Genomic DNA, 144,179 nt, shown 5'->3' with positions numbered 1-144,179 from the left:
GGGTCCTGATGTCTCAACTCCCAGAGCCAATGTTTATCAGTGAACTCAACAGCCAGCAGCAGCATCGATGGTGAGTTGACTGAGGGAAGCAGTCTGGCAACTGCAGGTAATAACATTTCTGAAAAGCCCTCAACCCTGGGGGGCGTCCATGTCAGCCTCCATGGGGGCCTGCTTTCTGCTCTGCCTGCAACACTCCAAGATCAGTGCTCTAGAGAGACCTGGAATCCTGGAGTCAGGTGGGGAGGACCTCCGATAACTCGCCCTCTCCTTCTAGTTTGCACAAAGCTCACACAAGGGCCCTCTCCTCTCTCTATGCTCTCTCTACTCCCAGAGCATCTCACAGGAAGAGCCTCATCTCTTTGGAGGGCCGGAGGGAGAGTGGCAGGTTGTGCTCTTCCAAAGCCCCTCCCACTCCCACCTTCATGACCTGCCCTGCCCTGCCCCAGCAGGGCCCTAGAGATGCACAAACACATCATAGACTTCCCAAACGAGGCTCTGGCTCCTTGCAAAGGGGAGGACAGGTGTCCCTCAGTCTCACTCCAACCGCCCCCTCCCCATTGTGGGAATAAGTGGCTGAGACACACCTCTTCCCTTAACCAACCCCCAAATGCCTAAGTTATCTTATTGCTAGAATGAAAGCTGGAAGGTTGGGGCCCTGGGGTCTGGTGGCCAGGCATGCGGGGCTCCACTGGGGAACAAAGAAGAGGCCAGACACCAGGGAGTGGGTCTGGGGGGGCAGCCGAGGCCAAGGGCCATAGGCTTGAGGACTCCCAACCAGGCACGAATCCTGAAACAGCTTTGTGGCCAAGGAAGCTGGGCCAAGGGCCTCTGCCAGCCTGCTGTGTACTGGGCCCCCAGCAAGGCTGGCAACCAAGATCCCTGTGGGTTGCCCCCCATGGAGGCCATCATGGCAAAGGGAGGCCCTGCTGAGCTGAGGTTCTGGAGGTGCTGTCTGCTCAATGTTTCCTCCAGGATGATGAGAATGGGTCCCCCATTGGAGGGTTCCCTAGGGTAAGAGCCAGAGTCACAGACCTGGGCCCAAGGTGCTGAACCCCTACCAGTCCTGCTGTCAGTGAGGGTCATGGGCCATGCCACAGGGGTGGGGGCACTGCACACAAACTCTCCGACCCATTCAAGGCCAGGTAGTCTTCCCGTGGTGCAGTCAGAGACTCTGCACCTCTGAGCACGTGGTCCGCCAGCCCTCTGCTCAGAGCCTCTCAGGCAGCTGTCTTCTACTTCCCGGAGGGACATAAGAAGCCCACAAAAGCTAGCCACCCTGATAGCTGCACAGGATCCCAGGCTCTGAGCCTCCACCATCTCCTGGGTGCCAGGCCTTCAAGTTCATCCAGGTCAGCCTTTTACAAACTTTCACTGAAAATACTTTTTCCTTAAACAAAATCTGACCTGCACATTGAATCAATAAGTCAAACATTCGGAAGGGCAAGAGTGGACTCGGTGCCCCAAGCCCTGCCCATCCTGTTCTGAGACCTTCACCCTCAGCAGAGTCCCAGAGGTCTGAGGAAGGGAAGGAAATCCTCTGATTTAGTTTTAGTCCAGAATACAGGTGCCTGGCCCTACAAGTGAGGAAACTGAGGCCAGGGAGGCAGAGTATGTGGCGAGGCTGCTCAGCAGAGAGGCAGACATGGGCTGTCCCCCCACTGTCTACCCCCCACTCTCTGGCTCACCCACTTCTGCAGCCTGCAGACCGCACTCTCCCTGGCTCCTACTGGAAGCTTGATGCATCCCATGTTTCTGGTCTGACAGCCAGTAAAACTCAGCCTTCCTTCTTGTAATCGCCAATTCATTTCCCGTTGGAGGAGCTCACTTTGAACTTGCAGAGAACAAAGACCCCTTTGTGAGTTGCTTTTGGGAAGGGAGATGGGGGAGAATTGCATAAATAATATGAGAAGCAGCAATCCCAATTATACTTTGTAACCTCTCTGGTGAATATGAAATAAAAACCACCTTATTTGGAAAGCTACAGTGGAGCCAACTTTCTCCAGCCTGGACATGGAGGCCCAGGGCCCAGGGCTGGCCAGCGAGGCAGTCGCTGTACTATCGAGGGTAACCAGGTCAGCCTGTCCCTGCTCAACCCAGGCATCATACAACATGGCATTAATATATTTTTTTCCAGCTGCAGGAAGTCCAGCTTGTGCAGGAGGAAAGTCATTTCTTTACTATTTGGAGTTGGAAAGAAAATGGCTTTATCCCCTCCTTTCCCCGCTGCTCTCAACCATGCGTGTCTTCCCAAGTTTCCCTGCAGTCTCTTCCTGCCAACACTCCAGGCAGGGACAGAGAAGGTCTAGCCCTGGGGCCCCTGCAGGGGCCTGGGTCGGGGCTGCAGCTGTCTCCCAGCCACTCCCGCCCTCCCCCTGCACAGGGAAGGCCGGGCTGCCAGCTCCTTGCTTGCGGTTTCTTCACACACTCCATATTCTGTCAGCTGCTTGGCCTGTGCCCACATGCTCTCTTCTCTCTCAAACAAACCCCTGTCCTTCCCTCAAGTTCAAGGCACATGCCACCTCCTCTGGGAAGCTCTCTCTGAGTTAGTTGCTCCCCTAATCCAACTTCTCCTAATACTCGGCACAGGGCAGCATGGATTTGTCTCAAGTCTGCCCCCTCAGTTGGCTGAGCCCCTAACAGAGGATGTAATTTATCCTGGTGCCCCCAGTGCCGGTTCCCAGGCCTGACACAGCGGTAGCCTCTGAATGGATGGGTGAGCATGTCCACGTGCTTCTTAATCCATAATGGTACTTAGAGTGGTTAAGATGTTATCAGCTGGAAACCACCTTCTGTAAGAAAAATGAGGGGGAGTGCTAGTGGGAAACGAGGTTCATGTAACTGAGGTGTCTGGGTGGATGGCTTCAGGCAGAGCTTGATCCAGGGTCTTTGTCTTCATCTCTCCATCTCTGTCTTATTACAGGCAGGCCTCCCCATTATGAGGGGAGATAGAAATATACATCCCAACTTAACAACCTCCTAGAAGGACACACCCTCTGTCCTCATGGCTTGGCAAAATAAATGCTCTGTTCCCATCAACCACAGGGGGTCTGAAGACAGGCTCTTTCCTCAGAAAGTAAAAGCTCTGACAACTGTAAAGCAGAGATTTGAAGGTTCAGGTTCAGGAGACATGGGATACTATACCCCACAGCTCACTGTGTTGCCCAGGATGACGCTGGGCATGAAAAGACTAGTAGAATATTTTGCATCTCTTTTATTAATAATTGACACATCATTTACTTCCAAAAGAGACCTGAGGCCACAGTGTAACTTTGGCCTTACTTTGACTTTCCAAACAGCTTTCGTGTAGCCATAGCTTCCACTGGGTACCCTCTGTGAGGCACTGAGACCAGGAGAAGTGGAGTGACTGCTTGAGGGCCACCAACAAGTGGGACCTCCTGACTGAGCTGCACCATCCCCTGATCAGGAGACACCTCCTAAAGTCCAAGAGCAGCTTTGCTTTCAGTGCTCCCGGATGAAACCAGAGCACGTGGAATGAAAGCGTGGCTGTGTTCTGCCAGGCTTTCTGCCCATGACTGCGCTCTCCAGCGCACTCCCTACTGGGGTCACAGACTCCGGTCTTCTGGTGAGGCAAGTCCTGGTGCCCCAGGCACCTGGAGAGAAGCTCGTGGTTATTATTGTTGCTGTTGTTTTCAGCTTGCTCATAAAATTATATTTACATCCATACACACATGTATATATACATATACATATATATGACAGATCCATGAAAGTGGGCTAGAATCTAATGCAGAGGATCCATTTCATCTCATGGAATCCACACATGGATGCATTTCACAGATTAGGAAATAGTTCCCCGAGAGGTCAATTGACAAACCCAAAGACGATCAGCTAGTAAATGGAGAGGCTGTGAATAGAAGGCCCAAGAGAAAAGGGTCTCACACTTCCTAGCAGCCCCTTTCAGTCTGAGAGGAAGCTGGACATGGCAACCAAGAACAGAGACCAAGCAAGTTCCATCCCTTGGTGTGGGGCTCATCCCTGAAAGTCAGCATCCTAACCTGTGAGTCATTCTTGGGTTGGGGCTGGGAAGCCTTTTGCTGTCTGGCAGTCCTTTCTTAGAGCCTGGAACCCTGCTGTCCTGACCTTCATTCTCAGAGGCCCAGGGGCTGGTCAGGGGCACTGAGGGCCTAGCAGGACCTCCAAGGCTGGTAGCAGCCAGTGGCACAGCTCACCCACTCCCAGGGGTCCAGGCCAGGCAATGCCCATGGGGGACCTGCAGAGCAGGCTTGGGTGCTGCTCTTCCCTGGGACAAAGGACAGGGGTGTCATTCTGACTTCACCCACTCACATGTGGCTGCAGGTTAGAGGCCACGAGATTTTCCTGTCACCTTCATTCTGGGCAAAGGATCTCCTGGTCTCTCGCCTGCTCCAAGCCCAGGACTCCTCACTCCACTCAGGCACCGACCTCTGCTCCAGTGCTGCCTCCACACCTCCCTGACCAGCACCCTATGCCTTTGGGGCTCTGCTTAGCAACCAGGACACAGGCCCTGACTTCACCCCAATGTTCCATCCTGTGGATTGAGTCAGAGTGGGTGAATACTTTCATGTCCTCAGTATGTGGGGGCCCAAATGACACCACCGTGTGACATGCACCAAACAGGCCTCATAGATCAAGTAAAGACAGTGGGTAGACCCTGCAACCCCAGTGGGCTCTGAAGCAGTCACACTCTTAGAGCAAGGGGGACTCACATCAGCAAAGCTGTGTCACCCTCCTCACAAGGTTAAGGCTGTTCATTGGAATCTCTTTCTTCTTGTTTTATTTGTAATTTGTGAATGGTCTTGGTGGTATGGTTCTGTAACAGCTATAAACATAGGGGGTTATGCTTACTTTCATGTTTTTATGTACTTAAGTAACATTATAATGAAAATAAATTGTCAATACTAGGGAATCAAGACAATTTTTCCCTCCAAAATGGGTATTTAAGAAACACTGTGATAAAATAATCAATCCCCTCTGAGGTGTTAAATAGCCAATAAATGACTTAAGAAAGAGGTAGCCCGGAAGAGGGTCAAAAACTCAGAGACGGTCTGGATTTGAACCCACATTCCTTTATGAGCTCAGACCTGGGGAAAGGGTCTTAGAGACTCTGAGCCAGTTTTCACATCTGAAAGGCAGAAGCCCAGTAATGGTTAGTAGGTCTCTCTCCTCTGGGCATCATCCTTCCCAAGATGGCCTCCTGTACTCAGACTCTCATGCAGAAGAACCTTCAGCCAAGAAAAGCCCTTCTCCAGTGGGAATGCCAGGCCACTGACATACAGGATAGGAAAGGGTTTGGCTGAGACCTGAGGGGCAGTGGCCTCTAAGACCTAGCAGGGCCAGCTGCCCTCCGCTGTGGGGCAAGGATCCCACTGCCCGGCTCTCTCAAATCCAAACCAAAGGGTAAACTCAACTTCGCCCACACCCTCCAACACTAGCAGGAAGAGGAGCTGTGGCACCTCACCCCTGGGGCTAGCTTGGAACAAGCAGGAAGGCTCAGCAGGTGTGTCTCCTAGAGCAGCCGGGACTTCCTGACCTGAGCTGAGGGCAGCGAGGTCAGCAGTGCCCACATGAGACCCAGGCCCCCAGTCTTGGCCAACAGCCTGCCAGCCTCTGAAGGGCCCAGCTTGCGGCAGGTGAGCTGGGCCGGGTCCCAGAGGCCAAGGTAGATGGGCTGCAGTCTTCTCAGTGAGGACCTGTGGTCACCCACCAGCCTGGCTCCCTTCAGGGCCCTGCAGTTCACTGGCCTTGCTGCTCACCCTGGACATTTGGGGTCCACCCTGCAGGGGCTGGTAAGCTTGACTGACAAGGCCACGATCTGATTATTTTTACTTTTCAGGGTTGTCCCCACCAAAATGAAGCCCTCTGTTTAACCAGCGGCCACTAAAAATAAATATGTAAACACCATCTTTGTGCAGCTGAGCCAGGTCACGCCTCAGGGACACGCCATCTCCCTCAGTTGCCCAGGCCCAATGACAACCTCGTGCCTCCAGTACTGGCCCAGTAGGAAGACTAACTCTGCGATGGCCATACACATCCATATTCCCCAGCATCTGGGAGAGCAGTAACTGGTTAGAGAAGGTCAGAAGGAGACCAAGAAAGGGAGCCCCTCTCCAGAGCATTGTCCCCACACTGGGATGTGAACAGCCCCCAAGAAACACCCTGACCTTCCACAGTGTACTGGATTTGCTCCAGCCATGCAGGTCCCACCAGGACACAAGATACTACCGCCCTGGCTGCAGCTCAAGGCCAGAAACCACACATGGCAGGTGGTCCTGGGGCAGGGACTGCTGGGTCCTCCAGATGGGAGAGAACCAGCCTGGAGAGAAGAAAGTCCCCACCCCGCCAGTGATCTTCTGCTTTTTCCCAGCCCTGAGATGTTCAAATGCAGCTTTACTGCTAGGAGGTCAGGAAGTGGGGGTGGAAAGGTCCCATTTTAGCATCTGGAGTAACAGAGAGAGAGAATCAGGAGAGAGACAGAGAGAAGGGAGATGAAGGAAAAACACAGAGAGGAGAAAGAGAGACAGAGGTAGAAAGAGATGAGAGAGAGGAGAACTCTCTGATTTCTCTCAAATGGGATGAGGGTAGCCAGGAAGCAGAGCAAGGTAACCCGCTGGGCCCCGGAGCTGCCCTCCTGCAGGATGGGCTCCCCCTACCCCGGCCCATGAGGGAACAGAGCTACCAAAGCCCCACTTCCCTTGGCTGACCGTGCTCAGGAGGGCTTGCTGGGGGAACTTCTCTCCAAATGAAGTTGGACCTAGATGGTGGGATGGAAAGAAGCTGCTGCTTGCCAGGTATCTGTAACCTTGGGTTGCACCATGAAATAGGTTTTTAGTAGGTCTGTGTTGTAAATAGCACAAATTATTTCCACTGTATTCTTGTGGATGAAATCTCTATCACTTTGTGAATACGTTGAAAATACATCTCAATACTTGCAATCGTGTTTTGTCTGTCTCCTATTTCTTTTCTTTTACTTTTTATTTTTATTTTTTTCTCATATATTTAAAGGCTCAAAAAATAAAGTGGCCAGGAATTGCCCACCTGAGGTCACCTCGTGAGCTAGTATAGCTCTGTAAGTGCTCGGGCTCAGAGCATGACAGGGTTCCTGTGGACCCTGGCACAGGCCTCAGGACCAAGAACAGCCTCAGGGACAAGTCCTGCACCCCTCAATGCTTAGACCCTCAAATCCTCTTGCCCCTTAGGAGTCACTGCAACTAAGACCCTGAAAACCAGGGTGACCTGGGGGAGCCAGGTGGCTGTGGCACTTGGGAGGGCCACCTACCTGGGGCTGAGTAGCCAGGAAGAAATGGGCTCAGCCCACCTGGGAGGACTGGCCCAGGTTCCCGAGGCAGCACCAACTTTGGACAACAGGTGTTTGTAGTGGTGAGACTTAGTGGGGATGTGGCATCCCTAAGGCTTGTCCCTGCCCCTGACTTAGCTGGGTGTTATTACTGAAGGGGTTTCTTTTTTTGTCTTCTCCCACCCTCTAGAAACACCTTGAAAGAATCACAGTGATAAAAAATAATAGTTCACCTTGTTGTCATCCCATAATATAACATATTGACATATTTTATCCCACCTGACGTTCACAACAGCCCCACCTTCTCTCCCATCACACTTTTCTCTGTGCCGTTCTTCAAACAAACCAAACACTTTTCTGCCCCAGGTCTTTTCACATGCTATTTTTCCTGCTTTAAATATTCTTCCCCATGCTGCATCCTTTCACTTCATTCAGGTCTCTATCAAATCTTCCCTCCTCTATAAAGACTTACTTCACAATCTTGTGTAATCCATGTGTAATCCAGGAGAATTTTCTTTTTCTTAAGAGATACACTGGTGTGTTTAGAGATTGTTGTGAATTAAAAATGGCAGATTTTTAAAGAATCTTTGCAGTTCTTCCATCAAAAGTTATAATCTATTTCCTCACCCTTCTGCTCTGGGCAAACGTGTGACTTGCTTTGACCAATACAGTGTGGTACAGTGATGCCGTCTGACTCAAAGCTAGAACTCAAGAGACCTTGCAGCTTCCTCTCTCATTCCTTTGGAACACAGGTGTCTGTGAGGAAACCCAAGCCAGTCTGCTGGAGAGGCATATGGAGGAGAACCAAGGTGCCAGACCAACAGCCCCACCAGAGGTAGTGAGTGAGACCACCTGGTGGCTTGTTTGGAATATCTAACTAAAACAAGAGGGAAGAGTCAAGGTTTGCAACTTAAATTTTTTGAAATAAGAAATTATTTTAAAAATTTTCAAAATAAAAAAGGAAGGACAAACAGAAATAAAATATCAGATAGCTACATCTCTGGTCAATTGATCTTCACCAAGGATGCCAAGAGAAGTCGATAGGGGAAAGGATAGTCTTTTCAAAAAAATGATGTTGGAATATGCAACAACAGAAGAATGAAATTGGACCCCTAACTCCCACCATATAAAAAATTAACTCAAAATGGATCAAAGACCCAAATGTGAAAGATATAACTGAAATATTCTTAGAAGCAAACATAGGCATAAATCTTCTTGATCTTACATTAGGCAGTGATTTCTTAGATATGATACCACAAGCAATAAAAGAAAAAATAAATCAATTGGTCATCGTAAAAATTAAACACTTTTGTGTTTAAAAGACAGCACAAAGAATGGGAAAAATATTTGCAGATCATATGTCTGATAAGAGATTCACTTCTAGAATATATAAAGAATTCTAAAAACTCAGTAATAATGCAAATAACTTGATTTTGAAATGGGCAAAGTATTTAATAGACATTTTTCCAAAGAAGGTGACCAATGAGCATTTGTATGAAAAGATGTACAAAAAGATGCTAAACATGATTAGTCATTAGGGAAACGCAAATCAAAACCACAATGAGATTCCGCCTCATAAACAGTAGAATTACTATAATAATTTTTAAAAGGCAGACAATAAGTATTGACAATGATGTGAAAAAATGGGAACACTTATACACTGCTGGTGGGAATGTAAAAATATTCAACCACTTTGGAAAACTGTTTGGTGGCTCCTCAGTAAGTTAAACATAAAGTTCCCATATGATCCAGAAATCCCACTCCTAGGTATATATCCAAGAATTAAAAACATATGTTCATACAAAATCTTGTGCATGAATCTTTACAGCAACATTATTCATAATAGCCATAATAGCCAAAAGGTAGAAACAACCCAAATATCCACCAATTAATGAATGGATAAACAAAGTGTGGTATATCTATAGGTGGAAAATTATTCAGCCATAAAAAGGAGGAAAATACTGTTAAATGCTACAACATGGATAAATGTTGAATATATTTTGGTAAGTGAAAGAAGTCAGACACAAAAAGTCACATATTATATGATTCTATTTATATAAAATGCCCCAAATAGGCAAAACCATAGACACATAGATTAATGGTTTTCAGGGACTTGGGAGAGTGGGGAAATAAGAAGTGACTGCTAATGATATGCAGTTTATTTTTCCATTAATAAAAATGTTCTAGAATTAGATAACGGTGATGGTTATACAAACTTGTCAATATACTATCACTGAATTTTACACTTCAAAATGCTGAACTTGGGCTTCCCTGGTGGTGCAGTGGTTAAGAATCTGCCTGCCAATGCAGGGGACACAGGTTTGAGCCCTGGTCTGGGAATATCATACATCCTGCAGAGCAGCTAAGCCCGTATGCCACAACTACTGAGCCTGTGCTCTAGAGCCCACAAGCCACAATTACTGAAGCCCATGCACCTAGAGCCCATGCTCTGCAACAAGAGAAGCCACAATGAAGAGTAGCCCCCACTCACAGCAACTAGAGAAAACCCGTGTGCAGCAACAAAGACACAACGCAGCCAAAAATAAATAAATTCATTTTTTTTAAATGGTGAAATTTATGGTATGTGAGTTAAAAAACCCAAAACGTCTGAAAAAGATAAAACTTAGGCAACTACTAAAATTTCTGTAATATTTAATTTTCTTGATTTGTTCTTTGGTTTTATTTCTTCCTTCGCAAACTGTATACATTTTATTTCCTTTACTTGTCTTATTGCATTAGCTGGTACTTCCTATATGATGTTGAAAAAGTGTGGTGAACACAACTACAGTCAATTAATCTTCAACAAAGGAGGCAAGAATATACAATGGGAAAAAGATAGTCTCTTCAGCAAAGGGTGTTGGGAAAGTTGGATAGCCACATGTAAATCAATGACGTTGGAACACACCCTCAGACCATACACAAAAATAAACTCAAAATGGATTAAAGACTTAAACGTAAGACATGACACAATAAAACTCCTAGAAGAGAACATAGGCAAAACGTTCTCTGACATAAATTGTACCAATGTTTTCTTAGGTTAATCTCCCAAGGCAATAGAAACAAAAGCAAAAATAAACAAAAGTGAGGTCTAATCAAGTTACAAGCTTTTGCAACAGCAGAGGAATCCATAAACAAAACTAAAAGACAACCTACAGACTGGGAGAAAATATTTGCAAATGATGTGACCGACAAGCGCTTAATTTCCAAGGTATACAAACAGCTCTTGCAACTCAACAACAAAAAAACAAACAACCTAATTGAAAAATGGGCAGAAGAACTAAATAGACATTCTCCAAAGAAGACATACAGATGGGCAACAGGCACATGAAAAGATACTCAACATCACTAATTATTAGAGAAATGCAAATCAAAACTACAATGAGATACCACCTCACACCAGTCAGAATGGCCATCATTAAGAAGTCTACAAATAATGAATGCTGGAGAGGATGTGAAGAAAAGGAAACCCTCCTATGCTATTGGTGGGAATGTAAGTTGGTGCAGCCTCTGTGGGAGAAAAGCATGAAGATTCCTCAAAAAGCTAAAAATAGAGTTGCCATATGATCTAGCAATCACACTCCTGGGCATATACCTGGACAAATATATGATTTAAAATGATACATGCACCCCAATGTTCATAGCAGTACTATTCACAATAGCCAAAGCATGGAAGCAACCTAAATGTCCATAGACAGATGAATAGGTAAAGAAGATGTGTTACATATAAACAATGGAATACTACTCAACCATAAAAAAGAACAAAATAATGCCATTTGTGGCAACATGGATGGACCTAGAGATTATCATACTAAGTGAAAGAAGTCAGAAAGAGAAAGACAAATACCATATGATGTATCTTATATGTGAAATCTAAAATATGACACAAATGAACTTTTATGAAACAGAAACAGACTCACAGACATAGAGAACAGACTTGTGGTTGACAAGTGGGACGGGGTTGGGAGAGGGATGTAGTGCGAGCTTGGGGTTAGCAGATGCAAACTATTATATATTGATAAAATGGATAAACAACAGGTCCTGCAATATAGCATAGGGAACTATATTCAATATTATGTGATAAACCACAATAGAAAAGAATATTAAAAAATGAAGAATGTATATATATATATATACACATCTGAATCACTTTGCTATACAGCAGAAATAACTCAACATTGTAAATCAACTATATTTCAATAAATTTTTTTTTTTAGAAAAGGAAAAGTGTGGTGAGATGGGACTTCCCTGCCTCATTCCTGATCTTAGTGGGAAAGATCCTAGTTTCTCACCATTAAGTATAATGTTACTGTGGAGTTTTTGTGGATTTTTTTTTATCAAGTTGAGGAAGTTCCCTTCTATTCATGTTTACTGAGAGTTTTTATCATGAATAGAAATTTTATCAAATGCTTCTTCTGCACTTACTGATATGATCAAGTAATTTTCATTTTTAACCTGATGGCATGATTACATTAATTGATATTTTTATATTGAACCAGCCTTGCATACCTGGGATAAATCCCATTTGGTCATGCTGTATAATTCTTTTTATACATTGTTGGGTTTAATTTGCTAATATTTTGTTGAAGATTTTTGTATCTCTATTCATGAGACATATTGGTCTATAGTTTTCTTTCTTGTATTTGATGGGCTTGGTTTTAGAGTAATGCTGGCCTCATAGAATGAACTAGGAAGTATTCCCCCTGCTTCCATCCTCTGAAAGAGATTATAGAGAATTGATGTAATTTCTTCCTTACATGTTTGGTTGACTTCACCAGTGAACTCAGGCCAATTGTTTTCTGTTTTAGAAGATTATTAATTATTGATTCATTTTCTCTAATAGGTATGCCTATGCCTATTCAGCTTATCTATTTCTTCTTGTGTGAGTTTTGGCAAATTACGTCTTTCAAGAAATTGGTCCATTTCATCTAAGTTATCAAATTTACAGGCATAGAGTTGTTCAAAGTATTCCTTTATTATCCTTTTAATGTCCATAGGACTTGTAGTGATGTCCACTCTTTCATTTATTAGTAGTCTCCTCTCTTTTTTTCTTAATTAACCTGGCTAGACACATCAATTTTATTGATCTTTTCAAAGAACCAGATTTTGATTCCATTTAATTTTTCTATTAATTTCCTGTTTTCAATTTCATTGATTTCTGCTCTAGTTCTTATTATTTCTTTTCTTCTGATTAGATTTAGTTTACTCTTCCTAGTTGCTTAAGATGAAAACTTAGACTATTGATTTTAGATCTTTCTTCTTTTCTTGTATAAGCATTCAATGTTATAAATTTCCCTCTGAGCACTGCTTTTCCTGTATCCCACAAATTTTGATAAGTTCTGTTTTCATTTTCATTTTGTTCAAAATAATTTTTAAATTTCTCTTGAGATTTCTTCTCTGACCCATGTGATATTTAGGAGTATATCATTTAATCTTCAAATATTTTTGGAGTTTCCAGTTATTTTTCAGTTATTGATTTCTAGTTTAATTCAATTGTAGTCTAAGAGCAGACATTGCCTGATTTCTACTTTCAAATGTGTTAAGATGTGTTTTATTGCCCAGAATGTGGTCTGTCTTGGTGAATGTTCCATGTGAACTTGAGAAGAATGTGTATTCTGTTGCTGTTGGACAAAGTGAGCATACAGACATTGATTATATTCAGTTGATTGATGGTTGATTATATGCAGTTGGTTGATTATATTCAGTTGGTTGCTAAGTTCAACTATGTCCTTCCTGATTTTCTGCCTGCTGGATCTGTCCATATCTGATAGAGGGATGTTCCAACTACCATAGTGGAATCACCTATTTCTCCTTGCAGTGCTATTAGTTTTTGTCTCACATGGTTTGATGCTCTGTGGTTAGGAGCATACACATTAAGAATTGTTGTTTTCTTGGAGAACTGATCCCTTTATTATTATGTAATGCCCTTCTTTCTTCCTAATAATTTTCCTTCATTTGAAGTTTTCTCTGTCTCTAATTAATATGACTACTACTGCTATCTTTTGATTAGTGTTAGCATGGTGTATTTTTCTCATTCATTTACTTTTTTTTTTTTTTTTGCGGTACGCGGGCCCCTCACCGCTGCGGCCTCTCCCGTTGCGGAGCACAGGCTCCGGACGCACAGGCCCAGCGGCCATGGCTCACGGGCCCAGCTGCTCCGCGGCACGCGGGACCCTCCCAGACCGGGGCACGAACCCACGTCCCCTGCATCGGCAGGCGGACTCGCAACCACTGCGCCACCAGGGAAGCCCTACTTTTAACTTATAAGAGTTTTTACATTTAAAGTGGGCTTCTTTAGACAGCATAAAGGTGGGTCTTGTTTTTTGATTCACTCTTACAATCTTTGTCTTTTAATTGGTACATTTAGACCATTGACATTCAAGGTGATTATTGATGAAGTTGGATAAATATCTACCATATTTGTTACATTTTCTCTTTGTAGTCCTTATTCTTTGTTTTTTTTTGTTTTTTTTTTGTTTTTTTTGTTTTTTTTTGCGGTACGCGGGCCTCTCACTGTTGTGGCCTCTCCCATTGTGGAGCACAGGCTCCGGATGTGCAGGCTCAGTGGCCATGGCTCCTGGGCCCAGCCGCTCTGCGGCATGTGGGACCTTCCCAGACCGGGGCACGAACCCGTGTCCACTGCATCGGCAGGCGGACTCTCAACCACTGCACCACCAGGGAAGCCCTGTTTGTATTTTTGTCTGCCTTTTGTGGTTTTAACTCTTTTTCTGCTTTTTGTGGTTTTAACTGAATATTTTATATGATTTTATTTTATTTATCAGTTATACTCACTTTCTCCTTTTTTTGCTTTTTAAAGTGGTTACCCTAAATTTGCAATATACATTTACAGGTATTCCAAGTCCATTTTAAAATAACACTATACCACTTCACAGGTAGTCAAGTACCTCCTAATAACAATCTTAGTTCCTTTTTCCTGTCCCTTGTATCATTGTTGTCATTCATTGAACTTATGTATAAGCTTACATAAATAAATAAATATATTTTTATAATTTAAATTTTTTAATTAAAAAATTTATAATTTTTATATTTCTAATAAAAATATATAACATACCCAAGTATACATAATCAAACACATTGTTGGTATTATTATCTTGAGCAAACTGTTATCTGTTAAATCAATTAAAAATAAGAAAAATAAACATTTTTATTTTACCTTCACTTACTCCTTCTTCAATGCTCTTGCCTGCTTTATGTAGCTCTGAGTTTCTAGTCTATATAATTTTTCTTCTCTTAAAGAAATTCTTAGACATTTTTTACAAGGCTGGTCTACTGGCAACAAATTCCCTCAAATTTTGTTTATCTTAGAAGTCAAACATTCTCCTTCACTCCTTATTTGTCCTTCAGTTTTGAAGGATCATTATGCAGAGTACAGAATTCTAGGCTGTAGAATATTTTCCCCTTAATACTTTAAGTATTTCACTCACTCTCTTCTTACTTACATGGTTTCTGAGGAGAAGTAGGATATAATTCTTATCTTTGTTCCTCTATAAGTATGATGGTGTTTTTTTTTTCCTCTGACTTCTTTTAGAATTTTATTCTTTATCTTTGATTTTCTGTAGTTTGAAAATGATATGCTGTAGGTGTAGTTTTTTTGTTTGGTTGGTTGGGTTTTTGGGCATTTATCCTGCTTGGTGTTCTCTGAACTTCCTAGATCTGTGGTTTGATGTCTGACATTCATTTGGGGAAATTCTCAGTCATTATTATTTCAAATATTTCTTCCTTTCCTTTCTCTCTTGCTTCTCCTTCTGGTATTCTCATCACATGTATGTTACATTTTATGTAGCTGTCCTACAGTGTTTGGATATTCTGTTTTCATTTTTTTTAAGTCTTTGTTCTCTTTGCTTTTCAGGTTTTGAAGTTTCTATTGATATATTCTTGAGTTCAGAGATTCTTCCCTCAGTCATGCAGTCTACTAGTAAGCCCATCAAAGGCAGTCTGCTATAGTGTTTTTTATCTCCAGCACTTCTTTTTGGTCTTTCCTTAGTATTTCCATCCCTCTGCTTACATTGCTCATTTGTTTTTGCATACTGTCTATTTTATCCATTAGAGCTCTTAGCATATTATTCATAGTTGTTTTAAATTCCTTGTCTGATTATTCCAACACCCCTGTCATGTCTGGTTCTGATGTTTGCTCTGTCTCTCCAAATTGTATTTCTTGTCCTTTAGTATGCCTTGTAATTTTTCTTGATAGCTGGGCACGACGTATTGGGTAAAAGGAACTGCTGTAAACAGGCCTTAGTAACGTGGTGGTGAGGTGTGGGGGGAGGGGAAGTGTTCTAAGTCCTATGATCAGGTCTCGGCTTTTTAGTGAGCCTGTGCCTCTGGACTGTGAACTTCACAAGTGTTTCTCACTATTTTTTCTCCCCCTTTTGGTGGGACAGGATAGCTGAAGTGGCCTGGAGTTGGGTATTTCCCTTCCCCTGGGTCAGTTAGGCTCTGATAATACCCCCAGCAGGCTAGGCTCTGGTTAACTACTTTCCCCTGAGGGCAGGTTTTGTTAAGAAGAACACAATGCTCTGGGCATATTTCAAAATGGTTCCTCTCCCCCTCCCCCTGTCAGAGTATGTGGGGTTTTTTTTCCTCTGATACTTACTGTGGGAACCTGGTCAACTCCTGGAGGTCAATCTCAGTACCATGGGGGCCCCTGTATGATGGGTCTGCTGGAGTTATTAATTCTCAGACTTGTCCACACTGGGCTTCCAGGAGTTCATCAGTTACAGTTCAGATTTCCTACCCTGGCACTGGACATGGTGGTTTCTGGCCGTGAGTCTCTGCCCTGGGAAGCTGTGGCTCCATGTGTTCTCCTCTGTCTCTCCAATCTTGGGGGCAAGAGTTGGCCTTATGTCTTCCCCTCTCTTACAAATCCAAGAAGAGTTGTTGACTTTTCAGTTTGATCAGCTTTTTACTTGTTAGGACAGAGTGGCAACTTCCAAACTCCTGACTTGTGGAACGCTATTAGTTTTCAATTAATAATTTTAAAAGAATATGTTCCAATATTAAAGATATTATTTGAATTTAGTAAAATATTTTGTATATGAACTAAAAATTGCACTCACCTTGCAGTTTGTGCCATTATACTGCTTTAAATTTTAAAAACAAATAAAAACTTCAGTGGTCACATAGAATGGCAGAATTGAAGTAAATCAAGCTCTGGATCTTCATCTTTCCAATCACTGTACTATTGTCATTTTGTTAAATCTGCAGTTTAAATGAAGGAATTCACAGTATCCTATGGTTAGAGACATGAGTCATGCCCCAAATGGCTTCTGATCTCTGACAACTTACTTTGGACAGCACATTTCTGGGCCAATTGTATACATGGGAATCCTCCAAATTAACTTTCATGTAGAATACAAAGTTTATTAAAGGATTAGAAATAAAATCATGCTAATCTGTAGCATATATGTATTTATACACACAGTAACCCTAGCAACTGTTCAGAATTTAGACCAACAAAATATTTTCCCAAGAAGAGTAGAGTATTTTATCACACAAAGTGATTAAGAAAATAACAACACAAAACAGCAATCTGACTTGGCAGATTTCACTATTGTTCATTTCTCTACAGACTGCACCCTTTTATTGCCCAAACCCAGGAAGATGGCTCCCAATATGCTGTCCTTGGTTCACCACCTATACTTTCTGTTCCCCTAATGCTTTGTAGTTTTTATTTTAGTCAGTTCTCAGGAGAATCTTATGAAGTTAGAGATTATAATGCTTATTTTACAAATGAGGAAAGCAACCCAGAGAGGTGAGTGGCTTGTCCAAGGGCTAGTCAGAGGGGACAGAGCCTAAAAGCCACGTCTGCTAGACCCCAGTTCTCAGCTACTTTGGTTCAGGGTCCAGCTCCCCACCCATGGGACCGCATCCAGACTGGCCTCTCTTAATAGTGCCATGGGTCGACCCCCTACCACCTTCCTGCTGACAGGTTCACCCCAGCCATGCAACTGTCCTCAGCCTAGTGTCTACTGTCAGCCTAGAAAAAACCTGGAAATTCATGCACACTAAGGTTCCCAGAGCTGACACAGGTCCCTTTCTCAGGGGGTATTTGCACCAGGGCTCCTCACTAGGCTGCCAGGATCATCTGTACATACCTCCCTCTTTCTGCACATCACCTCAGGAGTAGTATGCTCCCCAAAGATGAATTTTTCTTGAGGGTGAATCAAGAGAGAGACCCCAAAGTCAGGTCAGCCTCACAGTGCATTTAAAGCTCAGAAGCAGCGGATTAAAGCTCCACAATCAACTTGATGTACCCTGCATCTGTGGAATACATGAATAGACAACAAATCATCCCAAATTGAGGAGCCAGGAGTCAGTACTGTGCCTCTGAGGTGGGAGAGCCAACTTCAGGACACTGGTCCACAAGAGACCTCCCAGATCAACATAATATCAAACGGTGAAAATCTCCCAGAGATCTCCATCTTAACACCAACACTCAGCTTCACTCAACGACCAGCAAGCTACAGTGCTGGACACCCTATGCCAAACAACTAGCAAGACACGAACACAATGCCACCCATTAGCAGAGAGGCTGCCTAAAATCATAAAAAGTCCACAGATACCCCAAAACACACCACCAGACATGGACCTGCCCACCAGAAAGACAAGATCCAGCCTCATCCACCAGAACACAGGCACTAGTCCCCTCCACCAGGAAGCCTACACAACCCACTAAACCAACCTTAGCCACTGGGGACAGACACCAAAAACAACGGGAACTACGAATCTGCAGCCTGCAAAAAGGAGACCCCAAACACAGTAACATAAGCAAAATGAGAAGACAGAAAAACACACAGCAGGAGAAGGAGCAAGACAAAAACCCACCAGACCTAACAAATGAAGAGGTAATAGGCAGTCTACCTGAAAAAGAATTCAGAATAATGATAGTAAAGATGATCCAAGATTCTATTTCCAAGATCCAAAATCTTGGAAATAGAATAGACAAAATGCAAGAAGCAGTTAACAAGGACCTAGAAGAACTAAAGATGAATCAAGCATCGATTAAAAACACAATAAATGAAATGAAAAATACTCTAGATGGGACCAATAGCAGAAAAACTGAGGCAGAAGAACGGATAAGTGAGGTGGAAGATAAAATAGTGGAAATAACTGCTGCAGAGCAAAATAAAGAAAAAAGAATGAAAAGAACAGAGGACAGTCTCAGAGACCTCTGGGACAACATTAAACACACCAACATTCAAATTATAGGGGTTCCAGAAGAAGAAGAGAAAAAGAAAGGGACTGAGAAAATATTTGAAGAGATTACAGTTGAAAACTTCCCTAATATGGGAAAGGAAATAGTTAATCAAGTTCAGGAGGCACAGAGAGTCCTATACAGAATAAATCCAAGGAGAAATACACCAAGACACATATTAATCAAACTGTCAAAAATTAAACACAAAGAAATCATATTAAAAGCAGCAAGGGAAAAACAACAAATAACACACAAGGGAATCCCCATCATGATAACAGCTGATCTCTCAGCAGAAACTCTACAAGCCAGAAGGGAGTGGCAGGACATAATTAAAGTCATGAAGGAGAAAAACCTGCAACCAAGATTACTCTACCCAGCAAGGATCTCATTCAGATTTGATAGAGAAATTAAAACGTTTACAGACAAGCAAAAGCTGAGAGAGTTCAGCACCACCAAACCAGCTTTACAACAAATGCTAAAAGAACTTCTCTAGGCAAGAAACACAACAGAAGGAAAAGACCTACAATAACGAACCAAAAACAATTAAGAAAATGGGAATAGGAACATACATATCAATAATTACCTTAAATGTAAATGGACTAAATGCTCCCACCAAAAGACACAGATTGGCTGAATGGATATAAAAACAAGACCCATATATATGCTGTCTACAAGAGACCCACTTCAGACCTAGAGACACATACAGACTGAAAGTAAGCGGATGGAAAAACATATTTCATGCAAATGGAAACCAAAAGAAAGCTAGAGTAGCAATTCTCATATCAGACAAAATAGACTTTAAAATAAAGACTACTAGAAGAGACAAAGAAGGATACTACATAATGATCAAGGGATCGATCCAAAAAGAAGATATAACAATTGTAAATATTTATGCACCAAACATAGGAGCACCTCAATGCATAAGGCAAATACTAACAGCCATAAAAGGAGAAATGGACAGTAACACAATCATAGTAGGGGACTTTAACTCCCCAATTTCACCAATGGACAGATCATCCAAAATGAAAATAAATAAGGAAACACAAGCTTTAAATGATACATTAAACAAGATGGACTTAATTGATATTTATAGGACATTCCATCCAAAAACAACAGAATACACATTTTTCTCAAGTGCTCATGGAACATTCTCCAGGATAGATCATACCTTGGGTCACAAATCAAGCCTTGGTAAATTTAAGAAAATTGAAATTGTATCAAGTATCTTTTCTGACCACAATGCTATGAGATTAGATATCAATTACAGGAAAAGATCTGTAAAAAATACAAACACATGGAGGCTAAACAATACACTACTTAATAACGAAGTGATCACTAAAGAAATCAAAAAGGAAATTAAAAAATACCTAGAAACAAATGACAATGGAGACACGATAACTCAAAACCTATGGGATGCAGCAAAAGCAGTTCTAAGAGGGAAGTTTATAGCAATACAATCCTACCTTAAGAAACAGGAAGAATCTCGAATAAACAACCTAACCTTGCACCTAAAGCAATTAGAGAAAGAAGAACAAAAACATCCCAAAGTTAGCAGAAGGAAAGAAATCATAAAAATCAGATCAGAAATAAATGAAAAAGAAACGAAGGAAACGATAGCAAAGATCAATAAAACTAAAAGCTGGTTCTTTGAGAAGATAAACAAAATTGATAAACCCTTAGCCAGACTCATCAAGAAAAAAAGGGAGGAGACATAAATCAACAGAATTAGAAATGAAAAAGAAGTAACAACTGACACTGCAGAAATACAAAAGATCATGAGAGATTACTACAAGCAACTCTATGCCAAAAAAATGGACATCCTGGAAGAAATGGACAAATTCTTAGAAATGCACAACCTGCCAAGACTGAATCAGGAAGAAATAGAAAATATGAACAGACAAATCACAAGCACTGAAATTGAAACTGTGATAAAAAATCTTCCAACAAACAAAAGCCCAGGACCAGATGGCTTCACAGGCGAATTCTATCAAGCATTTAGAGAAGAGCTAACACCTATCCTTCTAAAACTCTTCCAAAATATAGCAGAGGGAGGAACACTCCCAAACTCATTCTACGAGGCCACCATCACCTTGATACCAAAACCAGACAAGGATGTCACAAAGAAAGAAAACTACAGGCCAATATCACTGATGAACATAAATGCAAAAATCCTCAACAAACTACTAGCAAACAGAATCCAACAGCACATTAAAAGGATCGTACACCATGATCAAGTGGGGTTTATTCCAGGAATGCAAGGATTCTTCAATATACGCAAATCAATCAACGTGATACACCATATTAACAAACTGAAGGAGAAAAACTATATGATCATCTCAATAGATGCAGAGAAATCTTTTGACAAAATTCAACACTGATTTATGATAAAAACCCTCCAGAAAATAGGCATAGAGGGAACTTTCCTCAACATAATAAAGGCCATATATGACAAACCCACAGCCAGCATCATCCTCAATGGTGAAAAACTGAAACCATTTCCACTAAGATCAGGAACAAGACAAGGTTGCCCACTCTCACCACTCTTATTCAACATAGTTCTGGAAGGTTTAGCCACAGCAATCAGAGAAGAAAGGGAAATAAAAGGAATCCAAATTGGAAAAGAAGAAGTAAAGCCGTCACTCTTTGCAGATGACATGATACTATACATAGAGTATCCTAAAGATGCTACCAGAAAACTACTAGAGTTAATCAATGAATTTGGTAAAGTAGCAGGATACAAAATTAATGCACAGAAATCTCTGGCATTCCTATATACTAATGATGAAAAATCTGAAAGTGAAATCAAGGAAACACTCCCATTTACCATTGCAACAAAAAAAATAAAATATCTAGGAATAAACCTACCTAAGGAGACAAAAGACCTGTATGCAGAGAATTATAAGACACTGATGAAAGAAATTAAAGATGATACAAATAGATGGAGAGATATACCATGTTCTTGGATTGGAAGAATCCACATTGTGAAAATGACTCTACTACCCAAAGCAATCTACAGATTCAATGCAATCCCTATCAAACTACCACTGGCATTTTTCACAGAACTAGAACAAAAAATTTCACAATTTGTATGGAAACACAAAAGACCCCGAATAGCCAAAGCAATCTTGAGAACGAAAAATGGAGCTGGAGGAATCAGGCTCCCTGACTTCAGACTATACTACAAAGCTACAGTAATCAAGACAGTGTGGTACTGGCACAAAAACAGAAAGATAGATCAATGGAACAGGATAGAAAGCCCAGAGATAAACCCCTGCACGTATGGTCACCTTATCTTTGATAAAGGAGGCAGGAACGTACAGTGGAGAAAGGACAGTCTCTTCAATAAGTGGTGCTGGGAAAACTGGACAGGGACATGTAAAAGTATGAGATTAGATCACTCCCTAACACCATACACAAAAATAAGCTCAAAATGGATTAAAGACCTAAATGTAAGGCCAGACACTATCAAACTCTTAGAGGAAAACATAGGCAGAACACTCTATGACATAAATCACAGCAAGATCCTTTTTGACCCACCTCCTAGAGAAATGGAAATAAAGACAAAAATAAACACATGGGTCCTAATGAAACTTAAAAGCTTTTGCACAGCAAAGGAAACCATAAACAAGACCAAAAGACAACCCTCAGAATGGGAGAAAATATTTGCAAATGAAGCAACTGACAAAGGATTAATCTCCAAAATTTATAAGCAGCTCATGCAGCTCAGTAACAAAAAAACAAACAACCCAATCCAAAAATGGGCAGAAGACCTAAATAGACATTTCTCCACAGAAGATATACAGACTGCCAACAAACACATGAAAGGATGCTCAACATCTTTACTCATTAGAGAAATGCAAATCAAAACTACAATGAGATATCATCTCACACCAGTCAGAATGGCCATCATCAAAAAATCTAGAAACAATAAATGCTGGAGAGGGTGTGGAAAAAAGGGAACACTCTTGCACTGCTGGTGGGAATGTGAATTGGTACAGCCACTATGGAGAACGGTATGGAGGTTCCTTAAAAAACTACAAATAGAACTACCATATGACCCAGCAACCCCACTACTGGGCATATACCCTGAGAAAACCATAATTCAAAAAGAGTCATGTACCAAAATGTTCAGAGCAGCCCTATTTACAATAGCCCAGAGATGGAAACAACCGAAGTGTCCATCATTGGATGAATGGATAAAGAAGATGTGGCACATATATACAATGGAATATTACTCAGCCATAAAAAGAAATGAAATTGAGCTATTTGTAATGAGGTGGATGGACCTAGAGTCTGTCATACAGAGTGAAGTAAGTCAGAAAGAGAAAGACAAATACTGTATGCTGACACATATATATGGAATTTAAGAAAAAAAAGGTCATGAAGAACCTAGGAGTAAGACTGGAATAAAGACCCAGACCTACTAGAGAATGGACGTGAAGATATGAGGAGGGGGAAGGGTAAGCTGTGACAAAGCGAAAGAGCGGCATGGACATATATACACTACCAAACGTAAGGTAGATAGCTAGTGGGAAGCAGCCGCAAAGCACAGGGAGATCAGCTCGGTGCTTTGTGACCGCCTGGAGGGGTGGGATAGGGAGGGTGGGAGGGAGATGCAAAAGGGAGGGGATATGGGAACATATGTATATGTATAACTGATTAAATTTGTTATAAAACAGAAATATATATATATATAAAGTGCATTTAAAGTAACAATTAAATTACTCATTCTCTTGACTTGTGTCTGGTTATAAGAAGCTAAGAAAATTTAGCTTGTCCCCAAGTGGTACTGCATCCAACATCTTAGCCTCTGTCTCAGGAGTGCAGACAGCCTCAGCAGGGTTTGGGAGAAGATGCTGTGAGAGGGCAGAATCTCACAAACTCTAGAAGTGGGTCTTGTCCTTCTCAGTGTATTCAGATGCTCCCCTCCAGAGTTACTGGATTTACCAAGCTTAATAAGGGTCAAAGTAATCATTTTTGTCCTCCAGGACCTCACAACTCATTAAAATCCTTCTGCACAGACAGATTAGGGAACAGCCCTGAGAAAAATGTATATCTGCTTTAAGAAAAAAATGGTTTGGATTCCAATTGATACCAGCCAGGATTTAGTTACAGGAAACAGAAACCACTCTAACAATTTTAAGCAAAAAGGGGTTTAGACAGGAAATTAGGAGCTTTCGATTTTACTGAGAGGACTAGAGGAGAAGACGTGGACAAGGCCTATTGGATTGACGCCCAGGACAATGTCTGGGGACCAGCTTCCTCAGCCCCACCAGCCAGGTGGATGTCAGGGGATCACTGCTGATGCCGCTACACCTGGCTCTCAACTACACAAAGGAACTGAACGGACACTGGAATGCCACTGCAGGAGAAACAACTAGCACAACTTTGCTTGCCTGCAGGAACAGCCAAATGCAGCAGGAGGATGCTCTTGACCTCAAATCATAGTGACATGCAACTAACTGGCAGAACTGGGCATGTGCTGGAGCTAGCTCACCCCAGCTCCACATTCAGTGACATCATGTAAATAGCCTGAAATTGACCATGGTGTGAGTACTTTTATACCAGGGAAATCAGTAGACATTACAAGCCAGGGTGCACTGTTTTTTTCAGTTGGAGAGCTGGTTGTTAAATATTTACCAGCACACCACTGGGCAGAACCCAGTTCAAATCTAGAACTCTAGCTGCAAGAGAAGCAGGAAATTTATTTGTTCACCTTCCAGCCTTTGAAGGAACACTAAAAGGAAGGTGAAAATGATGCTAGATGCCAAACCACCAACCATTACACACACTTCTGGGAATGTATCCTGCAGTAAATTTACATTAGTGTGAAATGATGTATGATTGATGATGTTGCAGGGTTATTAGTAATTGTGTTGAAGCAAAATTTCTTAACACAAATTTCTCTTGAGCTTATGTTGAAGTTTATTAACTCTCCAGCAAGGGAACTGGCAAGGTGACAAAATAGTATATTGGTTCAAAGAGGGTTTGGAAGTTGTTGATGTGTATCTACAGCAGGGAAAGAATGCTTGCATAAGCAGCTCATTAAAAAAAGAGGCCAATAATAAGGTCAAGATTACAGTTTCATTTACCATAATCATTAAAACATCATTTCTGTTTCTGCCGCAGTAAATGAGTTTTTAGGCACAAAAGTCTTGGAGACAATTTCTGGAGAGGCCAACTCTTCAGCAGAGATAACAAGAAACACATCCAAGACACGTTACATCTGTGGCTATTAATTAGACATACAAAGGTACACTGTTTGATGTCCCAGCAGAGCAGGACAAGGGCCAGTGAGTCCCAAGGCAGCAAGTGTGCCAAGTGAAGTTCAGACCAGAGAGCCGAGCAACCAGGTCCTGTTTTGTCTCCATAGCCAGAATGAGCTTCTGGTTGAAAGGTGCTAAAACCTTGGTCACCAAATCCTTCACTTTGTTTTTTATTTAACAATAGGCAAAAATGGAAATGAGGTGTTACATACTGAATTGTGTTTCCCCCAAAATTCGTATGTTAAAATTCTAACCCCCATTGTGACTGTATGAGGAGATGGGGCCTTTAAGGAAGTAATTATGGTTAAATGAGGTCATAACGGTGAGACCTTCATCATAGGACTAGTGTCCTTTTAAGAAGAGAAAGACAAACTCATTCTACGAGGCCACCATCACTCTGATACCAAAACAAGACAAAATGTCACAAAGAAAGAAAACTACAGGCCAATATTACTGATGAACATAGATGCAAAAATCCTCAACAAAATACTAGCAAACAGAATCCAACAGCACAATTAAAAGGATCATACATTATGATCAAGTGAGGTTTATCTCAGGAATGCAAGGAATCTTCAATATATGCAAATCAATCAACGTGATACACCATATTAACAAACTGAAGGAGAAAAACTATATGATCATCTCAACAGATGCAGAGAAAGCTTTCGACAAAATTCAACACCGATTTATGATAAAAACCCTCCAGAAAGTAGGCATAGAAGAAACTTTCCTCAACATAATAAAGGCCATATATGACAAACTGACAGCCAACATCGTCCTCAATGGTGAAAAACTGAAACCATTTCCACTAAGATCAGGAACAAAACAAGGTTGCCCACTCTCACCACTCTTATTCAACATAGTTCTGGAAGTTTTAGCCACAGCAATCAGAGAAGAAAAGGAAATAAAAGGAATCTAAATCGGAAAAGAAGAAGTAAAGTTGTCACTGTTTGCAGATGACATGATACTATACATAGAGAATCCTAAAGATGCTACCAGAAAACTACTAGAGTTAATCAATGAACTTGGTAAAGTAGCAGGATACAAAATTAATGCACAGAAATCTCTTGCATTCCTATACATTAATGATGAAAAATCTGAAAGTGAAATTAAGAAAACACTCCCATTTACCATTGCAACAGAAAGAATAAAATATCTAGGAATAAACCTATGTAAGGAGACAAAAGACCTGTATGCAGAAAATTATAAGACACTGATGAAAGAAATTAAAGATGATACAAATAGATGGAGAGATATACCATGTTCTTGGATTGGAAGAATTAATATTGTGAAAATGACTATACTACCCCAAGAAATCTACAGATTCAATGCGATCCCTATCAAACTACTATTGGCATTTTTCACAGAACTAGAACAAAAAAATTCACAATTTGTATGGAAACACAGAAGACCCCGAATAGCCAAAGCAATCTTGAGAAAGAAGAACAGAGCTGGAGGAATCAGGCTCTCTGACTTCAGACTATACTACAAAGTTACAGTAATCAAGACAGTATGGTACTGGCACAAAAACAGAAAGATAGATCAATGGAACAGGATAGAAAACCCAGATATAAACCCACGCACTTATGGTCACCTTATCTTTGATAAAGGAGGCAAGAATATACAGCGGAGAAAAGACAGCCTCTTCAATAAGTGGTGCTGGGAAAACTGGACAGCTACATGTAAAAGAATCAAATTAGAACACTCCCTAACACCATACACAAAAATAAACTCAAAATGGATTAAAGACCTAAATGTAAGATCAGACACCATCAAACTCTTAGAGGAAAACATAGTCAGAACACTCTATGACATAAATCACAGCAAGATCATTTTTGATCCACCTCCTAGAGACATAGCAATAAAAACAAAAATAAACAAATGGGACCTAATGGAACTTAAAAGCTTTTGCACAGCAAAGGAAACCATAAACAAGATGAAAAGACAACACTCAGAATGGGAGAAAATATTTACAAATGAAGCAACCGACAAAGGATTAATCTCCAAAATTGACAAGCAGCTCATGCAGCTCAATATCAAAAAAACAAACAACCCAATCCAAAAATGGGCAGAAGACCTAAATAGATATTTCTCCAAAGAAGATATACAGATTGCCAACAAACACATGAAAGAATGCTCAACATCATTAATCATTAGAGAAATGCAAATCAAAACTACAGTGAGATATCATCTCATACCCATCAGAATGGCCAACATCACAAAATCTACAAACAATAAATGCTGGAGAGGGTATGGAGGAAAGGGAACCCTCTTGCAGTGTTGGTGGGAATGTAAATTGATACAGCCACTATGGAGAGCAGTACGGAGGTTCCTTAAAAACTAAAAATAGGGCTTCCCTGGTGGCGCAGTGGTTGAGAGTCTGCATGCCAATGCAGGGGACATGGGTTCATGCCCCGGTCCAGGGGGATCCCACATGCCACGGAGCGGCTCAGCCCGTGATCCATGGCCACTGAGCCTGCGCGTCCGGAGCCTGTGCTCCGCAACGGGAGAGGCCACAACAGTGAGAGGCCCATGTACCGCAAAAAAAAAAAAAAAAAAAAAAAACTAAAAATAGAACTACCATACAACCCAGCAATCCCACTACTGGGCATATACCCTGAGAAAACCACAATTCAAAAAGAGTCATGTACCACGATGTTCATTGCAGCTCTATTTACAATAGCCAGGACATGGAAGCAACCGAAGTGTCCATCATCGGATGAATGGATAAAGAAGATGTGGCACGTATATACAGTGGAATATTACTCAGCCATAAAAAGGAATGAAACTGAGTTATTTGTAGTGAGGTGGATGGACCTAGAGACTGTCATACAGAGTGAAGTAAGTCAGAAAGAGATAAACAAATACCGTTTGCTAACACAGATATATGGAATCTAAAAAAAAAGATAGAAAGAAAATGGTCAGAAGAACCTAGTGGCAAGACGGGAATAAAGATGCAGACCTACTAGAGAATGGACTTGAGGACACGGGGAGGGGGAAGGGTAAGCTGGGACAAAGTGAGAGAGTGGCATGGACATATATACACTACCAAAGGTAAAATAGATAGCTAGTGGGAAGGAGCCGCATAGCACAGGGAGATCAACTCGGTGCTTTGTGACCACCTAGAGGGGCGGGATAGGGAGGGTGGGAGGGAGGGAGATGCAAGAGGGAAGAGATATGGGGACATATGTATATGTATAACTGATTCACTTTGCTAGCACACCATTGTAAAGCAATTATAAAAAACAAAAAAGAAGAGAAAGAAATGTAGAGCTTGCTTACTCTCTCTGCCATGTGAAGAAGACCCAGCAAGAAGGCAGCTGTCTGTAAGCCAGGAAGATAGCTCTCATAAGAAACCAACCCTGAGGGTGCCTTGATCTCAGGCTTTTAGCCTCCAGAATTGTGAGAAAATAAGTGTCTGTTGTTTAAGCCACCCAGTCTGTGGCATTTTGTTATGGCAGCCTGAGCTGACTGCCCAAGCTACATGTCCCTTAATAGTGTTAACTAGTTAAATAAATTGTAGTATAACTAACTATTCAGGGCCACATCAAATACCACATGAGAGGTACCCTGTAGTTATGCAGACAGCAATGCGGACTCCTATAACGAAATGCAGTGCAACCATTAAAACGAAAGAGGTAGCTCAAATAAGCACAAGGAATAACCTCCATAGTACGTTAAATGAAAAAAAAGGAAGGTACAAATCTCTCTATATAGTATGCTGCTCTTCAGGCTAAAAATGATCAAAGGAATCTTTATAGATGTATTTGCTCAACTAAATAAAGCTATCTCTAGAAAGATACCCAAGAAAATGGTAGTCTCCAGAGAAGAGTAGCTGGAAGCAGGGGTGGGGAAGAAGATTTTTACCATATGCCTTTTTGCACATACTGAATTCTGTACCAGTGTGCAACTAGTGGCAATTCAAAAATGTTTAATTTTAAAAACAAATGTTTGCAGGAATAATACTACACTGTTCATGGGAATGTGGTGCTTGGCCCTGGAAGAGCAAGGATTGGGCTGGAGGAATCAGAGCACCGCCTTAAGTGCCTGCTTTCCTGCAGGAGCTAACCCTGGACTTCAAGGCACACAGGGAGTTGGGGTCCTGGTCTGACCTTGGGCAAGTCACTCACCCCTGTGGCCTCAGTGTCTTCATAAAAGACTGCCCTTCCTGGGAGACAGACATCACCTATGCTTGTCTTCACAAACCAAGTGTGAAGTGAGTTCTTTTCCTTTGTGGGGCAGCGGTTCATTCAGGGATTCATTGCTATGTAGCCCAGATCAGACCCCAAACCAGACACATCTATTAAACCCTGACCCCAGACATCCACAAGAAGGCCACTTCCATGCTCAATGTGGAGGAAGACAATCAGGCCAGTGGTACCAGGGGTCAATAAGAAAGGTGGCAAATGTGGGCTCTGGAACCCCTGCGTCCTGGCCCATCCCTCATTACCCTGCCCACGTCTAACCTTGACCTGAGAGACAGGCCTGGTCCACTCTGAGTGGTGATGTGGGGACTGGAGGGGACATGGCCTGTGGTGTGAGTGGCATGGACTACACAGAGAGACTTGTAAATGCTGCCCAGGGCTATTTCCTCAGGTCGAGCTCTGGCCGGGAGAGGCTATCACAGCTGCTTCCTGTGGTTAAAACATACAAACCTAAAGACTTGTTCAAAGAAATAGATGGCTTAACAACGAGGGGTGGGCAGGTTCTCATTGAAGTGTGTATGTAGATGCCCTTGGCTGGCCCTCCTGGGCCCAATGGAAGCAGGACAGTCCAGCCCACCCCTGCCTGTCCCTCCCCAGCACCAGGGCAAGCCATGGTTGGCCAGCAGCAATTCTTCATTTATTCATGAAATGGTCTCCATTTGCTCTTGAAAAAGTCTCTGTGCTCATTGACATTTCTCTCCCTGACCTCTGACCCTCCTCTTCCCCAGCCCCAAGCTCCTGCATTAGGGTTCAGAGCTTGGCAGTACCCCAGCATCCCAGGGCCTGGGTCTGACCCTGCCACAGCTGCTGGCCACCTCTGACACACCCCCTTTCTGCCAGGGCCCCTCAGCTGTGTGTTTCTAATTCCCTGATGCTCAGGCTGAGAGGTGGCGGGGGGCAGCTCATACCAGGCAAACTGTAGGATCCCAGGCAGCCTTGATGGGCATGGAGAGGGGCTGCCCACTCAGGCCTGGCCTGCCCTGGGACCTCCAGATGCCAAGGTGTCAGAGACTCACAGAGAGCAGGGAGTTGCCAGGGGGGCCAGGCTGAAAGGGGACGCTCTAGCCTGGATGTTTCTGGAATCTGGCCTTGAAGGTCCCGACAGAATTTTTCCTCAGAGATGGACTTTCTTGGGGTTCCTTTAAGAAACTCAAGATGACAAGGTAATTTCCCAGGAGCCTGGGAGGTAGAACCAGGCCCAGGGGCTCAGCATTTAACCTGGGCTCCTTTGTGAGTGTAATTCTTTCTTTCCTTCCTTGCTCTCACCTGCGGCCTCCTCGATCCATGGTATCTGTACAAAAGATGGTTATCGACTGGCACAGCCTGACAGGTGATCAAATGGCAAGCTGTGCCCTTTAGGTTGAATTATTTCTTAAGTGATTTATTGAGGTAAAGTCACCTGTTCACCTCTTCCAAGAAGAGCTCACTCTCACTCTCATTCCTCTGAACCCCTAGGGCCAACATCTCCTGAACAGTGACTGTGGGCAATGATTGTGGGGGCAAAGACCAAGGTCTGGGCATCTGGGGAGTAGGGAGCAGCTGTCTTGGCTGGCAGCAGGCAGAGCGAATAGGAATGCTCTCAGGAGAGAGGAGATGGAGTGGGAAGGGCTGCGTTGCCCAGACGACCTGAGTTCACTCTGGGCCAGTGGAGAGGCGTTGAAGGTCAAGAGCGAGAGGTGATGTGATCAGGGATCTGGGCAGCAGTGCAGGGACTGGGCAAAGGGATCAAGGTGTGGAAGGAATGTGGGTTCAGGAGAAGCTGCTCTCAGCCATTGTACCTTAGACCAGTCCCCAGGGCTCTCTGAGCCTCATTTTTCTCCTCTGTGAGATGAGCTGATAATGACAAGCCTGCCTGCGACTGAGGAGAGCTGGGGGTCAAGTGGCCCAGGGGTATGATGTGCTGTGTAAACCAGGTCATCACAATTGCACTAGTGGGTGTGGAAGGGGACACAGCAGCACCGAGGCAGCTCCATGGCTTCCTGAACTGGAATGTGATGGGGCCTGATCAGGATAGACATCTGACCTCCTGGTGTCTTTATATGCCTCCCCACCTGCCACACCAGACAGCCAGACCTCCCTTTTTATGTTTCTAATTTGACAAGTAACATAGGAGCACAGACCAAAACAGGCAAGCACACACACACACAACCACCACTACCACCACTACCACACCACCACACCCTGCTCCCTCCCCACCAGCAGTAGCTGAGTAGGCTTCATCCTTCCGGTTCTTCTATGCTTAGCATACAAATGCTTAGCACCCAGAGTGGGGTGTGTGTTTGTGTGTGTGTGTGAATGGTTTCTTAGCACATGTGCTTATCCAACTTGTTTTTGTCACTTAGCACCAGGACTTGGGGAGACCTCACTCCCACTGGCCATCAGAAAGTCTTCCGTGGGCAGTGCTGAATGTCACAGAGCCACCAGCTGCTAAGTGGTGTTTGGGTTATCTTGGACCTCACTCAAGACAAAGAAATGCTGGGGAACAAGAGAGACAGATTTCTGAAGTGTGTTTATTTCATAACCTCTCCAGAGTTGACAGGGATGTTGTTCCAGGTGAGGAGACCGAGAGGCTCAGAGGACACCCCGAGGCCACGCCCCCACCCCCACCGACCCCGAGGACAGAGTCAGACTGCCAGGGACCTGCCTGGTGCCCTTGAGAGAAGCGTCTCTGCTCAGAGGAAGTTGTCTCTCAGGGATCCGGTCCCAATGACCTGGATTGCTCCTGCCCCCTGCCCACCCCCGGCCACATGAGTGACCAGACTCACTGCCCTCCAATCCTGAGACCAAGAGAGGGGCCTGGAAGGCTGGGGCAGAAAGAGTGCTAGATCTCTCCCCAAAGGGCTTTTTAAACTCTTGCAATTGCCAAGTTATCCGAAGGGTGATGCTTCATGCCCTGTGAATATCCCAGTCCCCAGGAACCTGGGGTTTTATCCTCCATGATGGTCCTGGCCTGAATCAGTCCCTCACTGAGGGCTGCAGATCAGTGGCTTCTGATTCTCTCCTTCTTTCCACATTGACATTCTTCTGTGAAGAAGAACTTCCCTCACCCCCTGGGATGCACAAGTACTTCTAAAAAGGTGTCATGCTTACCTACAAGGTGGGAAATGGGCTTCTCTCTCTCCTCTTTCTTTCTTCCTTTCTTTCCTTTTTTTTCATTCTTTGTCTTTTTCTTTTATTTATTTATTTTTTTGATGATCACAATGAGCCATGGATTTGTATGTATTGTTCTTTGTGCTCAATTATAGTCATTATGCTTTTTTTTTTTTCTGCGATACACGGGCCTCTCACTGTTGTGGCCTCTCCCATTGCAGAGCACAGGCTCCGGACGCGCAGGCTCAGCGGCCATGGCTCACGGGCCCAGCAGCTCCGCGGCATGTGAGATCTTCCCAGACCAGGGCACGAACCCCTGTCCCCTGCATTGGCAAGCGGACTCTCAACCACTGCACCACCAGGGAAGCCTGTCATTATGCTCTTTAATGCTCCAGTTGTCCCAGAAATCTTTGAGCACTTCTTTCGTTCTGGCACAAGATGTCCCAGGCCCACCTTATTCTGTTCCTGCCCCAGACCTAGCACCAGTCAGTCTCCCAGAAAACTGTGGGTCCTTGGCATGGGAATGGGATTTAGAACCCAGGATCTGGCTCTCAGGGTGTTTACTTCCACAGAGGTGATCCACTATATTGTGCAGAAGAAAGATAGGACACCAGAGAGTGGCTGGGGATCAGCTAGGTCCCCTAGGCACCTGTGGCAGAATGGAGACTGAACTCCAAGACTCCCAGCTCTCTGCTCAGGTTCTTTGGAGTGGGAGAGGTTTCCACGTAGGTCATTTCTAGGTGTATGTCCTGAAGCCCATGTTTTGCTCAAGGGAGGCCTTGTCAGCATCCTTAACTACCCACCCACTAGTGATGCCTAAAATTCCCCCATTCATTCCTATTTGTCAAGATTTAGATCTCTTAGATAGCTAAGAACTAGTTCCCTGAGGAGTTCACTTAAAGGGTTCAGGTGTTCCCAAGACAGATTCCACTAACAGACACAGCCCTGAAGTGCCTGGACCCTGAGGTTGGAGGGAGGGGCCACTCTGAATGGGGAAGGGCCTACACAGACTTTGGGGACTGTCGAGGTCTGGGCACTACCTCACAAATGTGTGTCACAATCTGGCAGCCCCAGCCCCCTGCATATCCACTGCTCTAGGGAAAAAATACATCACTCCCTGCACCCTCCAAGACCTCCAGGGGTCTTGTACTGCCACAGTACATTGAACTCATGATGGTCAATGAAGAAATCCATGTGTTCCCCTTTCTCTTGTAACCCCCATAGCCTCCAGGGCCCAACAAGGGACAAATGGAAATCTTATTCTTTGACAGAGTTGAAACGGAGGGAGTGAAAACATCCGGCCAACCAAGAATGGCAGTAGGTGGAGTGTGCACGGGGGTGGGGGTGGGGGCCTGGCTCAAGCTGGCTTCTGTTTTGAGGAGTTGGCCCTAAAAGACATCAAAGGGACTACCGCCTTTGAGCTGGGCTCCCCTCACTGCTCCCTCTGCCCTTCCCCCCTGTGCCCCATGGCATCCAAATATCTTTTGACCAAGAAGTTTCTACCTCATGAACAAAATCAGGAAAAGGGTTGTTTTCAATACACAGGGAGCTATTTCTCTTTGTGGCAGAATAGTACTTCAACATATTGAGGTATTTCTGTTTGGGTTTTTTTTTTGTACTTTCTGCAATCCCATCACTTAGTCCATTCAGACAGGGGGTTATTTTAGAATGGCTGACCTCAGGGCGGGGTCACCCTGCAGGGAACAGAGCACACACATGCAGGATTTGGACTTCCAATGCAGGCTGCTGAGACGCGGGGAAGAGAAGGATGGTAGGAGCCAAGGCTTCACATTGCAAGAGCCAGGTTCTTCAAAAGAGAAAATTTTGGTTTTGTGTTTTGGTTTTGGTCCTCAAAGGCCCAGAGGACAATAGACAGCAGGGTAAAAAAAAAAGGATGTGTGCAGAACCAGTGCTCCACTCGAGGAAATGGAGGGTGTCCAGGACGGTGAGGGGTGGAGAGAGGGGGTGGGCGTGGCCTCAGCCCTGGCCAAGACCGTGCAAGCATGGAAGAACACCAGAGCCTGATGGAGTCCAGGAGTCCAGGAGAGAGTTATGTAAGCCTCTTTCACCAGGGTTTCTCACCATGGCAGGTGAGATAGTTATGCTTAAACATGGTGCCCAGGCCACCTCCAGCTTCCCCCTACATTGTCCCTGGGGTGCTCTTGGTCCTCAGGACTAGAGATGAAGCTTTAGCCATCATATCCATGATTCATGCAGCAGGATGGAGGAAGGCAGAAGGAGGGCAAAGGCCATCCCGCAGACCTGTCTTCAAGTTATTTCCCATTTGCTGCACTCCTGCCTTTTGGTCAGAACAAATAACAGCTGGCCCAGCTTGCCAGAGCAGTGCTGCTCCAAACAGTCATCCAATACTCATCTGTGGCTGTTGAAATATAAATTTAAGTTAATAAAATTATTATCTGGTGCTTAACACCACTAGTCATCAGGGAAACGCAAGTCAAAACCCCAATGAGATATCATGTCACACCTCACACCTATTAGAATGGTTATCATCAAAAAAGAAAGAGATAACAAGTGATGATGAGGATGTGGAGAAAAGGGACCCCTGTAAACTGTTGGTGGGAATGTGAATTGGTGCAACCACTGTGGAGAACAGTATGGAGGTTCCTCAAAAAATTAAAAATAGAACTACCATATGTTCCAACAATTCCACTTCTGAGTATATATACCTTAGTGTGTGTGTATGTGTGTGTGAGTGTGTGTGCGTGTGTGTGTGTGTGTGTGTGTGTGTACATATATATATATATATATATATACACTGACTTGAAAAGTTACCTGCACACCCCGCCATGTTCACTTCAACATTATTTACAATGGCCAAGACATGGAAGCAACCTAAGTGTCCACTGATGAATGAATGTATTTTTTTAAAATGTGGTGTATATATACAATGGATATTAAGGAAATCTTGTCATTTGCAACAATATTGATGGAACATAAGGGCATTATGCTAAGTGAAATAAGTCAGAGAAAGACAAATATCATATGATCTTATATGTGGAATCTAAAAACCAAAACAAAACAAAATATTAAACTCGTAGAACAGAACAGATTGGTACTTGCCAGAGGGGAGGGGATTGGGTGTGGGCAAAAAGGATGAAGGCGGTCAAAAGGTACAACCCCCAGCTATAAAATAAATAAGTCCTGGGGCTGTAATGTACAGCGTGGTGACTATAGTTCATAATACTGTGCTGTATATATTTGAAAGTCGCTAAGAGAATAGATCTTAGAAGTTCTCATCACAAGAAAACAAAATTTGTAACTATGTGTGGTAAAGGATGTTAACTACACTTATTGTGGTGATCGTTTCACAATATATACAAATATCGAATCATTACTTTGTACACCCAAAGTTACAGTTATGTGTCAATTATATCTCAATAAAAATAAATAACAACAAAAAAGTAAAAGTCAGCTCCTCTGTCACACTAGCATTTTAACATTTTAAGTATTTGATAGCCACATTGGAGCTAGTGCCTACCATACTGGACAGCACAGACATAGAACAGCCATGGAAGAAAGTTCTCTTGGCAACACTGCCCAGAGGGGTGAAGAGTCTACAAACTTCCACTTGTGGGTCCCTTTCAGTGCTCCTGCTTCTTCCCTCACCACAATCCCTACCTCTGGTGACCAGTGCCACATACCGGTCCCATCACACCGACCAATGCCTGATGCCAGGGCCCAAAGGCCAGCCAAGTCAAGTGGCATCAGTATGGGAGGAGAGACCAAAAGGGACAAGAAGGAAGAGGAAGAACTTAGGGCGAGGAGGACTGGGGTGCTGTCAGCCCATGTGGCAGCTGAATGGGCAAATGGAGCCAAAACTCCTCCCTCAACTTTCACATCCATCCACTCACCCATCTACCCATCCACCACCTATCCACCCACGCACCCACTCATCCACCTATCCATCCATCCATCCATCCATCTACCCATCTATCCATCTATTCTGCACTCCTGCTTTCCAGGAATTGTGGGTACAAAACAAATGAGCCACAATCTCCCACCTCAATAGGAAAACAACTAGCACAGTAATAATAATAATATCAGCAACAGCAGCAGCAATACCAATCAGCATAGCGGTGTGATAGATGCACTGACAAATGTGGAGGGATGCCTGCTGGAGACACATTTAACTGTAAATACTGACTAAATGCTGAGGAGCTGTCCAAGGCTCCTCCCCCTCTAAAGAGCCCGTGCTTCCCAAGGTGGGCTAAGGCTGTCAGTCCACATGCCGGGACCTCCCCAAACTCCTTGAGGGAGGATTTTGGGGTGTTAAGCAACTCCCCACCAGGACCTGTTATGGCCAGGCCACTCAGCCAAGGTGGGGTCCAGGCCAGCCCCCCGCCTGCCCGCCCTGTGGCCCCACATTCCTAGGCTGTCAAGTCTCTGCTCCTACAAGATGAACACACCCAGGAACCCCCAAAGTGTGACTTTGCCTGCAGAGGATCCTGGCTGAAGCTGCCTTTGCGACTTTGGCTTCCTTTCAGAGGAGTTGGAAAATGTGCTCTCAGAGCCTGGCCATGGTCCCAGCTCTTCTGTCCTGGAGCTGTGTGGCTGCTCAGAGCTTTGGAGGCCCTGTCTGTAACACGCAGGCCCATTCATCTTGCAGAGTTGTATGAGGATTGGAGACAATGTGAATAAAGACCTAGCTGGGGGCTGGCATACAGCTGGTGCCTAATAAATGTTACACATGGTTTCAAGGTGAGGAGGGTTCCCTTCCCACTCTCACAAACTCTAATGCTATAAACTAGAGATTTTAGGCACACAGCATTATTCCTATAAGTTCACAAGCCTGAACAAAACCATCCTGTGCACGGGCTCTGGTTTGTACTCAAAGGGAAAGGGCAACAGGCCATAAATCAAAACACCTTGACCTGTCTGGGGAATCTGCTCCCCCACACACTTTACCTGAGTCTTTGGAGAATTTTCACCACATGTCAACATGCCGTCCAGCCAGGAGGTCTGAGGCCTCCAGGAACTACCTTTTACAAGCATGCACAGGGCCACAGAGCCTGGATTCATGGCAAGTGGTCAACAGGGCGTTGCATACCTGAGGGTGAGCTGGTTGGCTGCATTTCACTGCTGGTTATGAAAAAGTTCAAGATCAGATCAATTAGTTGTAAATGTGGCTTTAGAACTGAGTGGGCCATGGGTTTACAAAACTATTTCTCCCCCACAGGAACATATCCTACAGGCAATATCTGCCTGAGTGTTCAAGAGAGATGAAGCAACAACGATTTCTGGAACACGAGGTGTTGGGGTGTGTTTGAGGGAGAGACAGATGAGTCATTCAAACAACATTTATTTATTTAGTGCCTACTCTTCAGGTACTCTGCTAGTCAGTGAATAAGACAAGGTGGTCACTGCCTTCATGGGCCTGGTATTCAAGTTGAGGAGCAGATAAGGAAATAGTCAAACAAAATGATTACAAGTGTTCAAGTGCTGTGAAGAAAATAAAGGACTGAGATAATAATAACAATGGATGGTCAGAGGCCTCCTTGATAGCATGACATTTAAACTGAGATCAGAAGGATGGAGAATGAGCCAGTCATGGGGAGAATGCAAGGAAAAACATTACAGACAGGGAGTAGTATGTGCAGATGCCCTGGGGCAGGAAAGAGGTTACCATGCTCAACCCTCTGAACCAAAGTCAGAGAAGTAGGAACAGAATGACATGGACCACATAAGCAGTAATAGAGAGTATGAATTTTATTTTTTTAGTTAAATGAAGAGCTATTGGAAATTGCCCCATAGGAGCTATGTGCTTAAGAAATACCACTCTTCTGTTGCTGCATGGAGAACAGACTAGAAGAAACTAAAACTGGAGGCAGAGAGATCTATTAGCAGGCCTTGGAGCAATCCAGGTGAAAACTGATGATTACTTGAATGAGAGTAATGGTAGTAGGATAGGGAAAAGTGGGGAGAATGCAAAATATATTTTGGATATAGGACCCGCTGCAACTTGCTGCTAGGTTAGATTTCAGGTTGGAAGGAAAGAAGGAGAATCAAGGGTATCTCATGTATTCCTGGCTTTAAAATGCTGGTACCAGATGCTGAGATTAGTACACTGATTGAGGGTGGGTAGATATATTAAAAAGGGAAATCAGGAGTTCTGTGTTGGACCTATGATGTTTGAGATGCCTGTGGAACAACCAAATACAAGTGATCTAAGGGCATTAGGAACTCAGAGGAGAGATCTGACCTAGAGATAGAAATGTGAGGCCATCAATTCACAGATGAAATCACCTAGGTGGACCAGGACCCCTCAGACGTAGAAGCTTGGAGGAGGAGGAAGAGTAAGCTGAGAAGACACAGAAGGGGCACAGGAGGAGGAGGAGGAAACCTAGGAGAAAGCAAGAGAGAAGTGTTTTAAGAAGAAGGAGGTCAACATGTCATCTGCTGAAAAGTTAGATGAGCACCAAGACCTGCCTGGGGATGGCTGGGGAGGCCACTGTGGACTGACCAGAGAAGCTCCATTGTGGCTGTAGGACAGGAGGCAGTGGGTGTGGAATGAAAAATGAAGGAGAGATGAGAAAGTGGAAATAGCAGGTGGGGTTACACCTGTCATGTTTGCTGGCTGCTCCACAGCTTGAGAACACTTTGGCTCTGTTTGGGGGCCCTTCCCACCTTGAGAGTCCTGTGTCCCTGAATAGAATGGAGAAAACTCTCTTCCTGGTCTCCTTTGCACCCAGGGCTTAGGCGTGTGACCTGGGATCCTCCAATCAGATTCAACCTCATGAGACATCAAAATCCCTTCCCAGCCTCCTTTGCAGCCAAGGCACAGGAATGTGATCTGGCTCCACCAATCAGATTCAATCTCATGAGATGTCAACCTCTTTTTTTTTTCCCAGCTTCTTTTGCAGCCAGGACTTAGGCATGTGACCTGACCCTGACAATCAGATTTGCCTCATAAGGCGTCTATCCAGGGGGAAGCTTCAGAGGGTAGGAGTGGTCGAGCTCCAAGCACTAGAGGGACACTGGTGGTGACAGCAGTGCAATGGCAGTGAGGTCATGCTCCAGGCAACAGACCCACTGTAGCATCTGGTGCTCCATGGGGCAATGGCAGTGGTTTCCTCTCTGGCTAGTCCTGTGATGTTATAGTGTGGGAAGTTGATCCTTGGGACTTAGTTTCCAGCTTGCTACTTCAGCCTTCCCCAAAATTCCTTTTAATAAACTCATCTTTTGTTTAATCTTCTTGACACAACTTCTGTTGCACAAATGAAGAACTGTGCCTGATTTAGTACGATAGAAAAAACAGAAAGAGCAGAACAGGAAACAAAGAAGAGCCTGAGTGTCCTGAAACCCCTGGATGCTGGACCAGCCCAGGACTACCTCAGACTTCCTGTTGTATGAGACCAGTAAATCCCTCCCCATTATTCAGATTTTCTTGCAGCCAAGTGCACTCCTAACTGAGCCAAAATTTGGTGGCTGGCAGTGGAGCACTGCAAGAATGGGCTGAGGGAGGAGGAAGGGGCAGATAATGACAACCCCAACTTTGCAGGACAGCCATGCAGTGGCAAAACATTTGGCCAAATGGTCCGCTGCTGCATGGTGGGATACAGATCATACACCAACTGAGGCTGTAGAGTTAGGGAAATGTTAGGAAAAATCCAGAGCAGAGCTTTAATTGGTTACTTTGGGCAATGTTCTACAAGAGAGGAATGGATTGAGACCAGAGACAGCCAGATGTCAGGCAGTGATAGGAGGGAATGTGACAGTTCTGAGAGAAGCTCCCTCTCTCAGTGGCCTGCAAGCTGAATGGGGTGAAATTTCCAGAAAGTTCCAGAAAAGTCTTGCAGGATTTTGCGCATGCACACACACACACACACACACACACACACACACACACACACAGAGTTTCTTTACCCCAGACTGAAATTCTTGCTTGCAAATGACAGCCATAGTAGGAGATAAAATTGGGACACAAGGTCTTTCTCCAGAATCTTCTCTTAAGAATTCCATCTAACAGAGAGGCCCACAGGAAAGAGTGTATGAAGGGGCATCTCCCACGAGGCCACTGTTTTGAATGCAGTAACAAATCAGTTAGGATGAGGGCAAGTAGGTAAATCATTGGAATTGTTGTTGACAGGCTAGGGGAGATCTCTGGCTACAGTTCCTCTCAAAAGAAGGAACAACACCCCCCACACACACACACACAAAAGACCAAAAGCCTACCAAGTTTTTGAGTAAAATTATTACCTGAAATAATTCAATGGGTAACTGCCAATCCCCGACCCTTAGGACCCCAAATTCACTCCAACCGGAAGCTGTGTGGCCCCAGGGATGGCATGCCCCCTACAGCCTGCTTCACGTGTGGCCATGGAGAGTGATGGACAGGGAAGACCCCTGCGGAGGGCAGAACAAAGTCCACAGGGGACAATGGCTACAGCAGTTGCTCCCAGGAACAGAGCAGGGAGCCAGATGGCCACCCAACGAACAGGGTGTCCTCATAGGGCAGGACCTTTGCTGCATGTACCAGTGACTGCTGCCTATGTTGGAGCAGATAACTTGTCTTGTAGTTTAAAGGTCGTAGGACCACAAGGAGCGTTATGGAGAAGACTGGCCTGGGTGTAGAGATATGAGACTTCTGCTGTCTGCTGTGGGAGACAGTGACATTTCCTGCGTGTGGGGGAAGGGTAGGATGAGTGCCGGACAGCAGAGAGGCAGACTGTGCACAGTTACTGCCTGCTGCCTGTTCAGTATCCACGCCTCCTTTCTTCTTTACTAACAGAGAACTGGTTTGGGAGGGGGTATATAAGTGCCCTTCTAAAATGCTCATCTTCTCAGTCACGTGGGAACTGTGTCATCAGTGATATTCATTCTCCCAATCTGTTTAAGTGGAGTCAAAAAATAAAACTGAAATCTAAATCAGCATTAAATTTTTATGGTATTAATAAATATTTCAGTCTTGCTTTGGCCAGTTGGCTGACTTTCCAATAGAATAGGGAGGTCAAGAAGAGTATGCTCTCAGACGGGCCTTTTTGGGATTCAGAGGTGAATATGGAAGGAGAATCTGATGACTGAATGGGGGCATGTGCCCCAGGCTTACAGACTGGCTAGTCCCCAAGGGCCATCCAATGGAAGGATGGAACAGAGAGCAGGACATCAGGCAGATAAACCACAGATCCTTCTGGTTGTCAGGAAAGTGTTGGGAAAGTGTGATTTTCTCCCACAATTTCACAACTTCTTAGAGGCCATCCATGGAGCGTGGCCTTGTGTGGTGAAGCTTTACATTGCGTACATTTGTCTCTACCTAGAGCTCCGTGTGGCAGGATGCATAGACTCATCACTGAGTGTAGATGCTGCCCCTGCACCCAGGACAGTTAAGGGACCTTTGGATACCATATAAAAAGGAAAAGAACTTGGCCAGGAGCCCACATTTCCTAGGTATCTACCAAGGCTATGGTGCTGTACACATACAGAGATGTGATCTCATTTTAATCCTCACAGCCCCCCTGTGAAGTAGGGATTATACCCCCATTTTACAGATAAAGTAACTGAGGATAAGAGAAATTGGGTAATTAGCCAAAGTTACCTAGTTGGAAGCCACGGTGCTGGAATGCAACCCAGGTCAGTGCTTGGAGTTGTAGCTCTGCCCCCAGATCCAGTTACTGGCAGTTTCTTTAGGTGTGTGAGCATTTGTTATCTTGCAACACTGAAGAGCCATACAGTGCAGTGAGTAAACTCACAGGCTCCACAGCCAGACAGCCTTGGTTTGATTCCCAATTCCCCTACTCACTGGCTGTGTGACCCGGGGCAAGTTTCCTAAACTCTCTGTGCTTCAGTTACTGCATCTGTAAAATGGGAATAATGAGAGCAGCATCTACCACATAGTTAGACCGTGTAAAACCCTTAGAATAGTAGCTGGCACATGAGAAGCCCAGAGTAAGTATCAGCTATCATTATTTTATTGTTGTTGATGATGACACTGGCATGGGTGAAGGAGCCTGTGAAACTGCATGGCTGAGGTAGTAATGGGGGAAGGAGTCCTGAACTCCACCGATGCTGAAAGCCCCAAAAGTCCACTTCAGCAGTGGCAGGCATGGAGGATGGGCTCCAACTCCCTGGCCCTGCCTCCACCAAGAAGTGGTTTTGGTTTTGTCTGTTTGGTCTGAGTGTTCAGACTCAGGTCTCCTTGGATTTCTGTCCCCACAGAGCTTCCCATCCTACTGTCCGAGTAAACATGCTCATGGTCATGTCCTGGGCAGGCCCCTTCCAAGGCCTTGACCTCCCTCAGGGGTGGTCAGAAGAGCTGGCTTGCATTCCCAACAGGCACCTGTGGAAAGGTCAGACACTTCTGGGGGAGGATGCATGCAAGTCTGTGGCCCAGCCAGTGTGGGGACACTTGCCCATCATTTCTGAGCCATGAGTCCTTGTCTGTCCCTGGGAAAGCCCAGCGACCAGAGGGAAAAGCTTTGGCTGGAGGGCAGGGGTATCCCTGCACCACTTATCTGCTCTCTGGGCATTAATGCTGCCTGGACCCTTCTACTGGTTCCCAGGGGACCCTACTCTGCCTGAACTGAGCCCGGCACAGCTCTAACCCTCAGGGCCCAGCCACCCTACCTGGGCCGTTGACCTGAGGGCCCAGACTCTCTCAGGGTACTCTGGGTCTGGCCAAAATCACCCAGGCCTTTACCTTCTTGAGAGGGCAATGCAAGAGCACTGGGTAAGCAAGTCTGCCTGACCCTGTTTGGCAATCCCCTCAGATGTGTCGCTCCCCATCTAAAGTGCAAGCTTTGGGGCTTCCCTGGTGGCGCAGTGGTTGAGAGTCCGCCTGCCGATGCAGGGGACACAGGTTCGTGCCCCGGTCCGGGAGGATCCCACGTGCCGCAGAGTAGCTGGGCCCGTGAGCCATGGCCGCTGAGCCTGCGCGTCCGGAGCCTGTGCTCCGCAACGGGAGAGGCCACAACAGTGAGAGGCCTGCATACCGCAAAAAAAATAATAAATAATAAAAATAAATAAATAAATAAAGTGTGAGTTTTGAAAGGGTGAGAATGGAGTCTCTACAAACAGAGCCTGTCACCCCTCACCAGGTTCCCCAGACTGGAACCCTACACAGCAGGCGCTTAAACTGGCAGCAAACAGTCCCCAAATATCCTTATCAGTCCAGATAGCCATAAAGCTTCCTGAGTGCTGCAACCTGATCTCACAAAAATAGAGCTGCTGATTAGAACCTTACAGAAACACTAAAGCCAGAGTCCTCCAAGGAACTGGAGGAACATTCTGGTGAGCTTTTCCTGCCCCATTCTACATTTGAAAAATTGCAAGAAATTTATTTTGGGTTTTACAAATTAGTACAACATCTTTGAAAAGAAATCTACCACTCTCTTTAAAAAGTAATAAAAATATCCATCCCCTTTTACCCAGAAATCTCATTTCTGAGAATGTAGTTTAAGGAAATAATTGAAAGGAAGATAAAAGAAATAATGGTCAAAGCTTCCCACTATAGGTTTGACTAAAACATCTAAGCTGACTCTGGAAATGGCCTCATGTCTGTCCAACACCAGAAGGATGGCTATGTTCGTGCACGTCTATCAACTCAATGGTGTCCTGTACGGCTGTTTAAAATTATGTCTGTTTACAAGGACAAACATATAAGTGACAAAGGAATAGTAAGTGCACCAACTGACATGTGCCTGCATGTGACCCAGAAGGAGGTGTGTGGGGGGCATTGAGATTGTGGATGACCCTCCCTTCCTCCTTCCTTCCTTCCTTTCTTCTTTTCTTTCACTCTCTCTTCCTTCCTTTAACTGAGGCCATGGGGTTTACTCTTCAAGACACAAGGATGAGAGCCCCCAAGAGAGGAAGAAGTGCCCTCAGACTGCTTCCCAGCTTTCCTTGTTGAATCCAAATCTTTGTTCTTCCTCTCAGGCCCTGTGGAATCCAAATAGCAACAAAATAGCATCATTATCACCATTGTCATTGTCATCAAAGGGAGAGTCACGCTAAACACCCTCCCTGATGAATCCACATTTTCCCCGAAGTCCCTGCCTTGACACTCCAGCTCCAGAGAGATCTGCCCTGGAAGGCGCCAGGTGGCAGTCCCTTCATAGATGTGTCCTGGAGGCCTAATGTCCTGAGGACAAGTCATACGCAAGCATTCCAGCCAGTCCTGCTATGGGGAAGCACGTTAGGTAGAATAATAAAATTCCAGGCCTGAAGGAGGAGCTGATGACAGTGTGTGAGGGTGGTTAGCAGGCTGGACCTGAGGAATCCCAGGCAGCATCAGAGCCCAGGTGTCTTTGGGCTCACTCTGGCCTTGGGAGGCCAAACTTGTGTGGGCAAATCCTTAAGAGGAGCAGACTGGGCTGGAACCTGGGCACCAGTTTACCAAAGCATCTGAAGCACTGTCTGCTCTCGTGTAGAGCAGGGATGGAGACCTCAGCCTAAGAAGGCTCAAGTAAGAAACAAAAAAGTACCAACCATATGGGAAAAATTGATTCATTAGACCGTTATGTAGCATTATGAATCATTATCAAAGGACATAATGAGGAAAGTAAAGACAAGTCACACACGGACAGTATTCGCAACATTTGTAACCAACAAAGAGTTAGTATTCAAAGTATGAAAGGACCCTTCCAATCTGACATGGAAAAGATAAGCAGTCCAATGGAAAAATGAGCGAAAGACACACAGAGGCATTTGTAAACAAGGAATCTCAAATTACAAAGAAAGGAAATGTTGCTTAACCTCAAATGCACAAGAAAGCCAAGGTAAAAATGTGTAGCCATGGGAACCCTTTGCTTATGCGAGTGTGACTCGGCACAACCGCTCTGGGAGCATCTAATGAGGGATCTGGCAGCACTTAAAGAGGGGATAGGTACCTGCCCTATAACAGAGCAAATCCACTGTTTGTTAGGTGTAAGTCAGAGAGGAAACTTGTGCACAGGCAGTCTAGGGGCCAGGCGATAGTCACACCCCATCCTCCAAAACACAGAACCCTGGCAACAGTGCAAATAACCTTCAAAACTAGACTACTTACTATTTAAATATGGTCTATTCATTTATTAACCACATAAATCTCAAAATCATTGTTTTGAGCAAAAATTGGGAGAGTCACAGCATCTAAAAAGAATATCTTTGATCTTATTTCTAGAAAGTACAAGAATAAGGAAAACTATGAAATACATTAATTTGAGATGCACACATACAAAGGTGCTGATGTTACCGAACCAAGTTCAGGTCTGCTCACCTGTGTGCGGTAAAGATAATCTACTGTCACCTGGTTGTAGCAAAGGAAAAGCACAGTGTTTATTGCAGGCACCAAGCAAGGAGTCCAGGCAGCTAGTGCTCAAAAGGCCTGAACCCTTCAAAGGCTTTCAGGGAAAGGTTTCTAAAGACAGGCTGAGGGAGGGGGGTTGTGGGGTGTGTGATCAGCTCGTGGACATTCTCCTGATTGGTTGGTGGTGAGGTAATTGGGAGTCAACATCATCAACCTTCTGGTTCCAACCAGTCCGGGGTCTACATGCTGTTGGCAGCATACAGTTAACTTCTTCCACCTGGTGGGGGATTCAGTATCTGCATAACTGCTCAAAGGACCTGGCTCAGAATATTCTCTATAGCCCTTGAGGAGGAACTAAAGTTCCTTGGCTTTGTTTAACGGCTAAACTATCAAATATTATTATTTTGTCTTGCTTGACTGTTTTCATTTCTTCCATATTTTCTCACTACTCTGATTAAATTTATTCTTTGACTAAAGTTTTTCTACAGACAAAAGGCAGGTGGAGGACACTGTTGGGGGGGGGTTCTGTTCTGGGAAGACCCCATAGGGTCCTGCTCGGTTACACTAAGAGCCTAAGACTTCATTTTACTACTGCTATCTATTTAAGATGTACCTAAAATGACATTTGTACAATATGATTCATTGCACTGTTGTTTGTAACAGCAAAAGATTGAAACAACTCATGTCCATCAGTAGGGACTGGTTCAATAGATTAAGGTTCACCAAGTGTCACAGTGCAAAAAAACACCTAAAGCAGGCTGTCTGTATAACCAGATCACTGTGATATATTGCTAAGTGGGAGAAATAAAGCCAAGGTGTAGAACAGGCTGTGGGCATGCCTTCCTTTTGTGTAGAAAATGAAAAAAAAAATAAGAAAACATTTTTGTTTGTTTGTCTTTGCTGCTCTTGCTTGCAAAAACCAGGTGACCATCTGTCCCCATCCTAGTTTGTGCCTGCTGTCCTGGCATAATTTAAGCACACCTTTCCCTATTGGTAAGGCCCTGGTTGGACCAAGAAGTTACCTGTGTCACCCTAATCCAAATTCGTTTCTTCTTTTTCCTGAGAACAAAGCTAGACTACATTTCTCAGTCTCTCCCACCATTAGGTTTGGCCGTAAGAGTGAGTTCTAGGAAGTGGAATTTAAGTAGAAGTTGTCATGACTTTCAGGATTGGCCTGTAAAACTGCCACGTGAGATCTTTTCCCTTCCAGCTAGCTGGGTGTCAATGTCAAGGGCAACCTCAGAAACCCTGAGCTGAAGCTAGAGCAGCCCCTGGCAGCCAGGATCCCTGAGTGACCATGTGGAGAACAGCTGCCCACCCTCCTCTCCCTGACTCTTTTGCCCTGCTTTGGTGAGTAGAAAGAAACTTCCATGGGTTTTAGTCATCAGGCATTTGAGGGTTTATTTGTTACAGCAGTCACCCTAACTAAGGCAATTAATTTCTTATTAAAAAATAATAAAAGTGAAAATGTACATTACATGCTTCTTTATTTGTAGGATGTATTTTACAGGGAAAAGTATTTAAAATAGAGATCCTTAACCCACAGGATTACTATGAAGATTAAAAAAATAATGTATATAAAGCCTTCCTCAGTGACTAAACCAGAGTTGGTGCTCTAAAATGTGTAACATCCCTTATCTATTTACCGATTGTTAAATTGAGGCCATTGTCAGGGCTGAACACCGGCTGTCCCATCACCAAGGCTATTCCCTCTCTCTTTTCTGGATGAAGAGGCCCCACCCTCCTGGTGGCACCTCCAGCAGGTACCTGAGCTTACTTAGCTCTGCAGGAAGCGTTGGCAAACCGCTCCGGGTCAGGACTGGAAGGTTAGTGAGGGCCTTCCCTGTTCCTGGTAGCGCAGCTGCCCCTCACCTCCATCCACCCAGGCCCTGGGTGGGAGGAGGAGGACTCTGGGCAATTAACTCCATACTCTCTCACTTTTTATCTTCTTTTAAATTCTTAAAGTGCCCTTCTCTCCCCCTCCAATCATTAAAGTAATAAGTGTTCTTTGTAGGGAATTGGGGAAACATATTAAGGCTCAAGGAAGAACATTAAGATGTCCATAGTCCCACTCACCAGAAATAATCTGGGGGCTTCCTGGTGAGGTGAAGCACTGAGGAGCAGGGCCGAGCTCAAAGTGTGTGTGTGTGTGTGTGTGTGTGTGTTTGTGTGTGTGTGTGTGTATGAAATTATACATAAACAAAATTTATCATCATTTTCAAGTGCACAGTTCAGTGGAATAAGTACATTCACATTATTGTACAACCATTACCACCCTTCATCTCCAGAACTTTTCCATCTTCCTAAAGTGAAACTCTATACCTATTAAACAATAACTCCCCATTCTCCCCTCCCCCCAGCCCCTGGCAACCACCATTCTAATTTCTGTCTCTATGAATTTGACTTCACTCATGTAAATGGGATGATACAAGATTTGTCCTGTTGTGACTGGCTTATTTCACTCAGCATAATGTCCTCAGTGTGCATCCCTGTTGTACCATGTGTCAGAATATCCTTCCTTTTTTTTTTTTTTTTTTTTGTTCGGTACGCGGGCCTCTCACTGTTGTGGCCTCTCCCGTTGCAGAGCACAGGCTCCGGACGCGCAGGCTCAGCAGCCATGGCTCACGGGCCCAGCCACTCCACGGCATGTGGGATCTTCCTGGACCGGGGCATGAACCCGTGTCCCCTGCATCGGCAGGCGGACTCTCAACCACTGCGCCACCAGGGAAGCCCTATCCTTCCTTTTTAAGGCTGAATAATATTACATTGTATGGATAGACCACATTTGTTTATCCATTTGCCCAAATGCCAAGGTCTCGTCTGAGTGTTCTGTGAACTCTCCTCCCCTCTAATACTTACCGGGAACCGGAGGGCCGTTTTCCCCTCTCAGTTCACAACAAAGTCTCAAAGAAGGTGCAAGAGCAGATTCAGGTTATGGGCCTGTGGGGCCAGAAAGGCAGAGACTCTGAGACAAGGAGAAGGGAGAGGCGAAGGTCAGCTAGAATCATTGGGGGACAGGATGGATGTGGACAGGGCACTCTCCTGTGACCTGGGCCTGCTGCCCCACAGTCCTGGACACTTAGGGGCCTGGGGCTAAGGAAAAGACCCTGTCCCTAACAAGGGGACAGGATCTGAACCAGGGAATGTCTCAGGAATCTTCCTAAGAAAGACAATGGTGGACACGTGACCTCTCTTCAATTTGCACAGATCTACGGCCGAAACCCTCCTACCAGCTGTGGGTGGGTTAATTGAAAAAGACAGTTAATGTGGGCAGTCATGAAGTAAAACCACTCACAATTTAAAGCTTCTAACCAAAAACATACTTAATAACTACACTTTTTTTTTAATATAAATTTATTTATTTATTTATTTATTTATTTATTTATTTATTTATTTATGGCTGCATTGAGTTTTCGTTGCTGCGCACAGGCTTTCTCTAGTTGCAGCGAGTGGGAGCTACTCTTTGTTGCGGTGCATGGGCTTCTCACTGCAGTGGCTTCTCTTGTTGCGGAGCATGGGCTCTAGGCTCATAGGCTTCAGTAGTTGCAGCAGCAGGCTCAGTAGTTGTGGCTTGTGGTCTCTAGAGCTCAGGCTCAGTAGTTGTGGTGCCCAGGCTTAGTTGCTCGGTGGCATGTGGGATCTTCCCAGACCAGGGCTCAAACCCATGTCCCCTGCCCTGGCAGGTGGATTCTTAACCACTGCGCCACCAGGGAAGTCCAGCTTCACCACTTTTGAGTATTTCTCACCAGCTGTGAGCAACTCATGCAGCAGAAGCAGGACTCTAATAAGAGTACAACTGGGGAAATGAACTTAGTGTGAGCATAAAACAAGCCTTCCAAACAGCACTAGCAAAAACAATGCAAGACACACGTGATCCATGGACATGATAATGTATAGCACAGAACTTGCTCCACAATACCTGGGTTTAAGAAACATTTCTTTATTTTTCAAATAAAAATTTCATAACAAACAAAAAAAAAGTTGTCTTTGAGCAAGTCGCCCCAGAACACATTCCAGAAGTGCAAGCCCAGCACCAGGCACCAGCCTCTACCCCAGCCCCTCCAAGGTCCAGCTCTGGGCCCCAGGACTGAACCATAAGACCAGAGGCTCCTTGTGGGGACGGCCCAGCCATTTCCAACACCTGGGGGCAATTTCTGCTTCCTGGTCTGGTGGGTGGGAAACCCTCTAGGGAGAACACAGCTGCAAAAAGAAAAAGCCACATGCTCAAAACCCACAACAAGGAGATACATGTTCATGTTTTCAGCAATTACTCACCTTTCACACACTCCCTCCCTAAGTCCCTGCAGACCCTGTGTTCCTCTGTTCCTAGGCTGGGGCTGAAATTCTGCCCAAGGCTGCCCCAAGGTGTGGGTGGGTGAGGTGGGGATGCTGGATGTTTCCCTCGTAAGCCCACACCAGCCACCACAAGGATTATTTTTCTCATAAAGACTCACCCTGTTACACAAGGTACAGACAGTGATTGTATAATGAGAAGGTCTTAAGGCACAGGGCAAGCAGAGGGTTGGAAATCAGAACACTTGGAAAGCTGTCTCCCCACTCACTGACTACCGGAGATCCCTAGAGGGAACAGCCCTTCCGGCCAGGCATAAAAGGCAGAAGAGTGGGTAGACGGATGCATGGAGGGACAGATAAAAGAACTGGGAAGTGGGGATGGGTTGGGGTTACATTAGTCAGAACTTCTTCTGTTACCAGTGACAGAAACTGAATTCAGGCCAGCTTAGGCAAAAGCAAATCTATTGGCCTATGTACCTGAAATATCCAGTGGGGGATCTACTTTTAGATATGGATGGATCCAGGGACTCAAACAATATCATTCTCTCTTCACTTTCCTTGTCTTGACTCATTTTACATTTGTGTGTTGACCTTTTCTTTCTCCCTGCAGATGGGCTATGCTGTCAAGGAAGAAGCCAGTAGCCCAGGCTTATATCATCCCAGCTTGGCAAGCCAACCAGAAAGAGACATTCTCTAATAGCCACATAGATTGGCTTGGATTGTATGTCCACCCCTGAGCCAATCCCTGATGCCATGGTGATGGGAGCACTAGGATTGGGCAGGCCTGGGTCATTTGCAGTCAATGTGTCCAGGACAGGGTGGGGGCACTATGACCCATAGTCCCACCAGAACTATTTTGATAGAAGATGGAGGAGGGTGGTCCCTGTGTAGATAAGAAAAAACCTTTCTGCTACAGTTGTGTACGTTATTGGAAGGGTATAAATAAAGGCCAGAACATGGGAACACAGAGCTAGAAAAAATCATTGTGAGAGAAGCAGAAGATGAGATGGAAGGTGGGTCAGGGCCCCCTCACAGAGGGCCCTTGAAACCCCATGAAGGGCTCGTCTTCTCAATCCATTTTGCCATCTATCAAAGCCACCTGTGGATACAAATCAACAAAAAAAAACCCAATTGAAAAATGAGCAAAGGACTTGAACAGACATTCGAAGAAGTTATATGAATGGCCAATAAGCACATGAAAAGTTGTTCAGCATCACTCATTAGAGAAATACAAGTCAAAACCACAATCACCTCACACCCATTAGGATGGCTACTACTGGAAAAAAAAAAAAAAACCCGAAAATAACAATTGTTGGTGAGGATATGGAGAAACTGGAACCCTTGTGCACTGTTGGTAGGAATGTAAAATGGCACAGTCACTGTGGAAAACAATATGGCAGCTCCTGAAAAAACTAAAAATAGAACTACCAAATGATCCAGCAATTCCATTTCTGGGTATATACCCAAAAGAATGGCAGGCAAGGTCTCAAAGAGATCTCTGTAAGTTCAGAGTAGCATGATTCACAATAGCCAAAATGTGGAAGCAACCTAAGTGTCCACTGAGAGATGAATGGATAAACAAAATGTGGCCTATATATATATACAATGGAATATTATTCCATTAAAAAGGAAGGAGATTCTGACACATGCTACAACACAGATGAATCTTGAAGACATTATGTTGAGTGAAATAAGCCAGACATAAAAGGACAAATAGTATATGATTGCCCTTACATGACATACCTAGAATAGTCAAGTTCAGAGAGACAGAAAGTAGAATGGTGGTTTCCAGGGGATGGGGAAGGGGGGATGGGGAGTTAGTGTTTAATGGATGCAGAGTTTGAATTTGGGAAGATGAAGAGCTCTGTGGACGGATGGTGGTGATGGCTGCAAAACAATGTGAGTGTACCTGTCTTAGTTGGCTCAGGCTGCTATAACAGAATACCACAGGCTTGGTGGCTTAAACAACAAACATTTATTTTCTCACAGTTCTGGAGGCTGGAAGCCCAAGATCATGGTGTCAGCCTGGTCAGGTTCTAATGAGAGCCGTCTTCCTTGCTGTGCACTCATATATCCTTTACTCAGAGGGTGCTCATGGAGGGAGAGGGATCTCTCTTCCTCTTCTTATAAAGCACAAATTCCATCATGAGATCCCCACCCTTATGACCTTATCTAAATCTGATCACTTCTCAAAGACCCACCTCTATATATCATCAAAATAGAGATTGGGGCTTCAACATATGGACTTGGGTGGGGGGACACAAAAATTCAGTCCATAATAGTACTTAGTGCCAATGAACTGTATACTTAAAAATGGTTAAAATGCTAAATTTTATGTTATATGTATTTTACTACAATATATTTTTTAAGTTATACAAGTAAAAAAAATCTTGTGTAGTGAGTTAAAGACTCTGGACCTTGGGCACCACCACGGATGATCTGATTGCTGGAGCTGCAATGGGACCCAGGAAGCACTGATCTTTTATGAGCTATAGGCACATCTGAGGCACACCACAGTTTGAGGAGCACCAATCTAGGTGATAAAGAGCCATGAAAGATTTCGGAGCAGGATTGTGCAGAATGCAAGTGGAAGGTTAGGTCGCAGTGTGCAGAAAGAAGTTCCAGAGCCATCCTGCACTTATGGCTAAGCGGGGAAGTGGGAAGGGAGAGAGAGAAGCAAAGCCATGAGGAGACAAGATGAATAATCTCCAGAACAGGGTGAATGATCTCCAAAGTACTGAACATACTGAACAGAAAACACTGACCACATGGCCATTTCCAGCCTGGCCAGTAACCCGTCTCAAAGGGAGGGTAAATTCCACTCCCTGCAGCTCCCTCTCCCAGAGCCACCTGACCGAGGTGGCTTGAATGGGACCGTCGGCAGACACAGAAAGAGCAGCTTCTTCCACTGGAAGAAACCAGCCAGCATCTCTGGGGCCTCGCCAGGGACAGAATCCAAGCTCCGGAGCGACCAGCAGGGACAAAGGCATCTGTGCTGTCCTGGCCAACACCTGCCAGGAGAGAAATGTAAAACCCTCACTGGGAGCCCAGAGGCTCAGCTTCGACTTGATGCTTTGGCCACAGATGACCGCTTATCGTTCAAGGAGACAATCCTGAGGCCAACCTCGCACTGGCCATTTCCACTGCCACTGGAGCAGAGAGGCCCTTCTTGTTTGGAGACACTGAAGCAGCTGGAGGAGGATGGCTGAGATGGGGTTTTTGCCAGGCAAGATCAGCAATGCACTGCTCACAGTGCCTCTTTCTGCTCTCCCAGGGCTTTTCAAGGCTCAAACCCAGCTCTACCCAGAGTAACAGAGAGGTGTGGGAACCCCGAGCCCCAGGCATTTGTTCCTTCCTTCCCTTCCAAGGGCAGTCCAGCCAAGTGGCCATGGGATTTCACCAGAGAAAGGTCAAGCAGGAGGGGGACAAGTTGGGGGTCTTCCTCTGTCCCACAAAAGAAGACCCCTTGGTAGTGCAAGGGGCAAATGGATTTTTTATGTTAGTTCTTAGAACCTGCTGCTAACAAAGTGATCACTTGGAAGAATATTTTCAGAAGGTCACCGTCCCTGAACTTGGTGCTGATTTTTGGCCTCAGACGTGCTCCCCTGGGTCACAGCCTCCAGAAGGCCTTTCCCAGCACAGCACCTTGTCAAAGTCGCTATGATTTATCTGCAGAGAATCTCAGAATTCCTTCCACCCCATACCGCCCCCCCACCACCAATTATACATGTTTTTTGTGTGTGAAAACTTGAACAATAATGTATGTGTTGAATGATATCCCCTCCCCTAAAATTCATTTGATGGGAGTCCTAACTCCCAGTACCTCAGAAAGTGACCATATTTGGAAATGGGTCACTGCAGGTTTAAGTTAGGATGAGCTCATACTGGAGTAGGGTGGCCGCTAATCCAGTATGACTAATGTCCTTATAAAAGGGGAAATTTGGACACAGAGATACATACACAGAGAGAAGACCACATGAAGACACAGGGAGAAAGCTACCTACAAGCCAAGGAGAGAGGCCTGGAACAAATCTTTCCCACCTAGCCCTCGGAAGGAACTGACCCTTCTGATGCCTTGATCTTGCCTCCAGAGTTGTGAAACAATGTATTTCTGTTGTTTAAACCACCCAGCCTATAGTATTTTGCTACCGCAGCCCTAGCATTAAATACAGAAGGGTGTAAAGTACAAAGGGAAAGCTGACTCTCACAGGCAAGTCCCTTCCAATCCCCCTCCAGAGTAACCCCCATGGGTGGTGTGCTGCAGCCACAACGTTCTTTTTTTTTTTTTTTTTTTTTTTTGTGGTACGCGGGCCTCTCACTGTTGTGGCCTCTCCCGTTGTGGAGCACAGGCTCCAGACGCGCAGGCTCAGCAGCCATGGCTCACGGGCCCAGCCGCTCCGTGGCATGTGGGATCCTCCCAGACCGGGACACGAATCCGCGTCCCCTGCATCGGCAGGCGGACTCTCAACCACTGCGCCACCAGGGAAGCCCGGCCACAACGTTCTTAACTCCATTCACCAGATTTTGTACACCTGGGTTCTGCACATGAATTAGTTTCACCAGTGAGAGACATTCATGTGTAATTTGGAAAGTGGGATTGAGGGAGAAGCCAGCCTGTGGCTGCTCCTCCTGCTGGCATGGGGCTGTGGCTGTCTGTGGCCCATGTCAACATATCACAGCATTTCAAGATGTTTCACAGGTGTGAGAGGTGTGTGTGGCAGTGGCAGCTGGGTCAGCAATGACCTCTGAATCAAAGCCACATGGTATGCCCTCCCACAAATCAGCCTCTGGCTCCCCTAGCCTTCCAACAACACAGCAGACACCTATTCCCCTCTATTAAATGCCTTATCTGGAAATGCCTTGAGAGGCTCCCATTTCCCACAATGGATCCTGATAGATAGAAATGATTTGATAAGTCTTATTCCAGACTTTTCTGCAGAGAATTTTATAACATTTATTGATGTCCTAATTAAAACTAGAAAATTAACACCTATTCATTAAAACTTTGGAATTACTTAAGAGTATACAAGAGAAAAGAATCACTTTTAACATTTTTGAAGTTTTTCCATTCAATCTTTTCACTGTGAATATGTCCGTTCCCCTCTAACCTGGGCGTATAATGTGCATACAGTTTTGTAACTTGCATTTTCTTTTTTTTTTTTAATTTTAGCTATTGCATAAAAATGCTTTTAATACAGAAAACATTAACTCATTAGATGGGGCCAAAAAATGAAACATGGATAAAGTTAAATATCATACAATTCACATAATATGTTACATTTTAATTAAAAAAAACAAAAACAAAAAAACCCGGTCTCTAAAGACCCAGTGAGGGCCATCTCCTCCAGGAAGCTGATTAAGTGAACTATAATTGTTTATTCTCCATGCAATAAACAAAACAATAAAAACAATTTTAAAAACTGAGTCCAATAAAACTCTTAAATACCACAGAATGGGAAGGGTGGAGGAGGACTTCTTATCTCTAATTTCACACTACTAGAGAGGGGGCATCTTAAGGTTTTCAGGACCATACCTGGCATAGAGAAGAAATTAACTAAAAGTCACAAAGATAATAATCTCAGATTTTTATCAGATCGAAGGACCTAGTGAATATCATGGGACCTTCCTCTTTTCACATTCTTCTAGCTCCTAAGTCATCTGAAAGTGAACATACCTTCTCAGAGTCAGAGGGAATAATAATTTGAAACACCAGATCTTATCACTGTATTCCTCCTTCCTCAGTGATGTAACTTGCTTTTTATTCTTATTAATATGTGGACAATTTCCCATGTTACACAGTCGTCATCAGGAAGATGAGTTTTAATGGAAATATAGGGCCATTTTTTGTTTTAACTCACTTCTCTTGTGAGATAACTACTAAATATAAAAGAGGCCATTAACATATACAGTTTAAATAATAATTATAACATGAACACTCAGGTAAGGAAACAGGACATTTACTGTACCCCAGAAACCCTTCCCCTACCACTATCCTGACTTTATGATAATTTTTTCCCTGCTTTCTTAATAGTAGTTTTACTGTTTTTGGATTCATCTCTAGACAACATTGTTTAGTTTGGCTGTTTTTTAATGGAAACTTACAATGTCTTCTGCTGGCTTCTTTGTTTTTCTGTAGATTCATCTATTGTTGCATGTAACAATAATTTGTTGTTTTTCATGGCTATATAGTATTTCTTGTATAAATATATGCTTACCTTTATTCATCCACTTATGTTGTTTGTGGACCTTTGGGTTGTTTCCAATGTTTTATTATGAACAATGCTATTATGAACATACTTTTATATGAATCCTAGTGCTCATGCCATGCATTTCTGCTGGGTAAACACTTATGAGTGGAATTGCTCCTAAGAGCAATCAACCTGATTAGGTAATGATGAACTTGTTTCCAATGTGTCTACACCAGTACACACTTCCATCAACAGTGGATGAGTTCTCATTTCTCTACAACCTCAGCAACACTAGGGACCATCAGAGTTTAACATTTTTACTAGTCAAGTGGTATGTGAGCGTATTTCATTGTGGTTTTAATTTTCATGCTCCTGATGACTAATAAAATTGAGTATCCTTTCATGTCAATTGGCCATTTTGATTTCCATCATTGTGGAATTCTTGTTGAGATCTTTTGCCTTTTGCCAAGACAGACAGTCCTTTCCTATGGGCCATCTCTCTTGTTCATATTGGCTTATAGGAATGCTTTATATATTCTAAATATAAGTCCTTTGTCAGATGTATGTGCTGCAAATATTTTCTCCTGATCTATGGGTTGTCTTTTTGTTCCCTTTATACATTTTGATGTACATGAATTTATTACTCTTTGCCTTTATAGTTAGTACACTTTTGGGGTTTAATTTAAGAAACCCTTCCTGGACTTCCTTGGTGACGCAATGGTTAAGAATCTGCCTGCCAATGCAGGGGACACGGGTTTGGTCCCTGGTCCGGGAAGATCCCACGTGCCACAGAACAACTAAGCCCGTGTGCCACAACTACTGAGCCTGTGCTCTAGAGCCCACGCACCACAACTACTGAAGCCCACATGCTGCAACTACTGAAGCCCGGGCACCTAGAGCCCATTCTCTGCAACAAAGAGAAGCCACCGCAATGAGAAGCCAGCACACCACAATGAAGTGTAGCCCCTGCTTGCCACAACTAGAGAAAGCCCACGTGCAGCAGCAAAGACCCAACACAGCCAAAAATTAAAATTAAAGTTAAAAATATAATAATAAATAAAAAGGAAAGGTAATATAATTCTACAAAAGAAAAAAAAGAAACCCTTCCTAACCCCAAGATCAAGAAGGTATTCTATTATGTTCCTTTCTAAAAGTTGTATTGTCTTGTCTTTAACATTCAGGTTTTTAATCCACCTATTTATTTATTTATTGGTATAAGGTAGTGATCTAATTCTCCCCACTTGTCCCAGCACCATTATTGAAAAGTCAATCCTCTCCCACAGATCTGTAACATTTGGTATCCACATATGCACATACCTGGTTTTGAACTCTCTAGTCTGTCCCATGGGTCTGTTTCTCTGCCTGCCCCAGTCTTTATTTAAGAGTCCCTTATTACAGAATTGTGTGGCAGAATCATCTTTTGAAAACAAATGTTTCTTCCATGCCACAACTTCCATGTTGTCCCCTCATTCACCCAGCTGGCCTATTTCTTATTTCCATTTCCTCAGGGATGATTGTAATAGCAGAACACAGACAATAAATAGGCAAGTTCTTGACTTTTGAATTTCAAAAAGATACAGATAAGTCAGAGCTAGTATCTTACATAAGATGAGATAAAGATCCCTTGGATGAAGAGGAGGAGAAGCATGGGGCAGAGAGGGCTTGGGGCAGGTTTTCTGTCTCTGGGCCATCTCTCTTGATGCCTCGGGTTATTGGAAATCAAAAAGGAGAAGGAACAGGTGCTCCCAAGCTGAGCAGGATTGGGGATATTAACAAAACCCCAGATTTACCCTTGTGCCTGACAGTGTTGGAGCAGCAAAGCAGAAGAGACCCAGAAGGTGACAAATGTTTCCTGAATGTCAAGGGGCACTACTGAAACTGAGAAAGGGTGCCCCTGTAGAGAGGCTTTGCGATGGAGTAGGAGGAGGTGAACGTAACCTGTGGGGCCTGTGGACAGAGTTCTACAGCCAGGACACCTCAGCAGACAATCCTCTCTGCATACCAATGCTGAATGAAACAGTGAATCCTTGTTTCCAAGGATGGGGTAAAGTGTTCAATACTTCATCATTAAGCATAATGTCAGCACTCAGGTTATTCTGTAAATGGCCTTTATCAGACTGAAGAAGTTCCCTCTATTCCTAGTTTGCTGAGTTGATATCATGGATGAGTGTTGAATTTTATCAAGTACTTTTTCTGCATATATGAGATGATTATATGATTTTCTACTTTATTCTATAATATGGTCAATTCTAGTGACTGATCTTTGAACGCTGTAACAGCCCTACACAACCACCACACATTGCTAGACTCAGTTTGTTAATAAATATTTTGTAAAGGATCTTTGTGTTGATAAGAGATATTGGTCTTTTCCTGTGATATCTTTGTCAGGTTTTGTACTGAGGTTATGCTGGCCTTAAAAATGAAATTGAGATGTGTTCCCTCCTCCTCCATTTCATAACAGAGTTTCTATGAAATTGATATAATTTCTTCATTAAATATTGATATAATTAACCAGTGAAGCCATCTGGGCCTGGAGTTTTTTTCTCTGGCCAAGTTTTTCTTTACAAATTTAATTTTTTATTATATGTAGGGTTATTCAGATTACCTGTTTCACCTTGCATCAATTTTTCAATTTTGTTAAATTGTGTTTGTAAATGTGCCCATTTCATCTTTGTTATTGAAGTCATTGGCATAAAGTTATCTTATTACTCTTTTTTTTTTTTTTTTTTTCCGGTATGTGGGCCTCTCACTGTTGTGGCCTCTCCCGTTGCGGAGCACAGGCTCCGGACGCACAGGCCCAGCGGCCATGGCTCACGGGCCCAGCCGCTCCGCGGCATGTGGGATCTTCCCAGACCGGGGCACGAACCCGTTTCCCCTGCATCGGCAGGCGGACTCTCAACCACTGCGCCACCAGGGAAGCCCTCTTATTACTCTTTTAATAGCTTCAAGATCTGTAGTGATATCCTCTTTTTTAATTCTGTTATTCATAATTTGTGCTTTGTCTTTTATTCCCCTTGATCAATCTTTGCAGGGTTTTGCTAATTTCTTTCATCTTTAAGAAAAAAAAAAGACTTTTTGAGCTTTTCAATATGCCATTAAGTCCATCTAGTGAATTCTTCATTTCAGATATTTCAGGACTTCAAATGAAGTCCTTTTTATTATTTTCAATTTCTCCTGAAGATTCCCCATATAGTCACTTCTTGGTTATTTTATAATAGCTATTTCAAATACCTTGCCTGAAAATTTGAACTCCTGAATCATCTCCAGATCTGTTTCTATTGCCTGAATTTTCTCTTGACTATGGGTCAATTTCCCTGTATCTTCACATGTCTACTCATCAAAAATTACTAGTCTGGTGTGGCAGTCAATCACAGATCTTGACAAGAAGCCCCCATGTAAGCACTAGAATTTAACAGGGCATAGTGCAAAGAGGGTCTAGGATCAGAATGGGGAGCCAGGAATAAAACTCTGCTCAAAGCACTAAGAAAGGCTTGGCTGAGGAGGAAATTCTGGATATCTGTTTTACAAACTCTGGATTCTATTATCTTCCTCTGAAAGGTGTTGATTTTTGTGAAATTCCTGACTGTTAAATTCCTGGCTAATTATCTCAATTTTGTGGAGACTTGTTTTTCACACTTATTAGGGGAAGTCTGTTTGGATTTTGCCATTGGTTTTAGGATACATCTGAGACATAGTCTTTTTTCCTAATATGTAGCCCATTTGGAGTTTCAGTGGACATCCCAAGGTGTTTGGGAAGCTCCTCTAACCTAGTAGTATTCTAAACTCCAAACTCTGTCTTCCCTGCAATGGGAAGCAGCTGAAATTTTGGACTAGCTTTTTCAGTTATTTCTTTCCACTATGTTCCTTTGAGTCCCCCCTTGCAACCACAGTTCAGGAGTAACTGAAGTAGGAAGGGAGTTGATATGCAGATTTTGAAGTTCCCCCCTCCATGTCTCCCTGCTTCCTAGGATTTCCCTTTTTCATTTCCAGCTCAGCTCTAAACTCCATCCTCAGATGCCTCAAGCCAGTAATAATGGGACTTTCTTAGTCCTAATCCTCCAGTGTTCTGTGGCCTGGAGAGTGGCCTCCAGGAAAGAGCTAGGTAACTAATATGCATGATTATAATAATATGCAGTTCTCTTTTTCAAGGGTCAAATCTCCCCAGGCATCTGCCTGATTTTGGTCACTCTCCAGTGTTTCAAATAATTTTTTTCTTTTGGTGGTTTTTTTTGCTACTTTGTCCATTAAAGTTTATTGTCGCTATTTGTGGGAGGGTTAGTCTGATACAAGATACTCCACTGTTACAGGAACTAAAACTCTTCTCAATTCTGTGTGTTTTACTACATCTATATTGAATTGCATGTTTTGGAATCTTTTTTTTTTTTTTTTTTTTTTTTTGCGTTACGCAGGCCTCTCACTGCTGCGGCCTCTCCCGTTGTGGAGCACAGGCTCCGGACATGCAGGCTCAGCAGCCATGGCTCACGGGCCCAGCCGCCCTGCGGCATGTGGGATCTTCCCGGACCGGGACACAAACCCGCGTCCTCTGCATCGGCAGGCGGACTCTCAACCACTGCGCCACCAGGGAAGCCCTCATGTTTTGGAATCTTAAAAAAATATTCCGCCTTTTAAAAAGGCAGAAAAATTTTAAATGATAAAGTATTTATGAGTTCTGCCATTCTCTTATGGTTATGAAAACATCCTGTTCAGTGGGTTCCCATTTCCTGGTAACCTGTGAGCGCTTTAAAATTGAGCACCTAAATCTCCCTGACAAGTAGATGTACTGTTTTCCCCCCATCCCCTGCCCCAACATGAGTTTTGGAAAAAGGCTGATCTGGTGTGAATTTTGGATTTGCCATTTATTAGCTCTGTGACCTTAGCCATGTCACCTAAGCTCTCTGAGCTTCCATTCCTCCCCTGTAAACTGAGGTCAAGCATACTGATCCCACAGGGATTAAGTAAATGAAGTAACTTATATAAAGTGCCTGGCACTTAGTAACTATTCCATAAATGTTAGTTTCATGATTCTAGAGAGAAAGCATTTCATGTCTGTGAAGTAAGATTCTTGTTCTTACACAGAAAACTATTTGATTGTTTTCAACTAAAAACTGGATGCCCCAGGCTGTCTGTATAGAAATGCTTTATCTTAGTTGTTATTTTCCCTTGGCAAATAACCCACCAAGACCCTAGAATTGAAGTAAAGAGAAACTAACATTGGCTGCACACCATGACCTGCCAGGCCTCTGGTGGGTGATAAAGGCGAGTGAGACTTAGTCAGAGCCAGTCTGGTGTAGTGGCCAGGGACCCAGCAAATGAAGGCAAGAAACCCCCAGTGAGGAGCTGAACCTTACAAGGGCGAGTGGAAAGGGGCCTGGTTGGGGTGAGGAGGCTTGACAAAACTCCATCTAAGCACCCAGGAAGGCCAGAGTGAAGGGGTAATATGCCATAGAATCTGCATGTTTGCTGAGGAAGAGAGGAGGTGGGCATTCCAGGGCCAGGATGCTATGTGGACCAAAGCTTGGAGTTTTAAGAGAGATTTCCTGTCTCTTAGTGGGGAGGTGTGGTGATGGGGGCAGGGGTTAGAGCTCAGAATCTGGAAAAGGCAGGTGGAGGTGGGGCCAAGCAGAGGCTTAGGGCAGTCAGGCCACAATTTCTGGGCTTGAACGGTGTCCTGTCCAAGCAGAAGAGTCCAGATAAGGTTTGCTTTTTTAGGAAGAAGAATGTGAAGACCCAGAAGAGGCTGACCTGGAGGAGCAGGAAATGGGCAAGATATGTCCTGTACATCAGCTTTGTGGCGAGACACTGGGGTGGGAGGAGGGGCCATCCTGGTGACTGTATCCAGGAGGGGTTTGAGAGATTTGATGACTCACTGGATATAAGTCTGGAAGGAGTCTTGAGCAACTGAGATGTCTAGGTGGGGAGGTGGTGTGGGGGGTGACACATTAACTGAAACAGTGACAGGAGGCACACCAGGTCCTATGAATTCTCTCTTCAGTCTTGGGAGGTAATCGTAACTGTGTCCACTTCAGGGGAGGAAGTCGAGCTCTGCTGCAGGTAACTCTCCCGAGGTCACACAGCTGGACTGGCACAGGGCCTGTCCCATCGTCTGTGGAGTTGATCCAAACCAGTGCAAACCAGTGCTGTGCTGGTAAATCCAATCCCCCCCCACCCCGCCGCCCAGCAAAAAAAGCCTGATTTGAAGAATTTGCCATTTCCTGTGGTGTAAATATTCCTCCCACCTCGGCCAATTTCGGGCCACCAGCATGATGTCACTGAACATGGAGTTTGGAAGGGCTGTGCACAAGCCATCGTGAGTGGGTACTAGCCAGTACTAACCGGTACTAGCCAGCTCACCACTGACACAACCCAGGTCTGCCTGGTACTTGAGGCCCCTTCTCTCTCCACAGTGACAAACCAAACACCTCACAGCTAACTCAGATCTTTGTATTTTCAGTCACTGTCCTTCACCCTGACCTCTCCTGGGTTTATCTCCTCACAGCTTGGTGTAGCCAATGGGTTATAGGGAAATACCTATCACTGAGGTAGGTCACTCTCCCCCATTCTGTGCCCAGCCCCCTGGCCCTGCGGTTTCAGGATGTCCAGTGTAGTGAATTCTCCTGGAGTCGTATTCCAGAGGTAAATCTCACGCAGGGCCTTTCTGCTGAGTGCACACAGGAAGCATTCCAGCTGGCACACGGCTTGTGTCTGGAGGACATGGAGGAACCAGGCAGCACTCCTGGACCAGCAGGATCGGATATCTGATCATCATTCAGAACTCAACAGAGCAGTTTCCTGTCCCAAGTAGGAATGGTGTTTCTGGTGTCACAATCTGAAAGTGGATTCAATCTGCACAGCAACTCTCTTCAGAGTTGACAACGTTACATCCTCATGGACAATTCACTTTAAAAGAATCTGCAGCATTTTAGTACCAAACCTATGAAGATCCTCTTGTGTCACATTTTCTCTCCAATCTTGTGGTTTGTGGATATTTTCCTTCTAACTTGGGACTGACTGCTATGCAGGTCGAAGAAAGGAAAACACGCCAAGCAAGGAATTAGGGCAAGTGGAACCTCACTGACTGTGCACCTCTGTGGGTGAAGAAGGGATGGGGATTTAGGTGAAACAACGTGATTCTGTGATGGACTCATCTCCCAAAGCAACTTAGGGGCAGCAGGCTGTTGCAGTAGCCACTCTGAGGGAAAGGGCAGTGTCAAGCCCTCAGCGGGGAGGCAAAGGTAATAGCATTGCAAGGCCTGAACTAATGGGAGGTCCCCAGGGGGTGAAGTGGAATCACGTGTCCTCCCAGCTTGGGGGACACCTGGCAGCCAAGCCCCAGGTCCTGGGCAGGCACAGTGGCCAGGCCTCCCCCTGACTCCCTGCAGAGCCGCGGGCCCCTGGCTGGGGCTGGACAGGGCTTCCTATCCCTCTGAGCTGGCCAGCACAAGCATCACATCCTCCCGGGTACACGGCTCATGGGGGACTGCGCTGACAATCTGCCTCAGAGAGACTGGGCCTGGTGAGCTTTTGCTGGAAGACACGTCCTTTCAGAAGAAGGAAAGGCCCTTGCCCAAATCTAATTTTAAAGGCCTGTGAATCATAACCCAAACTGCTCATTACCCAGGGACTGCATGGTGACTGACTTGGACCTTCAGCTCCAGCACAGAAGATGGGAAGGCACACGTTAACCATGGTTCTCCTGATCCCAAGACTCTCTCAGAGACCTCCAGCTCATCAAGGCCCAACAGGAGTCTCTAGATGCCCTTTTCTAGCACAAGGCGCCCTGTATCTTCCTGTCACAGCTGCTTCTATTGAAAAAGGATCATTCCCAGAGTCCCCAAAGCCCCAGGCTCCAAATACTGCCTTGAAATCTAGTCGTGGGCTTTAGCTCCCAGGTAGCGCAGAAGCCAAGTAACAGTAAATTGTAATTAATATATATTTTATATGATATTATCTAAGATATATAATGAAACCTCAAAACCTGCCTACAACATAGGTAAGGGGTCAGTGGTTTCATATTTGAAGACTGAAACTAATTCACGTTTGTGTTCAAATGTACACTTTTCTTTCTGGAAAATGCACTCGCTTCTGGTTGCATGGAGCCTGGTGTCTCGGCATGTCCACACCCTCCCAGACATCCAACGCCTCTCAAAGTCTGGGAAGCGCCCGTCTTATCTTGAGCTGCCACTTCCGTACCTCGCCCTGTGCTTTGATCTCCTGGGACAAATATCTGTGACCTGGGAATGGAGAAATATACCTCGTTCCCAAACAGGCCATCTGTCTGCAACTTGCCTCTCCTCAACCCTTGAGTCATCAGTAAATCTTTCTGCCTTTTTTCTCACTTTGCAGTGACTCAAGTTTTGCAGCAACAGAGTTCGGTTTGTGGTTTCCGTTTCCACAGGATGATGTAACCAAGACACTGGGTGCAATATTCCCATAGTATTTCTTGAAGGTCATTTAGTTGTTCAGATTTATTTTTAAAAGGTTTTATTAGAGTGGCTAGTAGGTACAAAATGCCAACGTTGACCGAGTAAAATACCAAATGACTTAACGTTAGGTCAGAAACGGCCAAACACTAAGGTCCCTAGAAGTGAATGACCTACTTCTGGAAATCTATCCAACGATCCAAAGTATGAAGAGGGCTTTGTGCAAAAGACTTCATCTGTGCTGTTGTTCAAGATGGAACAGGACACTCAAGGTGGCCAACAGCAGGGAAATTCTCAACTCTAAGAGACACGAGGGCCTTTAAAGACAAGTTTAGAGAACCAATGTATTTTAAGTGGGGGAGGGGAACAAGATGCCACATTGTATGTACGCGTACATCAAACTATAAAGACGTTACAAAAACCCCAGAGGAATTTACCAAGGTGGGAACAGGGTGGTGCAAGAGGAAGGTACTGTAGGTCATTCCTTTTCCTTCTCTACTTCCCAATAAATCTATGTTTGCATTGTGATGACAATGTTATTTACAATGGAAGAGACAGGCTTCATCTAAAGATCCAAAGTGTTTCCTTCACAACACGAATGTGATCACTTGAATGTGCAGTTTTAGAAACAGTACATTTCTAGTTTGCAGAGGGCATTTTGAGCACATGAATGAGATCTCTCCTTTAGTTATATAACAGGAAGTGTTTGCCCAAAGAAAGACCTAAACTTAATTCAGAATTAATAAATTTGAAGGTCATTCTGAGGTTTGACTAGAAGTGCTTTTTTTTCTGCAATGGGAATGTGTACTGAGCTAGGCATGCGGGGGCTGGGGCCTCACATAGGGTAATGGGTTGAGGCAAATGAGTAAAAGGAAAGAGGAGGTGGCAGCCCAGAGGCATCACTGACTTAATTAACTGTGGTAGGCTGCTTAATGGAGAGAAATTCAATACAGATGCATCAGCTTTAAGCAGATTCCAGATATGGCCTAATTTGCACTATTAAAAGATTTAATCAATTTATTATATTTTCTCATTAGAAATCAGCCAGGCATAACGGATAACTCTTACCATTTTAAAGGAAAATGTAGTTAGAATATTCATAAAGAAATAAATTTTGTTTTTGTCTACAATAGTAAAAAAAGAAGACCCTCATAACTGGAATATAATGAATGGTAAATTGAATGCATTAAAAAAATATCTGACAACAGGGCCTTAAGTGGTTTAACTGCACTGATGACAAGCCAGCCCCAAATCTGGTTGGTCCTGTGGTTTCCTGTGAACATCTTATACCCATCCCCTCTTCCACACATACATCCCTGTAGAAAAAACAAACAAAACCCTGAAGCATAGCAACACTAACATGAGTTTTTGTTTTTTTCCTACTGAAAGTCACACAAAATGAGTTGCTGTTATTTGATCCATTGCGTTGTAACATTTACATTTTCATTGTATTTAGAACAAGACTAAGCAGATTTGGTGTGAGCTGCCTTTTCCTTCAAGCAGAACAGGGACATCCTTCGAGGGCTGGGAAAGCACAGTGGGACCCATCGAGGCAGGTACAGCCATGTACAGCCACTTCAACAGACAGATCCCTCGCTGGCCCCAAGTCACTGTGGCAAGAAGCTCCTTTGCAGCTGAGATTACATGCAGTAATGCATCCTAACCCCCCAGGGAGGGCTGGCACCTGCTTCCTTCCATGACAAGAAAGCACAAGGGGAGACCTTGGAAGTCTGGGGCCAGGGCGTAGTCCCTCAGCCACTGGCAAGCCATCCAGTTGGTAGGCAGCCCCAAAGGTGTGTCATCTTCCTGAAGAACAGGAAGTTTCTATAAGGCAAGAAAAGCTTCTGTAAATCCACTGTTCTCTTAACCTGACCACTATCCTTGGGAGGTGGTGTGGAGACTGTGGCTCAACTGGCACCCCATGGCACATATCCTACCCCACGGACACACTGAGTAGTGAATGGAGATGACTGCAGATAACACCTGAACCTCCAGGTGACCCTTCAAAGCCCAAGAATTGAGGCAAAACGTGACTGTCACTTAGCCTGGTCACACATCATGATAAATGGTGTGAGCATTAGGGGGTGAAGGTGTGTGTTAGCCACGCCCCTGAGTCTGCTGTCTGCACAGCAAGTTCCTCTCTGCTCCAGCTGTATCAGGCTGAGGCTGGGCTTTGTGAAATAGGTGTGGTCAGAGAGCTGGGCAGGAAGGAGGCGAGGACAGACTCGCCTGTGGAGATCAAGAATTTGACTGGCTGAACTGATGGTGTTTGGGGCAGTGGGACAAAGACCAGCTGGGAGGGTCAGAGCTCCTTCCGTGTCTGGGCTCGGGAAGGGCCCCGCCCAGAGTTCACCAGCACCACCCAGCCCTTCTGCTCTCAAGACTCTGAAACGGATGGCCCCGCCCTCACACCGAGGACCATCATATGACCTACATTATGTGACACATGGCCTGTCTCCAACCATCAAAGTCCCACATGCTCGGGTCTGTGTGTGTGTTCTCACGCTGGTCCAGAGTAAGTGTTGGGAAAGTGATGCCACCTTCCAGAAGTGAGGTGCCTGCGCTGTCTGCCCTGCGAGACAAAGCTCTCCAGCCTCCACTTGGGCAGGGCTCTCACACATGCAACCACAATGCCTAGGAAGCTCACCCGGCCTGCTCTCAGAACCCAAGTCCGTAAGTCTGTCCTGTGGCAACAAAGGCTGGCACAGATCCATGTGCCCAAGCAAGCATGTACCCCCTCATCTGTGTAAATGAATTTTTAAAATGCTACTGACGCTAGCCTATATACAATTCATCCCACCTTCCACACCAGAACCCCACAAACCTGGTGGTTCTTTGCGGGAAGGGCCTGAGGGCTGGATGGCTGGAGGAATGAGAGGCCATTCACACCTTTGTGCATTGTGATTCCCACCCCCCTTCACCACCTTCACATATTATCCTTAACTTTTAATTATTAACAGGAGTTATCTGGCTTGGGGGTTATGGGCCATTTCGTTTTCTTAATACTTTTCTGTAAAGTAATGAAAGCTAAGAGAAAGTCTAAAGTAACAAACGAAGCAAAGAGGTCTAACCAGAAAGCGTTCCAAGTTTAAGGGAAGAAGGAATCATCTTAAGTCAGGAGTGTGGGGGCCACAGGGTCACAGGCCATGCAGTTCCAGGTGGGAGCAGTGGGCAAGCAGGATGGAGGGCATTCTGCTGGGAGGAGCGCATGGCGGGGAATGGAGCACTGATGGAGGGGCTGGGGTAGTGTGGGGCACTGCCGGCCGTTCCAGACACGAGGGCCCAGCATGCTGGATCACCACCTAGAAAAGAGACTCAGGCCTACAGTCCAATGAGATTGTCCACTTGTGTCACATCAACACTGGAAGGGTCTGAAATGACACCAGGGTGGACCATAGGGGAGTTTCAACAGGCTCCTGGAAGATGAGTCCAGGTGGCCAGTGGAGTGAGGTGGTGAGAGAGCTCCAGACAGAGGGAAAGCACAGGCAGGAGAGAGACTGATGTCCTCACAAATGAAGAGCCCAGTTCGGCTGGTAGCAGTACCCTGAAGGGTGTCCTGCAGAATCCACTCTCTGGGCAGCAGGAGGGCACCAGAGCTGCTGATTTGGAGGGGTGCTTTAGGAAGAGGGAGTGGCCAGGTGGAGAATGAGCCCACAGGCCAGTGGGCACAGAATCCAGGCACGGCACTACAAGGGGAGAGGACCAGAGTGAAGGGGTCCAACGGCATTTCTGGAGACGGAGTCTTGATGAAGGGAGGTCGGCACCTCCATCAACATTAACAGTGATGTCAGGGAAAAGGAACAGACGTGGGCAAGAGTGGGATTAGGGAAGGAAATAGCCAGTGTTAACAAAGTGTCACCAGGACATCTGATGGACATTGAAGCTCAATAAAGTAATTGCTCACACCCTGTCCTACAGTTCCTTATTATGGTAAAGAGAGACAATTTAAGTGACTTTGTCATCAAGATGTATACTATGTTCTTCCTTACTGAGGAATAAAAATGTCTTTGCTTTTTTCCAAGGAAAAACTAAACACTCCCACAAAGCAAATGGCAATTAGGATGAATGACAGCAATTCGTACTGTGAGCACAGTGTCATTATACTGGATCTTCACTGTCATTACATGGTAAATACCTGTCCTGGAAGTGTAATTCGCATCCACAAAGCTTGCTACCTTGGCATCAAAGATCTTACTTTTTTGATTCTTGGATTATATGCCAAATGTAGGCAATTTATCCTGTAGCTAGATCCATCCTAAAACCCTGAGCACATTCGTGCACAAAGGATCACGTGGGCACTTGTTAAAATGCAGATTTTAACTGGCCTGGCAGGTGCACTAAGGAGGCCTGGAAGGTATATTTGTACCAAGAAGCCAGATGGAGCTTGGATCTGGTCTGAAGAACTTTGTTCTATAAAACACAAGATTCAGCAAGTTCTTTAAGAGGAACAAACAAAAGATGACAAGTACATTCTATGGAAAAAATAGAGGAAGAGGCACTTGAAAGTTTCATTTCATTCCTGAACTGCAGTGCATACAAATATTCCCCTCAAATAACTTGAAAAACCTTATGAATCAGTGTTTAAGTTTTTTACTCAATGTAATACAATTCTTCAGCTAAAACAAGAGTAATGAGACAAAATGGTTCTGAAAAGTACAATAGAAAAATATTGTCCACTGGTTTATTTTTCCAAATGAGCAATAGGCTATTTACAAATAAGCAGATCTCCAATGATATATATTAAAATGGCAAATCTATTACTGTTTGAAATCTAAATGAAAAAAAAATTTAAGGCACATTTGTTCTATGAATTTAAAACAAACTTTCTGGTTTAATGACAGATTCATTTCACTTTTGTCCCCAAAACACGTGAGCACCAAGATTATCAAAGAACACTTAATATTTAGTAAAACAGTAAGGAATGTAAAAATTAAGGAGGGGGAAAAGAGTTTTCAAAAGGAAATCTTTGGAGATCAGTTTACTGCAAATAAAATATACTAAACATTCCTAATACACATAAATACTAATAACTAACAGGTACTTGGGAAATGGCAAAGTTCTAAACAATGGATATTAAATAAATTAAAGGTATTTCAGATACAAAGGATAAAACAAAACCGTAATTAAAGAATGAGACACCCATCTCCATCAACATAACACGGACAGGATGAAGTGAACAAAATCAGATACATTTCCCCCCAATGCTTTCATTAGGGTTGGTTTTTTTTTTTTGTCTTTGTTTTAGCTTGCATACATTAGATTTATGACAATAATTCTTATTTGCCATTCTAAATATTAATATTTTACCCTTTAAAAAGAAGGGTCTGGAGAAGAGAAAATGCCAGACCCTTCTTGAAATGTAATGCCAGGTCCATTAGGCCACACTAATTACAACACGAACAGCCATCTATCTTTTACTGTGCTTTCCCTGCTCCCCTTGCTTTGAAAAACCTCCAAAAATGAGACAAGATTGGGGGAAACAATCACCTTTGGAAAGCTCTCTTGAAGATGATGATACAGTTACTATCACATTTCCTTATTTGACAACTGCAACATAAAATGGCTTAAAAAAATTGCTGTAAAAAAAGACAAAAGGTAGAATCTGTGCAAAGTTAACAGTTACAACAAAACATTTACCAGAGTTACAGTGTTTTGTTACAATAATACTTTGCAGGAACGTTCATGTTTTCTGCCATAGGACTATAGCAAAGAGGTCTGAAAAAGAAATATTAAAAAAAAAGTTTTGTTCATCAGGTACATTTCAAGTCATAATTAAGCAGGTCTGCTACATAACGTTCAGCAAGAAAATGTGTTCAAAAGGCAAACATGATCACATTTTTGTTCAAAAAACTCAATCTTCAAGGAGTCCTTTGTAAGAAAATCATGTGTAAAATATATCCTTGTATGGACTTCAAAAACTGATCATACAAAAAATTTTTGAAAAATAAATTAGGTAATTAAAAATGTCTTTTCCAGCAAAGCTGGACATTAGGCTGTCCTCACTGAGCCATTATTATTGCTGCTTTTACTGTAATTTGGGTCATTTTTTTCTAGCCACATTTCAGCCAACTGCTGTGTGGACCCATATGTTGATGCTTTGGACCCCAAGCACATTTTGTACTGTTTGGGATCAAGGTTGGGATCACAAAAGACAGGATGGTGGACGTGGACTACTCCTACTTCTTGGCTCCTAAATGTCTTCAAACCTGCCTGGACAACCTTGTTGAAAAGGTCGACATCCTCGAGCCCCCAGCCTTGGATAGAAACATCAAAGCCACCTACTTGGACGAGATCTCCCTTATAAATACAAGTAATGCCAAACCCATAGTTTCTCCAGAAGCCAGTTTTTTGAGTAAAGGCAAAATGGTTGTCACTGGGAACCTTCCCACTATAAACAATCTTAGGATCGTACTGGCTAAAGATGATTGGAAAATATATTTGTTGGCCCAGAACTGTATTTGCTCGACATCGCTGAAGAAATTCTGTAGTAAATACAAGGTCAACGTCACAGAAGAAGAGCAAAGATTCATTATTAAATTGGGAAGATCCCACTTCTAGGGCCAGAGCTCTTGAAAATTCTCCAGACACGGGCAAAATCTGCATGTCGGCTTTCGGGTACTTAATGCGGTAATCTCTCATGAGTTCAACTTGCTTGGCCTTGTCGGGGTTGGAGTCAGAATTGAAGAGCAGAACAACAAGCCTGACATTCTGATTCGGAATGAGACATGTCTTCTCAAAGTTCCCCATGAATCTCACAAACATGTCAAAACGTCCAGACAAAGGAATCAATATATTGATCTTTTTCTCTTTGGGTTCTTTGTGCTCATCCTTGGACCCAGGGAGCTGAAAGGGAACAAGCTTCTTCAGGGAATTCGAGAGAAAGGACAAGGATCCGGATTCTTGATTGATTTTGTTGGCCAGTTCCTTTGCACCCAGCTCCTCGTGTTCCACAAACTGGATCTTGCTGAAGGTCTGCTGTAAATATGCATGCCTCCGCACAGGCACTGTCATTTTCTTTCCTTTGTGTTTTTTGTACAGAAGCAGCAGGTCCAGAATGTACTCGGCCCCGTACATGGGATTCACTCGGCGATAGCCGTACTGTATCTCCTTAAAATCAATAATGCGCCCTCTGGTCTTGGCGTTGGCATTGATCATCTCCATGACCTGCATGACAATGTCATCCAAGGCCTCCCTCTGCGCGGAGTCCATCCCTCTTCGAGGGGGTTGGCTGTCAGCAGCCGAATACAAATATTTCCCAGTCAGAAACTCCCACTCCAGAATCTCCTCTCGCTGGCGGGGCTGAAATCTCATGAAAGAAGGGGGAATTCCCAGCTGGAGGTCTTCTTTATGAATCTCGGTGTTGCTATATTTGCTCATCAGGACAATCTCTCGGTGCAGCTGGATGGTGCGGTGTCGAAGCTCAGCAATCTTGCGGCTGAGCATGTAGCTGTGGAGCCTGTACTGGTAGGGTGGGTTTTTGTTAGGGTGCAGTGTGATGGCTCGGTGAATTTTACTGTTATGGAGATCTCTAATGTACCCCTTCTTGTTCTGTTCATAATTCTCATAAAAAAGCTGTTGCATCTGTTAAGAAACAAAAAAAAGATTGTTATTAGTATTACATGACTGAGTGTCCCTCTATTCTTATGTTTCCTTATAGACCTGCATACCCTAAAAAAAAAAAATCTACATATTAGAAATCTTTCTCAATGAGTCAGAGCATATCTAAGGTCCTAGGTAAAGCCCGATCTACAACAGTCCAATGAGAGCAGAAGGATTATAAACCACTTAAAGAAACAAGACTTCATCAATAACCAGAGTTAGCCAATACAATTCTGTAGGCAAACAGAATTATGAAAAGGTTTTCCCATGAAGTAAAAGTGTAATCCTGAGCTCACAGCACACCAACTCAACATACCTGGAAGAGAATGCCACTGCTGGTCCCCACCAAGCCCGTGAAGGGGACCTAAGAGCCAAGGTCCCCTCCCTGAAGACTGGCACCCAAAAGGAGCTGCCATCTTAACAGGAATAAACTGCATCAGTGGATTGAAAAGGAGAACTCCAGGAGGATGACCTGAGCACAGGATTAATGCTGCTTCCAGGGAGCTGAGCAGAAGGAAAGCCATCCAGCCACATGCAGGAAGAGGCCTGCCACTGGGAAGGGCATGCTGTAGGTAAAACCAAGGGTCTGCGAGGTTACTGGGAGCACACTTGGAGAATCCTTTAAACATCTCTGTGTTCCTGTGCAGGCAGGAAAGGGCCTGCTTGCTAAGCGCCACGTCTCGAGCACCAGCAGAGCCAGCGCATGGGGGCTGAGAGTGTGGAGCTGAAGGGCAGGAAAGGCAAGGGGACTCATTATCCCACCCTACTCTCCCTCTGTTCTAGGACACTGACTGGGAGAAACAAAAGTTTGAGATCCATCAGCCAAAACTGGGTCTGTTCCCTCAAGCTAGATAGGGAATATACTTAATTCTCCAGTACATTCAAGCAACAGGATGATGAGCTCTACAAAGCCTTCTAGAGTAAAGAATAAAAATTTGCAAAAAAAGTTTAGTAAAAATAACACTTGTGGGACTTCTCTGGCAGTCCAGTGGTTGGGACTTTGCCTTCCAATGCACGGGGTGCAGGTTCGATCCCTGGTAGGGGAGCTGGGATCCCACATGCCTAGCTGGCAAAAACCCAAAACATAAAACAGAAGCAATATTGTAACAAATTCAATAAAGACTTTAAAAATGGTCCATGTCAAAAAAAAATCTCAAAAAAAAAAAAAAAAACAACCTTTGCGGTCGGTATCTGATAAACTAGTCCTATTTTATTTGTGGCTGAACTTTTATTTTTGTTCATATTATTAAATACTATCTCTTGATAAGGGTGCATGGATTTGGATCAAGTAGGCCTTTGGACAGTCGTATTTTTGACTTTTTTTTCCTTGAGCCACTGAAGTTATAATAATAGAAAAATACAGATTAGCATTTTTACACCCCATTTTCTTTTTCTATACAATTACTACAAGCTACCAATAAATGAAGCCAATAAGAGCAAAAAGAAGGGAAATGCTTCTGAAGAATGGCTTAAAAGAAAAAAAAAGAGCACACAAGTAACGCTGCCGGTGCTGAGCAGGGGCTGAACACGCACCCACTCACTCGCTCAATTCCCTGGAGCCGTGAGTCTGCTGAACGCTGACCACCTGTGTTTTGTCCTCAGAGTAGCAACTAGCCTGGAACTGCAACACCTCCTCGCAAGTGCCCTCACCATTTCTGACTTTGCTTTCCACATCATCTACAATCAACAAACGAGGTATGTGCATACACGGAATTATCCGCTGAAATGACTTCCAAACATTACAATTACTTAGATAAGACAGTCAAGTAAAAAAAAAAAAAAAGAAAGAAGAAAAAGAAAAGGAAAGGAAAGGAAGCAGAGTGTCTCTCACCTCGGAGAGAGCACCACCTTTCTCAAGTGTGCAGCGGGCACCCTGACACGCGCTCAAGTGTCTGCTCACTATTTCTCTCAGCACAAGCGGCACTTAGTTACTCAAATTCTTGACTTAATACATGGACCAAAAAAAGGCAGTTTGGGATTTGCTGAAAGAGGGCTTGAAGCAACTGATGCCCGAACTCCTCCAACCCTGGATAGACAGGCCACAGAATGATGACCAAGAAAAATGACAAGGCATCATAAGGACCATAAGAATTTATCTTTCTTTTAATTTCACTCCTCAGATGGGTCACAACAAAAGAGGTTTAATGAAAATCCTGTCAAAAGTGTTTTCACTGTTCATTTTCTATCTGGGCTGATTCCTGGGTACAAACTGCATGGCTGCAAGGTGACAAGTGGGAGTCATCTGAGGATTCAAAACCATGAAGAAACGCTGAGGAAAATTCTTTGCAGGTGCTAAAACAAATGCTGTCGTTTCCTTCCTCTGACCCTCACCCCTGTATGCCCCAACAACTTGAGGCTATTTTTCCAGTTTTAACAAAGTTAGCCTTTACAACATGCATCAAATAGCTGGGCAAGCCACCTGACTCTACGACTCCACCTAAGGACACCACTGTGTGAGGAGAGCCACTCAAAGGTTGGCAACATGCCCACCACAGCAAAGAACTCAGCAACAACCCAATGCTCCATGGTCGGGGACTACTACAGTCACTACCGTAAGCTATATGATGGAAGGCTTCCTAACAATTTTGGCAGAGATTTTAAATATTTGTTATAATTACATATTACTTCCATTTTGTCTGCTTATAATTTCAAAATTTTTAACAATGAGCATGAAGAACCATGACTTTTTTTGAAAGGTCCCTTTATGTTTCCAAGAATGCAGGCACACTGAGCCATCAGTCTGGCCTTATAAGCTGCTTTCCAAAACTAAGAATACTCTGAAGCAGGTGGTGCTCCTTCCTCTCCCCGTGCTGCCAATCCCATCTCCCCGGGTATTTCAGACCCTGCTTTGCTCCTGCCCTGCTGGGTGATGTCTCAGTCTCCCAATGGGTCTTCTTGCAGAACTGTTCCTTCCTCAATTCTGCATAGTAGCAAAACCAGTCTTAAGGATATGAGTGGTAGAACCCACATGATTCTCTCTTCCTAAATACTCTTAAAAGAGAATAAAGAATGCAAAAGGAATAAACCCATAAGGACCAAGAGAATGGGGGAGGAAACACAGACACAGTAGAGAATAGATGTCCCAAAATTCTAAGAAAATGGAGCGTGAAAGAAGATGAAACCCAACAGACTGCTCTGAAGAGTAAGCCAATTTATTTAATCCTGAGAACCCTGCGGAAAGATACCAGTGTTGCAAGGCGGGTGGAGGCTGGGGCTGAACACAGGGAGATTGGAGGAACTGGATATATGGAGCAGTGAGAGCCCCACAGTTCCTCCCCACATACCACCATGGCGGGTGGTGGGGAGAGGAGAAGGAGGGTGGTGGGAGATGCCCAGCAACTTCAAAAACACGCTCCCAGTTATTCTGGCATTTAGGTGATGGGTCTGTTGCCAGAATTCATCTAGGGTTGCATATCGATTGTTGCAACTAAACTAGGACTGGTGAGTAGTAAATATTGGTGGTTTCTCGACACATTCATCTTTTTTTAAAAATTAATTAATTAATTAATTTGGGGCTGTGTTGAGTCTTCACTGCTGTGTGCGGGCCCTCTCTAGCTGCGGTGAGTGGGGGCTGCTTCTTGCTGCGGTGCACGGGCTACCCGTTGCGGTGGCTTCTCCTGTTGCAAAACACAGGCTCTAGGCGTGCGGGCTTCCGCAGTTGCAGCACACGGGTTCAGCAGTTGTGGCTCACAGGCTCCAGAGCACAGGCTCAGTAGTTGTGGCATGCGGGCTCACTTGCTCTGCAGCATGTGGGATCTTCCCGGACCAGGGCTTGAACCTGTGTCCCCTGCATTGGCACGCAGATTCTTAACCACTGTGCCACCAAGGAAGCCCCAACACATTCATCATTTACAGTAGTTATTCCTGAATGTCACTGTCTATAGGTTATTTTCCCTTACTCCTCTGGGTTTACTTCATTGATAAGCACATAAGCCTGAAGTTCAATCTGTTCGCAAATGAAATCTGAACACCTAGAGAGGGATGCGTTCAAGGATGACAGTAGAGGGGAAATGAAAGTCTAAACAGTAGGACCCCCAGTCCTCCTCTCTCAAATGTCTCTCAGAACACTGGTCCCCCACTTCTCATTCCAAGTAGGAGGCTGGAAGCATCTTTTCTGTATCAACTAAATAGCCCCATAGATATCTAGAGTCCTCCAACAAAAAACATCACCCAAAAGTTGATCACTACAGCAAGGATACTAGTTTAAAAAAATCTTGCCTATAGAGCTTCCAGTTAGTTTTTCAATGCTTCAGCCTTAAATGACAATTGACAGCCAAGGACCACCAGGCAGTTGAACGAGGGTTCCAATGGGAAAGATGGAGACAAAACAAAGAAACAAAAAGCTTGGTGGAAATAGAAACAATGCAGTGACTAGAAGAAAAACTCAACAACAAAAAAAACAAAAATTATAAGGTATTCAAAGAGAAGCTACTGTATCTGTGCAACAAAAATAGAATACTATAAAAAAGATAATCAGAAAACAAAAAAGCTCTTGAAATTAAACATAAAATAGCAAAACAAAAAGAGTAGAGATTGAAGATAAAGTTGAGGAATATTCCAGAAAATAGAAAAACAACAAAAATACACAACAGGAGAGAAGAGTATTCATTCTAGAAAGAGAAAGCACATGGGGAAGAAAATACAAAAAATGGGTCCAAAATTACTCAGGTGCCTGGATTGAACCCTAAGTGCCCAGAATAAAGAGTACAAATTGGGAACACTACAGATAAAACTATTAAAAACTTGCATAGAGGAGAAAAAAGGCCATATATAAATAATTCAGAAACTGGAGTGGCACTAAACACAGACAAAACTAAAGAACAATACCTTCAAAAGTGGGTGGAGTGAAAATTATTCTCCACATAGAATTCTCTTCCCAACCAAACTATCCATCAAGTAAAAGGGGAGAACAAACAGCTTCAGATATTCAAGGACTCAAATTCTACCTTGCATTCATTCTTTCCCAGGAAGCTATTAGAGGATGTGCCCATCTAGAATGAGGGGTTAAATCTGGAAAGATGACATAGGATCCCAGAAACAAGGGGTACAACACAGAAGGAAGAAAAGAGAGACCCAGAATGACAGTGCAAGGAAATCCTACAAGAACAGTACTATGGACTGCATGTTTGTGTCTCCCCAAATTCATGGGTTGAAACTCTAATCCCCAATGTGGCACTATTAGGAGGTGGGGCCTTTGGGAGGTGACTGAGTTTAGATGAGGCCATGAGTGTGGGGCCCCCATGATGAGATCGGGGCCCTTATAAGGGGATGAAGCACCAGAGCGCTATCTCCCCACCATGAGAGGACAGAGCAGGAAAGCAACCATCTGTAAACCAGGCAGAGGGTCCTATCCGAACCCAACCATGCTGACACTTTGATCTTGGACTTCCAGCCTCCTGAGTGTTTAAGCCACTCAGTCTACAGTATTTTTGTTCTAGCAGCTGGAACAGACTACGACAAAGAGCTTTGCAGCAGGGAACCAGTGCACACGGTAAAAGGCACAGATGTTCACTGCTTGCATCTTCAGAATCCAGATCAGTGCCTGACACACTGCAAGATACTCAACAGAGAGCTGATGAATTAATGATTAACAGCAGTCTTAATGCATACCAAGTATCAAGAAACTGGAAGATCTCAGTGCAGAAGAACACGGCTGATGTGGATAGACACAATACAATATACTTGTGTTCCTGTGACCAGGATACATGTTAAAATGTAAAAATCAGCAGCACATTTTGAAAAAGAATACATAACCTTCCACCAAAGGATACAGCTGTCATTTGTTTTTTACTCCCCAGAACACCAGTATATAAGTGTACGTTTTATTCTTAGCTATCAAAACCCTGCACGAGGGGAGCGAGGTCCTTCGGGAGTCCTCTATGAAAGCAGGTCTTCCGTGCATGACTGATTATTTCTTACAGACTCGACAGGACAACATGTCCCCAAACATTTTCAGGAATACATTTCTCAAAACATTTTAGAAGCTGTCTGTGGTCATTACTTTCATAGTGACTGAAGTCTAGGTAAGCTTTATCTGAAACACAGAGTGTGTGTGCTAAAGGCATAAATACAGAGAAGAGAAAAATATTGACTGGCAGGCTTCTGAAAGGCTTAAAATCCCCTGGAACCACTGTGGACTGAGAATTTTAAGCTACAGTAAAGTTGTTGTAGGCACCTTCTGGCTAAAGTCTGGCTGAAAGGAATGTTGTGTTACATTCCTTTTCTCTTTTTATGAAGAAGAAATCTGTTGCAAGACAAAAGTGTGTGTGCGTGTGTGTGCATGTGTGTGTGTTTGGGGGAGGCAGCACTTATTTTATTAAAAATAAGGCCAACTCTATGCCCAGATTAGCTGGTGGCCCTCATGTCACCCCAAAAGATTTAGTCTACTAATACTGCTATAAAATAAATGTTTTAGACAAAGAAGCCACTCACTTGGCAGACTAGATGGAGTACATACCTACAATGATCTTTAGAAAAATCTAAATAAACGCCAGTGAAATAGCTCCCTTTCTAAAAGGGCAAATGAGGGTATAAGTACTTCACAGATGATTAGACAGAATGTAACAGGTGAGGACATGCACTTCCACATAAGGATATTAATGGTAATACTCAGACCCTGCCCAAATCGGCTTCCAGTGGCACCTTTTGGTCCTTTAGCACATTTAGCAATCTCCCTCAACTTCTATACAAAGTCTTATTATAAATGACTTTGGTGTAGAGGTAAGGAACCATTTTCTTTTCACCCTCAATGTGGTGCAATAGGAGAGGAAGAGGGAAAATTCAGATTTCAGGGAAACTTTTTTGGAGAAGAGAAATACATGTTACAAATCAACTTCAAAATTAAGAACAGGAATATAAAGTATAATTCAAAGTAAAAATTTCAATGAGATATTAAGGCTAGGTTAGGGAAGAACGATCCAGAAATCATCTGTGATCCTGAAAAGGAGCCGGGCGGCTGGAGGGAAGTCCTGGAGAAGCAACCCAGTGCTTAGACTCTGCTCTCTCCCAACCCCACCCACCCAGACCTCCAGGGCCAGCCCCCGGCTGAGTGCACAGCGCCCCACTCACTGTCATCTACCCCCTTAGCACTTTTATCCCAGGTCACACTGTCCACTGTTCACATGAAGCCATCTTAGTCCTCTCGGGTCTCATTTTTGCCTTCATAGTATTGCTGGCATTTGCATTTGATTTTGGAATCCCTGGCAAAGTTCTCAAGTTATCTTTGTTTTCACCTTGACTAGTTTCTCTGCTGTTATTTGGGTTTTTCCTACCTTTTGTTTTTCTTTGAAGGTGCCCGGTTGCATTTAAGAAGGCATGCTGTGGGTGGGATGAAATTGAACCATTTTGCTCTTAGGCACTTGAATGAGAAATAGTTGGATCGTTAAGCTGAACATCTACACCTTCTATCCACTGTCCCTCTTTCTCTCATGTTATAGCTAATTCCACTGCTTACTACAATGTTCCCCATTAAGCAGTCTCTAAGAGGAATAATCATATGACTAAGGGAAGTGTTTAGCAATTTTCTAGTAACAGAAATGAAACTATTATTTATCTGGAAGAAAGTTCAGAATTAACAATTTAAAGAATAAAGGTTAAGAAATAAGGCTACATAGAGACATTTACTGCTTTTATGCTACCAATAAGTTATAAGACTTGGACAAGTCATTTGAATTTGTTGGGTTTCAAATTTTCTCATTTATAAAATGACAGTATAGAGGTTCCTTCAAGGTGAAGAATTCTAAGATCTTATGTGCTAATTTTAGAACCAGTCTCATATAATTCTAAAGTCATGCCCTGATGTTTTTCAACCCATCCATCCTGATATGGTTGAAGGTGTAACATCAGAATGTTACAGGATTCTACCTTCACCGAATCAAACTGTATTAAAGGGTAACAACACATCCCAATGAACTGTTTCCATCCCATAAAAACAAACCTCCAATTCTGCTACAAATGAAAATAGTTAAGAATATGAGATTCATAACAGTTCATTTTGGTAACCCTAGGGGTAACAAATATGTAATTTTTTGGTAATAAAGAACATGTATTTTGAATAGTACCAAATTTAGAACAAGGACTTTGTTATTAAAAAGTATTTCAATAATCTATTACTTGGCACAGTCTTTGGAAGAATATTATAAAATGGAAAGTTAAAAAGTACTGCAGGGCTTCCCTGGTGGCGCAGTGGTTGAGAGTCCGCCTGCCGATGCAGGGGACGCGGGTTCGTGCCCCGGTCCGGGAGGATCCCACATGCTGCGGAGCGTCTGGGTCCGTGAGCCATGGCCGCTGAGCCTGCGCGTCCGGAGCCCGTGCTCCGCAACGGGAGAGGCCACAACAGTGAGGGGCCCGCGTAAAAGCAAAAAAAAAAAAAAAAAAAAAAAAAAGTACTGCAGAAGAAAACACAAATCAATGCACATAGGTTATTTAATAATCACAAAGAATACCTTGTTTAAAACACACTAAAGAAGGCTTTTTAAGATGCATGGGATACCACTGATGGTTTAAAGTTAATTTCCAGTGTCCATAAAACAGCCCTTTATCTTTGTTCCAAAAAGTACCCCCATAGGGCTTCCCTGGTGGCGCAGTGGTTGAGAGTCCGCCTGCCGATGCAGGGGACGTGGGTTCGTGCCCTGGTCCGGGAAGATCCCACATGCCGCGGAGCGGCTAGGCCCGTGAGCCATGGCGGCTGAGCCTGCACGTCCAGAGCCTGTGCTCTGCAACGGGAGAGGACACAACAGTGAGAGGCCCGCGTACCGCAAAAAAAAAAAAAAAAAGTACCCCCCATAATCTTGGATTCCAGCAAAGCCATCTAACCTTACTGTGAGGTGTTTCTGGACTCTGAGTCAGTCTACAGTAAATCTGAAAGGGGTTAATAAATATCAAGGTCACATGATTCCCAGGAACTTCTAGCCAGCTGGGAATAACCATTAACTACCCATGCCTAATCTTCAGTTAACAAATACCTCTAGGGTCTTCATTAGCAAATGTCCTTCTTCTCCTCTGCAATGAAGGCCAACACTCTCATTAAGTTAAGGCTCTTCCCATTAACTGTTCACATTAATGTCACCATAAAGTACATATTTCAGCTATATCAACAGACTGTCACTGCTACAGATGGACAGCTATTTCTAATTCTGATGTATACAGTGTTTTAATTCACTGCAGAGAATTTGTTTTCTTACCCTTTTGTTCTGAGAATTGATTCAAAGAAAATATGGGTTGTCTAAATGTCAGGAGACCATAACTGGTGGTAGTTTCAAAATAACCATATTCACAAGTTTTAAATATTTAAATTAACAATGTCATACACCTGCAGGGAGGGTTTCCAGGTAATTTATTGTCTGAAGCAGGATCTTCTGAGATGAAAGAGGAAATCCGTTAATAATTAGGCCAAGATCACTGGTATAAACTAGGCCTGTCCCCAGCTCTCAAGACATATGGTTACCCTACATGTCCCTATTAGGTCTCCTCTAATTAGTTTTGTGTAGGCTTTGCCAATTTTCATCCAATTAAGTTCAAGTATTAGGTGCTTAGTATTTTAAAGACTCTATTCAAGAAAGTAAGTTTTTCATGGGAAATAAGCTGGGTCTCTAATGGTAAAAAACGAGAACTATGTGTGTGTGTGTGTGTGTGTGTGTCTTGAATGGTTACTGTCAAATTCTGAAATCTAAATACCTTTTAAAGAAGACTGACACATTTCAAAATAGTTGAGAATTAACCTTGGCAAAGTAAACAAAAACTGTTGGTAGTAATTTAAGACTTCTACTGATACATAAGACAATATAAGTGATCAAGAGCTGAAATCAATAGAGTTTGCAAGTGAACATTCCATGGTCTGAACAGTCAGCAGGGACAGTGGACAGGGGAGACAGCCCTTATCTACACTCAGAACACTGTATCTAAACTTCCAGCTCAGGTTTTTACTCATGTCTGACCCAGTGGGAGTCACTTAAAGCTTTTCAAGCATCACCTTTTTTGTTCCATAAAGCAGCAAACTTGGCAGGATCATGCAGAAGGAATGTACGCAGAACTATCTTTAAATGACCAAAGTCTTATGCAAATGCAGCACCAAATACTTAACTAAACATTCACATTAAAAGCATTGTACCAGGCAAGGAAAACTTCACAAGGCCACATACAAAGAAAGGATAAGTGTGCGTGTACACACACACATACACACACATGCGCGCACATGTATGCGAGACAGAGCGTGGCACTGGGCAGACTGACATGGGACATCAACGAAGGGCTCTCTCTAAAACTTGACTCACAGCTGGTACTTGGGTCTAGTCCCCACTGGCCTCCGCTGACACATCACTCACAAGGCTGTTCACTAACTCCAGTCAACATGTGACACACCAGCTCTCTCACTTGACCAAAAGTCTGTATGATAAACTGAGTTAACTAAGCTGTGGTCTAGGGGATCACCAAACAGAAAACCAAAATAAAAATAAAACTAAAGACACACAGGGGCAACATGAGAGAAGTGTACCAGGTTGGGGAGTCAGGAGAGCAGGACATACAGGAATACAGCCCAGTGAGGTCCGATTTTTAAAGAGAAGCTAGAAATCTGGCTATTTTGTGTAGAGCCTCCTAACTTTTAAAAGTCAGCAACCAGAGCTCTACACACCACCAGTCCCTCCCATCAAGCCTGTTAGATAGCCTCATCCACCAGAGGGCAGACAGCAGAAGCAAGAATAACTACAATCCTGCAGCCTGTGGAACAAAAACCACATTCACAGAAAGATAGACAAGATGAAAAGGCAGAGGGCTATATACCAGATGAGGAACAAGAAAAAACCCCAGAAAAACAACTAAATGAAGTGGAGATAGGTAACCTGCCAGAAAAAGAATTCAGAATAATGATAGTGAAGATGATCCAGGACCTTGGAAAAACAATGGAGGCAAAGATCGAGAAGATGCAAGAAATGTTTAACAAAGACCTAGAAGAATTAAAGGACAAACAAACAGAGATGAACAATACAATAACTGAAATGAAAACTACACTAGAAGGAATCAATAGCAGAATAACTGAGGCGGAAGAACAGATAAGTCACCTGGAAGACAGAATGGTGGAATTCACTGCTGTGGAACAGAATAAAGAAAAAAGAATGAAAAGAAATGAAGACAGCCTAAGAGACTTCTGGGACAACATTAAACGCAACAACATTCGCATTATAGGGGTCCCAGAAGGAGAAGAGAGAAAGGACCAGAGAAAATATTTGAAGAGATTATAGCTGAAAATTTCCCTAACATGGGAAAGGAAATAGCCACCCAAGTCCAGGAAGCGCAGCGAGTCCCATACAGGATAAACCCAAGGAGAAACACGCCAAAACACATAGTAATCAAATTGGCAAAAATTAAAGACAAAGAAAAATTATTGAAAGCAGCAAGGGAAAAACGACAAATAACATACAAGGGAACTCCCATAACATTAACAGCTGATTTCTCAGCAGAAACTCTACAAGCCAGAAGGGAGTGGCATGATATACTTAAAGTGATGAAAGGGAAGAACCTACAACCAAGATTACTCTACCTGGCAAGGATCTCATTCAGATTTGATGGAGAAATCAAAAGCTTTACAGACAAGCAAAAGCTAAGAGAATTCAGCACCACCACACCAACTCTACAACAAATGCTAAAGGAACTTCTCTAAGTGGGAAACACAAAAGGACCTACAAAAACAAACCCAAAACAATTCAGAAAATGGTAATAGGAACATACATATCGATAATTACCTTAAACGTGAATGGATTAAATGCTCCAAACAGAAGACACAGGCTTGCTGAATGGATACAAAAACAAGACCCATATATATGCTGTCTACAAGAGAGCCACTTCAGACCTGGGGACACATACAGACTGAAAGTGAGGGGATGGAAAAAGATATTCCATGCAAATGGAAACCAAAAGAAAGCTGGAGTAGCTATACTCATATCAGATAAAATAGACTTTAAAATAAAGAATGTTACAAGAGACAAGGAAGGACACTACATAATGATCAAGGGATCAATCCAAGAAGAAGATATAACCATTATAAATATATATGCACCCAACATAGGAGCACCTCAATACATAAGGCAACTGCTAACAGCTATAAAAGAGGAAATCGACAGTAACACAATAATAGTGGGGGACTTTTAACACCTCACTTACACCAATGGACAGATCATCCAAAATGAAAATAAATAAGGAAACAGAAGCTTTAAATGACACAATAGAGCAGATAGATTTAATTGATATTTATAGGACATTCCATCCAAAAACAGCAGATTACACTTTCTTCTCAAGGGCGCACGGAACATTCTCCAGGATAGATCACATCTTGGGTCACAAATCACCTCAGTAAATGTAAGAAAACTGAAATCATATCAAGCATCTTTTCTGACCACAACACTATGAGATTAGAAATGAATTACAGGGAAAAAACCGTAAAAAACACAAACACATGGAGGCTAAACAATACGTCACTAAATAACCAAGAGATCACTGAAGAAATCAAAGAGGAAATTAAAAAAACCCTAGAGACCAATGACAATGAAAACACGAAATTGAAACTGTGATTAAAAATCTTCCAACAAACAAAACTGCAGGACCAGATGGCTTCACAGGTGAATTCTATCAAACATTTAGAGAAGAGCTAACACCCATCCTTCTCAAACTCTTCCAAATGATTGCAGAGGAAGGAACACTCCCAAACTCATTCTATGAGGCTACCATCACCCTGATACCAAAACCAGACAAAGATACTATAAAAAAAGAAAATTACAGACCAATATCACTGATGAATATAGATGCAAAAATCCTCAACAAAATACTAGCAAACAGAATCCAACAACACATTAATAGGATCATACATCACGATCAAGTGGGATTTATCCCAGGGATGCAAGGATTCTTCAATATACGCAAATCAATCAATGTGATACACCATATTAACAAACTGAAGAATAAAAACCATATGATCATCTCAATAGATGCAGAAAAAGCTTCTGACAAAATTCAATACCCATTTATGATAAAAACTCTCCAGAAAGTGGGCATAGACGGAACCTACCTCAACATAATAAAGGCCATATATGACAAATCCACAGCAAACATCATTCTCAATGGTGAGAAACTGAAAGCATTTCCTCTAAGATCAGGAATGAGACAAGGATGTCCACTCTCACCCCTATTATTCAACATAGTTTTGGCAGTCCTAGCCACGGCAATCAGAGAAGAAATAAAAGGAATACAAATTGGAAAAGAAGAAGTAAAACTGTCACTGTTTGCAGATGACATTATACTATACATAGAGAATCCTAAAAATGCCACCAGAAAACTACTAGAGCTAATCAATGAATTTGGTAAAGTTGCAGGATACAAAATAAATGCACAGAAATCTCTTGCATTTCTATACACTAATGATGAAAAATCTGAAAGAGAAACTAGGGAAACACTCCCACTTACCATTGCAACAAAAAGAATACAATATCTAGGAATAAACCTACCTAGGGAGACAAAAGACCTGTATGCAGAAAACTATAAGACACTGATGAAAGAAATTAAAGATGATACCAACAGCTGGAGAGATATACCGTGTTCTTGTATTGGAAGAATCAATATTGTAAAAATGACTATACTACCCAAAGCAATCTACAGATTCAATGCAATCCCTATCAAATTACCAATGGCATTTTTTACAGAACTAGATCAAATCATCTTAAAATTTGTATGGAGACACAAAAGACCCCGAATAGCCAAAGCAGTCTTGAGGGAAAAAAACGGAGCTGGAGGAATCAGGCTCCCTGACTTCAGACTATACTACTACAAAGCTACAGTAATCAAGACAATATAGTACCGGCACAAAAACAGAAACATAAATCAGTGGAACAAGATTGAAAGCCCAAAGATAAACCCACGCACCTATGGTCAACTAATCTATGACAAAGGAGGCAAAGACATACAATGGAGAAAAGACAGTCTCTTCAATAAGTGGTGCTGGGAAAACTGGACAGCTACATGAAAAAGAATGAAATTAGAACACTCCCTAACACCATACACAAAAATAATCTCAAAATGGATTCGAGACCTAAATGTAAGACTGGACACTATAAAACTCTTAGAGGAAAACACAGGAAGAACACTCTTTGACATAAATCACAGCAAGATATTTTTTGATCCACCTCCTAGAGTAATGGAAATAAAAACAAAAATAAACAAATGGGACCTAATGAAACTTAAAAGCTTTTTCACAGCAAAGGAAACCATAAACAAGACGAAAAGACAACCCTCAGAATGGGAGAAAATATTTGTCAATGAATCTTCGGACAAAGGATTAATCTCCAAAATATATAAACTCATGCAGCTCATGCAGCTCAATATTAAAAAAAACAAACAACCCAATCCAAAAATGGGCAGAAGACCTAAATAGACATTTCTCCAAAGAAGACATATAGATGGCCAAGAAGCACATGAAAAGCTGCTGAACATCACTAATTATTAGAGAAATGCAAATCAAAACTACAATGAGGTATCACCTCACACCAGCTAGAATGGGCATCATCAGAAAATCTACAAACAACAAATGCTGGAGAGGGTGTGGAGAAAAGGGAACTCTCTTGCAGTGTTGGTGGGAATGTAAATTGATACAGCCACTATGGAGAACAGTATGGAGGTTCCTTAAAAACTAAAACTAGAACTACCATATGATCCAGCAATCTCACTACTGGGCATATACCCAGAGAAAACCATAATTTAAAAAGACACATGCACCCCAATGTTCACTGCATCACTATTTACAATAGCCAGGTCATGGAAGTAACCTAAATTCCCATCGACAGACAAATGGATAAAGAAGTTGTGGTACATATATACAATGGAATATTACTCAGCCATAAAAAGGAACGAAATTGAGTCATTTGTTGAGATGCGGATGGATCTAGAGACTGTCATACAGAGTGAAGTAAGTCAGAAAGAGAAAAACAAATATCGTATATTAATGCATGTATGTGGAACCTAGAAAAATGGTACAGATGAACTGGTTTGCAGGGTAGAAGTTGAGACACAGATGTAGAGAATAAACGTACGGACACCAAGGGGGAAAAGCCATGGTGGGGTGGGGATGGTGGTGTGCTGAATTGGGCTGTTGGGATTGACATGTATACAATGATCTGTATAAAACTGATGACTAATAAGAACCTGCAATATATTAAAAAAAAAAAAGTCAGCAACCAGTTTAAACTAGAAAAAGACAGAGAGAGAAACACAAAATAAGTCTGTGGGTCAAATATGGCCTACAAGTTCATTTCCTTCTAGGATTTTTAAAAAATCTCTTCCTGATTTGTTATGGAATCTCACTCTATCTAAAGACATTTTGCACCATTTTAACTTACCATATTTATCAAGTAATATCTTACTGAAACCCTCCTAAAGATTCAAGCAGCCTTTAAATGATGAAAGCCTAATCAGTGACGGGAGTTGCTGTCACAAGACAAGGCCACCAGGAGAAGGCAGCAAGCAAACTGGGGGATGGGGAGAAGAGCACAGCTCAACTACCCTGCACTCAAGTCTTGTAAAGCGCAGCTACCACTTTAGAACCCAATGGTGTGTATCACAGCTTTGTTTCACACATTAAAGTCAGTATTTCAGCCAGGTACACAGTGCTGAGGAATCTACAGTGGGGGTGGGGGATAAACAGCGGGTTTGGGATGTCCAGGCTTAATGAACTCTGTGGGGTTAAGGCAACCTGTGTAAATCTAAGAAGGGATTCTCACTACACAACGATCACACAAAGCCTTGAGTTCTTGAAGTTTTCTTTCACAAAAGATCATAAGAAAACTTTGCTGAAGAGAAGAATGAGAAGGAAAGGGAGTGTTTCTGTGGGAGAGAGAAAGGCTATTAAAGCTTTAAATCCCACAGTGTCAAATTTCTAGAGAAGTGATACAAATAAACATTTTCAAAACACAGGCAACCAACAAAGGAGTAAAAAGACAATAAAATGGAGCAAAGATAAGTCTTTTCAAAAAACGGTGCTGGAACAGCTGGACATCCACATGCAAAAAATATCAACCTGGACACAGACTTTAAACTCTTCATAAAAATTAACTCCAAGTAGATCACAGACCTAAATGTAAAACACACACTATAAAACTTCTGGAAAATAATAAGAGAAAACCCAGACGACCTTGGGTATGGAGACACCTTTTTAGGTATAACACCAAAGGCACAATCCATGAAAGAGATAACTGATAAGCTGAACTACATTAAAATTAAAAACTTCTACTCTATGAAAGACAATGTCAAGAAAATGAGAAGATAAACCACAGAGAGGGAGAAGATATCTCTAAAAGACACATTTAATAAAGGTCTATTAAAACTCAACTATAAGAAAATGAACAACCTGATTTAAAAAAGGGCAAAGACCTTATATACCTCACCAAAGAAGAAATACAGGTGGCAAAAGCACATGAAAAGACATCCAACATTTTATGCCATTAGAGAAATGCAAATTAAAACAATGAGATACCACTACACACATATTAAAATGTCCAAAATACAAAATACTGAAAACACCAATCACTGGTGAGGATGTAGAGTAATAGGAATTCTCATTTGTTGCTGGTAGTAATGCAAAATGGTACAGCCACTTTGGAAGATATTCTGGCAATTTCTTACAAAATTAAATACATTCTTACTGTAAGATCTAACAATTGCACTTCTTGGTATTTACCAAACTGAACTGAAAACTTGTGTCTACACAAAAACCTGCACATGAATGATTATAACAGTTTTATTCATAACTGCCAAAACTTGGAATCAGTAGGTGAATGGATAGACTGTGGTACATCCAGAAAATGGAATATTGTTCAGAACTAAAAAGAAATGAGCGGGACTTCCCTGGTGGTCCAGTGATTAAGAATCCACCTTCCAATGCAGGGGACGTGGGTTTGATCCCTGGTGGGGGAACTAAGATCCCACATGCCACAGGGCAACTAAGCCCGTGCGCCACAACTACTGAGCCTGTGCGCCACAACTAGAGACCCGATGTGCTGGAGCCTACACACCACAACTAGAGTGAAGCCTTCATGATGCACTAAGACCTGACAGAGCCATACATACATACATGCATAAATATTTTTAGAAAAAAAAGAAATGAGCTATCAAGCCATGAAAAAACATGGAGGAACTTTAAATGTATATTATTAAGTGAAAGAAGCCAACCTGAAAAAGCTACATACTATATAATCCCAACTATATCACATTCTGGGAAAGGCAAAACTATGGAGACAATAAAAAGATCAGTGGTTGCTAGGGGTAGGAGAGAAGGATGAACAGGTGAAGCACAGAGGATTTTAGGGCAGTGAAACTACTCTGAATGATACTACAATGGTAGATACATGACATTACGCACTTGTCAAAACCCAGGGAATGTTCCCAAGAGGGAACCCTAATGTGAACTATGGACTTTGGGTAATTACAATGTGTCAATGTAGGTTCATAGATTGTAATAAATATACCACTTTGTGAGGGATGTTGGTAGTGGGGGTGGTTTTGTGTGGCGGGTGGCTGGGGGGGAGGGCTGGGGTATATAGGAACTCTGCACATTTTGCTTTGAACCTGAAACTACAAAAAAACAGAGTTTATTAATTAAAAAAAAAACACACAGGCCACCCATTAGGAAAAAATCTTCGAAATATTTATGTTAATTAGATTCTAGGAAAACAGTAAATCTTTTTCTCTGGCTTGTTATTTATAATCAAGTCTTTCATTCTTTCCTTCATTCATCCAACACTCACTGCTCTAGGCAAAACAAAACCTTTAGATAAATATGTAAAATACTCTAAACTTCAGATCCTTTGTGGAAAGAGGTAGGTGAAAATAAAATGCAAGTGATTAACTATACACAATGAGTACAATCTTTTGTTCTTGAAGACAGTAATTTAAACTAAAAAGACTTTACAGAAGGAGAACTATTTTTTGAGTGAGAAGCCAAGCTTTTCTCCCTCTGATTCTCTCCACAAATGCACACATTCTTCACAACGCACAACCCCTGAGGGGAAAATCCTATTTTTATTCATAAGTCATTGCCCAATCAATACTTGATGAATAAATGAACAGGATTATTTCTCCCATTTTACAGATGAGGACAGAAAGATTGATCACTGAACAATAAGTGGCTCCAGACAATATTTAAACATAACAAGGAAAGAGCAGGACCAGGCTCTTCAACAGGGGGGCTAACCCTTAGAAAAGAAAACCACACCTGCCTGCCTCACCTCCCCTCACAGACCCCAGACAGCCTGTGGAAAGCAGGCAGACCCCAGTCAAAGGCAAGACACTGGCACCCTGTTGACCTCCATTCCCTCCCCAACTCCCAACAGATATGGCAACAAGAGCTGAGAGGACAGGACTTTAAAATATGGATAATCTGTGTCATCAGCAAAATGCCAGAGGAAAAGAAAAGCATCCTTAAAAGAGGATCAGTTAGAATTCTCACAAATTACACTAACTATCCCTATTTATTCCACTGAAGTCCCTTGAAGGCAGGCCTCAACTGTTATTTCTGTGCCCCAGCATGTCGCTGAGCCTGGCACATAACAGATTCCCTTAAGAAACATTTACCCAAAGGATAAAATGCTAATAACTGAGAGTTTCCGTACACTAAGCAGAGCATGATCTGCTCAATGTCCCTAATTATCAGAGAAATGCAAATCAAAACTACAATGAGGTATCACCTCACACCAGTCAGATAAATGCTGGAGAGGGTGTGGAGAAAAGGGAACCCTTCTACACTGTTGGTGGGAATGTAAATTGGTGCAGCCACTATGTAGAATAGTATGGAGGTTCCTTAAAAAACTAAAAATAGAGTTACCATATGATCCAGCAATCCCACTCCTGAGCATATATCTGGAGAATACTCTAATTTGAAAAGATACATGCACCCTAATGTTCACAGCAGCACTATTTACAATAGCCAGGACACGGAAGCAACCTAAATGTCCATCAACAGAGGAGCGGATAAAGATGTGGTGTGTGTATACACACACACACACACACACACATAAAAACACACAGTGGAGTATTACTCAGCCACCAAAAAGAATAAAATAATGTCATTTGGAGCAACATGGATGGACCTAGAGATTATCATACTAAGTGAAGTCCGAGAAAGACAAATATATGATATCACTTATATGTGTGATCTAAAATATGATACAAATGAACTTATTTACAAAACAGAAACAGACTCACAGACAGAGAACAAACTTATGGCTACCAAAGGGGAAAGTGGTGGTGGGGGGATGGATAAATTAGGAGTTTGGGATTAACAGATACAAACTATTATATATAAAATAAACAACAAGGACCTACTGTGTAAGCCCAGGAAACTACATTTAATATCTTGTAATAACCTATAATGGAAAATAAAGATGAAAAAGAATATATACACACATATATAAATAACTGAATCTCTTTGCTGTACACCAAAAACTAACACAACATTGTAAATCAACTATACTTCAATAAAATAAATTAAAACCCCCCAGCATCATCCTACACTTCCAGAACAATCTACCTCCCTCATACAACCATCCAACAGAACCCTCTGTTAGTTACATGTGAGAACACAGGGCTTTTCCTTTGAAAAGCTCTTCAGAGGCACTGGACTTTATAACAAAGGCTTATTTACCCGCAGTCCCTAATGGAAGGTAAGCATTAATAAGCGGCATCTCTGGGAGGCTCTGCGGAGCACTCAGCATGGGCTCACTCATGGAAGGCTATGACAGGTCCTGCTGCTCTGCACATCTCACACACCAGGGGCTGGAGCTGGTGATCAGCAGCTGCCCCGGGCTCCCAGGGCGGGGCGGCCCCTGCTCTCAGGGAGCTCACCCTCCAGGGCCAGGACAGGCAGTTTACAAAGACCAGGTGAAACAGGAGACAGAGAAACAGAAAGCAGGGAGACCGGAGAGAGGGGAGCTTCGCAGACTCAGGAAGGGAAGGGGGAAATCTGAGCCAAGACCTGACAGAAGCAATTGGGGAGGGAAGTGTTCCGGAGGGCACCACACGTCAGACTAGAGAAGATGCTATACTCCCAAGAACTGTCTGTCATCTCTTCTGCGAATCCACTCACCTACTCTGTGCCAGGAGCAGGCCTGAGGCTGGGCCCCCTGAGCACCATGGCCAAAGCGGCCATCCTCCTTCCAGCCCACACATCCTACTACAGTCCCTCCAGGCCAGCTCATGGCGAGGCTTGTTCACGGTGCATTGGGGCCAATGATGAGCTGGGGTTAGATAATGGAGTGTGTGTGTGTGTGTGTTTCTGTGTAGGGAGAGAGAGAATTTTAACAGCATAATCAATATGAAAGGTTTAAAAACTGGAAATGACTTCCCCAAACTTTCTGAATAAGTGTATATATGTATAAGCCGTGGGACCAAATTTTGGTCAGACACAGTATAAGAAGTAGAGAAGCCCCTTTTTAATGTGTGCACAACACAAACATTCCTGGCACCGAGGAAGAAGATGTGGGGCCAGCACCAATCTCCTACACTGCGGGAATCGGAACCATCGCCCTCTTGGCGATGGGGAGCACAGTGGGATCATTCTCACTGGTGAGCAGGTGGGGGCACTGAGTCTCAACAATGGGGTGGGGCTGGGAGAGGAAGGGCCACTCTAGGGACAGTGCCACTTGAACCCAGCACAGATCCTCACACCTCCCTCTCCACCCACTTCTTTCTTCCTCACAGTTGCATACAGGCAGCCACAACCGCCAGCCCTGGCCCAACACCAGAACCAAGTGGGATCCAAGGGCCAGCCCAGTTGTCTTAAAGTAGAAGTGCCTCAAAAGTATTGAGCAACTTTCCCTCAGTGTCCTCTGGATGGAGTGACTGAGTCTTGGGCAGAAAGCCATTACTAGTAATAGTAGTTAAGTAATCTTTAAATTAGAAATGTGAAAAGAAAACTGATCCTAAAAATAAGAATGGGTAACTTCTATTTTATCACTAACATTTATTTACACATGGGCCTCGAGTACTCTAAACTGAAAGGCAACAGAATGAAAAAGTTCATTCCTGGTAGTTATCTCCACTAGTTAAAAGGGCCTACCCTCCTGTTTCTTAGCCTGTTCATGCACCAACACATTTTACATGGGGACCTCAGCTGAGAAACACTTAAGCAGGCTAGGTAACACTTTAAAGTATTTCAAAATGGTATGTTTTAATGACTGCATTTTAATGATAACTTCTACATTAATTTTCCTCTGAATTCTGCGGCCAATGCAACTCTCTAGCCATCAATTTTGCCCTCCTGTCCCTGTTCCCTAATTAATATTCTGCATCTTTAAATATAACTAATAATCAAGCACTAGAAAAAGAATGGGAGAACTGCTTCTAAACACCAAATGCATTAGTATTTAATCACACCCAGAACTTTCTGCTCCTACAATAGAACCACTGCACATATATGGTCTCCAAGTCCCTGCACACCCCACTTTCTAATCTTGCCTCTATTTCTAAATTACATCACAACCTCCGACAGCGTGTGTGCATGTGTTTGGTTGAGGGAAAGGGGAGACAGTGAGAGCCATGAAGCGAGGGCTGGGAGGATAACCACTGGGGTCAAGAGTCAAAATTCAATTTCAAGAGTATACTTCTGAAAAGAGGCCAAAAAAATACATCATCTACTTCTTTGCCCAAAGTTTTGAACAGATTCCACAATGTGTGTCTTATTAAAGACCGACTACAATGAAATAAAGGGAGATTTCATGAATGAAACGTAGTCTTACTCAGCATTTCAAAAACCTGCACTGTAAGCCAGGTGATTCTTAAAATGCCATCTTGTAGAAATACTTAACTCACTTATGATTACTGACTATTTTTAAACCTTTTTTAATTATTATAAAGTAATATACATCCATTACAAAATACAGAAAACCACTTATCCTACTCCGCTGACATTTGAAATATATTCGTTCTAATACACACATATGAATATCTTTATTCACGTATGAGGTAATGATACCGAGCAGCGGGGGCTCCTGGGCACCAAAACCTTTCTGTGTTCCCCATTTCTTTAATTACAGGAAATAGGCTTCACTCAGCCTCCATGACCTGCCCTGAGTTCCAACAGGCAGATTCAAGCAGTTGTTAATTAGGGAAGGGAGGGGATGTAAGACAAGGGAGAAACAAACAGGCAAGAAAAGCAATAGTGCAACCTTGGGGCAAGGTCCTGGTTCCCCATCAAGGGATACACACAACAATATCTTTGAGCTGTTTTGCAGACACTGAAACCCCCACCAGATGGGAGATGTTAACGGTTAACCATGGTATGCTGCCCACAAGCATGCAGACCTCAGACGGTGGGAATCAGAAGGTCAATGATGCTGACTCCCACTTACCTCACCACCAGCCAATCAGAAGGATGTCCCTGAACTGATCATGCCCTCTTTGAACCATTACTATAAAACTTCTCACTACCCACTCCAAGGTGGGGGTGGGGTGTGGGTGGGAGGCGGGGAGACACACAGTTTTGAGGGCATAAATAAGCCTGCTGGCCCCTTTTGCCTGGCAAAGCAATAAAGCTATTCTTTCCTACTTCACCCAAAACTCTGTCTCCGAGATTTAATTTGGTGTCGGGTACAGAGGCCGAATTCGGCTTCAGTAATGAAACCAAATTATACTTGGTAAACTATACAGTGCATATATAAGTACACCATACCTGTGTAAAAATTCTACTTTTGACCGTCTTATTTTCCTGAAATAGTTAACAACGCTGACTGCTAAATAAAATCAAGCTATCAGGACTTTAACTAAAGAAAGAGATACTAAAATTATAAGCTACAAGAAGAGCAAAAATTTCATAGAAGTGAGAAAGCTTAAAGGCTAAAAGTAAAGGAATAAGTCATATGTCAACCAAAGGCTAGAAGTACAAATTTCTTTCATAAAAAAACTTTGAGGCGGGGGTGTGTGGGGGGGAGGGGGGAGTACCAAGAGAAGAGAATTTCATATAGATTTAGAATCAAATTCAAGTTACATATTATCTTGACCCAAGTTAGTCAACGCAAATTATATATAAATATACAAAGTAGATGTATATGTAAAATAAGCATACTCTAATTAAACAATGTAATACCCATAAAACTCATAAATATGAGTTTTACTAGAAGAAATGAAAACCTCTTTCCCAGTCTCTTGGCCAGGCACTTTCTTGAGTCCCATTCTAATGTTAAGTCCAAGTGTCAGATGGTATTGTGTCATTGCAAAAAAAAAAAGAAAAAAAGAAAAAAAGGAGAGAGGAGAGGTTTATTATACAAAACCCATGTTCCCTGGCAGAAACCAAGAAAACTCAGAGAGGTAAAAAGAAACATGAGCTCTATTCTTACTACCCAGCAATAACCAATGTTACTATCTTAGAGTCCAACTAATATCAAAATAACTGAGAAAAGCCACAATACCAAAATGTTACCAAGTAGTATTACATGCTGAGATCCATGACTATGACTGTAAACTATAGAACAATTAGCCAATGTGAGCAGTAAAAGCCATAATTTAAATGTGAATACTCTGGTTTCTTTTCAAATGCATTAGTCTAAAGTGCTAAAATGTTACACTGAGTGTATGTGAGCCTAGCAATTCACAATGAACTACAGGCATATTTCTAGAATACAAAGGAGCAATGCATATTTAGTTTTAATTACTTTAGTCTTTGTCTTACCTTACTCATAAGTACAATATATCTATGCAAATACTTAAGAATCACAGACTTTGCTTTATTTCTCCCCAAAGGTGGTGTTAATTCAATTTATTTTCCCTCAAATTATTGATAAATTTGACTGCAAGCCCATTAATTATATTCTTTCTTTAAACATCAGATTAAGCTTTGATAATAATAATAAAGCATTTCCATGCTCCCCAAATGCAAGTTTAATCACAAATGCATTCATTCCCAGTCTCACTGCTATGGTAGGAGTAAAGTTAAAAGCCACATAATATAAATTTAAAAGGAAACACCCTAAGGGAAACTTTCTCATCTGGACTGATTTGCTAGTTTCATACTATGTTTTGAGAATATTCCTAAGTCTTTATATTATATCCTACCATTACAGTCAGAATGTTTTTCCATTACAGAAAAATTTGGGTGAAGTATCTAAGGACACCTTAAATTATGGCATTTATATAAAGTTAAATTTTAAGTAGATCATACAATACAGGAAACATAAAACCAAAACTACAAATGAAACCAAGTCCCCCTAGAACCTAGTTCCCCTATACCAAGTTTATGATTAACCTTTCTATCCGAAACTGTATTCCATTTCCTGTCCCTCCCCTGTTCCTCTCAGGACTGAGAAGTATCAAAGAAAAGGGGGTACTGAAACCAAGCAGGACTCTGCCAAGCCCTCCCTGGTATAAAAGCCCCTCCATGTCCCCTGTTTCTTGTTTGTAGAAAAAAGTCTTTAGTCTCCTAAGGCCTTCCCTGAGTTACAGAGAGCAGACTCAAACAGTAACTAGTTAGGAAAGTGAGAGACTGCAGAAAACAAAGGAAAAGCAGTCAAGCAAGAAAAGTAATGATAGCTTAAACAATAGTTAGTGATAACACAGAGTCCTCAAGGGATATACAGAACAATCTGATGCAAATCTTTGAGTTGTTCTGCAGAAACTAAGACCCCACCCTCACCCCCCGCCAACCCAGGTGGACGATGGTGACTACACCTTACCACAAAAGCACTAGACCCCAGACTGGTTGGAACCAGAGGGTTCATGATTAAGATTCCTGAAACACCACCCTGTTACCTCACCACCAACCCATCAGAAGAAATTCATGCCCCCTGCACCTCCCACTCCAAATGCTGCCTTTAAAAGCCCTTCCCTGTAAGCCATCGTGGAGTTCGGGTCTTTTGAGTATGAGCTGCCTGTTCTCCTTGCTTGGCACCCTGAAAATAAATGCTGCGCTTTTCTTCATCACAACCTGGTGTCAGTAGATTGGGTTTGCCACTCATGGACCCAAGTTTGGTTCAGTAACAGAACTACAATATACTGATGATCAGTTCCTAATAGGCAATGATTCTTGCCAATGGGAAATGCTTGATAGAAACCTATTTCCTATTTGGATTTCATATTAGGAGCTTTTTAACTTTTTAAAGTAAATTAAATGGCATTGTGCTATTGTATTTCTTAAACATCTGACCTTGGTACACTGCCATGATTTCCAAAAGTGATATCCAGATGCCTTACACTTGCAACTGAGAAACAAAAATCCAATCCCCCGAAGAGAGGAACTGCTGCTCTGGATTCACTACAGGATGTAACGATTTCTTTGGGTCATGTGGCACAGACCTGAGGTCCAAGAATCTGTCCTCCCATCCTCCGTGGTAAGACTGGGCCTGGCTCTGGATGCCTGCCCCCCATTCAGTTAGCTGTGACCACACACGCCAAGTTCTCCCCAGTGAGCTGGGAGTGGAAGTGATGTGCTCCCCTGCCGGCCGGTGTCTCCTCAAGGCCCGGCTCTGTCTCTCCAGGCTCTGATCACCTCCTATGGCTGTAGCCAGAGCACCATAACCACGCGGCTGAGGACGAGGCCACAGGCAATGCAGAGAAACAAAACTACATTTAGTCTAACTACATTTAGAAATTAACGTCCATCTCCACTGCATTCCTCAGGTGGCTGGTATGGTGTTTAGTCCTCTTCTAAGTCACATATGTTATATATTTGCCTACTATACTAAACATGTGAGGCAATGAATAAATTACAATTTAAATGCAACTTTGAGGATGACACCTCACAAAAATTACAGTAGCAACTATTTTCTGAGCAGCATTTTACATATTTCATATAATCTCATGCCAGCCCTAGGGACTATTCCCATTTAATAGAAGAGGACAAAAAGAGCTTCAAGAAACTGGCTAAGTTGACAAGGAAACAGTGAGTAATGGCAGAGTCAAGATCTAAACCACTCATGTCTTTAACTAGAGCAGACGCCAGCAAACTGTGGCCCACCGGCTGAAATCCGAAATCGGCCTGTTGTTTGTGAAAAGTTCTGCTGGAACACAGCCATGCTCGTTTGTTTAGCTGTTGTCTATGCTTGCTTTTGTTGGGACACAGACGTTATGGCCCACAAAGCCTAAAATATTTACTGTCTGGCCCTTGACAGAAAAAGCCCACTGACCCCTGATCTAGAGCCACACACCATCAGTGCCTCTGTTCACCGGATGCAAGCGAGGCACGTACAGACTGTGCCCAATGTGGTGTTCTCCCCACATGGCTCACCTTCCCATCTACAGCCCGCGTCTTCTTGCTCTCTGTTCCTGCCCCTGAACCCACCACTACTGACCAGTGCCAAGTTGCGTCTCCCTCACACAAGACACCCTGTTACATCCACGGAAGTCACACCTCTGGCTTCCTACCTTCTCAATGCTACATAGCTCCTTCAAAAAGGATTCAAGCTAAATTAAAAACCTGAAAGCAATAACACCAGAAGCAGAAAACACAATGCACCAAATCCTGCATACCTTATACTTTGTGGTATACATTTATTCTACTTTGGTTTTGTGCATAAAAGGCAGTTTCAAGACACAAAAAACTAACATAACATCCCCGAAATAGAACCCTCAAAGACCACGAACAGCCGAGTTATGTTCATTTTATCCCTGTTTCTAACCAGCATTAGAGCTGCATGAGCAACTGGATATGAATGAGTCACAAAAGCTTTCAGAAGAATCATTCTAAATAAGGTACAAGAAAAAAGGCCTTCCTTTACACAATTCATTTCACAACAAATGAAAATATTTGTTTTCCACAACAAATATTTTCTGAATACCCAATATATGCCAGGCACAGCTGTACAGGCACCCAATACTCTACAGCATGAAGCAAATATTTTTTAATTCCAAGTACTCATCATCTAGGTGACAATCTAGATTGAATAAGACAACATCCAATCACCATCTGTAGTCATTTCATGAGCCAGTTTACTTCTAAAATTTTATTTTCATTTTTATGAGTTTCAAGGTAAAAAGTAAGAGTTTTTACCCCCCACCCCACCCCAAATTACCAGCTATGAACAAAATTATTAGGGTTTGCTGTGCTGTAACATCTAATATGACTGGTACATATGCTGCAAAGAGGAGGCTGAGATGCCGGAGCCTGTTTTGCTTCTCATAGGTTATGTGTCCTCAAACAAGTCTCAGTTTAATTGTGAAATAAGGGGGCTAAACATGAAAGTCCCTTCCAGGGTTACAATTCAGGGCAAATTAATATAGTATGAACAAGATTAGGGGGATCATTCGAAGACTGCTCTCCAGGACAATAAAAACAGGCACTGACAAGGATGCCTGGCTGCCCCCAGCCTCCCACCTGCACCCCCTAAATTGGTCAGTCACCAAACTGGGCAATACAGTCCAAGTCTTTCCAACATGTCCCCTCTTCTGCATGCAGCCCACCAGCAAGGGTCCCGGTTAGCTCTGACCCTCGTCATTTCTCACCTGGCTGCAGCAGAAACCTCTTCTGTCTTCCCTGCCCTCTCAGCCTTACCTTCCTCTAAACCTGTCAGGGTGATCTTTCAAATACGTAACTGGTCATGCTGCTGGCTTGCTGGGAATACTCAAATCTGCCCAGAAGAACTACTCCACATAATCCCTAGGTCCCCTCACATTCCAGCCACCTCCACCAGGCCCAATTCTGAGGCAGCTCTGTGGCTGGGTTGGCAGACTCCCCCTCTCCATATGTGCCAATCTCCTGGCTTGGTGGGACTCCTGGGTAAACCCTGTCCACTTGGGACTCAGTCTTTTCCTAAGCCAAAACCTGTGGGTCCAGTGGACCTGGGCACTTTCTGACACAGGACATCTCACTGCCTGTTTCTCAGCTCTCCCTTATAGAATCTTCCAGGGTGTGCCCACAGGTGTGTGAGTGTGTGTATGTGGGGGCAGAGGGGTGGTTTGAGGAGAGACAGAAGGTAAATCTCTTTTAATTCTTCTTACAGAGTAGTGATTCTCCATAAGAAGCACATGGCAGAATCATCTGAGATTCTGATGCATGTCTTTGGCAAAACTCACTCTGTAAAGAATATAACAAGGCTGGTGTTTAGAGAAAGGAACCCCAGAAAGGGTTGGCTATTACCCCACATGTGCTCCTTTCATGAATATCAACATGAAGGCACTCTGGCAGGAAGGATCATCTCTCAAATCCTATGGAACAAGCTGAGGGACAAATGAGTAAGCTAGAAAAGATTTCATAAGAAAGATGCCAAAAAACGGGTAGGATGTTGGTTAGCAATCCCCATCTCACTCCTCTGTGTCTTTATGGGACTAATCTGCTGCATTTAATGGGTGGAGTTGTGGGCTCTTCTTCCAGGATGCTGGGCAGGCAGGCAGGCAGAAGGCACCAAGTCAAAGGAGCTAAATCTTAAATGAGGACTGCAGCTGTGAGTCACTGAATGGAGAGGTGACAACAAGTTAGAAGTGGCAGGGAAGAAATGCAGACAGGCGTTCCCTGGCAGCTCTAGTGGCCCTGGGCTGGTAGGGGCTGACCTCCTATTTTTATTCCAGGGATGTGTTCTCAGGGACACCAGGCTAACCAGAAGGAAGGAAAGATTGTCACCTTCCACCTTTCCTGAATTAAGCCCAAGAGAGCACTGGAGGCTGCCTTCATGCCCTCCCAGCAGTGACAGGATGGGTTAGAAGTGATCTCCAGTTAGCAGCACATGAGCCAGGGCCATCACCATAGCTCGAGACAACCCTCAGCCCTCTGCACCATAGCTTTCAATCTGAGCTAATGTGATGGGTCAGACTGCATTCCATGAGCTTTAGCAACTTCAGAGGCTGCTGTGACAAGCTCTCATCCTACCCAGACTGCCAGGGAGGGAGGAGGGGGCAGGCCTGGAAGGGGATCTGGGGCTTAGGAACAAAGTACAGTGGAGGACCAGGGCATTTGTGACAGCTGGCAGCACTCACTGGTAGGACAAGGTGACCCCAGTTTAGGGTGTTGGTTTTTATCTTTTTCTTCACTTTAAAAAGGTTGACTTATAAATAGTAGTTTGCATGTTTAGAAATTTTGGAAAGGTGGTTAAGACTGAAGGATAAAGATCAAAAAATGAGAACCAATAATTAAAACAGATCTATTTAATGGAAAATACACAAGGAAAAAAAAAAGCCCCAAATATTGGTGAGATAAATTGTTTTTGTGTTTTACATGGCTTTTTGCCTACCAGCCTGAACCAGCTATAATCTGGGGGGAAATGCCATGATCTTTGGGCTTATATCATATGTAGACCCAGATTCCTTTTTTTTTTCTTTTCCAAATCGATTTTGCCCTGCTATAGGAAGGTCACTTGTTTCTAGAAGAAAGCATTAATAGCATCAGTTAACATATAATTTTTTTAAATGCGATAACAGGATTCAGTAACAGCTATCTCCAATTAAATGAAACAAGACCACCACAGATCATTTTTATTAAGAATTGTTTACACCTAAAACCAAGCTTTAAAGTGGAATATGCTGGGTTCCAGAAGCCACAATCCTCTGAAAGGTGAAGTGAGGGGATGTAGAATACATAAGACAGAGCAGGCCCCCAGAAAGCACTCAGTAGGTCCTGTCCACAATCCTCACAGGCCACACACTTTCTCCCTTTGGGCCACCCACTGCACAAGTCAAGGCTAACATCCAAGAGTACAAGATGACAGAGGACACTATTTAATTTCAACACAAAGACTTCACATATTTAGTCACTCAAACTACTTCTAAGAAAATAAACAACTACCAAAAAGCCCTGTTATAAAGTTGCCAGGCATAAAAATCAGCATCTGGTAGAGTTAAGAATATCATCATTTGGGGACTTCCCTGGTGGCGCAGTGGTTAAGAATCCACCTGCAAGTGCAGGGGACACGGGTTCGAGCCCTGGTCCGGGAAGATCCCACATGCCGCGGAGCAACTAAGCCTGTGCGCCACAACTACTGAGCCTGTGCTCTAGAGCCTGCAAGCCACAACTACTGAGCCCAAGTGCCACAACTACTGAAGCCCGTGAGCCGAGAGCCCGTGCTCTGCAACAAGAGAAGCCACCCAAGGAGAAGCCTGCGAACCGAAATGAAGAGTAGCCCCGGCTCGCCGCAACAAAGACCCAAGGCAGCCAGAAATAAAAATAAATAAATTAAAAAAAAAAAAGAATATCATCATTTGACAAACATCAGAGTAATTAATTAATTCAGATAAGAATCATGAACGGATGCTAAAATTAGTAAATGGCAGTAGAGGAGGAATAGGATAGCTCATGGTCTCAAAACATCTCCGTATAAAATAAGTTTGTATTACAAAGGGAAAAACGGTAATTTTACAGTGGAGACTTGGCAACCAATCAGAATTAATCCTGCCCGCTGGGGGTCACACTGACATCATGTGCCCCCATTATGTCCTTGTTCTTAGAAAATACATTGAGGGGTGAAAAAGAATATTACGTCTGCAACTTACTCTCAAATGGTTCAGGAAAAAATATATACATATAAGAGAATGATAAAGGTGATGTGGTAAACATTAACCACCAGAGAATCTGGATGAAGGTGATATGGGAGTTCCTTTGCACTATTCTTGAAATTGTTCTAAGTCTAAAATTACTTCAAAATTTTAAAAATTTACCAAAAAGAAAGGTTAAAAATGATAGTGATTTTTTTTGTAATACTCCATTCACCAACAAAGAAATAATGAATGATAGGTAATATCTTTCTATAACATTCTTCAGCTGTTCAAAGAGCTTTTCAGAAGTATAAAACAAGACGCTTTTGATCTGTAATTGGTTTTATTAAACCTAAGGTTTCAATATTTTATCTTTTGGATCTTTTTTTCCCTTTTTGTTTTCTTTTCTTTTTTCTTTTTTTTTAAGTAATCAACATGGCAATACCTCCTTATATTCTTTGTGGTTTCCTGGACAAAAACCTGTTACTATTTCTGTCTCTAATTCATCCTTTTTGCCTGCTGTGCTGTGGGCATGACATCAATTTATTATAACCAATAATTTACAGTGCCTCCTAGTCACTAAATTACCACCATACACACTGATGAGTCAGAGAACCAGCATACTCATCAGTTAAGAAAAAGCTTGGTCTTTATATTCCCTTAACATAACAAAGTAGCCATCAATCTGTATAGATTCTATAGAACTTGCTGATAACTAGAGAAGATATGCAGCTCTACCAGATTTTTACAGCGACTTGCTGAAAGATACACACTCAAACCTAAATGGTATTATAACAAAACTATTATGAATCTAACATTTCAACTGATGACTATTAGTACTAGCCATTCTGACATTTAGACACACAAACCCACACACACTTATACTGCTCAAAGTGGAAAACATTAATTGTGAAGATGGTTTAATAATTTGCTCTACCTCCCATGCTCCTGGTATGGTACGGTTTTCTATTTCAAGTGTCTATAGTTAGTGAAACATTCTATCCTTAAAATAATAGGATTTAAGGGGATCTGAGTTTTGATGCATGTTACATAGTGTTTGTATGACTAAATGAGAAGTTTAATTTCAAACCCAAACCCAAGCCTGCACTCCTTTCTCTTCCTGCCAGAGCAGTCTGAGCAAAGAGGTAGGATCTAGGAAACAGACTGAGGCCACATGGGCACGATCAGGCTCTTGAGCTAGGTGTGAGGTTACACAAAGCAGCAGGAAAACCAATTCCCAAGTGTTCGTTTTTAAAGAGTCATATGATCCATTAAAGAAAGCAACTAAGCCTCTGAGACAGGGTTGGGGACAGGGAGAAGCAGCTCATCAGCTGGTTTATGAATTCAAGGGGCTCTGAAGATGGCACTATGCTACGGGTCACAATCGAGATTTGTTTCTTGTGAAAGTGGTTTGGAACAGAAGCATTTATGTGGGCTAACTTCATACAAGTTAACACTTGAGAAAATAAACAAATAGATATCGAATTATTCATTGAAAGAATACAGTGATCTATAGAAAGTTAGTAAACTGGGGAAGCTAGAAAAGAGAGTGCTGTTAGACAACAATAAATTGGTTACAGAAAAGAAGAAAGGGGTAAAGAGACTATATAACCTATGAGAAAACAATTTTTTTTTCATTTTTTTGCACACAGAAGTATCTTAATGGCAGAGAAGAATGGATGAGTATTCTTGCATTTGGGGGGCATAGCCTAAAGCAGTCCTCCAATAAATATTAAATTTCTTTTCTCACTTTCAATCTTAAACATTCACACAAATTTGCTTTGTACTCTATGATATCCATGTTTGTATCATTGTAAAAATGTCTCTCCCTCTCCCAAACCTGATGTAAAATTAACGTTCTGGGAACTTAAGCCATGGTTATCCTCTGGCTACTCAGTACCGCCCCCCCCCAACATATCAGCACACACCTGGAAACCCTTTAGGAGAAACCCGGCTCTAAATCTAAAATTTTATTTAAGAGAAACAAGACCAGACAAAAGTAAACAAAACCAACAGCAAAGAAATAAAACTTAAAGGGGGAAAATCCTAGTGGGGTATCTGAAACATATCTTGTTTAGTCAGAAATAGTCTGCTCATGACAAATGTTTTTTATATTAACATAGCATTTACAGTCAAAAAAAGAAAAAAGAAAGAAAAGAAAAAGAAACCACTCAGTACCTAAAATGGGAATAAAAAGGCTTTTCTTCTATACCTCATTTTTGGAAACAAAAAATCTTTGGCTAAGAGGAAAGAGTTACACCCATATAAAACTTCAGCATGGGAAGAATTAGTATCACCAAGTGCTTCTCAACTTTGCCAACTAACAAACGTATTTTAAAAATTATTCATTCCAATTTTCAGAGTACAACTCATGATGCTGGCTGGCTGTCAACAGCTGTATACTCTAGTACTTTACATAATATTTTATTTCAATGTTAAAAGACCATTTTTCTTAAATCTCAAGGTACCTTTATCATATTCCCTATATATGCTAATTTATCAAACACATAAAGTGCCTCATATGTTAGCCTCTAAGAGGAATACATAAATGGTTAAGACAATGCCCAATTTACCAGGAAAAAAAAGTCAGAAACTTGACGCAGTCACACCCAGAGAAAGTAGATCAAAAGAACATGGTATCAAGACAAATACTGTTTTGCTGAATTTACCAATATGATCTTAAGAGGAGGGCTATGTTGCTATGTGACGTGGTCAGGTATTACCTAGAATCAAGTAACTAAAATTACAAAAGCCTATTTCAAGATGGATTTAGGCTTCCTGTTCACCCTACACTTTTTTCCTGAAGTAAAGCCACCAATGAGGTCAAGCAAGGTAAGGTCCCTAACAGGAGACAGACAGCACCCAGGGTGGGGTGTCAGAGCCTGAACAGAGTAAGAAAGGTATCTATACAATGGTGTTGCAGCAATAGGAGATTAATTACATACAATGGAAATTTACCCAGTAAATAAGTATATGTGAGGATAATGGGAGCTAGATTCCTCAACTGTCAGAGAAAGGAGATACAAATATGGAAAGGGAAAAAATGAGAATGAATCCTTTAGTGTTGAAATGGGATTCTGGGTGCCAATGTAAACTCATGGATACAAACCCACATACACACACACACACAGTGGTTCAGTTCACTGAACGGGCCTGAGAGTAGCAATACCCCAATAGCAATGAGCACATCTAGAGCCCTGATCTTGGCTTCTAAATATTTCCCATTAAAATGAACCAGTGTCTCTTTGAGATATGGCAGATTGCAGAGCTGCAGCAGGGAAAAAAATGAGAGCCTGGAATATCTTGTGCCAGAAAACAAGAAACTACTCAAAGAATGACAGACACAAGTCAAAAAGACACAGAAGCCAGCAAGAAAGGGCTGCCACTGGACAAATCTGGGATGATTTAAACACAGAAAAATATAATAGTAAAAGATTAGGGACTTCCCTGGTGGTGCAGTGGATAAGAATCCGCCTGCCAACGCAGGGGACACAGGTTCAAGCCCTGGTCCGGGAAGATCCCACATGCCGCAAAATAACTAAGCCTGTGTGCCACAACTACTGAGCCTCCACTCCAGAGCCATAAGCCACAACTACTGAGCCTGCGTGCCACAACTACTGAAGCCCGCACACCTAGAGCCTGTGCTCCGCAACAAGAGAAGCCACCGCAATGAGAAGCCCACACACCACAATGAAGAGCAGTCCCCGCTCGCCACAACTGGAGAAAGTCCACGTGCAGCAACGAACACTCAATGCAGCCAAAAATAAATAAAATAAAATAAAGATTATCACCCACTGAATAAAACAGGAATAGAAGAGTCCATCCTCATACAATCACATACATGAATAAATAGATGGGAAAAACAAGCTTTACCCTACTTTTAACTAATCAAGGTAGAACGAATGATTGGAATTAGAAAAACACCATTTGGCAATCATCTGTAATAATTTATTCAGCCAAAAAACATCCATGGCTGATAAAACTAGTGGATATGAGTTTCATAAGGAACAGGATATTTACAGAGCCCGAAACTACCTCTCCACAATGACACTTATTAATTATAAAGAGTCATGCCCCCCAATGTTCATAGTGGCACTATTTACAGTAACCAAGACATGGATGCAACCTATGTATCCATCTACAGATGAATGGATAAAGATGTGGTGTATATATAAATATTTATATATACACACAATGGAATATTACTCAGCCATAAAAAAATGAAATAATGCCATTTGCAGCAGCAAGGATAGACCCAGAGATTATGATACTGAGTGAAGTCAGACAGAGAAAGACAAATATATGATATCACTTATATGTGGAATCTAAAAAATAATACAAACAAACTTATTTACAAAACAGAAACAGACTTACAGGCAGAGAAAACAAACTTATGGTTACCAAAGGGGAAAGGCGTCGGTGGGGGGATAAATGAGGAGTATGGGATTAACAGATACACACTACTATATATAAAATAAACAACAAGGATTTACTGTGTAGCACAGGAAATTATATTCAATATCTTGTAATAACCTATAATGGAAAAGAATCTGAAAAAGAATGTCTATGTATCTATATATAACTGAATCACTTTGCTATGCACCTGAAACTAACACAATATTGTAAAGCAACTATGCTTCAATAAAAAAATTTTTTTAATTAAAAAAAGAGAGTAACTTTACAGTAGAGAACAACACCTTGATCAAGTGATCAATGCTAATACCTCCAATAACAGAACAAATCAAAACCATGCACTATTAGAATACAAGAACACAGCATGGATTCTGTCATATTCCTGCCCCAAATGCATAACTTTAATCTAATCAGGAGGAAACAGTCAGCAAGTCCAAACTGATGAACATTTCAACAGCCTATAATCTCCAAAAGCCTCAAGGTCTAAAAATCAAGGAAAGACTGAGGACCTATTTCAGACTGAAGGGACACAACACTCAGAGCATTTAAAATGCTACCCATTTTAGGACTTGAGGACACAGGGAGGGGGAAGGGTAAGCTGGGACGAAGTGAGAGAATGGCATGGACATATATACACTACTAAACGTAAAACAGATAGCTAGTGGGAAGCAGCCGCATAGCACAGGGAGATCAGCTCGGTGCTTTGTGACCACCTGGAGGGGTGGGATAGGGAGGATGGGAGGGAGACACAAGAGGGAGGTGATATGGGGATATATGTATATGTATAGCTGATTCACTTTGTTATAAAGCAGAAACTAACACACCATTGTAAAGCAGTTATACTCCAATAAAGATGTTTAAAAAATGCTACCCATTTTAATAAAATTTCAATTTATACAGATTTACAGAAAAATGACAAAGAGATGTATACCTGTATGCCGTGAACTTTTTCTGCTTTAAGGAAAAAGGGTTAAGTAAAAACCTTTATCACTGATACTTAAGAGTGGAAACCGTTACAAATTCAAAGTTCCATAGGAAAAAAACCCTGCTAAACAAAAATCACAAAGTCAGTTGCTATGCAGCAATAATGAGGTATGTTTGCATGAAGTCAACAAAGGAGGAGAAAAGGCAGTAAAAATGAATCTTTCTGTATTTTCTATGTTAAACTTCCAGGATAGGATACACAAACAGTGCAGCCAGAAGCTGCTCCCATAGAGGTATTCGCTTAGGCATGCTTCAGTTTATTGGGAGGGAGTGGCTATAACAGTATGTTAAAGACAAGTCTACTGGCATGTGATTGACCTATATTAAAAGATAATTTAAATAGCGAGTTCAATATAGAAGGTACAAAAACTGCCTCCAACTTTGTAATTTAGACCCTTTAAGAGCATTACAGAGTACTGTTAAAATACTGATCAAATTTCTCAAAGTCCTTGTCTTCGACTTTCAGTCCAGTATCTCTCTTACCACCTACTCACTAACCCTGGTAAAACTTTCCGAATGCTTCAAGTAAAAAGCATGGAAAGGAAAAAAATAAAACTCAAAAGATCACTTATTAACCTTGGTACAAGATTTGATTGTAATTTACTCATTACACAGTTTGAGATTAGACAGTACCTTAAAATTGGTCAGGTTTTTTACACACTTGGCCACAGGAAGTTAAGGTTAAGAGGTAGAGTTTATGGTCCTCCTGTCTTGGAGCAGAAGTAGCTCAGTAAACATCTTCAATAAGACAACATAGTTTTTCAACTACACTAAAACACACTTTATTCTGCACTGACTTCGCCCACATAGTTTTGTAACTGTCAGGATCATGAGGAAAATTTAGAGTCCTTCCTTCTGTCACACCATGGGATATGATTTGCACAAGTTCCCTTGGATGAATCAGGCAATGTAAACTCGGCATGTACAGCTCCCTTTGAATAAACAAACTGTGGAAATCTTTAATCTCTTCATTGTAATTACTTTATTTGTTACACAAAGCTCAGCTTTTCCATACAAAGGTCTGTTAGTTTACTTGTTAGCTAATCAGATAAAAGATTTTTTTGTTGAAATATCAAGGCAGTCCGCAAAGAACAGGCTGCATGTTGGATACCCTTACCCCCTAAAATAAAATCTAACCACTTTAGTTCATCCATCTTTCCAGTCTAATTTCCTACCACTCCAATCATACTAAGCCACATGTAGTTTTCACAGCAGGTCGGACTATCCCATATCCCTGTGACTTCATACTTACGGCTCCCTTTGACAGGGTGCCCCACCCTTGTGACTGGGTAACAGTTCTGTCCATGTGAACTTCTCCCTGCCACCCAACTCCTCTACCCCGAACAGTCAGTCTCTGGTTTCCTAGAACACCCCATTCCTAGCTCTGTCAGCACTCCCCACTGAGATGTGTGATTATATGATCTCTCCCCTGCGGGACCACAGGCTCCTTGAAAGCAGGGTTCTGTCTTACTCATCTTTAAACCTCCGCCTGGCTAAAATGAAGGATGATCCTTGTATCAGTCTGTACTGTTTCTATCAGACAGCAAAAATATCATCTAAAAAAATCCAGTCTCTACAAGACGTGCATTCAGTTATTATCACTGGCACTTTATTCGCCTTTGAAGGGAAGGGAATGGGATGTGAAGCATAAAAACCATCTACGTTGGGGGAAAACATCAAAAAGAGAGTTGATTCATGTACATTCCCTGGCTCTATCATGTGACTACCCTCAACCTGGCCACCTTCCAATTGGTTACATGGCTCACCTCACCCCCTCCCCACCTGAATCTGGGGAACTTGTCCTCACCCTTTAGACACCTCTCCCAAAGCCCCATCAGGTATGCCAGCCCCACATGCACACAGCTCTCTCTCTCTACTGTCTGCATAGCAGCACCATCATTGAGGTTAATCAAATAATGCCCTCGCAAAGATGCATACTCCAGAGGACAGGGCCTCCAGGATATTACAGGGGTAACTGTGCCTCACTGAGTGCCAGCAACATAGCAAACACACAAATATTTTAAAGTGTCAATTTTGCTGACTATTGAATGAATCACAGAAGTTTATATATCATCTGTCTCTACCATTAGAAAAATTCCACAGCAACAAGGATGGGTACATATTTACTCCCCTCAGAACCCCTGCCAGTCATACAGCACAACTATCTCTTGGTTGGCATTTAATGATTACTGCTGAATGAACAAATAATGAACAACTCCTGTGTGTCTCTTCAAAATCGCTCTCACCTTTATTAACAGTTACCCAGGTATGAAACATGGAATGTGATTATCTCCTGTAAGTTGCTCAGACTTGTTCTAAAAACTTTTGCCCATTACCATTAAGGTTAAGTGCTCTGTATCAATATTCTAAATGCCTAAGGCACATGAACAAGCAGTGAAAAAAGGCGGGGGAAATCAAACCCAACCTCAGAGATCAATTCAACAATCTTCCATATCCTCATTATAGTCATGCATAAACCTGTCCAACCTTAATATTATAAAAGTACAAAAATGGAAAGAGCTACTTGCCCAAATTACAAACAGAAATACAGTACCAAACAAAAGCATATCAGCCTGGACTAATCCATAAATAGGGTACTAAAAATTTCTTCTGAAACAACGGTGAGACATTGTGACACACCTAAAATCCAAATCACTGACAATACTAACTGCTGGAGAGGAAGAGAGCAACAGGAACTCTCCTTCATTGTTGGTGAGAATGAAAAATGGGCCAGCCACTTTGGAAGACAGTTTGGCAGTTTCTTACAAAGCTAAACATATTCTTACCATAGAATCCAGCAATCACACTTCTAGATATTTACCCAACTGATTTAAGAACTTATGTCTACACAAAGTCATGCACACAAAAGTTTTACAGCCACTTTGTTCATAATCGCCCAAACAAAAAGCAATCAAAATGTCCTTCAATAGATGGCTAGATTAACTATGGTACATCCAGACAATGAAATATTACTCAGCAATAAAAAGAAATGAAAAAATAAAAAATAAAGAAATGAGCTATCAAGCCACAAAAAGACATGAATGAATCTTAAATACATACTCCTAAGTGAAGAAGACAGTGTGAAAAAGCTACACAAAAGTATATGATTCCAATTATATGACATTCTGGAAAAAGTAAACTATACAGTTGGTAAAAAGATCAGTGGTTGCCAAGGGCTTAGAGGGTGCAGGGAGGGAGGGAGGAACATTGGACAGGTGAAGCACAGGGATTTTTGAGGGCAGGGAAACTACTCTATATGATAATATGATACTGTAATGATGGATACATGACACTACGTATCTGTCAAAACCCATGGAACTTTACAGCATTTAAAGTCATTTAAGAGATCAGGGGAGGGAACTGAGCAATTAAGCAAAGGGATGGTGGATGGTGAGAGCCAGGTTTCTCACTGCTGTAGTGGGTAGGTTACGATTAAGCAGAGGAAGGAGGCTAGAGTGATTCATGTGGTACTGATTCCAGCTGGAGACATCAGTATCAACTCATGTTTAGTTTAATATAGATACAGGTGGTTACATACAGAAATATTTATAGACATGTGTATGTACATGTGGGTCAGTATATACACATAGATGTCCTTGCTCTGTCAGTATGAAGGGAGGGCCTAGGAGCAAATGATACCCCAACAGCAACAAGCACACCCAGCATCCAGATCTTGGTTTCTAACACCATTCCCCAATAGAAGGAGCCTAGGCTCCCTGAAGAAATGGCTGATTCTAAGCCTGGGACAGAAAATTTACAAGATGAGCCTGCAGCTTCTTCTATTGCCAGAAAGTAAGAAAGTACTTGGGAGATAGGCAGGGAATCCAATTGAAAGAACTCCCAATGGCCAAACCTGGAACAATTTTAGCAACCAAATCAAGTAGTATAAAACCCAAAATATAATATCCATGAGTCCTTAGGGGATTAAAAAAAATAATTAAATAAATGGGAGAGAAGTGACAAATCTGTGCAGAATTCTAAATAATATATGTAGATACTCCAAGCTCAAGGTGGGGGAAGCAAAACCCCTCACTCCTTAAGAGTGGGGTTGTGTTTACTGACTTCCTTCCAAAGAGCACAGTGTGGAAATGGGAGAAAAGAATTTTTTTTTTTTTTTTTTTTTTTGCGGTACGCAGGCCTCTCACTGTTGTGGCCTCTCCCATTGTGGAGCACAGGCTCCGGACGCACAGGCCCAGCGGCTATGGCGCACCGGCCTAGCCGCTCCATGGCATGTGGGATCCTCCCGGACCAGGGCACGAACCCACGTCCCCTGCATCGGCAGGTGGACTCTCAACCACTGCGCCACCAGGGAAGCCCCGAGAAAAGAATTTTTACAGTGGAAAAACCTAACACTCTGTCAGCCAGGTGATCAAGGTCAACATCAACCGTGATAAATCATGTGATGATATGTGATGAGAATGGCACTTTACCTCCGTGGTCTTCCTTTAAAAAACTCTTAACTCCAGGACTTGCCTGGTGGCGCAGTGGTTAAGAATCCGACTGCCAATGCAGGGGATACACGTTCGAGCCCTGGTTTTTGAAGATCCCACATGCCGCAAAACAACTAAGCCCGTGCGCCACAACTACTGAGCCTCCACTCTAGAGCCCACAAACCACAACTACTGAGCCCGTGTGCCACAACTACTGAAGCCCGCGCGCTTAGAGCCTGTGCTCCGCAACAAGAGGAGCCACTGCAATGAGAAGCCCGCACACCACAACAAAGAGTAGCCCCCGCTCACCACAACTAGAGAAACCCCGCACACAGCAACGAAGACCCAATGCAGCCAAAAATAAAATATAAAATAAATTAATTAAAAAACAAAACCAAAAAAGCAAAACTCTAACTTCAGCCTAATCATGAGAAAAACATCAGATATATTCTAATAGAGGGATATTTTCAAAATACCTGACTCAAAACTGTCAAGATCAAAAAGGAAGGCTTGAGAAACTGCCACAGAGCAGAGGAGCGTAAGGAGAGATGACGACAGAACAAAGACAATAGGTAAAAAACTAGGACATCTGAATAAAGTATGGCATTTTCTTTATAATTTTCCTGTAAATCCAAAACTGTCCTAAAGTCAAAAACTTATTTTGAAACAAACCTACAAAAATCTTTCTACTCACCACCAAACCTTACACCAGTAGTTGTCAAAGTGTGGTCCCTGGACCAGCAGCATCAGAATCACCTGGAAACTTGTTAGAAATGTGAATTCTCCTGCCGCACCCTAGCTAGGCCTCCTGATTCGGGATAGGGTTCAGCAGTTTAAAATAGCCCCTCAGGTGACTCTGATACACACTAAAGTTTGCACGGTGGCTCTGATTTCTGATACAGGAAGTGGGTGGGACTTGAGAACTAGGTGATGCTCAGGCTGCTGGTCTGGGGACCACATTTTTGAAAATCTCTGCTTTACAAAAACCAAGCAACACGAGTGGCCATTACTGTGTTCAAGTACTTACCACAACACAGCTGTGAGAAAGGTTTCATCACACCCACATTAGAGAAAGAGAGTGCTTCTCCTTGGCCACACAGTCACATAATGGGACTGTGGAGCCTTTGTCCTGCCCTCTCCAGGGGCAGCATTTCTGGGCAACACACTGTATTGGTCTCCTAGGCTGCTGTAACAAATGATCACAAACTGGGTAGCTTAACACAACAAGAACAGTTCTGGAGGCTCGAAGTCCAAAATTTAGCAGGGCTGTGCACCCTCTGGGGAAGAATCTGCCCTTACCTCTTCTGGCTTCTGGTGGCTGTTGGAATTCTGGGCTCCTGGCCACACGGTTCCAATCTCTGCCTGTCTTCTCCATGTCTGTGTTATTTCCCTTTGCTTCTTTCCTATAAAAACACTTGTGATGGCATTTAGGACCCACCTGGATAATCCAGGGTAATCTCCTTATCTCAAAATCCTTAGCTTAAATACATCTGCAAAGACCCTTTTTCCAAATAAGGTAATATTTACCAATTTGAGGGATTGGGACTTGATGCCCTTGCGTGGCCTACTACACATATTGTAAATCAGGATGCTAATCTAATGGATTCTCCTACAAAATTATAGCAGAGAATGAAGATTTCTTACCAAGGATCTGTCAGCTTTTTTCTTTCTATAGGGATGACCACAGAATACCATACAAATTCAACTGCAAATGTGAAATACTGCCATCTTTTAAACTTTCTAAAATTCAACTTACAGTTAATAAACACCTTCATCAAGGCCACAGAATTCAGAGGACTTGTTTTGGAAGATCATGACCAGCATCTTTAAAGAGACTTTTGAGAAATCTTAGGACTAGCTTAAAGATTTCTCAAGGACCTGATCCAGGAATGTTTGCTCTGCTGCTTTTACATTGAAAATTTCCTAAGAATAAATCTAGGGATTGGAAATCAAACTCCTCTTTAGTTTGTTCTTAGGTTGAGGTCCGCCACTTTAAACCCATTACACCACTGCTTTAAACCACTTAAAATGGCTTGGCAAGTCTCACAAAGAAAAGTAACAGAGTACTCTGAGGTCTAACTGCTATCCATTAAACACTGTTTTAGTATTACATGAGTATACTACAAATATCCTACCAAATAAAGAAATGTAAGAACCACAAAAATTTTCCCCTTGTCTAAGATACCTGACAACTGAACTTTATTGGTTCTTTTCAAATGAATACTGGCAATACTTACAATAAAAAGGTAGAGTGCAGTGCATTATACAGAAAAAGAAAACGTAATTCCATCAGAGTCAGAAATGTAGAATCTGCAGTTAGACTGCCTGGATTCAAATTCTGAATTGAGCACTTCTGTATGACCCTGGATGAGTTAACTAACTCTGTATGACCCTGGATGAGTTAATTGTATGACCCTGGATGAGTTAACTAACCCTGTTTCACAGACGAGGAAACGGTCTTGGAGACCAGAGTTTAAAGCATAAAATATCCTTTAAACCTCACTCTCCTCCAAAAACAAATTATTTATTACAGTGGCTTAACTGAATCAATGTTCAATTAAAACTCTCTCCTGAAATTAATAGTGATTTCTGCCTTCTAAGTTAAGTGCCCACTAGGAAACATTACTGATCTACCATAACTATTACAACTTAGATCACTTGGTGATCAGCCAGCTTTCCACTGATTAGGAAGTTTTATTAGCCAAAAATTATAACAGAAAGGCTGAGCCCCTAACTGATTTCTCTGTCAATTAGCAAAGGTTGTGCAGCGATTCCCTGATGATGCATGCAATACTATGGAGTGGATTATCTTTTTAAAAATAAGGAAAACCATGCAGTTTTAAATCAATGTAAGTGAATGTCAAATTTCATGGTAAATAAAACCTCTGTAATATAGGGACACAAGCCTCAGAGCTTACTACTCCAAGCAAACAATGCTCTGGCTTCTGTCCGGGTGTTGACCACCAGCCAGCCATCTGTGATCCACTGGTTCTCAGGCTGTCCCTGAGGTCTATTAGTTTCAAGTAGTATTCCCACACATCAGTCACCAGCTGATAAAAAAGTTCCTCATCATTATGCCAGCACACCTCCCATATCAGGAAATTCTCTTTTTAAAGAAGACAATGTTCACTTTTGATAAAAACTTCCCATCTCTCTACCTTTCAAGCCAACTATAACAAGTACCTAAATGGTGGGTGTTCAAACATTGCACGTTCAAACTAAGCAAACATCAATCAAAGGTAAGGTTTTCCTCTTATTTCACTGGCCTCCCCTGCTCAGTCTCCTTTGCTGGATCCTCTCCATCTCTGACTGCTAAGACCTGGCAACCCCAGGGCTCAGCCCTAGGGCTCTTCTTCTATCTCCACTAACTCCCTAGGAGATGTCATTTGTCCTCTGGCTTTAAATAATGTCTAGATGCAAATGACTCACATTTGTATTTCTAGCTTGAACTTCTCCAGTCTTTCCCATCACCTTAACTCTACCCCTCCACCTGCTCAGGCAACTTTTCTCTCTCCCCACATCTCATCCCTCAACAAGTCCTATCAGCACTACCTTCAAAAATTCATCCACAATCTAACCACTTCTCCCCACTCCTACTGCTACCACCCCGGGCCAAGCTATCCTTTCCTCTTCTCTGGGTTGCCAGACATGCCTGCTCACCAATCTCCCTGCTCCCACTCTTGCTGCCCACAAACCAGGAGTTCTTTCGAAACATTAACTCCCTGCACTCCTCTGCCCCCACCCCTCAGTGCCTTCCCAGATCACTCAGTATGAAACCCAGAGCCCTAAGCATGGACAGGCCTTACAGGATCTGGCCCCTCTCACTCATGCGCTCCAGCCACCTGGCCCCCTTGAACTAATCATGCACACATTCTCTGCCCCAGGGCTTTGCATGACCCATTCCTTTGCACGCCCCATTCCTTCTACTGAAGATGACCCTCCCTGAATATAACAAGGTTCGCTTCTTACGTTCTCAGCTGGACTAGCATTCTCCTACCCCTCCATCACTCTATCCCCTTATCGTGCTTGTATTTCTTCAGGGGGCTTAGCATGACCTGACAGTATACATCGGTCTCCTTATTCTCTGATGTCCCATAGAGAAGTAAATGTGTCACGAGAGCACGCTTTGCTGTACTCATTGCTGCATCCCCAGCGTCTAGAACAGGGCCTGCCACATAGAAGGCATGTAGATACGTTTTTCAATGAATTAACCATTAAGAAAAACTTAAGTATGCTTGCATCATCTGGGATCTCATACCCACCTGACCCTAATAAAACAACCAGAATTCTAAATTATTACAGAATCAATTTATAAAAACCTAAAAAGCCAACAAGTGTTCCTTCCGTGGTAAAAAAGAATTAAGAATGGACTCATCTTTCTGCCTTAAATAAACCACATCATTGTAAATAAAAATAGCCTTATGTCTTTAAATGAGTGTTCCTGTTGAAGAGAAATGCACAGATGCTAACATATACAAAAGGAAAAGTAGTACCTACAGTATTTTTCAAAAGAAAAATTCTTTGAAAATAAATGCCAGACATCAAAGAAAATAACTCTACTGATTTATCCCTGCAAGGGTTCACAAAGCGAAAACACAGAAACAGAACACTACAGGGTTAACCATGATGATGTTAGCAAGGGTGCTAGCATTAAATTGCTGAGTGAATGCTGAAAGATTCTTTTTAGCCAGGGAAAATTTTTGCTGTAATGGTACCATTACAAATTTCTTACAGTAATAACACAGTACATTATAAGCTTGCTCAAATGATAAGCTCTTTATGAGGGTTAAAAGTCTGCAGCCCTCTCAAACAAAGGCCTTTCTGTCTTGGATTTCCTAGAAGTCAATAAGCTAAAAATCACATCCTGCACGATATCCACTTAGACTCACAGAAGATCTAGTCTTCTATGGCTTCACCCTGTTCCCCAGGGCACTGAGCAGTCAATGTGATACAGTGGCAGAGACGGCAACCTCACTTCTGTGTCCAATTAGATCATCTCTGGGTTCAAACTGCTTTTAATTTTGAAATAATTTCAGAATTACAGCAGAGTTGTAAAGGCAGTAGAGAGAGTTCCCATCTCTTCACTCTGCTTCCTCTAATGTTAGCATTCTATGTAACTATGCAACACATATCAAAACGAAGAAAGTAACATTAATACAACCTTATTAACTAAACTACAGGCCTTATTCAGATTTCATTCGTTTTTCCACCAGTGTGGAAGAGAAAAGGTCCTCCAAGACCTTCCTTCCTTTCTCTTTCAACTCAGGACCCCACACTGCATTCAGTCATCATGTCTCCTTGGTCCCTTCCATTTTGGGACAGTTCTTCAACATTCTCTCCTTGCTTTTCACGACCATGGCACTTTTGAAGATATTTTTACAGGTATTTTACAGTATGTCCCTCAACTTGGTCTGTCTGATGTTTTCTCCTGACTAGACTGGAGGTATGGCTTTAGGGGAGGGCTAAGGTAGAGGTGAAGAGCCTTCTCATCCCATCCCATCCCATCCCTGGTGTCTGCCAGGTTTTTCTACTATAAAGTTACTCTTTTTCCCATTCATTTAAAAATGAGTCACCAAGTCCAGCCCACATTCAAGGGGAGGGAAATTAAGCTCCACCGCCAGGAGGGAAGATTATCATATAATTTGTGACTGTTAAAACCACCACAGTGATTAATAAATACTTTGCAACTACTTTTTTCAAACTGAAATTTGTCTGATAAACAAATTTCAAGTTATGGTTCATGGAAACTAACAAAAGCTGAGGCTTAAAATAGAAAAAAAAAAAAAAGAAGAAGAAGAAAAAAGAAAGCTGAGGCTTGAGAAAGATTTATAACCAGAACACATAAACAGACATTTGTGAAATCATCAATTGCAGAGACAAAAAATGATATTTTAAAAGATCATTTACTTTTAGGTTTAAAGTGTTTGTCAGTTTAATCTCTGGCCAAAAGTTCTTTGTTTTCATCATTGTATCTAATAGAGCTTCCTTCCCTTTCATTACTCAGGATTTACTGCTGACCAGCACTCATCATTATTGACTTTTATCTGGCTACACAAATTGCAATTAACATGGCTTAGAGAGGGGAAGAAGGGAAAAATATACATAAAGCATTAGCCTGCCAAACATAAATGATGAGGGGATACTGTGTGCCAAGTTTGGCTTCCCTACCAACTGGACTCTAAGTTCCTTACAGGTAAGACAAAGGTCTAAACTCCTTTTCTGTGTTCTCCACTACCCAGGATGAAGCTCTGCACAGGACAGGGGCTAAATGTGATGATGCCAATTAACTAAGATAACTGTGGTCTCTACTTAGTTCCAAAACATGGATCATGAGAAATGTTTTAAGGGTAAATAAATGGCACTGATGGTTCTTAAACATGAGCAAGGAGAAGAATCACCAGAGAAGCCTGTTAACAGTGCAGATCATCAGGCCACACCAGCAAGAGGCTGTTTCTGGGTTTGGGCCTGGAAATGTGCTTTGTAACAAACACCTCAAGTGATTCTCTTGTAGATGGCTTCTCTTTAAGAAAGAGCAACCTGATATAACAACTACACGCAATGCTACTGCTTGAAGCACACACACAGACACACACATAACACAAACGCATGCACACACACACATGCACACAGACTCACGTGTGTGCGTGCAGACACACACACAGACACACATATGAACATAAACATGCACAGATCCAGAATTTTCCCACTGAAAAAAAGGTCCCACATCACTCAAGTTCTAGAAAGACTGATTTACAACATAGTCCTAAACCTTAGCAGCTTCACCTCTGACATCAGGCTCATTCTTGCCTTTATTCCTCACTTGTCACTTTTTGGAGACCAGAAAGTCTCATCAGTTCGAAAAGATAACACTGGAGTTAAAAATTTTTTAAAGCTTTGCTGTTGCCATCCTGAGACCTCATACAAACGTGACAGGACACCATCCTGAATGTTCATAACAGTCTAGAAACCCAGAAACCTTTAGAGAAGGGGGTGACCCAAACAACACAAGCCTCCTCCACACTGACGCCCAATTCATCCTGCCCCGCTCTAACTGTTCCACAGGCCCTCCACACTTTCCTGTATAGCTTATATTATTTTGCCCTGATTTATTGTTGGTTTACTATTATTAGGTAGTGAGATATTTTTCATATAGATTAGTCCATTTTCACATAGTGACAGTAAGTTTTAGAGCTCATTTTATTCCTGTTATCTCAAAATGGTTTGTACAGCACTTTGAATACTTAGATATGACTTAGAAGGTAGATTGTCAGTTTACTACAGAATTGGGGTGATGACATCTGTGATCTCAATCTTCTCAACTATACAGGAAACGTTCTTCTGCTATATTTTAAGATAAAGATATATGGATCCCATCTTCTGATAATGTGGCTAAGAGCCCTTTTCTGTCAACTAAACATAAGTTAAATATGCCTCATTATGAGCTTCCAGTAAGAAAGGTGGTTAATATATAAAGCATAGAATATCTTTAAGATATTCCTACCAAACTTGAACATAATGAAGATGTATCTATTTGCCTTTAGATCCACACCTCACAACCACAAGACTGATATATTAAACAGTCCGTTTCAGAGGTGTTGATGTACCTATGGAAGGTTTTGTCTTGCCACTAAAATAATTACAGGTCCAAAGCAACTGATTCCTCCATTTCAGGTAAACTTTGATTTGTTCTGTCAGAATAGACTTCTCAGAACTGTAAAAGCAAACAGATTCCAAGACCACACTGTTAGTACAAATCATATTCAAGTATTTGTTGATATAGGTCAAAATCTATGCAAGTGCTCAGGGAATGAGTTCTGAAAGGCTTAATTTTTCAGACACTTGAGGATATCCCCCAATAGCATTTCCCAAGCCTTCCCTCTGTGCCAAAGCACTACCTATGATAATATGCATCATCTCAATTAATCCTTGAAACTATCTTACATGGTAGGCAGTTTCTTATCCCATTTTTAAAGGAAATTAAGTTCCAGTGAAGGCAGGTAACCTGCTGTCCGAGATCATGCACCTGGCGAAGAATGAAGCCAAATCAATTGTGATTCAAACCTAGGCCTCTTGTGCCCTAAAGAATGTCCTCAACACTCACTACCTTGTTTCCCCCAGCACTTGTGCCACCTGGCTTCATCCTTCACCTCTTTCCTCTTGCTTACGCCATTCGGGCAACAGTGGTCCCCTTGCTGCATCTTAAACACGCCATACACACGCTGGCCCTCACCATCTCTCTCTCTACACCTGGCGCAGCCCACTAGAATGGAAGAGAGCAGGGCCTTCGCCTTCTGCATTGCTGCCTCCATCAAGAACAGTCTCTTGGTCATAGAAGACATTCAAACTTAATGTGAAAAATGAATGTGTGTGAATACTGTAACTGATGGGTTGGAAGTCTTTCTAATTTTTAGGATACAATTTCCTGACTTCTTCAGTGAGGCTAAGAGGCTACTCAGTGATTTATCTGGTTGTGAACAAGCAAAATTTAAGCTGTGAAGCTAAGGCCCCATAATGAATGGTCTTAGGTGACATCAATGAAAGTGGTGGAGTAAAGAACTCCAAAACTTCTCTCCTTTACAAAAGCAAAGACATCATGGGCAAAAAATTGTTTCAGGCAACTTTTTCAGGACTCTGGATATTAGTCAAAGGTAATCCAGGAAGCATTTATGCAAGAATAACAGCGAAATTTTGGTAAGAACAGTGAGTTCTGTGACATTTTAACTTGCCCTATTTCCATTCCCAGACCCCTAGCAATGTGGTAAGTCTGAAAATCAACAGTCCACAGTCACGGTGGAAACCAGCAATCTGGCGGCCACGGAAGGGAGCAGAATGGGGCTGGTGATCCTTCAAAACCCCACTCCCAGATAACTATCATTATCTGACCTGTCTAGTGGTTCCCTAGAAGACCTCACTTGCAAGGCTGTCTTTATTTGACCTGACCCAGAGTTTTCCCATTGCAAACAGCCTCTTGGTAGGGAAGGGGGGGAGATATTTGTTAAAAACAATCACAGGTAATTGTTGAACATCATGCTGCCTGAGGAAGTGGCTAACAGGACAAAACAGGCTAACCAAAAAGCTTAAAGAGAAAAGCTGGGGTATGAGATGTCCATAAGGGGCTTTGAAAAGCTTTAACGTATTCCTGGGAATCCAGAAGACCATGCACATGCATGGGGCTGTGTGAATGCCCAGGGAAGACCTGAGAAGGCCCTAAGCACTCATGTCTGGTTGACCTTGAGGTTCTGCACAAGCAGGAAGCAGCTAAGGAAGAGCTGAAAACTGTCAGGTGAGTGTTGAAGGCAAACATGAACAGATACACAGAACCCCTGAGCAAAGACTGGAAAACTTATTCGTTCCAGCACCTAAGGAAATCTCCATGCAATCAGTAGCTGACCACTAAGCAAACCAAGCAGAGATTTTAGTGGCCACAAACACAAAAAGAATACAGACCTTACAGAACAAGTTCTAAAAAGTCACTAAACAAACAACTGCAACATCATCAAACCATGGAGAGAGGGCAGAATCTGATTTCCAAAGTGGTTTATATTATTTAAAAGGTCCAATTTCCAACTAGAAATTATGAGACATGCAAAGAAACAAGGAAGTATTGCTCATAAAAAGGGGGAAAAGGCAGCCAATAAAGAGAGAGAAATTATAAAAAAAGAGTCAAACAGAAATTCTGTAGTTGGAAAGTATAATAGCTGGAATGAAAAATTCACAACAGATTTGAACAGGTAAAAGAAGGAATCAGCAAACTTGAAGGTAAATCAATTGAGATTATCCAATCTGAGGAGTAGAAAGAAAAAAGAATAAAGAAAAATAAACAGAGCCTGAGCATATGCATAATGGCAGTCCCAGAGAAGAGTAGGAAAGAGAAAGGGGCAGAAAGATTACTGGAAGAAATAATGGCTGAAAACTTCCCAAATTTGATGAAAAACAACCCACACATCCAAGAAACTCAATAAACTCCAAGTATGGTAAACTCAGAAAGAGCCACACCCAGACAAATAATCAAACTCCTGAGGGCTTCCCTGGTGGCGCAGTGGTTGAAAGTCCGCCTGCCGATGCAGGGGACACGGGTTCGTGCCCCGGTCCGGGAGGATCCCACATGCCGCGGAGTGGCTGGGCCTGTGAGACATGGCCGCTGAGCCTGCGTGTCCGGAGCCTGCACTCCGCAATGGGAGAGGCCACAACAGTGAGAGGCCCGCGTACCGCAAAACAACAACAACAAAAAAACTCCTGAAAGCCAGAGGGAATCTCAAAGCGACTTACGACATAGGAAGGATCCTCAGTAAGCTTAGCAACTGATTTCTCATCAGAAACCACGGATACCAGAAAGCCTCCATTCAAAGTGCTGAGAAAGACTGTCAACCAAGAATTCTGTATCAACAGAAGCATCCTTCAAAAGTGAAGGAGAAATTAGGACATTCCCAGACAAAGAAAAACTGAGAGAATTTGTCACTAGCAAACCTGCCACATGAGAAATATTGAAGTCTTTCAAACTAAAGTGAAAAGACACTAGGCAGTAATTCAAATACACAGGAATAAAAAGTCCAATAAGGGTACCTACACAGGTAAATACAAAAGACAATATAAATGTATTTTTAAAATTTGTACTAATAAGTCTTTTCTTCTCTAATCTGGTTTAAAAGACAACTTCATAAAGTTGTCTTTTAAAAATTATATAAATATAATTATAAATTTTTAATTTTTATAAATTAAAAAATTATAATTATAAATCACTAATTATAAATCTACGTTGATGGGCATACAATGTAGAAAGATATAATCTGTATGACAATAACAGCATTAAGGACTGAAGGGAGAATCAGCTATACAGGAGCAAAGATTTCATATACTATTGTTATTAAGTTGGTATTAATTTGAACTAGGTTGTTATCAGTTAATGTTAATTGTAATACTCAGGGTGACCTCTAAGAAAATAACAAAAAATAAAGTAAAAGAAATGACAAGACAGTGAAAATGTATCGAAAATATGTACTTAACACAAAAGAAAGCAGCATGGAGGAACAAAAAAGACATGACATAGAAAACACATAGCAAAATGAGAGACATAAATCCTACCCTATCAGTAACGATATTAAATGTAAATAGATTAAACATTCCAATTAAAAGGCAGAACTGGCAGAATGGATTAAAAAATGATCTAACTAGGGGGCTTCCCTGGTGGTGCAGTGGTTGAGAGTCCGCCTGCTGATGCAGGGGACATGGGTTCGTGCCCCGGTCCAGGAAGATCCCACATGCCGCGGAGTGGCTGGGCCCGTGAGCCATGGCCGCTGAGCCTGCGTGTCCGGAGCCTGTGCTCCACAACGCGAGAGGCCACAGCAATGAGAGGCCTGCGTACCGCAAAAAAATAAAAATAAAAAAATAAAGGTCCAACTATATGCTTTCTACAAGAGACACTTTAGATTCAAAGACACAAATAGGCTGAAAGTGAAAGGATGGAAAAAGATATGCCATGCAAACAGTAACCAAAAGAGAACTGGAATGGTTGTACTAATATCAGACAAAACTGACTTTAAGACAAAAATTGTTACTAAAGATGAAAGAAGAAATTTTATAATGATAGAAGGAGTCATCCATCAGGAAGATCTAACAGTTATAAGCATATATGCACCTAACAACAGAGCCCCAAAATATATGAAGCAAAAACAAACATAATAAAAGGGAGAAATAGACAATTCAACAATAATATTGGAGATTTCAATATCCAACTTTAATAATGGATAGAACAACTAGCCAGACAAACAAGGAAAGAGAAGACTTGATCAACATAAAAATCAACTAGACGTAGACAACAGTCCACACAACAAGAGCACAATACACACTCTTCTCCAGTACACATGGAACATTCTCCAGGGTACACCATATGTGATGCCATAAAAAAGACTCAATAAATTTTTAAAAATTGGAAATAATACAAAGTATGTTCTCCAACCATATGGAACGAAATTAGATAGAAATCAATAACACAGTGATTGATCTTAGACTGCTGTGCTGTTCACAGCCGCCTTACTTTCTCTTATTTTTCACTTCCCTTCATGCCTTTCCCACTCACTGCTGACACAGTCCTTACATAGTAGCCCCCTTTTGGGGGTGCTAATTTGCCCTTCTAATCTATCAGGGGCTTGGAAATTGAACCACCAACTGCCAGAACAAAAGAATAAGGCTCAGTGTAAGACCATGAAGCGCTCTGCCTTGAAGAAACAGGCTGCATTAGTGCTCACTATTTGAGCATCTATTCTAGCCATTTAGAGGCCTGCCTGGTTCTTGGCCACGTAAGGTTAATGGGCAGCCTAAAGGAATGAGGAAGGCACCCCTATAACACAAAGCAGCTCTAAGACAACTAGCAGTTAAGAAACATTATTTCTTCTATGATTAAAGAAAAAAATCTCAGGCTTCTGATGTAAGGATGTTCAATACTCCTTTAAAAGCCAGTCAGACTAATAAGGAAAAACTTCTCTTTTCAGATATTTTGCTCTAAACTCCCATTCCCCTTGGTGATATGCCTTCCTATAAAAAGAACATTATAGGGACATCCCTGGTGCCGCAGTGGTTAAGAATCCGCCTGCCAATGCAGGGGACATGGGTTCCAGCCCTGGTCCGGGAAGATCCCACATGCTGCGGAGCAACTAAGCCTGTGCATCACAACTACTGAGCCTGTTCTCTAGAGCCTGTGAGCCACAACTACTGAGCCCACGCGCCACAACTACTGAAGCCCGCGCACCTTAGAGCTCATGCTCCGCAACAAGAGAAACCACTACAATGAGAAGCCCGCGCACAGCAACAAAGAGTAGCCCCCACAACTAGAGAAAGCCCATGCGCGCAACAAAGACCCAATGCAGCTAAAAAATAAATTAATTAAAAAAAAGAACATCATAGACCTTACCCTTCTATTTTATATTTAAAATCAGCATCACAAGGTTTTACACTTTTAAGTTTTTTTTCAACTATTTCAAGAACATATATGTTTTTATCTCCTCAACTAGACTAAAGTCTTTGAGGGAGAAAAAGGCCATTCACCTTTCATTCTTCTTTTGCAATTTCCTACCAGTTCAGAGGGCAGTACTGGGGCCATTAATGATCCCTTAATAAATATTAACTGGTTAACTCAGACATCACAACTGGTGTGTCTTGGTGTACTGGTATATCCCAAACAGTTCTAGATGTGCCAAATAACAATCCCTTTGGGTCTGCAGAGGGCGGGTAGAGTGGTTAGGGGGTGGGGTAGCAGAAGCCCTCTCGAGGCAGTTGCCTCAACATGTGTGCCATGATGTAAAAAAGACTGGGAAACATTAGGATAAATGACTGGTTAGAAACCCTGTTGAATAGAACTGGAAATAGCCTGAATATCCATTAAAAAAAGATGAAGCTCTTTATGTACCAAAAGGAAAATCTTCCAAGACATGTAAGTGAAAACCAGCAAGATGTGCATAGTATGTAAAACATGCTAACATTCATATAAAAGGTGGAAGCTATACAAACTTAATTGCTTATATACACGTAGGTTGTATCTGTAAAGGTGCACTATGGTGGCTGACTCATGAGGGGAACCCAGTGGTTGGAGATAGAGGTGGGAGGACTTATCCTAGTAAACCCTTTGCACTTTTGAATTCTGAACCATGTGACAGCCATTAGCTATTAAAAAGATAAACTTTTTTTTAAGTTGCCAAATCTATCTATGTTTGTTGCTAACTTTCATTAGTGATGATTATTTTCTACCTAGTCAAACATTGAGTTAAAATAATAAAAGCAAGATCTGGATGCGGGTTACATAGCTATGTCCAGTTTGTGAAAATCCATTGAGCTCTATACTTATTTATGATCTGTGCACTTTTCCAAAGGTATGATATATATATACTTCAGTAAGAAATGAAAAATAAAATGAATAGATTACTTAAGTCAACTTTCTTTTTGTCCCCTTCTATTAAAAGAGTAGTATAATATTTCATAGATTTGCCTAAATAAAATAAGTTACTGTTTCAGATTGTTCAATAATGTTTCTCAAAAAAAGAAAAAAACTGGTATAACTTGAGTTAGTGATGCTGACCCCATGTGACAAGGGGGAGTCAGGCCTGCCAGCTCCTCCTACCTCTTTTCCACCAGTATAAACAGTCTCAAGGCCCACACTCTCTCTGCTGCTGCGTCCTCAAAGAGAGAGATTTTAATAAGCCTTGTAAAGCATTATTAAAAACCACCTAATGGGTTACCATATTACAGTCACATTTTTCATTATGAAAATGAAATTTTTAAAGTCACTTAACAAAAATGCCAAGGTCATAAAAGACAAAGAAAGAGGCTGTGCAAACATCCTAGATTAAAGATACATGACAATCAAATGCAAGACCCCAGGCTGTAATGGAGAAGGAAGAGCTGTTACCAGGACTTTACTGAGTCTACAGACAACATTATGTTAAATTTACTTAAGCTGTACTGTAGTGGAATAAGAGAATTTCTCTATTTGTACTCAAAATACATTGACATTATTTAAAGTAAAGGGCCACAAAGAAAGCTACCCATAAATGGTGGTTGGGTAAGTCTATGTCTCTGTACTAGAAGAGGGTGGAGGGGCAGTCAAGCAAATGATAGCACAAATAGAGTAAAACGATAACAGGTTACTCTGGGTATAGGTATTTGGATGTTCCTTGTACTTTTTCTTTTCTGTAATGTTCCTGTGAAATTAAAATGATTTCCAAATAAAGTTTTTAAAGTCATGTATTAATAATTAGCCACCAATAATAGTCAAAACAGGGACTTCCCTGATGGTCCAGTGGTTAAGACTGTGCTTCAAATGCAGGGGGTGTAGGTTTAATCCTTGGTCAAGGAACTAGAATTCCACATGATGTGTGGTGCGGCCAAAAAAAAAAAAAAAAAAAGAAAATAGTCAAAACAAGCTTAGAAATGAATCTGGATTTTGATTATGACAGTTGTTCCTGAGGAGCCACTTTAATTATGTAAGTGTAATCCCAAGACATTATCTGGGACTTGCAAAAAAAAAAAAAAATTACACCTTCTGGTTAGGTTTATAACAGAGCTAAATAAGTACCTTCCAAGACCCAAAGCTTAACATAATTGTCTTTAACGTAAGATTCCACCTCAATAATTTCTCATAATGTGAGCCTTAATGGAGAAACTAGATTTACAGAAAGTTTAATAAAAGTTCCTCATCCACATGAGGGTATTAATCTTGCCTGAGTGGTGAACACAATGATAAATCCTAATGAAGACTTAGGTTAGAACCTCTTAAGCCTTTTTTGTTAGAATAAAAAAGGAAACGGAAAAGAAATCAAAGGTCTAATAAAATGGTAAATGTCCCAACAGAATTCTTAAAAATGGTAAGGATGAACTCCATGTGAAAGGCAAAACTATATTTATAGAAAAATGTATAGAAAGTTCCTGTGACCCAAGGAAGGGAAGAATTTCTTAAGACATGAAAAGCACAAACCATACAGGAAAAGAATGATAAATTAGACTACACTTAAACTCACAATTTGCATATAATAAAAATACCACATTTGCAAGCCACACTCTGGGAAAAGATATTCTCCCACAAAAGGAGAGTCATCTGGTACAAGCCCTGTGGAGACCAAGCCAGCAGTATCTAGAAAAAACTGTGTCATCAGGCATTTAGAGAAATGCAAAGCAGTAGCGACAGCATCTGAAGCTGACTCAGGAGATCCTGGGCAAGGACAGGGAGTGACCCAGGGAAGGAGCTTCCTCCCCCACCAGATCCTTTTAGCTAATAAGGTCATTTACCAGATGCGTCAAGTCTAACTGGCAGTTCCAAGTGTACAGACAGGATGATTCCCAGCACCTTCACTTCAGGCCTTAGAAAACTTTGGCGATTACATCATAATAAAGGGAAATAGCCCCAAAACTGTCTCCCAACCCCTACACCCCCAGGACAATACTTTCTCACTCTATCTTGGCGCTAATGTTAGGTCAGAGTTCTTGATAAACTCAAGGTACTGACTCTGTTGGTGTCTATCTATCGACGTGTAAGATCTAACAGCATGACAACACTAAGATTTTTAAAAATTCTCTCTCAAAGGTAGGCCTATCCTCTGCAGTTCTAGCAGGAAGGCTAGCTTCTCAGAGATCAGGGGCAGCATAAAGCACTCCAAAATACACAAGGCATTACACATTTTAAAAATAATGAAACTTGTTAAGGTTATAACTACTTAATTAAGGATGGGGAAAATGCAGGAATACTGCCAGCTGTATCATGCTTAAAACTGCACGAAATCTCCAAATGGCTTTCCTAGCAGCAAAAATCCATGAAAACAGAATCCCCCCTAGATCCAGTGAGCAATGGCCCATGCATGGGGAGGCGGGGGAGGTACACAAAGAGATTAGAGTGTTCATTCACTCAGATTACATTTGGGATTTAAAATGTTTCTTTTATAACTGGAGACTATACGAAGACTACTTCCTGTATACTCGAAAATGTCCACTTCCCTAAAAGTTCAAACTAAAGAAATAGTGTGATTAGGAGACATTTAAAAAGAAGTCTAGGAGAAAGGCAAGTACAGGCCAGAATACCATTTCTTCACACAAGCACTTTAGAAAATTAACTCAGAAGACAAGCTAACACTTTACATCTGAAAATGCATTTCTTTTTCTTGGGCAAAGGTCTAGCAATTCCCTTTGCTCCTCACAACTATCAGTAGTGTATCAATCTAAACACAACACAACCTAAATCATTTTTTCCATTCTGACTAATATCACATCCTGCAACTGTAGGCAAGAGGTGCACATCTGCCAATAAAAACAAAGAAAAGTCAAAAGCTAGCTCATATTCTCCAGAACTATTAAAGAGAAAACATCCCCAAGTAGGTTTCCTTCAAAAAATTGCACTGATGTATCAATATAAGTTGGAAACTGCCTATTCTGAAAGGAACAACTATATTGCAAACTTACAGATCATAACAACTGTAAAAAAGTCAAGGTTTAATATAAATGCAAAGCCAAATACTATTGACTGTTTTACATCATTACTCATTTTATGAATTCAAACATTTAAGTTTCTAAACTGTGTCGGTCAACGTGGCCAGATGAGAGAAGTCAGACCTTTGGGAGAAAAGGGACACTCTTATAATCCCATCTGCAAAATCAGAAGTCAGATTAGATAAATCTTCTGGAAAATCATGAAAGTACCACTGTGACCTGTACTAATCCTTTTCTTTGGGTCCCAAATGCCATTATTAACTAAGATTTTAGGACAAAAGTACATAAGGTATGTTCTAAAAACCAAGAGAAAAAGTAATGAGAGAATTCAAATTAAAAGAACTAAGGTAAAAATGTATAACTTAATATGAATTTTTAAGCCTTAAAGAGGACATTACCACTAATAGTTTCCTATGACTGGTCCAGACCTAGTAACAAAATCAACAGATTTTCTTCTGTTCTTACCTCATAAGACCAGACGCACTGCACCCCTGCAAACCTCCGGACACACCTTCCCACCTCAACATCCTCGTGGGTTGTGTACATTTCCCGGAGGCACTTGCCGATGTGTGGTACCATTCTCCGGAGAACTTCCCGGCTCATGATCACACCAGGGCCCCCCATGCAGAAGTTCTCACCAGGTTCCAGAGCAAGTTTCCCCATTTCTTCCGTGGTGCCCAGTCCTGTCTGCCCAAGAAAGAGGGGTTCACTACTATTCAAACTCCTCAGAAAATTCTCCAGACGGTCTCCTTTGATGTAAACGTCATCGTCTGCTCTCATAAACCATTCATACTTGTCCAAGTAGTGGTCATGCATGTACTTGAGCATCATAAAAGACTTCTTCTGGGGTGGGTAGGAGTCGTCCACTCCCCGTAGTGGCACTATTGGAATTGGGATCGATGTGTCTGAACCCTCACTAGAGAAGAATTCGACTTTCCCAGGAATTGTCTTGGACCATGTTCTGGAATTAAAATAAACATCAGTGAGGCAACAGTTTATTCCAGGCTTCCCATTTCCATAAATTCCCATATCTTGATTCATGTTGAATCACTCTGAATGCACATTCAAAAGGATGATAAAAAGCTTCCCCTTAACGGAAGCCCACACCACCGGTATTGCAAAGTCCTAACTCATTTTCAAAAGAATCCCAATGAAAAAGAATGATGAAGTATTAAAACATTTGCCGGATAACTATGTTTTAGCTATGGCTGAAAACCAAATTGCCAAGGCACCAAATCTAGATATTCAGGTTAATTCTCTGATACTACCAACTCCCTACCTACAAACTCCTCCGCTCTCTAAAACAAAAAATTTAAAAAAAAATTGTTCATTCAACACATTTTCTTGGAACGCTCATCAAGTGCCAAGTATGCGTTAGGCCACGGGGATGCAGCGGTGAGCAAAACACAGACCCTGCAGCTGATGTGGAGTCGACATGAGGCCAGACATACATTTATCCAAGAAAGGTGAGCAAACGAAGGACACCAACCAGACATGGAGCGGGAAATGCTTCCCTGAGGTGGGTGAACATCAAGGATGAGAAGCAGACCCAGAGTGTGTGTGTGTGGGGGGGCTGTCTTGATGGGGGAAAACTGCAAGGCCTAGCAGCCCTCCAAAGATGGGGGCTTTTATGCTTTAAAGCAGCAGGAGGCCACTGCAGGAGCAAGTCTATCGGCACCATTTTTCCAACAGCATTTGCTCACTTCATGTCTCTGTCGCAATTTTAACTCTCACAATATTTCAAACTTTTCATTACTACTATGTTTGTTATGGTGATCTTTGGTGTTACTGCTGCAAAAAGAGGCTGATGGTAGGCTCTGTAGGCTCAGATAATGCTTAGCATTTTTAGAAATAAAGTTTTTTGTTTTTGTTTTTTTTGGTGGCTCGCTTCTCCCTGTCCTCTGGATACCAACCGAGCCGGAGTCCCCCCAACCCCCCAACCCGCCAGGATCAGGCGACCACGAGGGTCCCAGCTTCTCTCCGGGAGGGGGAGCCACGTTCTCCATACCCAGCGGGGAGCGCCTCGTTGCCTTCCCATTGGCGCAGCCGATCCTAGCGCCTTCCGCCATTGGTTGCCGGTTCCTTGATCCCCATTGGCCAATGCTCATTGTGACCTCACGGACCCATGTGGGAGCGCCACAGGCAGATTGGCTGGTGCACCCAGCCAACCACCACGGAGAAAGGAATTTCCAGAGTAGCTGGGGCGGTGAGGCTGATTTAAGGTGGTCTGAGCAATCCCAGGTCCCAGGGCTGCTTCTCAGCTTTTTCCTGGTTTCAGGACTTAATGAAGCTCAGGTTCTTGACGTCTCATCGCGGAAAGAATTCAGTGAGAGACAAAGTGATAGGTAAGAAGTGGATTTATTTAGAGAGAAACACACTCCACAGACAAGAGTGTGGGTCATCTCAGAAGGTGAGAAAGGCCTAGAAATAAAGTTTAACATATGTACATTGCTTTTTAAACATAATGCTATTGCACCTTAACAGACCACAGTCTGTTAAGCATAAACATAATTTTAATATACACTGGGAAGCCCAAAAAAAATTATGACTCGCTTTATTGGGATATTTGCTTTATTGCAGCAGTCTGGAACTTCCACAGTATCTCCAAGGTATGCCTGTATAGCCAATCATAATCACATGATGAGAGCAACTGTAAAATGCATCCTCACTTCAGAGATGTTAAAATGTGAAAAAAAAAAAGTGCATCTTAGAACGGATGTAATACAGTAGTTGTAATGTTTTTCCCTTAATGCCTATGGATTTAAAATGGACCTACAGGTCTTATGCCATTTACAGAACCCTTAACAAAGAATTCGGCATAAATGAAACCTGATGGGACTACAGATGCTATACTAGGCACTGTACTTCATTTTTACAAAGGATTTGCTCCTGAAAAAAAGCATGTAAACATAGTAGGAACGAGGCAATTAATTTAAAGAGAAATCAACCCCTCCTGCAAAGAGAAAAGTCCATTTTAAAATGGGAATGAACACCAACCTACGTAAAATATAACTTAAATGCACTCTTCTGACATAGCACCATCATCAGGAGGGAGACAATTTCCCAGTCTGGGGAAGTCAGTGATAACGAAGTTACACCAAGAAGATCCCCCATCCAAGTCAAGAAGCCCCTTATTTCTCCCTTCATGTAGAAATGATTTTTGTTTGGCAGAACAATTCTTCAAAAACATAAATAATTTCAGTCCTTGGCATATAATAGAGTTCAATAAATACTGCTCACTAGTGTGAAATAAGGGACTTAAAGATGCCGTGCATATGTATGAGCGTGCGCATGCAAAAGGGCAAGAAACCAGTTGTCTCTTATCTTTGAGAAATTTCCAGGTGAGGCACACTAACATTCCTACATGCAGAAAGAAAGCAACTTAATCAAAATACAGCCAGAATATAATTATTAAGAGGTAAAATCCACAGACATGCTGGAGTTGAAATATACTACCGTTCATGGTACTTCTGAAATAATTTTAAACAAAATAGTCTGTAGTATCTTACAACTGATTTTAAAAGGGTAGTGAGTAAAATCAACTTAGCTTTAGCTTCTACCCAACTGCTTCTGTGATTAATAATACAGACCACATTCAAAGTAGTACTAAAGTAAGTCAACTCCAGAGCCATTAAAATCCTAAAGCATCATGGGGTTATTTGGAATACGGGGTCGGTAAGACAATGCTTACATTCAGAGGAAAAACCTGCTCCTGAGACACAATACAGCGTGTGATGGTTAAGAGCATGGACTCTGGAATCAGGCTATTGGGGTGAAAATCCTGGCTTCACTTTGGGCAAGTTACTCTGTGACTCACTTTCCTTATCTGTAAACTGGGGATAATAATAGTACCTGCCTTATAGGGTTGTGGTGAGGGTTAAATGGATTATTACATCTAAAAGTGCTTAGAAGTCAGCCTGGCATGAGGTAAGCATTACATAAGTGTGACTTATTAGGGAAGACAAGAGTTTGCAAATAAAATAAGGTACTGAAAGAAAAATAAGGGAGACAGGAAAGTGTGGGCTGAACTTGGAATAGTCAGTCTCAAGATTACACACCAGAGTGAAGGCATTGTGAAAAATGCTGCTTCTCTTATTTCTGGCTAAAAACCTGACACTCAAGCTATATAACAGAGTTCTATCATACTATCAATCTCAAGACAATGTCAGGGTAGAAGTCTAAAAAGACTTTAAACTTTAAAAGTGTTCTCACTTAAAACACCAGAATCTTTCATATTAGACTGAGGATCAAAATTCATTTTGTCTGGCTCTGCTTCCTATGTGCCACCCCAGGTAGAATATAGCAATGGAAGCACTAGCAGTACAACCATGAGTGATGTGATTAATACTTGAACTATAACCTGAAATGGTGTAATTTGTCCAGGAAGAGCAACCAGTTAATTTTAAAAAAACAGACAATCTAACCTCAAACCATCTTTAAAAGCCTCTCTGCAGTTTTAAGGTAACTCCACTGATTATTATCTTTTCCTTTTCAGGTAACCCAAGGAAAAACCTCATGTTGCCTTTTTCTGTTCTTAAATGACTGGTGATTTGAGGGAAATCTCTTAATATGGAGCTTTTGTAAATCCTTCAATCTTGACAAATTATGATCTTTTTACTTAGGGTACCTTTAGCTTAAATAGCTCCATAAAGAGTTCTGGAACATAAATCATGATTCACCACCCTGGGGAAGCCAGGGGGAGGGCATCAATAATTTCAAAGAAATGAAGGAACTGGTACTGAAGAAGCAAACTGGCCCCCCTTCTGAGACAGAAACAGGTCAGCTTCCTTAATTTTCATAAGCAAATGTCAACTTTACCATCAACACTGGTTTGTAACCAGGAGCAAAGAGCTCTCACTTAATTGAAACCACAGAACATTTGCAAGGGCCCCTGCCGGAAAGCTCACTTTTCAATGGACTGATAACCAACTCTTGCTAAAGCACAGATAAAGCAACTGAAATCTGAGAGTGCCAAGCTAATAACCTTCCTTTCCTCCAGGCTTCTAAACACTGACCCTATATCAAGTTAAATCACAGTTAAGTCATGCAGCTGGACATTAGCTTCGCTGAGGAATGCCTTTGCTGAGTTAGGATTCAATAAGTCTCCATTTCTATTCATGTCATTTAAAGAAAAACTACATAAAATACATTTCTGTACGAAACCACATCTACAGCATGACTGTTGTCCTGGGTACACATTCATAATATACAGGTAAATTATAAAAGCAGACAATAAAATACTTGTGATATGGATTCATAAGGGAACAAAAGCACACATACAAAATAAAATAAAGTACAACTCTACACCAAAGTGTTTACTATGGTTATTTTTGGATAGAGGATCAGAAGGGATTTACTTTTCTTCATGTTTTCTACAACAAGTAGAGTTAGGGAAAAAAAAATTTTTTTAATCCAGGAGAAAGCTTTAAACTAAAAAGCATCCAAAGAAATAAAAATATTTAACAGATAATTTTACTTGTGTAGTAAAAATTTTTTTTTACTCTAATCAATAGAAAAACCTAAAAGAAAAATGGAGTAAGATTGAGTACTTTCTTTCACATTTTCTAAACTTTAATAGTTACAATAAGTTTTATAAACAAGAAGGGGAAATTTTCTGTGAGTCCCCCCAAATCACTATTACATATGTGGTCTGATGGTTACAGTGGTAAGTTTGAAAAGACTCATATGATCAAATCACCTCAGAATCTGGAGTCAAGGAAGGAAGGGAGAATATAGTTTTCCCCTGCAGAACTGATAGATAACAGAAATTAAATGTATACATTTATATTCTTCCCTATTACAGAAAAGATTTAAGACAACTTAACCAAAATGCACACAGGATGAAAAGAATAAGCAAGAAAATTAAGCGAAAGAAAAACAAAAGTAGGAAAGTTGGAGCAAGGCATGAAGGTGGTGCCTGTAGCAGGGAGGGCAAAATCAGGGTAGGGGCTGCCCACCCACCTCTACACCCATGGCCAGGCAGAGCCAGTGAGCTGGGGGGCAGGGGGGAAAACTTATCTGTTGTCACGTGGCCTCTATGTCTGTTCATACAGGGCCAAATTCAGTTATAAGCCTTCCAGCAGACAACCAAGAGAAGTCACAAGACTGTGTCTCACTGTTCGGGGTTAGGTGACATAATGATTCCAGATACTAAGACCTCAGGGAAGTTTCTCCCCTGCATCTATGGTAGAGCAAATGTACTGAGTACCCTTACAGGAGGCACCATGTGATGCAGCAGCAATCTTAGCTCATCCTCCCAAAAAAGTACATGGAAGACAGTTCTATACTGCCAGTCAGAGCAGCTACGGGCCTGGGAGAACTGAGGTCTTCCCAGACAGTCTACCCAGTGAGGACTCAAGGCCTTTCCTGGAACTGAAGGAATGCCCCCGGCAGGATATATAAGCCTTATTCAGCCCCTTAGTTCCAGGAGCACTGCAGTCAGGGTACTTAGCTGCAGATTCCCCCTTCCGTGTACGTGGTTTCCGGATATGTGGCTTCCTCTTTTAAAATTTTTAACCGTCTCACTGGATATGACCTTATGATATGAGCAATCTCAAACTCTTTTTAGAAGTAGGTGGGGAAATATATAACGGGGATCATAAATATTGGGAAATTTTTTAAAGGAAAAATCAAATTAGACTCCTCACCATTAATCCTGAAAACTAGACTTAAGGTAAAAGCAAGCATTGAAGAGCCTTCCTGCCCCCGTCCCCCAGTAAAGATGTTGGAGGGTGGATTACAGCTTCCCACCTCAACAACAGCCTGGGCACTAGCCCAGGAGGCAGTTCCAAGGTATTAACAGCTAAGAGCAACCTGCCCTTTGAGCCTAGGTTCACAGCAAACAATAGAAATACTCATCAACAAAGAGACCACAAATACGCTCTCTTTGAAACACAAGAATTAAAAAATTTGGAGTGTTAACGGCAGAAGGCAAATTCTGATCTTGTGTGGTCCATTTCCAAAGCTGCAAGTCTTAGAGAGCTACTTTGCATACATTGATAGTTTATATTTTGCTGCTGTACACTTAAAAGCGTAAATACACAACGAATTCTTAATCATGTATAAACAAAATTAGTTTTCAAATATAATTCTAAGAGAAAAAAAATCAGTGTTGTTTAATGTAAACAATAAAACCACCCTGAACCACAGCCAACTCCTGTGCAAGCCAGTCTTCTTCCCCTGTTGAGGTGTTCCCTGGCATCAAGGCCACTTCCCAATCAACAACACCTAAAAGGAGTCATGGCGTGCAGGGCAGTGGGTTGAGGGCATAAGACTCTCAACCTTATGACAACTCCACGAGGTGTGAGAGGCACTGATACCCACATTTTACAGATGAGAAGACTGAGGCTCAGAGCCAGGTAAGTAATTTGCCCGAGATCACAAAGCTAACAGATACGGAAACCAGGACACAAGTGGGGTCTGACTCCAACACCTCCACTGGCCAGCCTACTGGCTTGTTCATCCCCACACCTGTCTGCCCACATTTGTTCTGCAGTCCCACCTCTACTGCTAAGGCTGAGAAAACAGTCGTCAGAGATAATGAGAGAAGGCTTACACCCACTTCAACCACCTCCTCCCACTCTGTCTGCCTGGCTGAGACCTGCCTGTCAAGGACACCTTCAGAGTCTCGGCTGGTTTCGAAGGCCAGAAGACTTCATTCAAACGTTACTTTCTGAAACCCTCATTCCGTGTTTGGGTCCCTCTGCCACTCTAAATCCTGCCCAATTATTTTCTGGTATTAGGTTGGAAACACACAGAACAAAGTTTAACAGAAAATCAGCACCTAGGTTCAATTTACAAGACAATCATTTTAATGGCATTAGTATCTACATTTTCAATAATTCTTGGGTTTTGCAAGCCCAGAGTTCACATCAAATCAGAGCAGTCCACACCTTATTTTTAATCATTCACAGAAAAATGTACTCAACTACAGAAAAAATATAGCAGCCCTGAACGCTTCAGGAAATGACACTGAATTAAGGTGAGATGAACAGTTTCACTACTTTTACACTGTAACTTAGTTTCTTGTTCCTCCAATTCTATCCAGAACCAGAAGCCAAAAAGACACTGACAATAATAGATGAAGGCACTGAATACTTATATTAATATACAAAAATCCTCACATTAAAAACGCTGTCACCTGATTCTCCCAAGTATCACCTGGAAGGATGAAGTTACAGTAACTGAGGAAATACAGTTACAATAACCAAATACATGTGTTAACCCTACATTTTGGGGCAGGAGTAACTGTCATTTACTGAAACAAGAATGATCCTGACTTGAAACCCTAGGGAACCCAGGGCCAACATGCCATCTGTGCTCAGCAGTCTTGCAGGTACTTACAATTTAACACACTCAAAACTTCACTCACATTTCCTCCCAAGAGCTGTCACTTCCTTCTTCTTTTTTAACTGTAGTTATGTAGCTTTACTACAAAGTGTTCATTGTAGAAAAACTCAAAAATACAAGAAAGTGCCAATATGAAAAATCATTCAGCATCGTGATATGTATACTCTTTTACATTTTCTTTTCTATGTCACACAAACACAAACATTTATTTCGTTTGATTTTTAAAATGGTCTCATACTGGGCATACAATTTTAAAACCTACTCTCATTTAGATATATTATGAACCTCTCTTCATTCCAATAAACACATTTCAGCCACATCTTTTTTTTTTCTCTTTTTTTTTTATATTGGAATATAGTTGCTTTACAGTGTTGTGGTCACATCATTTTTTAAGGTTAGAGAAGTAGATCACAGCATGGACAAATTAGTGAAATCAATTATGGTCCATAGCTCCTAATACAGGACACCAAAGATATTTGCAATTTCCACTTCATAACATACATCCTTGAACACATCTTTAAATTCCTTTGGAAAAATTTCTAATGGAATTACTAGCTCTCAGATCCTTCTAATGGAATTACTAGCTCTCAGATCCTTCTAATGGAATTACTAGCTCTCAGATCCCAGCCCTTTCTCATCATCCCTTCACTACTTCCTGCTAGTCCACATTTCCAGGAAACTGTTGTCATCTCTGCTTCAAAAACTCCTGCTCATCTTTCAAGACTATGCAAGGGAAGAGGGGTAAGAATGTGAGTGAGACCCACCTCGATCCCCTTCATAAGTCAATGCAGGCCTCTTTCTTCTGTACCCACAGAGTAATTAGTCCAGGCACCCTGTGAGCCCTATCACTCAATAGTATTGTTTGTTCCCTTCCCTAGATGATGAACTCTGCAGGAATGGAATTATTAATCTATTTTCAAAAACTGCAGCTTAATTAATGGATGGGGAAAAGTGAAACTGTCAATGCAATAAAAACACAATCATGTATACTCTTCTATTGACAACTACAACTATCCTTGGAATTTTCTGTTTGAGAGCATCAAGATCTGGAACCATGACATATAATACTAAAGTCATTTTCAGGACCACAATTTTCACCAGTTTTCTTATACAGGTAATTTACAACGTGAAATGGGTTGTGCCCCAAAAGTTCACTTACAGGTTGATTATTTGGATTATAGAAGCCTTTCAGTAATTTTTTTGCCAAACTGAGTTCTATCTGAGAAAGCAAGCCTTGTTCTAAACTGTTTCAAGATAAACATGGTTTACTGAGTTCAAGAAAGAAGGAACTCTGAGATCTGCTCGTTAACGTTGGTAAAAGGAACAGCCTGCCTTCATTTAAAGCATTAGGAAGAGGCCATTAACTGATAAAACATTTTGCAATAAGATTCCTATATCTAAGGCTAGTGTTTCTCAAACTTTCTTCCCACAATTCCCTATAGACTGATGCTAATCTTTAATAGTGCCCTTTATCACTCCTGGGGCAAAGAAGGGGAACCATCACCTCTTTCTTCTGAGAAAGAACAAAACAGTTCCCCGTCTTCAGAGCAAGGGAAGCAAGAATCAAGATAAATAAAAGGTGTTGAATTAACTTAGTGTTCTGGGCACAAAAATGGACTAAAGAGCTAAATATGAATGCTTTTTCTTTTTTATCAAACCATTAATTAAAAAAAAAAAATCTAGCACCAAAACTCTCCCAGCAAGAACAGGTTAAGTATAGCCAAGAAATGTTTGAAACAGAAGAGTAACAAAGGAGAACCTGTGTACTGGATATTAAAATATTATTCAACCTCCAATAACTTCAACAGGTAGTACTGGCACAAGAAAAGACAGAAAGATCAATGAAACAAAAGAGCAGGTCCAAAAACATACCCAGGAATTTTGAGTATGATGAAGATGGCATTTCAAATTGGTAGGGAAATGGGAGCTTATTCAACAGATGGTGCTGAGACAATGTATCATTTGGGGTAAAAATGAGGTTGAGGTGATTTGTACCCCTTCTAGAATCAGAAACATGTTACTTTAAAAAAAAAACCTCTCCAGGGCAACAAACTTCCTGAGCTTATGGGGAGAACAACCCTAAAACCAGAAAGGAAAAGACTGAACTACATGGACATCTAACTTCTGTATATCAAATGATGTAACTAAGAAAAAAGAAAAAATATGGAAAAAATACAAATTGCAGCCAATAACAAAAGACACAAGGAACCCAGCCAGGGATTCTGATGAACTGTCATTAACCAGCATAATAACTTTGGAGGAATCACTGTACCACTTTAAAGTGAAATTACCTAGAACACAAATACTTTGTGGATGAGTTAAAAAAAAAAAAAAATCTTATATGTTGATTTGTAGAACACCACCCTACCCAGAACCCTAAGGGAATTTTAGTTTAAGACAATCTCAGAGCTCCCACACTGTAATCACTTCAGATATAAATCTTTTCTCAATTCTTTTAAAATTCATTACATTTATAAAGCTAAGGATACATCCACCTGTTCCTGTGCAAAACCAGATCTCTGCTGACTTACCTCCTTCCCCCTAAATCTATTCCTCCTCTAGTTTTTCCCATCTCAATAAATGACACCACCACCCACCCTTTCTTTCAAGGCAAAATCCTAGAAGTCATCCTTGATTCCTCTCTGCCTCACCCCTCACAAGCATTCTGTCAACACATCTTCAACTCTGGCTCCAGCATATATCCTGGAACCATCCTCTTCTCTCCATCCCCATTAATACCACTCTAGTCCCAACCATGCTCATCTCCACCTGGACCATCTCCTAACACCTCCTTACTCCCCTACAATCTATTCTCCACACAATAGCAAGGATTAACTTTTCAGAATATAATGCAAGCCCTCCCTTTCCCATCTAAACCCTCCAAAGCGTTTCTAATTCACTTAGAGTAAAATTCCATAAGACCAGACACTATCGGCCTCATCCTCTTTCTTTTATTGACCTTCTTCAAGTTTCTTTCCAAACTGGTTCCTGCCTTGTAATTTACCAACTCTTCCCTCTGCCTAGCACGCTAATCAATGACATTCCCACAAAGGCTCCTCATTATCAGATCTTGGCCCAAACACCACACTCTTGGAGGCCCTCCCCAACAACCTAACAGAGAGAGACACCACCCCACCCTGTCCCTACCCTGCTCTACTTTCTTCACAGCGCCCATCACCAGCTGAAACCCTCTTTTTGGTGTCTGTCCCTCCCACTAGAACAGAAGCTCCATGAGAACAAGCATCTTCACTCTTGTGTTCCCCAACACTCAAGAGTCCAGACCCAAGGGGCCATGCATGTATTTGCTGAACAAAAGGACAAACCCTAAGTGTATGGGAACATTCTGATGAACCAGGATCACTCCTGTCAACTTAACAGCTATGGTATCTGCTCAGTGCCTATGAGGGAGTTACCCTTGGCCTGTCTCTGATGGGCTACACTTTGAGTTTTGTTTTGCCTGCTTGTTAAAATCTGTTTCTTGCCTGCTTTCAGCTGTCACTGCACTGCTAACATCTCTTGGTGATCCCTCTCCCCCACTGTAAGCATATGGCAGGTCTGAAAAGTAAAAGTCAGTAATGATGGGGCTCTTCCATCATTAAAGTGCACCAACTTTAGTGCAGACAAGTGTATCTCCTTGAATTTTTTGAAGGCTTTAGCTCCTTTCTGGGTCTCAGACAGTTTCTAGTCCCTAGATCTGAATTCTGACATTTTCATTATCCTAGCATAAAAGTACATCATAGTACCATCTTACTAAAAACACTGCCATCCCCTTCAACCCACAAGCCAAACAATAATTTTATTTTAATAAACAAAAACAAAAAACACTGAGGTTTTTTCTTAAGCTAAAGAATGAATCTGCCTTTCAGGGGAGATGTAAACCTCAGTGCCAAACTAGAGTTCTACCTTGTGCTAGAAGATGCAAGCCAACTTGTATACTGCATGAAATTTCCAATTTAAGAGCTGAATGTGGACTTTTTGGCCCAGGCTGCAAAGCACAGCGAAGCCATAATCATAAGTTACATCCTATACCTCCATCCCAATTCTGGCCTTCCCCAAAAGTTCTTTAAGTCTAAAATCGTCTTGTGCCATCTCCTGCAGCCAGTCTAAACACAGGGTTGACAGGCTGAGAAGCAGAGGACCTTCACCAGCAAAGCAGGTCCACCCCCAGGCTCCAACTAATGACTCCTTAAGATCAGAGAGATACAAGAAAAGGTATGCAGGAAAGCTGACAGAATTACTAAATAGTATACACCATTTCCTGGTAAGGGTTTTATCAAAAAGGCAGAGCTGCCACAAAGAAGGGTCAGAGGGCAAATTGTGTTTCTACTTTTCCCTAACTGCCTTAAAGAAAATAAACAATGAGATAAAATCCTACATCCAAAAAAGATGAGGTAGGAGATTTGGAAAGGAGGCCAAGAGTAGAGCCTCAAGCATGGGCTTTGGGAAAAGATTATCTCCAAGTGTTAAATGGTAGGTCCAGTTTGCCATACATTTTCTGAGTATTGCTGGTGTACCAGGACCCCTACTAGTCTGTATATATTGATTTGGTATCTATGAAAATGTATTTGTTTGGGGGGCAGGGAACCACACCGTTTACCATTTGAACAAACTACTTTGGTAACTGTCCCAAAGTTGTGATTTCAAAGGACTTATCACCAAACTGGAGTCATGCAGATTTACTTTCAAAATCATGCTGTAAACAGCTCATCCTCATTTTCTGATGCAGACATTTCTTTTTTCAAAAAGCACATGTACACCTGAAACACTGTAAAACAACTATACTTCAATGCAAAAAAAAAAAAAAAAAAAAAACAAAACAACAAAAAGCACAATTCGTATAAAATTCCAGATAATTCATGATAGATCTGGGAGAAAACCTTGATCTGCGGGTTCCCAAATCACGATCTTGGTCAAATTTATGCTACCTTTTCTAACCTTGTCAGGCACTCAGGACCCTTGCTGGCAGAACCTGGGCTCTGGACTTAAACAAGATCCCAATGGAAACACACAGGAATAAGGAATCAATGCACTGAAAGGGCAGACATTCTCTACTGCTCTTTCATCTTCCTTTTCAGTCCATTACTTCCCCCCCTTAAAGGAAGGGAGATCCATATATGCTTTTCCCCTCACAACATCTAATGCCTGAAAATTTAGACCAGAACTAGAGTTAAAAGCTGAAGTTATAAAGAGATTGGCTATAAATTAAGAACCAACAGCAACCAGCTTGGTCTTGCTCAGCAATGACTGCTCTAAGAGTCCATTCCCAGGTGACCTCCCGCGCATTGGTTTGCTCTGTGGCTGGATGAATCCCAAATCTTATCTGTAGAGTAAGCATTTCTGTAGTTCACACATATAAGGTTTCCATTAAATCCCTTTATTGAATCTAAATCCCTCTTCTACCTCAAATTCATTCCAGTACAAATCTGCCATTCCAAAATCATCTCTCTTTCTCGCTTCTAAAGATTACTTTGGCTAATCCCTTTGTTAATCCTGAACATGATTCCAGCCACTTTTCTAACTCATATGGCCAACCAGGGCCCAGATACCGGATAACACACACATCACTCAACTGGGCTAGTTAACACCAAATCTACCATGGGCCAGGAACTGCTCTTCCCAAAGGTTCTCTTTCCAATTATTCAACAGACTGGTGGGGTTGAGTATGCAGTGGGTACCCGCTTCCATTTACCGAAATGATTCCAACAGTGAAACCTACAAATGGAAGGACTCTAACGAAATTAACTTACATCGGCTCTAGTTCTATAAAGCTAAAGGTGAAAATTTCAGAGACTCAAATAGTAATCCCCACTGCCATCACTATCACAAGTACTGTTCTAAGTTTTCACAACAACCTTACGAAGGAAATGTTCATTCGGGCTCATTTAACAAAGGCGAGGACTCGGACAAGAAAAGATGAAGTCCCTTACAGAAAGTGAGGGTGAGGACCACACCCAGAGGGGCCACCTTGGTCCGTCTGACCCCAAAGTCCTTCCTTCTGAGCGTTGCGCTCACCATCCCGCCTCTGACCTCTGCTGCCAATGCCCAACATCGCCCGCGAGGCCCCCATCCCACGGGCCACGGGTGGACCCGCTGGGCAGTCCGCTGGGATGCTGGATGCAGGAGGCGGTGCCCGGAGACCAGGGTCTCACCTGTAGGCAGCCACCGCGCGGGTCTGCAGGTATTTCTGGGCGGTCATGACTCCCACGAAGAGAAAGTTGCTGTCGTGCGGGCCGCCATCCTGGGCCCTGCCGTGCGGCCAGAGCTGCTCCCCGCGCGCACCCCCGCGCGCCCCGCCGGCATGGGAAGCCGCGGCCGCCTGCCCAGGCCGGCAGCCCTCGGGACTGGCGCGGAGCCGTGGGCCCGCTCGCTTCAACTCGGAGGCGCGGGGCAGGACGAGCCGCGAGGCCAGCACGAAACCCAGCACGAGCCCGAGCAGCACGCTGAGCCAGGCGCGCCGGCCGCGCACTGCCATGCCCACGCCGCTCCGCCCGCCGGGCCGCCGCCGCCGCCGCCGCCGCAGGCTCCGCGCGCCCTCAGCCCGCCGCCCCCGCCCGCGGAGGCCAGCCCGCCCTAGCGCCTCGAGGCCCGGCCCGGGCAGCGCCGAGGCCGCCGCGGGCCCGCCGTGCCCATCGCAGCCCTCGAGCCGCCCGCAGGCCCCGCGCCGGCGCTTTGTTCCGCACGCCCACCCCCACCGCTGCGGCCTGTGCCTTTAAGAAGGGACCATGCCCGGCGCGCGCCGGCGGCGGCTCGGGCGCGAGGCGGCGGCGGCTCCTCACGCTCGCGCTCGGGGGCAAGTGGCCAGCGCGACGGCGAC

At 42.5% G+C, this 144,179-nt stretch overlaps 1 protein-coding gene across 1 annotated transcript; it reads right to left on the bottom strand.

Annotated features, from left to right (window-relative positions):
- Positions 1-70,196: 70,196 nt before the first annotated feature.
- On the bottom strand, positions 70,197-143,837 carry CHSY1 (chondroitin sulfate synthase 1; the record flags this gene model as incomplete). The annotated part of the gene is made up of 3 exons (XM_079701264.1): positions 70,197-71,789; positions 129,482-129,977; positions 143,515-143,837. The coding sequence occupies 3 exons, from the start codon at positions 143,835-143,837 to the stop codon at positions 70,197-70,199; spliced, it is 2,412 nt and encodes an 803-aa protein (XP_079557390.1).
- Between the last annotated feature and the right edge of the window lie 342 nt (positions 143,838-144,179).

The sequence above is a fragment of the Hyperoodon ampullatus genome, assembly GCF_949752795.1.
Source record: "Hyperoodon ampullatus genome assembly, chromosome: 3".
NCBI lineage: Eukaryota > Metazoa > Chordata > Mammalia > Artiodactyla > Ziphiidae > Hyperoodon > Hyperoodon ampullatus.
Note: the sequence above shows the minus strand (reverse complement) of the source record. Positions and strands in the feature narration are given on the sequence as shown.